This window comes from Meriones unguiculatus, chromosome 14 (genome assembly GCF_030254825.1).
Source record: "Meriones unguiculatus strain TT.TT164.6M chromosome 14, Bangor_MerUng_6.1, whole genome shotgun sequence".
In the NCBI taxonomy this organism is placed as follows: domain Eukaryota; kingdom Metazoa; phylum Chordata; class Mammalia; order Rodentia; family Muridae; genus Meriones; species Meriones unguiculatus.
This window is the reverse complement of record NC_083361.1, coordinates 31,411,782-31,555,960: the sequence shown is the minus strand read 5'-3', so window position 1 is coordinate 31,555,960 and position 144,179 is coordinate 31,411,782. Positions and strand designations below refer to the sequence as shown.

The window sequence follows — 144,179 nt, the reverse complement described above, 5'->3', positions numbered from 1 at the left end:
CGCCTGTTCAATTATTATAACAGGAAAACTGAAAAGTGATATAACGCACTGTACAGCACAGGAACAAGTTTCCAATGAAAGAACAGAAAAGCAAAGCACTACTTTGTTAACTAATTCTCATACGTGTCGCCTGTTCAATTATTATAACAGGAAAACTGGAAAGTGATATAACGCACTGTACAGCACAGGAACAAGTTTCGAACGAAAGAACAGAAAAGCAAAGCAGTACTTTTAAATGGAATCACATGTGTGTCGCTCGCACAATTAGGAGTACAGGAAAACTGAAAAGTGATATATCGAACTGTACGGCAAAGAAACAAGTTTCCATTGAAAGAAGAGAAACGCAAAGCACAACTTTGAAAACTAATTCACATACGTGTCGCCTGTTCAATTATTATAACAGGAAAACTGAAAAGTGATATAACCCTAACCCTAACCCCATAACCCTAACTCTAACCCTAACCCTAACCCTAACCCTACCCTAACCCTAACCCTAACCCTACCCTAACCCTAACCCTAAACCTAACCCTAACTTGATCCTAACAGGAACAAGTTTCCAATGAAAGAACGTAAACATAAAAAGCACTACTGTGTAAACTAAATCACATATGTGTCGCTCGCTCAATTAGGAATACAGGAAAACTGAAAAGTGATATATCACACTGTACAGCACAGGAACAAGTTTCCAAGGAAAGAACAGAAAAGCAAAGCACTAACTTTAAACCGAATCACATGTGTGTCGCTCGCCAATTAGGAAAACAGAAAAACTGAAAAGTGATATAACGCACTGTACAGCACAGGAACAAGTTTCGAACGAAAGAACAGAAAGGCAAAGCACTACTTTAAAAACTAAATTACCTGTGTGTCGCTCGCTCAATTAGGAATACAGGAAAACTGAAAAGTGATATAACACACTGTACAGCACAGGAATAGTTTCCAATGAAAGAACAGAAACGCAAAGCACAACTTTGAAAACTAATTCACATACGTGTCGCCTGTTCAATTATTATAACAGGAAAACTGAAAAGTGATATAAAGCACTGTACAGCACAGGAACAAGTTTCCAATGAAAGAACAGAAAAGCAAAGCACTACTTTGTTAAATAATTCTCATACGTGTCGCCTGTTCAATTATTATAACAGGAAAACTGAATAGCGATATAACGCACTGTACAGCACAAAAACAAGTTTTGAACGAAAGAACAGAAAAGTAAAGCCCCACTTTAAAAACTAAATCACATGTGTGTCGCTCGCTCAATTAGGAATAAAGGAAAACTGAAACGTGAAATATCACACTGTACAGCACAGGAACAATTTTCCAACGAAAGAACAGAAAAGGAAAGCACTACCTTTAAACGGAATCACATGTGTATCGCTCGCTCAATTAGGAATACAGGAAAACTGAAAAGTGATATATCACACTGTACAGCACAGGGACAAGTTTCCAACGAAAGAACAGGAAAGCAAAGCACTAACTTTAAACCGAATCACATGTGTGTCGCTTGCTCAATTAGGAATACAAGAAAACTGAAAAGTGATATAACGCACTGTACAGCGCAGGAATAATTTTCGAAAGAAAGAACAGAAAAGCAAAGCACCACTTTAAAAACTAAATCAAAATAGTGTCGCTCGCTCAATTAGGAATACAGGAAAACTGAAAAGTTATATATCGAACTGTACGGCAAAGAAACAAGTGTCCATTGAAAGAACAGAAACGCAAAGCACAACTTTGAAAACTAATTCACATACGTGTCGCCTGTTCAATTATTATAACAGGAAAACTGAAAAGTGATATAACCCTAACCCTAACCCTAACCCCCTAACCCTAACTCTAACCCTAACCCTAACCCTAACCCTACCCTAACCCCAACCCTAACCCTAACCCTAACCCTACCCTAACCCTAACCCTAACCCTAACCCTAACTTGATCCTAACAGGAACAAGTTTCCAATGAAAGAACGTAAACATAAAAAGCACTACTGTGTAAACTAAATCACATATGTTTCGCTCGCTCAATTAGGAATAGAGGAAAACTGAAAAGTGATATATCATACTGTACAGCACAGGAACAAGTTTCCAAGGAAAGAACAGAAAAGCAAAGAACTAACTTTAAACCGAATCACATGTGTGTCGCTCGCTCAATTAGGAATACAGAAAAACTGAAAAGTGATATAACGCACTGTACAGCACAGGAACAAGTTTCGAAGGAAAGAACAGAAAAGCAAAGCACTACTTTAAAAATTAAATTACCTGTGTGTCGCTCGCTCAATTAGGAATACAGGAAAACTGAAAAGTGATATAACACACTGTACAGCACAGGAATAGTTTCCAATAAAAGAACAGAAACGCAAAGCACAACTTTGAAAACTAATTCACATACGTGTCGCCTGTTCAATTATTATAACAGGAAAACTGAAAAGTGATATAACGCACTGTACAGCACAGGAACAAGTTTCCAATGAAAGAACAGAAAAGCAAAGCACTACCTTTAAACGGAATCACATGTGTGTTGCCCGCTCAATTTAGAATACATGAAAACTGAAAAGTGATATATCGAACTGCACAGCAAAGAAACTAGTTTCCATTGAAAGAACAGAAACGCAAAGCACAACTTTGAAAACTAATTCACATACGTGACGCCTGTTCAATTATTATAACAGGAAAACTGAAAAGTGTTATAACGCACTGTACAGCACAGGAACAATTTTCGAAAGAAAGAACAGAAAAACAAAGCACCACTTTAAAAACTAAATCAAATGAGTGTCGCTCGCTCAATTAGGAATACAGGAAAACTGAAAAGTGATATATCGAACTGTACGGCAAAGAAACAGGTTTCCCTTGAAAGAACAGAAACGCAAAGCACAACTTTGAAAACTAATTCAAATACGTGTCGCCTGTTCAATTATTAAAACAGGAAAACTGAAAAGTGATATAACCCTAACCCTAACCGTCTAACCTTAACTCTAACCCTAACCCTAACACTAACCCTAACCCTAAACCCTAACCCTAACCCTAACCCCAACCCTAACCCTAACTTGTTCCTAATAGGAACAAGTTTCCAATGAAAGAACGTAAACGTAAAAAGCACTACTGTGTAAACTAAATCACATGTGTGACGCACTCTCAATTAGGAATACAGGAAAACTGAAAAGTGATATATCACACTGTACAGCACAGGAACAAGTTTCCAATGAAAGAACAGAAAAGCAAAGCACTACCTTTAAACGGAATCACATGTGTGTCGCTCGCTCAATTTAGAATACATGAAAACTGAAAAGTGATATATCGAACTGCACAGCAAAGAAACTAGTTTACATTGAAAGAACAGAAAGGCAAAGCACAACTTTGAAAACTAATTCACATACGTGTCGCCTGTTCAATTATTATAACAGGAAAACTGAAAAGTGATATATCACACTGTACAGCACAGGAACAAGTTTCCAATGAAAGAACAGAAAAGCAAAGCACTACTTTGTTAACTAATTCTCATACGTGTCGCCTGTACAATTATTATAACAGGAAAACTGGAAAGTGATATAACGCACTGTACAGCACAGGAACAAGTTTCGAACGAAAGAACAGAAAAGCAAAGCAGTACTTTTAAATGGAATCACATGTGTGTCGCTCGCACAATTAGGAGTACAGGAAAACTGAAAAGTGATATATCGAACTGTACGGCAAAGAAACAAGTTTCCATTGAAAGAAGAGAAACGCAAAGCACAACTTTGAAAACTAATTCACATACGTGTCGCCTGTTCAATTATTATAACAGGAAAACTGAAAAGTGATATAACCCTAACCCTAACCGCCTAACCTTAACTCTAACCCTAACCCTAACACTAACCCTAACCCTAAACCCTAACCCTAACCCTAACCCTAACCCTAACCCTACCCTAACCCTAACCCTAACCCTAACCCTAACCCTAACCCTAACCCTAACTTGTTCCTAATAGGAACAAGTTTCCAATGAAAGAACGTAAACGTAAAAAGCACTACTGTGTAAACTAACACATGTGTGACGCACTCTCAATTAGGAATACAGGAAAACTGAAAAGTGATATATCACACTGTACAGCACAGGAACAAGTTTCCAATGAAAGAACAGAAAAGCAAAGCACTACCTTTAAACGGAATCACATGTGTGTCGCCCGCTCAATTTAGAATACATGAAAACTGAAAAGTGATATATCGAACTGCACAGCAAAGAAACTAGTTTCCATTGAAAGAACAGAAACGCAAAGCACAACTTTGAAAACTAATTCACATACGTGACGCCTGTTCAATTATTATAACAGGAAAACTGAAAAGTGATATAACGCACTGTACAGCAAAGGAACAAGTTTCGAATGAAAGAACAGAAAAGCAAAGCAGTACTTTTAAATGGAATCACATGTGTGTCGCTCGCACAATTAGGAGTACAGGAAAACTGAAAAGTGATATATCGAACTGTACGGCAAAGAAACAAGTTTCCATAGAAAGAAGAGAAACGCAAAGCACAACTTTGAAAACTAATTCACATACGTGTCGCCTGTTCAATTATTATAACAGGAAAACTGAAAAGTGATATAACCCTAACCCTAACCGCCTAACCTTAACTCTAATCCTAACCCTAACACTAACCCTAACCCTAAACCCTAACCCTAACCCTAACCCTAACCCTAACCCTAACCCTAACCCTAACCCTAACCCTAACCCTAACTTGTTCCTAATAGGAACAAGTTTCCAATGAAAGAACGTAAACGTAAAAAGCACTACTGTGTAAACTAAATCACATGTGTGTCGCTCGCTCAATTAGGAATACAGGAAAACTGAAAAGTGATATATCACACTGTACAGCACAGGAACAAGTTTCCAAGGAAAGAACAGAAAAGCAAAGCACTAACTTTAAACCGAATCACATGTGTGTCGCTCGCTCAATTACGAATACAGGATAACTGAAAAGTGATATAACACACTGTACAGCACAGGAACAAGTTTCCAATGAAAGAACAGAAAAGCAAAGCACTACTTTGTTAAATAATTCACATACGTGTCGCCTGTTCAATTCTTATAACAGGAAAACTGAAAAGTGATATAACGCACTGTACAGCACAGGAAGAAGTTTCGAACGAAAGAACAGAAAAGTAAAGCACCACTTTAAAAACGAAATCACATGTGTGTCGCTCGCTCAATTAGGAATACAGGAAACCTGAAAAGTGAAATATCACACTGTACAGCACAGGAACAATTTTCCAACGAAAGAACAGAAAAGGAAAGCACTACCTTTAAACGGAATCACATGTGTGTTGCTCGCTCAATTAGGAATACAGGAAAACTGAAAAGTGATATATCGAACTGCACAGCAAAGAAACTAGTTTCCATTGAAAGAACAGAAACGCAAAGCACAACTTTGAAAACTAATTCATATACGTGTCGCCTGTTCAATTATTATAACAGGAAAACTGAAAAGTGATATAACCCTAACCCTAACCGCCTAACCTTAACTCTAACCCTAACCCTAACACTAACCCTAACCCTAAACCCTAACCCTAACCCTAACCCTAACCCTACCCTAACCCTAACCCTAACCCTAACCCTAACCCTAACCCTAACCCTAACTTGTTCCTAATAGGAACAAGTTTCCAATGAAAGAACGTAAACGTAAAAAGCACTACTGTGTAAACTAAATCACATGTGTGACGCACTCTCAATTAGGAATACAGGAAAACTGAAAAGTGATATATCACACTGTACAGCACAGGAACAAGTTTCCAATGAAAGAACAGAAAAGCAAAGCACTACCTTTAAACGGAATCAAATGTGTGTCGCCCGCTCAATTTAGAATACATGAAAACTGAAAAGTGATATATCGAACTGCACAGCAAAGAAACTAGTTTACATTGAAAGAACAGAAAGGCAAAGCACAACTTTGAAAACTAATTCACATACGTGTCGCCTGTTCAATTATTATAACAGGAAAACTGAAAAGTGATATAACGCACTGTACAGCACAGGAACAAGTTTCCAATGAAAGAACAGAAAAGCAAAGCACTACTTTGTTAACTAATTCTCATACGTGTCGCCTGTTCAATTATTATAACAGGAAAACTGGAAAGTGATATAACGCACTGTACAGCACAGGAACAAGTTTCGAACGAAAGAACAGAAAAGCAAAGCAGTACTTTTAAATGGAATCACATGTGTGTCGCTCGCACAATTAGGAGTACAGGAAAACTGAAAAGTGATATATCGAACTGTACTTCAAAGAAACAAGTTTCCATTGAAAGAAGAGAAACGCAAAGCACAACTTTGAAAACTAATTCACATACGTGTCGCCTGTTCAATTATTATAACAGGAAAACTGAAAAGTGATATAACCCTAACCCTAACCCTAACCCCCTAACCCTAACTCTAACCCTAACCCTAACCCTAACCCTACCCTAACCCTAATCCTAACCCTAACCCTAACCCTAACCCTAACCCTACCCTAACCCTAACCCTAAACCTAACCCTAACTTGATCCTAACAGGAACAAGTTTCCAATGAAAGAACCTAAACATAAAAAGCACTACTGTGTAAACTAAATCACATATGTGTCGCTCGCTCAATTAGGAATACAGGAAAACTGAAAAGTGATATATCACACTGTACAGCACAGGAACAAGTTTCCAAGGAAAGAACAGAAAAGCAAAGCACTAACTTTAAACCGAATCACATGTGTGTCGCTCACTCAATTAGGAATACAGAAAAACTGAAAAGTGATATAAAGCAGTGTACAGCACAGGAACAAGTTTCGAACGAAAGAACAGAAAAGCAAAGCACTACTTTAAAAACTAAATTACCTGTGTGTCGCTCGCTCAATTAGGAATACAGGAAAACTGAAAAGTGATATAACACACTGTACAGCACAGGAATAGTTTCCAATGAATGAACAGAAAAGCAAAGCACTACTTTGTTAACTAATTCACATACGTGTCGCCTGTTCAATTATTATAACAGAAAAACTGAAAAGTGATATAACGCACTGTACAGCACAGGAACAAGTTTCGAACGAAAGAACAGAAAAGTAAAGCACCACTTTAAAAACTAAATCACATGTGTTTCGCTCGCGCATTTAAGAATACAGGAAAACTGAAAAGTGAAATATCACACTGTACAGCACCGGAACAATTTTCCAACAAAATAACAGAAAAGGAAAGCACTACCTTTAAACCGAATCACATGTGTGTCGCTCGCTCAATTAGGAATACAGGAAAACTGAAAAGTGATATAACGCACTGTACAGCACAGGAACAATTTTCGAAAGAAAGAACAGAAAAGCAAAGCACCACTTTAAAAACTAAATCAAAATAGTGTCGCTCGCTCAATTAGGAATACAGGAAAACTGAAAAGTGATATATCGAACTGTACGGCAAAGAAACAAGTTTCCATTGAAAGAACAGAAACGCAAAGCACAACTTTGAAAACTAATACACATACGTGTCGCCTGTTCAATTATTATAACAGGAAAACTGAAAAGTGATATAACCCTAACCCTAACCGCCTAACCTTAACTCTAAACCTAACCCTAACACTAACCCTAACCCTAAACCCTAACCCTAACCCTAACCCTAACCCTACCCTAACCCTAACCCTAACCCTAACCCTAACCCTAACCCTAACCCTAACTTGTTCCTAATAGGAACAAGTTTCCAATGAAAGAACGTAAACGTAAAAAGCACTACTGTGTAAACTAACACATGTGTGATGCACTCTCAATTAGGAATACAGGAAAACTGAAAAGTGATATATCACACTGTACAGCACAGGAACAAGTTTCCAATGAAAGAACAGAAAAGCAAAGCACTACCTTTAAACGGAATCACATGTGTGTCGCCCGCTCAATTTAGAATACATGAAAACTGAAAAGTGATATATCGAACTGCACAGCAAAGAAACTAGTTTCCATTGAAAGAACAGAAACGCAAAGCACAACTTTGAAAACTAATTCACATACGTGACGCCTGTTCAATTATTATAACAGGAAAACTGAAAAGTGATATAACGCACTGTACAGCACAGGAACAATTTTCGAAAGAAAGAACAGAAAAACAAAGCACCACTTTAAAAACTAAATCAAATGAGTGTCGCTCGCTCAATTAGGAATACAGGAAAACTGAAAAGTGATATATCGAACTGTACGGCAAAGAAACAAGTTTCCCTTGAAAGAACAGATACGCAAAGCACAACTTTGAAAACTAATTCAAATACGTGTCGCCTGTTCAATTATTAAAACAGGAAAACTGAAAAGTGATATAACCCTAACCCTAACCGTCTAACCTTAATTCTAACCCTAACCCTAACACTAACCCTAACCCTAAACCCTAACCCTAACCCTAACCCCAACCCTAACCCTAACTTGTTCCTAATAGGAACAAGTTTCCAATGAAAGAACATAAACGTAAAAAGCACTACTGTGTAAACTAAATCACATGTGTGTCGCTCGCTCAATTAGGAATACAGGAAAACTTAAAAGTGATATATCACACTGTACAGCACAGGAACAAGTTTCCAATGAAAGAACAGAAAAGCAAAGCACTACCTTTAAACGGAATCACATGTGTGTCGCTCGCTCAATTTAGAATACATGAAAACTGAAAAGTGATATATCGAACTGCACAGCAAAGAAACTAGTTTGCATTGAAAGAACAGAAAGGCAAAGCACAACTTTGAAAACTAATTCACATACGTGTCGCCTGTTCAATTATTATAACAGGAAAACTGAAAAGTGATATAACGCACTGTACAGCACAGGAACAAGTTTCCAATGAAAGAACAGAAAAGCAAAGCACTACTTTGTTAACTAATTCTCATACGTGTCGCCTGTTCAATTATTATAACAGGAAAACTGGAAAGTGATATAACGCACTGTACAGCACAGGAACAAGTTTCGAACGAAAGAACAGAAAAGCAAAGCAGTACTTTTAAATGGAATCACATGTGTGTCGCTCGCACAATTAGGAGTACAGGAAAACTGAAAAGTGATATATCGAACTGTACGGCAAAGAAACAAGTTTCCATTGAAAGAAGAGAAACGCAAAGCACAACTTTGAAAACTAATTCACATACGTGTCGCCTGTTCAATTATTATAACAGGAAAACTGAAAAGTGATATAACCCTAACCCTAACCCTAACCCCCTAACCCAAACTCTAACCCTAACCCTAACCCTAACCCTACCCTAACCCTAACCCTAATCCTAACCCTAACCCTAACCCTAACCCTAACCCTACCCTAACCCTAACCCTAACCCTAACCCTAACTTGATCCTAACAGGAACAACTTTCCAATGAAAGAACGTAAACATAAAAAGCACTACTGTGTAAACTAAATCACATGTGTGTCGCTCGCTCAATTAGGAATACAGAAAAACTGAAAAGTGATATAACGCACTGTACAGCACAGGAACAAGTTTCGAACGAAAGAACAGAAAAGCAAAGCACTACTTTAAAAACTAAATTACCTGTGTGTTGCTCGCTCAATTAGGAATACAGGAAAACTGAAAAGTGATATAACACACTGTACAGCACAGGAATAGTTTCCAATGAACGAACAGAAAAGCAAAGCACTACTTTTTTAACTAATTCACATACGTGTCGCCTGTTCAATTATTATAACAGAAAAACTGAAAAGTGATATAACGCACTGTACAGCACAGGAACAAGTTTCGAACGAAAGAACAGAAAAGTAAAGCACCACTTTAAAAACTAAATCACATGTGTGTCGCTCGCGCAATTAAGAATACAGGATAGTCTCACAAGCCTTCAGAGACAGCTGGCATTCTCTTGACTTCCTGTCTTGAGGCAATCTCTTTTGGAACAATCTGACTTGGTTTCTGCCCTTTTAGTTTGAAAAGCATGCAAACTATGTTTTACAATTATTTATTTACTTATTTGTGTGTGTGGTGTGTGTGTGTATGTACAAGAACTCATGCCACAGGGTATGTGTGGAAGTCAGAGGACAACTTGTAGGAGTTGGTGCTCTCCTTCCACCATGTGGGCCTCACGTGATCGAGCCCAGGTTATTAGGTTTATCTGTTGAGCCATTGTCAGGACCCCTTTGGCCTTTGGCTCAGCTTCCTGTACAGTGTCACCCTTTGCTGTCCACCTTGGAGCCTCCCTTTGCACTCTCCTGTAATGGATCCTTTGTCAGTTAAATCCGTGTTACTCTTTCCTTAAATCTTTTTTTTTTTTTTCAATGCAGTTTATTCAGGAAGATTGAACAATCCTCGGACCCCGGGGAAAGCCAGCCCACAGCTTAAATAGCCTCTGGGTAGCCAACCCAGGCGTGCCACGGGGGCAATGCAGATAGGTCCACATACATGGAAGCAAGCCAGATCCTCAGCCTTAGCCAAATGTGGAGTTCTTCGTGACAGAGAGCACTCACCATCAGGAAGGTGGAAGGCGGAAACCAGCTCCATCTTTAAGGCCTTGTGAGACTATCCTGAACAAATGGGGAGTTTGAGGCTGAATTACACAAACTGGAAGAAGACCAATTTCTCCTGTAAAGGGCCAGATAAACATTTTAGGTTTATTAGTCTTCATCCAGCAACCTCGTTCATCTGTCTGATGGTGAAAGCATGTATAGACAGTATGCAAAGAGATGGCTTTGCTGCCCTTCAGCAAGAGGAGACCAACAGAGCCATAAAAACTGAGCCCTGGGGTCCCTGAAGAAAATGATACCCCAACCAAGGACAATGCATGGAGAGGACCTAAAAGCCCAGCTCAGATGTGGCCTGTAGACTCAGTCTACAAGTGGGGTCTCTAGTAAGGAGAGCAGGGGCTTTCTCTGGCATGAACTCAGTGGCCCGACTCTCTAATCACCTCCTCTGGGGGTGCAGCCTTGCCAGGCCACAGAGGAAGATAATGCAGCCAGTCCTGGTGAGACCTGATAGGCTAGGGTCAAATAGAAGGGGAGGAGAACCTCCCCTATTAGTGGACTAGGGGAGGGGCACGGGGGAGAAGAGAAAAGGAGGGTGGGATTGGGAGGAGATGAGGCATGGCCCACAGCCAGGATAAAAATTGAATAAATTGTAATAAATGATAATAATAAATATGTAAAAAATAAAAAAAAAAGAATACAGGAAAACTGAAAAGTGAAATATCACATTGTACAGCACAGGAACAATTTTCCAACGAAAGAACAGAAAAGGAAAGCACTACCTTTAAACCGAATCACATGTGTGTCGCTCGCTCAATTAGGAATACAAGAAAACTGAAAAGTGATATAACGCACTGTACAGCACAGGAACAATTTTCGAAAGAAAGAACAGAAAAGAAAAGCACCACTTTAAAAACTAAATCAAATGAGTGTCGCTCGCTCAATTAGGAATACAGGAAAACTGAAAAGTGATATATCGAACTGTACGGCAAAGAAACAAGTTTCCATTGAAAGAACAGAAACGCAAAGCACAACTGTTCAATTATTATAACAGGAAAACTGAAAAGTGATATAACCCTAACCCTAACCGCCTAACCTTAACTCTAACCCTAACCCTAACCCTAAACCCTAACCCTAACCCTAACCCTAACCCTAACCCTACCCTAATCCTAACCCTAACCCTAACCCTAACTTGTTCCTAATAGGAACAAGTTTCCAATGAAAGAACGTAAACGTAAAAAGCACTACTGTGTAAACTAACACATGTGTGACGCACTCTCAATTAGGAATACAGGAAAACTGAAAAGTGATATATCACACTGTACAGCACAGGAACAAGTTTCCAAGGAAAGAACAGAAAAGCAAAGCACTAACTTTAAACCGAATCACATGTGTGTCGCTCGCTCAATTACGAATACAGGATAACTGAAAAGTGATATAACACACTGTACAGCACAGGAACAAGTTTCGAACGAAAGAACAGAAAAGCAAAGCACTACTTTAAAAACTAAATTACCTGTGTGTCGCTCGCTCAATTAGGAATACAGGAAAACTGAAAAGTGTTATATCGAACTGTACAGCACAGGAATAGTTTCCAATGAAAGAACAGAAAAGCAAAGCACTACTTTGTTAACTAATTCACATACGTGTCGCCTGTTCAATTATTATAACAGAAAAACTGAAAAGTGATATAACGCACTGTACAGCACAGGAACAAGTTTCGAACGAAAGAACAGAAAAGTAAAGCACCACTTTAAAAACTAAATCACATGTGTTTCACTCGCGCATTTAAGAATACAGGAAAACTGAAAAGTGAAATATCACACTGTACAGCACAGGAACAATTTTCCAACGAAAGAACAGAAAAGGAAAGCACTACCTTTAAACCGAATCACATGTGTGTCGCTCGCTCAATTAGGAATACAGGAAAACTGAAAAGTGATATAACGCACTGTACAGCAAAGGAACAATTTTCGAAAGAAAGAACAGAAAAGCAAAGCACCACTTTAAAAATTAAATCAAAATAGTGTCGCTCGCTCAATTAGGAATAAAGGAAAACTGAAAAGTGTTATATCGAACTGTACGGCAAAGAAACAAGTTTCCATTGAAAGAACAGAAACGCAAAGCGCAACTTTGAAAACTAATTCACATACGTGTCGCCTGTTCAATTATTATAACAGGAAAACTGAAAAGTGATATAACCCTAACCCTAACCGCCTAACCTTAACTCTAACCCTAACCCTAACCCTAACCCTAACCCTAACCCTAAACCCTAACCCTAACCCTAACCCTAACCCTACCCTAACCCTAACCCTAACCCTAAACCTAACCCTAACCCTAACCCTAACCCTAACTTGTTCCTAATAGGAACAAGTTTCCAATGAAAGAACGTAAACGTAAAAAGCACTACTGTGTAAACTAAATCACATGTGTGACGCACTCTCAATTAGGAATACAGGAAAACTGAAAAGTGATATATCACACTGTACAGCACAGGAACAAGTTTCCAATGAAAGAACAGAAAAGCAAAGCACTACCTTTAAACGGAATCACATGTGTGTCGCCCGCTCAATTTAGAATACATGAAAACTGAAAAGTGATATATCGAACTGCACAGCAAAGAAACTAGTTTACATTGAAAGAACAGAAAGGCAAAGCACAACTTTGAAAACTAATTCACATACATGTCGCCTGTTCAATTATTATAACAGGAAAACTGAAAAGTGATATAACGCACTGTACAGCACAGGAACAAGTTTCCAATGAAAGAACAGAAAAGCAAAGCACTACTTTGTTAACTAATTCTCATACGTGTCGCCTGTTCAATTATTATAACAGGAAAACTGGAAAGTGATATAACGCACTGTACAGCACAGGAACAAGTTTCGAACGAAAGAACAGAAAAGCAAAGCAGTACTTTTAAATGGAATCACATGTGTGTCGCTCGCACAATTAGGAGTACAGGAAAACTGAAAAGTGATATATCGAACTGTACGGCAAAGAAACAAGTTTCCATTGAAAGAAGAGAAACGCAAAGCACAACTTTGAAAACTAATTCACATACGTGTCGCCTGTTCAATTATTATAACAGGAAAACTGAAAAGTGATATAACCCTAACCCTAACCCCATAACCCTAACTCTAACCCTAACCCTAACCCTAACCCTACCCTAACCCTAACCCTAACCCTACCCTAACCCTAACCCTAAACCTAACCCTAACTTGATCCTAACAGGAACAAGTTTCCAATGAAAGAACGTAAACATAAAAAGCACTACTGTGTAAACTAAATCACATATGTGTCGCTCGCTCAATTAGGAATACAGGAAAACTGAAAAGTGATATATCACACTGTACAGCACAGGAACAAGTTTCCAAGGAAAGAACAGAAAAGCAAAGCACTAACTTTAAACCGAATCACATGTGTGTCGCTCGCCAATTAGGAAAACAGAAAAACTGAAAAGTGATATAACGCACTGTACAGCACAGGAACAAGTTTCGAACGAAAGAACAGAAAGGCAAAGCACTACTTTAAAAACTAAATTACCTGTGTGTCGCTCGCTCAATTAGGAATACAGGAAAACTGAAAAGTGATATAACACACTGTACAGCACAGGAATAGTTTCCAATGAAAGAACAGAAACGCAAAGCACAACTTTGAAAACTAATTCACATACGTGTCGCCTGTTCAATTATTATAACAGGAAAACTGAAAAGTGATATAAAGCACTGTACAGCACAGGAACAAGTTTCCAATGAAAGAACAGAAAAGCAAAGCACTACTTTGTTAAATAATTCTCATACGTGTCGCCTGTTCAATTATTATAACAGGAAAACTGAATAGCGATATAACGCACTGTACAGCACAAAAACAAGTTTTGAACGAAAGAACAGAAAAGTAAAGCCCCACTTTAAAAACTAAATCACATGTGTGTCGCTCGCTCAATTAGGAATAAAGGAAAACTGAAACGTGAAATATCACACTGTACAGCACAGGAACAATTTTCCAACGAAAGAACAGAAAAGGAAAGCACTACCTTTAAACGGAATCACATGTGTATCGCTCGCTCAATTAGGAATACAGGAAAACTGAAAAGTGATATATCACACTGTACAGCACAGGGACAAGTTTCGAACGAAAGAACAGAAAAGCAAAGCAGTACTTTTAAATGGAATCACATGTGTGTCGCTCGCACAATTAGGAGTACAGGAAAACTGAAAAGTGATATATCGAACTGTACGGCAAAGAAACAAGTTTCCATTGAAAGAAGAGAAACGCAAAGCACAACTTTGAAAACTAATTCACATACGTGTCGCATGTTCAATTATTATAAGAGGAAAACTGAAAAGTGATATAACCCTAACCCTAACCCTAACCCCCTAACCCTAACTCTAACCCTAACCCTAACCCGAACCCTAACCCTACCCTAACCCTAACCCTAATCCTAACCCTAACCCTAACCCTAACCCTAACCCTACCCTAACCCTAACCCTAACCCTAACCCTAACCTAACCCTAACTTGATCCTAACAGGAACAAGTTTCCAATGAAAGAACGTAAACATAAAAAGCACTACTGTGTAAACTAAATCACATATGTTTCACTCGCTCAATTAGGAATACAGGAAAACTGAAAAGTGATATATCACACTGTACAGCACAGGAACAAGTTTCCAAGGAAAGAACAGAAAAGCAAAGCACTAACTTTAAACCGAATCACATGTGTGTCGCTCGCTCAATTAGGAATACAGAAAAACTGAAAAGTGATATAACGCACTGTACAGCACAGGAACAAGTTTCGAACGAAAGAACAGAAAAGCAAAGCACTACTTTAAAAACTAAATTACCTGTGTGTCGCTCGCTCAATTAGGAATACAGGAAAACTGAAAAGTGTTATATCGAACTGTACAGCACAGGAATAGTTTCCAATGAAAGAACAGAAAAGCAAAGCACTACTTTGTTAACTAATTCACATACGTGTCGCCTGTTCAATTATTATAACAGAAAAACTGAAAAGTGATATAACGCACTGTACAGCACAGGAACAAGTTTCGAACGAAAGAACAGAAAAGTAAAGCACCACTTTAAAAACTAAATCACATGTGTTTCACTCGCGCATTTAAGAATACAGGAAAACTGAAAAGTGAAATATCACACTGTACAGCACAGGAACAATTTTCCAACGAAAGAACAGAAAAGGAAAGCACTACCTTTAAACCGAATCACATGTGTGTCGCTCGCTCAATTAGGAATACAGGAAAACTGAAAAGTGATATAACGCACTGTACAGCAAAGGAACAATTTTCGAAAGAAAGAACAGAAAAGCAAAGCACCACTTTAAAAATTAAATCAAAATAGTGTCGCTCGCTCAATTAGGAATAAAGGAAAACTGAAAAGTGTTATATCGAACTGTACGGCAAAGAAACAAGTTTCCATTGAAAGAACAGAAACGCAAAGCGCAACTTTGAAAACTAATTCACATACGTGTCGCCTGTTCAATTATTATAACAGGAAAACTGAAAAGTGATATAACCCTAACCCTAACCGCCTAACCTTAACTCTAACCCTAACCCTAACCCTAACCCTAACCCTAACCCTAAACCCTAACCCTAACCCTAACCCTAACCCTACCCTAACCCTAACCCTAACCCTAAACCTAACCCTAACCCTAACCCTAACCCTAACTTGTTCCTAATAGGAACAAGTTTCCAATGAAAGAACGTAAACGTAAAAAGCACTACTGTGTAAACTAAATCACATGTGTGACGCACTCTCAATTAGGAATACAGGAAAACTGAAAAGTGATATATCACACTGTACAGCACAGGAACAAGTTTCCAATGAAAGAACAGAAAAGCAAAGCACTACCTTTAAACGGAATCACATGTGTGTCGCCCGCTCAATTTAGAATACATGAAAACTGAAAAGTGATATATCGAACTGCACAGCAAAGAAACTAGTTTACATTGAAAGAACAGAAAGGCAAAGCACAACTTTGAAAACTAATTCACATACATGTCGCCTGTTCAATTATTATAACAGGAAAACTGAAAAGTGATATAACGCACTGTACAGCACAGGAACAAGTTTCCAATGAAAGAACAGAAAAGCAAAGCACTACTTTGTTAACTAATTCTCATACGTGTCGCCTGTTCAATTATTATAACAGGAAAACTGGAAAGTGATATAACGCACTGTACAGCACAGGAACAAGTTTCGAACGAAAGAACAGAAAAGCAAAGCAGTACTTTTAAATGGAATCACATGTGTGTCGCTCGCACAATTAGGAGTACAGGAAAACTGAAAAGTGATATATCGAACTGTACGGCAAAGAAACAAGTTTCCATTGAAAGAAGAGAAACGCAAAGCACAACTTTGAAAACTAATTCACATACGTGTCGCCTGTTCAATTATTATAACAGGAAAACTGAAAAGTGATATAACCCTAACCCTAACCCCATAACCCTAACTCTAACCCTAACCCTAACCCTAACCCTACCCTAACCCTAACCCTAACCCTACCCTAACCCTAACCCTAAACCTAACCCTAACTTGATCCTAACAGGAACAAGTTTCCAATGAAAGAACGTAAACATAAAAAGCACTACTGTGTAAACTAAATCACATATGTGTCGCTCGCTCAATTAGGAATACAGGAAAACTGAAAAGTGATATATCACACTGTACAGCACAGGAACAAGTTTCCAAGGAAAGAACAGAAAAGCAAAGCACTAACTTTAAACCGAATCACATGTGTGTCGCTCGCCAATTAGGAAAACAGAAAAACTGAAAAGTGATATAACGCACTGTACAGCACAGGAACAAGTTTCGAACGAAAGAACAGAAAGGCAAAGCACTACTTTAAAAACTAAATTACCTGTGTGTCGCTCGCTCAATTAGGAATACAGGAAAACTGAAAAGTGATATAACACACTGTACAGCACAGGAATAGTTTCCAATGAAAGAACAGAAACGCAAAGCACAACTTTGAAAACTAATTCACATACGTGTCGCCTGTTCAATTATTATAACAGGAAAACTGAAAAGTGATATAAAGCACTGTACAGCACAGGAACAAGTTTCCAATGAAAGAACAGAAAAGCAAAGCACTACTTTGTTAAATAATTCTCATACGTGTCGCCTGTTCAATTATTATAACAGGAAAACTGAATAGCGATATAACGCACTGTACAGCACAAAAACAAGTTTTGAACGAAAGAACAGAAAAGTAAAGCCCCACTTTAAAAACTAAATCACATGTGTGTCGCTCGCTCAATTAGGAATAAAGGAAAACTGAAACGTGAAATATCACACTGTACAGCACAGGAACAATTTTCCAACGAAAGAACAGAAAAGGAAAGCACTACCTTTAAACGGAATCACATGTGTATCGCTCGCTCAATTAGGAATACAGGAAAACTGAAAAGTGATATATCACACTGTACAGCACAGGGACAAGTTTCGAACGAAAGAACAGAAAAGCAAAGCAGTACTTTTAAATGGAATCACATGTGTGTCGCTCGCACAATTAGGAGTACAGGAAAACTGAAAAGTGATATATCGAACTGTACGGCAAAGAAACAAGTTTCCATTGAAAGAAGAGAAACGCAAAGCACAACTTTGAAAACTAATTCACATACGTGTCGCATGTTCAATTATTATAAGAGGAAAACTGAAAAGTGATATAACCCTAACCCTAACCCTAACCCCCTAACCCTAACTCTAACCCTAACCCTAACCCGAACCCTAACCCTACCCTAACCCTAACCCTAATCCTAACCCTAACCCTAACCCTAACCCTAACCCTACCCTAACCCTAACCCTAACCCTAACCCTAACCTAACCCTAACTTGATCCTAACAGGAACAAGTTTCCAATGAAAGAACGTAAACATAAAAAGCACTACTGTGTAAACTAAATCACATATGTTTCACTCGCTCAATTAGGAATACAGGAAAACTGAAAAGTGATATATCACACTGTACAGCACAGGAACAAGTTTCCAAGGAAAGAACAGAAAAGCAAAGCACTAACTTTAAACCGAATCACATGTGTGTCGCTCGCTCAATTAGGAATACAGAAAAACTGAAAAGTGATATAACGCACTGTACAGCACAGGAACAAGTTTCGAACGAAAGAACAGAAAAGCAAAGCACTACTTTAAAAACTAAATTACCTGTGTGTCGCTCGCTCAATTAGGAATACAGGAAAACTGAAAAGTGTTATATCGAACTGTACAGCACAGGAATAGTTTCCAATGAAAGAACAGAAAAGCAAAGCACTACTTTGTTAACTAATTCACATACGTGTCGCCTGTTCAATTATTATAACAGAAAAACTGAAAAGTGATATAACGCACTGTACAGCACAGGAACAAGTTTCGAACGAAAGAACAGAAAAGTAAAGCACCACTTTAAAAACTAAATCACATGTGTTTCACTCGCGCATTTAAGAATACAGGAAAACTGAAAAGTGAAATATCACACTGTACAGCACAGGAACAATTTTCCAACGAAAGAACAGAAAAGGAAAGCACTACCTTTAAACCGAATCACATGTGTGTCGCTCGCTCAATTAGGAATACAGGAAAACTGAAAAGTGATATAACGCACTGTACAGCACAGGAACAATTTTCGAAAGAAAGAACAGAAAAGCAAAGCACCACTTTAAAAATTAAATCAAAATAGTGTCGCTCGCTCAATTAGGAATAAAGGAAAACTGAAAAGTGTTATATCGAACTGTACGGCAAAGAAACAAGTTTCCATTGAAAGAACAGAAACGCAAAGCGCAACTTTGAAAACTAATTCACATACGTGTCGCCTGTTCAATTATTATAACAGGAAAACTGAAAAGTGATATAACCCTAACCCTAACCGCCTAACCTTAACTCTAACCCTAACCCTAACCCTAACCCTAACCCTAACCCTAAACCCTAACCCTAACCCTAACCCTAACCCTACCCTAACCCTAACCCTAACCCTAAACCTAACCCTAACCCTAACCCTAACCCTAACTTGTTCCTAATAGGAACAAGTTTCCAATGAAAGAACGTAAACGTAAAAAGCACTACTGTGTAAACTAAATCACATGTGTGACGCACTCTCAATTAGGAATACAGGAAAACTGAAAAGTGATATATCACACTGTACAGCACAGGAACAAGTTTCCAATGAAAGAACAGAAAAGCAAAGCACTACCTTTAAACGGAATCACATGTGTGTCGCCCGCTCAATTTAGAATACATGAAAACTGAAAAGTGATATATCGAACTGCACAGCAAAGAAACTAGTTTACATTGAAAGAACAGAAAGGCAAAGCACAACTTTGAAAACTAATTCACATACGTGTCGCCTGTTCAATTATTATAACAGGAAAACTGAAAAGTGATATAACGCACTGTACAGCACAGGAACAAGTTTCCAATGAAAGAACAGAAAAGCAAAGCACTACTTTGTTAACTAATTCTCATACGTGTCGCCTGTTCAATTATTATAACAGGAAAACTGGAAAGTGATATAACGCACTGTACAGCACAGGAACAAGTTTCGAACGAAAGAACAGAAAAGCAAAGCAGTACTTTTAAATGGAATCACATGTGTGTCGCTCGCACAATTAGGAGTACAGGAAAACTGAAAAGTGATATATCGAACTGTACGGCAAAGAAACAAGTTTCCATTGAAAGAAGAGAAACGCAAAGCACAACTTTGAAAACTAATTCACATACGTGTCGCCTGTTCAATTATTATAACAGGAAAACTGAAAAGTGATATAACCCTAACCCTAACCCCATAACCCTAACTCTAACCCTAACCCTAACCCTAACCCTACCCTAACCCTAACCCTAACCCTACCCTAACCCTAACCCTAAACCTAACCCTAACTTGATCCTAACAGGAACAAGTTTCCAATGAAAGAACGTAAACATAAAAAGCACTACTGTGTAAACTAAATCACATATGTGTCGCTCGCTCAATTAGGAATACAGGAAAACTGAAAAGTGATATATCACACTGTACAGCACAGGAACAAGTTTCCAAGGAAAGAACAGAAAAGCAAAGCACTAACTTTAAACCGAATCACATGTGTGTCGCTCGCCAATTAGGAAAACAGAAAAACTGAAAAGTGATATAACGCACTGTACAGCACAGGAACAAGTTTCGAACGAAAGAACAGAAAGGCAAAGCACTACTTTAAAAACTAAATTACCTGTGTGTCGCTCGCTCAATTAGGAATACAGGAAAACTGAAAAGTGATATAACACACTGTACAGCACAGGAATAGTTTCCAATGAAAGAACAGAAACGCAAAGCACAACTTTGAAAACTAATTCACATACGTGTCGCCTGTTCAATTATTATAACAGGAAAACTGAAAAGTGATATAAAGCACTGTACAGCACAGGAACAAGTTTCCAATGAAAGAACAGAAAAGCAAAGCACTACTTTGTTAAATAATTCTCATACGTGTCGCCTGTTCAATTATTATAACAGGAAAACTGAATAGCGATATAACGCACTGTACAGCACAAAAACAAGTTTTGAACGAAAGAACAGAAAAGTAAAGCCCCACTTTAAAAACTAAATCACATGTGTGTCGCTCGCTCAATTAGGAATAAAGGAAAACTGAAACGTGAAATATCACACTGTACAGCACAGGAACAATTTTCCAACGAAAGAACAGAAAAGGAAAGCACTACCTTTAAACGGAATCACATGTGTATCGCTCGCTCAATTAGGAATACAGGAAAACTGAAAAGTGATATATCACACTGTACAGCACAGGGACAAGTTTCCAACGAAAGAACAGGAAAGCAAAGCACTAACTTTAAACCGAATCACATGTGTGTCGCTTGCTCAATTAGGAATACAAGAAAACTGAAAAGTGATATAACGCACTGTACAGCGCAGGAATAATTTTCGAAAGAAAGAACAGAAAAGCAAAGCACCACTTTAAAAACTAAATCAAAATAGTGTCGCTCGCTCAATTAGGAATACAGGAAAACTGAAAAGTTATATATCGAACTGTACGGCAAAGAAACAAGTGTCCATTGAAAGAACAGAAACGCAAAGCACAACTTTGAAAACTAATTCACATACGTGTCGCCTGTTCAATTATTATAACAGGAAAACTGAAAAGTGATATAACCCTAACCCTAACCCTAACCCCCTAACCCTAACTCTAACCCTAACCCTAACCCTAACCCTACCCTAACCCCAACCCTAACCCTAACCCTAACCCTACCCTAACCCTAACCCTAACCCTAACCCTAACTTGATCCTAACAGGAACAAGTTTCCAATGAAAGAACGTAAACATAAAAAGCACTACTGTGTAAACTAAATCACATATGTTTCGCTCGCTCAATTAGGAATACAGGAAAACTGAAAAGTGATATATCATACTGTACAGCACAGGAACAAGTTTCCAAGGAAAGAACAGAAAAGCAAAGAACTAACTTTAAACCGAATCACATGTGTGTCGCTCGCTCAATTAGGAATACAGAAAAACTGAAAAGTGATATAACGCACTGTACAGCACAGGAACAAGTTTCGAAGGAAAGAACAGAAAAGCAAAGCACTACTTTAAAAATTAAATTACCTGTGTGTCGCTCGCTCAATTAGGAATACAGGAAAACTGAAAAGTGATATAACACACTGTACAGCACAGGAATAGTTTCCAATAAAAGAACAGAAACGCAAAGCACAACTTTGAAAACTAATTCACATACGTGTCGCCTGTTCAATTATTATAACAGGAAAACTGAAAAGTGATATAACGCACTGTACAGCACAGGAACAAGTTTCCAATGAAAGAACAGAAAAGCAAAGAACTACTTTGTTAACTAATTCTCATACGTGTCGCCTGTTCAATTATTATAACAGGAAAACTGGAAAGTGATATAACGCGCTGTACAGCACAGGAACAATTTTCCAACGAAAGAACAGAAAAGGAAAGCACTACCTTTAAACCGAATCACATGTGTGTCGCTCGCTCAATTAGGAATACAGGAAAACTGAAAAGTGATATAACGCACTGTACAGCACAGGAACAATTGTCGAAAGAAAGAACAGAAAAGCAAAGCACCACTTTAAAAACTAAATCAAAATAGTGTCGCTCGCTCAATTAGGAATACAGGAAAACTGAAAAGTGATATATCACACTGTACAGCACAGGAACATGTTTCCAACGAAAGAACAGAAAAGCAAAGCACTACCTTTAAACGGAATCACATGTGTGTCGCTCGCTCAATTTACAATACAGGAAAACTGAAAAGTGATATATCGAACTGCACAGCAAAGAAACAAGTTTCCATTGAAAGAACAGAAACGCAAAGCACAACTTTGAAAACTAATTCACATACGTATCGCCTGTTCAGTTTTTATAACAGGAAAACTGAAAAGTGATATAACGCACTGTACAGCACAGGAACAAGTTTCGAACGAAAGAACAGAAAAGCAAAGCAGTACTTTTAAATGGAATCACATTTGTGTCGTTCGCACAATTAGGAGTACAGGAAAACTGAAAAGTGATATATCGAACTGTACGGCAAAGAAACAAGTTTCCATTGAAAGAAGAGAAACGCAAAGCACAACTTTGAAAACTAATTCACATACGTGTCGCCTGTTCAATTATTATAACAGGAAAACTGAAAAGTGATATAACCCTAATCCTAACCCCCTAACCTTAACTCTAACCCTAACCCTAGCACTAACCCTAACCCTACCCTAACCCTAACCCTAACCCTAACTTGTTCCTACAGGAACAAGTTTCCAATGAAAGAACATAAACGTAAAAAGCACTACTGTGTAAACTAAATCACATGTGTGTCGCTCGCTCAATTAGGAATACAGGAAAACTGAAAAGTGATATATCACACTGTACAGCACAGGAACAAGTTTCCAACGAAAGAACAGAAAAGCAAAGCACTACCTTTAAACCGAATCACATGTGTGTCGCTCGCTCAATTAGGAATACAGGAAAACTGAAAGGTGAAATATCACACTGTACAGCACAGGAACAATTTTCCAACGAAAGAACAGAAAAGGAAAGCAGTACCTTTAAACGGAATCACATGTGTGTCGCTCCCTCAATTAGGAATACAGGAAAACTGAAAAGTGATATAAAACACTGTACAGCACAGGAAAAAGTTTCCAATGAAAGAACAGAAAAGCAAAGCACTACTTTGTTAACTAATTCTCATACGTGTCTCCTATTCAATTATTATAACAGGAAAATTGAAAATTGATATAACGCACTGTACAGCACAGGAACAAGTTTCGAACGAAAGAACAGAAATTTAAAGCACCACTTTAAAAACTAAATCACATGTGTGTCGCTCGTTCAATTAGGAGTACAGGAAAACTGAAAAGTGATATATCAAACAGTACAGCACAGGAACAAGTTTCAAACGAAAGACCAGAAAAGCAAAGCACTACTTTAAATACTAAATCACATGTGTGTCGCTCGCTCAATTAGGAATACAGGAAAACTGAAAAGTGATATAACGCACTCTACAGCACAGGAACAATTTTCGAATGAAAGAAGAGAAAAGCAAAGCACCACTTTAAAAACTAAATCAAATGAGTGTTGCTCGCTCAATTAGGAATACAGGAAAACTGAAAAGTGATATATCGAACTGTACGGCAAAGAAACAAGTTTCCATTGAAAGAACAGAAACGCAAAGCACAACTTTGAAAACTAATTCACATACGTGTCGCCTGTTAAATTATTATAACAGGAAAATTGAAAAGTGATATAACCCTAACCCTAACCGCCTAACCTTAACTCTAACCCTAACTCTAACACTAACCCTAACCCTAAACCCTAACCCTACCCCTAACCCTAACCCTAACCCTACCCTAACCCTAACCCTAACCCTAACCCTAACTTGTTCCTAACAGGAACAAGTTTCCAATGAAAGAACGTAAACGTAAAAAGCACTATTGTGTAAACTAAATCACATGTGTGTCGCTCGCTCAATTAGGAATACAGGAAAACTAAAAAGTGATATATCACACTGTACAGCGCAGGAACAAGTTTCCAACGAAAGAACAGAAAAGCTAAGCACTAACTTTAAACCGAATCACATGTGTGTCGCTCGCTCAATTACGAATACAGGAAAACTGAAAAGTGATATAACACACTGTACAGCACAGGAACAAGTTTCCAATGAAAGAACAGAAAAGCAAAGCACTACTTTGTTAAATAATTCACATACGTGTCGCCTGTCCAATTCTTATAACAGGAAAACTGAAAAGTGATATAACGCACTGTACAGCACAGGAAGAAGTTTCGAACGAAGGAACAGAAAAGTAAAGCACCACTTTAAAAACGAAATCACATGTGTGTCGCTCGCTCAATTAGGAATACAGGGAAACTGAAAAGTGAAATATCACACTGTAAAGCAAAGGAACAATTTTCCAACGAAAGAACAGAAAAGGAAAGCACTACCTTTAAACGGAATCACATGTGTGTCGCTCGCTCAATTAGGACTACAGGAAAACTGAAAAGTGATATAATGCACTGTACAGCACAGGAACAAGTTTCCAATGAAAGAACAGAAAAGCAAAGCACTACTTTGTTAACTAATTCACATACGTGTCGCCTGTTCAATTATTATAACAGGAAAACTGAAAAGTGATATAACGCACTGTACAGCACAGGAACAAGTTTCGAACCAAAGAACAGAAAAGTAAAGCACCACTTTAAAAACTAAATCACATATGAGTCGCTCGCTCAATTAGGAGTACAGGTAAACTGAAAAGTGATATATCACACTGTACAGCACAGGAACAAGTTTCAAACGAAAGAACAGAAAAGCAAAGCACTACTTTAAAAACTAAATCACAAGTGTGTCGCTCGCTCATTTAGGAATACAGGAAAACTGAAAAGTGATATATCACACTGTACAGCAGAGGAACAAGTTTCCAACGAAAGAACAGAAAAGCAAAGCACTAACTTTAAACCGAATCACATGTGTGTCGCTCGCTCAATTAGGAATACAGGAAAACTGAAAAATGATATAACGCACTGTGCAGCACAGGAACAATTTTCGAAAGAAAGAACAGAAAAGCAAAGCACCACTTTAAAAACTAAATCAAAATAGTGTCGCTCGCTCAATTAGGAATACAGGAAAACTGAAAAGTGATATATCGAACTGTACGGCAAAGAAACAAGTTTCCATTGAAAGAACAGAAACGCAAAGCACAACTTTGAAAACTAATTCACATACGTGTCGCCTGTTCAATTATTATAACAGGAAAACTGAAAAGTGATATAACCCTAACACTAACCGCCTAACCTTAACTCTAACCCTAACCCTAACACTAACCCTAACCCTAAACCCTAATCCTAACCCTAAACCTAACCCTAACCCTAACCCTACCCTAACCCTAACCCTAACCCTAACCCTAACCCTAACTTGTTCCTAATAGGAACAAGTTTCCAATGAAAGAACGTAAACGTAAAAAGCACTACTGTGTAAACTAACACATGTGTGACGCACTCTCAATTAGGAATACAGGAAAACTGAAAAGTGATATATCACACTGTACAGCACAGGAACAAGTTTCCAACGAAAGAACAGAAAAGCAAAGCACTACCTTTAAACGGAATCACATGTGTGTCGCTCGCTCAATTTAGAATACAGGAAAACTGAAAAGTGATATATCGAACTGCACAGCAAAGAAACAAGTTTCCATTGAAAGAACAGAAACGCAAAGCACAACTTTGAAAACTAATTCACATACGTGTCGCCTGTTCAATTATTATAACAGGAAAACTGAAAAGTGATATAACGCACTGTACAGCACAGGAACAAGTTTCCAATGAAAGAACAGAAAAGCAAAGCACTACTTTGTTAACTAATTCTCATACGTGTCGCCTGTTCAATTATTATAAGAGGAAAACGGAAAATTGATATAACGCACTGTACAGCACAGGAACAAGTTTCGAACGAAAGAACAGAAAAGTAAAACACCACTTTAAAAACTAAATCACATGTGTGTCGCTCGCTCAATTAGGAATTCAGGAAAACTGAAAAGTGATATATCACACTGTACAGCACAGGAACAAGTTTCCAACGAAAGAACAGACGGGCAAAGCACTACCTTTAAACTGAATCACATGTGTGTCGCTCGCTCAATTTAGAATACAGGAAAACTGAAAAGTGATATATTGAACTGTACAGCAAAGAAACAAGTTTCCATTGAAAGAACAGAAACGCAAAGCACAACTTTGAAAACTAATTCACATACGTGTCGCCTGTTCAATTATTATAACAGGAAAACTGAAAAGTGATATAACGCACTGTACAGCACAGGAACAATTTTCCAATGAAAGAACAGAAAAGCAAAGCACTACTTTGTTAACTAATTCTCATACGTGTCGCCTGTTCAATTATTATAACAGGAAAACTGAAAAGTGATATAACCCTAATCCTAACCGCCTAACCTTAACTCTAACCCTAACCCTAACACTAACCCTAACCCTAAACCCTAACCCTAACCCTAACCGTAACCCGAACCCTAACCCTAACCCTACCCTAACCCTAAGTCTAACACTAACCCTAACCCTAACCCTAACCTTAACTTGTTCCTAACAGGAACAAGTTTCCAATGAAAGAACGTAAAAGTAAAAAGCACTACTGTGTAATCTAAATCACATGTGTGTCGCTCGCTCAATTAGGAATACAGGAAAACTGAAAAGTGATATATCACACTGTACAGCAGAGGAACAAGTTTCCAACGAAAGAACAGAAAAGCAAAGCACTAACTTTAAACCGAATCACATGTGTGTCGCTCGCTCAATTAGGAATACAGGAAAACTGAAAAGTGATATAACGCACTGTACAGCACAGGAACAAGTTTCGAACGAAAGAACAGAAAAGCAAAGCACTACTTTAAAAACTAAATTTCCTGTGTGTTGCTCGCTCAATTAGGAATACAGGAAAAGTGAAAAGTGATATAACACACTGTACAGCACAGGAACAAGTTTCCAAGGAAAGAACAGAAAAGCAAAGCACTACGTTGTTAACTAATTCACATATGTGTCGCCTGTTCAATTATTATAACAGGAAAACTGAAAAATGATATAACGCACTGTACAGCACAGGAACAAGTTTCGAACGAAAGAACAGAAAAGTAAAGCACCACTTTAAAAACTAAATCACATGTGTGTCGCTCGCTCAATTAGGAATACAGGAAAACTGAAAAGTGAAATATCACACTGTACAGCACAGGAACAATTTTCCCACGAAAGAACAGAAAAGGAAAGCACTACCTTTAAACGGAATCACATGTGTGTCGCTCGCTCAATTAGGAATACAGGAAAACTGAAAAGTGATATAACACACTGTACAGCACAGGAACAAGTTTCCAACGAAAGAACAGAGAAGCAAAGCACTACCTTTAAACGGAATCACATGTGTGTCGCTCGCTCAATTTAGAATATAGGAAAACTGAAAAGTGATATATCAAACTGTACAGCAAAGAAACAAGTTTCCATTGAAAGAACAGAAACGCAAAGCACAACTTTGAAAACTAATACACAAACGTGTCGCCTGTTCCATTATTATAACAGGAAAACTGAAAAGTGATATAACGCACTGTACAGCACAGGAACAAGTTTCCAATGAAAGAACAGAAAAGCAAAGCACTACTTTGTTAACTAATTCTCATACGTGTCGCCTGTTCAATTATTATAAGAGGAAAACGGAAAATTGATATAACGCACTGTACAGCACAGGAACAAGTTTCGAACGAAAGAACAGAAAAGTAAAACACCACTTTAAAAACTAAATCACATGTGTGTCGCTCGCTCAATTAGGAATTCAGGAAAACTGAAAAGTGATATATCACACTGTATAGCACAGGAACAAGTTTCCAACGAAAGAACAGAAAAGCAAAGCACTACTTTGTTAATTAATTCACATACGTGTCGCCTGTTCAATTATTATAACAGGAAAATTGAAAATTGATATAACCCTAACCCTAAACCCTAACCCTAACCCTAACCCTAACCTAACCGTAACCCTAACCCTACCCTAACCCTAACTCTAACCCTAACCCTAACCCTAACCCTAACCCTAACCTTAACCCTAACTTGTTCCTAACAGGAACAAGTTTCCAATGAAAGAACGTAAACGTAAAAAGCACTACTGTGTAAACTAAATCACATGTGTGTCACTCGCTCAATTAGGAATACAGGAAAACTGAAAAGTGATATATCACACTGTACAGCACAGGAACAAGTTTCCAACGAAAGAACAGAAAAGCAAAGCACTAACTTTAAACCGAATCAGATGTGTGTCGCTCGCTCAATTAGGAATACAGGAAAACTGAAAAGTGATATAACGCACTGTACCGCACAGGAACAAGTTTCGAACGAAAGAACAGAAAAGCAAAGCACAACATTAAAAACTAAATTACCTGTGTGTCGCTCGCTCAATTAGGAATACAGGAAAACTGAAAAGTGATATAGCGCACTGTATAGCTCAGGAACAAGTTTCGAACAAAAGAAAAGAAAAGCAAAGCACGACTTTAAAAACTAAATTACCTGTGTGTCGCTCGCTCAATTAGAAATACAGTAAAACTTAAAAGTGATATAACACACTGTACAGCACAGGAACAAGTTTCCAATGAAAGAACAGAAAAGCAAAGCACTACTTTGTTAACTAATTCTCATACGTGTCGCCTGTTCAATTATTATAACAGGAAAACTGAAAAGTGATATAACGCACTGTACAACACAGGAACAAGTTTCCAATGAAAGAACAGAAAAGCAAAGCACTACTTTGTTAACTAATTCTCATACGTGTCGCCTGTTCAATTATTATAACAGGAAAACTGAAAAGTGATATAACGCACTGTACAGCACAGGAACAAGTTTCGAACGAAAGAACAGAAAAGCAAAGCAGTACTTTTAAATGGAATGATATGTGTGTCGCTCGCACAATTAGGAGTACAGGAAAACTGAAAAGTGATATATCGAACTGTACGGCAAAGAAACAAGTTTCCATTGAAAGAAGAGAAACGCAAAGCACAACTTTGAAAACTAATTCACATACGTGTCGCCTGTTCAATTATTATAACAGGAAAACTGAAAAGTGATATAACCCTAACCCTAACCCTAACCCCCTAACCCTAAATCTAACCCTAACCCTAACCCTAACCCTACCCTAACCCTAACCCTAACCCTAATCCTAACCCTAACCCTAACCCTAACCCTAACCCTAACCCTACCCTAACCCTAACGCTAACCCTAACCCTAACTTGTTCCTATAGGAACAAGTTTCCAATGAAAGAACGTAAACGTAAAAAGCACTACTGTGTAAACTAACACATGTGTGACACACTCTCAATTAGGAATACAGGAAAACTGAAAAGTGATATATCACACTGTACAGCACAGGAACAAGTTTCCAAAGAAAGAACAGAAAAGCAAAGCACTACCTTTAAATGGAATCACATGTGTGTAGCTCGCTCAATTTAGAATACAGGAAAACTGAAAAGTGATATATCGAACTGCACAGCAAAGAAACAAGTTTCCATTGAAAGAACAGAAACGCAAAGCACAACTTTGAAAACTAATTCACATACGTGTCGCCTGTTCAATTATTATAACAGGAAAACTGAAAAGTGATATAACGCACTGTACTGCACAGGAACAAGTTTCCAATGAAAGAACAGAAAAGCAAAGCACTACTTTGTTAACTAATTCTCATACGTGTCGCCTGTTCAATTATTATAACAGGAAAACTGGAAAGTGATATAACGCACTGTACAGCACAGGAACAAGTTTCGAACGAAAGAACAGAAAAGCAAAGCAGTACTTTTAAATGGAATCACATGTGTGTCGCTCGCACAATTAGGAGTACAGGAAAACTGAAAAGTGATATATCGAACTGTACGGCAAAGAAACAAGTTTCCCTTGAAAGAACAGATACGCAAAGCACAACTTTGAAAACTAATTCAAATACGTGTCGCCTGTTCAATTATTAAAACAGGAAAACTGAAAAGTGATATAACCCTAACCCTAACCGTCTAACCTTAACTCTAACCCTAACCCTAACACTAACCCTAACCCTAAACCCTAACCCTAACCCTAACCCCAACCCTAACCCTAACTTGTTCCTAATAGGAACAAGTTTCCAATGAAAGAACATAAACGTAAAAAGCACTACTGTGTAAACTAAATCACATGTGTGTCGCTCGCTCAATTAGGAATACAGGAAAACTGAAAAGTGATATATCACACTGTACAGCACAGGAACAAGTTTCCAATGAAAGAACAGAAAAGCAAAGCACTACCTTTAAACGGAATCACATGTGTGTCGCTCGCTCAATTTAGAATACATGAAAACTGAAAAGTGATATATCGAACTGCACAGCAAAGAAACTAGTTTACATTGAAAGAACAGAAAGGCAAAGCACAACTTTGAAAACTAATTCACATACGTGTCGCCTGTTCAATTATTATAACAGGAAAACTGAAAAGTGATATAACGCACTGTACAGCACAGGAACAAGTTTCCAATGAAAGAACAGAAAAGCAAAGCACTACTTTGTTAACTAATTCTCATACGTGTCGCCTGTTCAATTATTATAACAGGAAAACTGGAAAGTGATATAACGCACTGTACAGCACAGGAACAAGTTTCGAACGAAAGAACAGAAAAGCAAAGCAGTACTTTTAAATGGAATCACATGTGTGTAGCTCGCACAATTAGGAGTACAGGAAAACTGAAAAGTGATATATCGAACTGTACGGCAAAGAAACAAGTTTCCATTGAAAGAAGAGAAACGCAAAGCACAACTTTGAAAACTAATTCACATACGTGTCGCCTGTTCAATTATTATAACAGGAAAACTGAAAAGTGATATATCCCTAACCCTAACCCTAACCCCCTAACCCAAACTCTAACCCTAACCCTAACCCTACCCTAACCCTAACCCTAATCCTAACCCTACCCCTAACCCTAACCCTAACCCTACCCTAACCCTAACCCTAACCCTAACCCTAACTTGATCCTAACAGGAACAACTTTCCAATGAAAGAACGTAAACATAAAAAGCACTACTGTGTAAACTAAATCACATGTGTGTCGCTCGCTCAATTAGGAATACAGAAAAACTGAAAAGTGATATAACGCACTGTACAGCACAGGAACAAGTTTCGAACGAAAGAACAGAAAAGCAAAGCACTACTTTAAAAACTAAATTACCTGTGTGTCGCTCGCTCAATTAGGAATACAGGAAAACTGAAAAGTGATATAACACACTGTACAGCACAGGAATAGTTTCCAATGAACGAACAGAAAAGCAAAGCACTACTTTTTTAACTAATTCACATACGTGTCGCCTGTTCAATTATTATAACAGAAAAACTGAAAAGTGATATAACGCACTGTACAGCACAGGAACAAGTTTCGAACGAAAGAACAGAAAAGTAAAGCACCACTTTAAAAACTAAATCACATGTGTGTCGCTCGCGCAATTAAGAATACAGGATAGTCTCACAAGCCTTCAGAGACAGCTGGCATTCTCTTGACTTCCTGTCTTGAGGCAATCTCTTTTGGAACAATCTGACTTGGTTTCTGCCCTTTTAGTTTGAAAAGCATGCAAACTATGTTTTACAATTATTTATTTACTTATTTGTGTGTGTGGTGTGTGTGTGTATGTACAAGAACTCATGCCACAGGGTATGTGTGGAAGTCAGAGGACAACTTGTAGGAGTTGGTGCTCTCCTTCCACCATGTGGGCCTCACGTGATCGAGCCCAGGTTATTAGGTTTATCTGTTGAGCCATTGTCAGGACCCCTTTGGCCTTTGGCTCAGCTTCCTGTACAGTGTCACCCTTTGCTGTCCACCTTGGAGCCTCCCTTTGCACTCTCCTGTAATGGATCCTTTGTCAGTTAAATCCGTGTTACTCTTTCCTTAAATCTTTTTTTTTTTTTTCAATGCAGTTTATTCAGGAAGATTGAACAATCCTCGGACCCCGGGGAAAGCCAGCCCACAGCTTAAATAGCCTCTGGGTAGCCAACCCAGGCGTGCCACGGGGGCAATGCAGATAGGTCCACATACATGGAAGCAAGCCAGATCCTCAGCCTTAGCCAAATGTGGAGTTCTTCGTGACAGAGAGCACTCACCATCAGGAAGGTGGAAGGCGGAAACCAGCTCCATCTTTAAGGCCTTGTGAGACTATCCTGAACAAATGGGGAGTTTGAGGCTGAATTACACAAACTGGAAGAAGACCAATTTCTCCTGTAAAGGGCCAGATAAACATTTTAGGTTTATTAGTCTTCATCCAGCAACCTCGTTCATCTGTCTGATGGTGAAAGCATGTATAGACAGTATGCAAAGAGATGGCTTTGCTGCCCTTCAGCAAGAGGAGACCAACAGAGCCATAAAAACTGAGCCCTGGGGTCCCTGAAGAAAATGATACCCCAACCAAGGACAATGCATGGAGAGGACCTAAAAGCCCAGCTCAGATGTGGCCTGTAGACTCAGTCTACAAGTGGGGTCTCTAGTAAGGAGAGCAGGGGCTTTCTCTGGCATGAACTCAGTGGCCCGACTCTCTAATCACCTCCTCTGGGGGTGCAGCCTTGCCAGGCCACAGAGGAAGATAATGCAGCCAGTCCTGGTGAGACCTGATAGGCTAGGGTCAAATAGAAGGGGAGGAGAACCTCCCCTATTAGTGGACTAGGGGAGGGGCACGGGGGAGAAGAGAAAAGGAGGGTGGGATTGGGAGGAGATGAGGCATGGCCCACAGCCAGGATAAAAATTGAATAAATTGTAATAAATGATAATAATAAATATGTAAAAAATAAAAAAAAAAGAATACAGGAAAACTGAAAAGTGAAATATCACATTGTACAGCACAGGAACAATTTTCCAACGAAAGAACAGAAAAGGAAAGCACTACCTTTAAACCGAATCACATGTGTGTCGCTCGCTCAATTAGGAATACAGGAAAACTGAAAAGTGATATAACGCACTGTACAGCACAGGAACAATTTTCGAAAGAAAGAACAGAAAAGAAAAGCACCACTTTAAAAACTAAATCAAATGAGTGTAGCTCGCTCAATTAGGAATACAGGAAAACTGAAAAGTGATATATCGAACTGTACGGCAAAGAAACAAGTTTCCATTGAAAGAACAGAAACGCAAAGCACAACTGTTCAATTATTATAACAGGAAAACTGAAAAGTGATATAACCCTAACCCTAACCGCCTAACCTTAACTCTAACCCTAACCCTAACCCTAACCCTAACCCTAAACCCTAACCCTAACCCTAACCCGAACCCTAACCCTACCCTAACCCTAACCCTAACCCTAACCCTAACTTGTTCCTAATAGGAACAAGTTTCCAATGAAAGAACGTAAACGTAAAAAGCACTACTGTGTAAACTAACACATGAGTGACGCACTCTCAATTAGGAATACAGGAAAACTGAAAAGTGATATATCACACTGTACAGCACAGGAACAAGTTTCCAATGAAAGAACAGAAAAGCAAAGCACTACCTTTAAACGGAATCACATGTGTGTTGCCCGCTCAATTTAGAATACATGAAAACTGAAAAGTGATATATCGAACTGCACAGCAAAGAAACTAGTTTCCATTGAAAGAACAGAAACGCAAAGCACAACTTTGAAAACTAATTCACATAAGTGACGCCTGTTCAATTATTATAACAGGAAAACTGAAAAGTGATATAACGCACTGTACAGCACAGGAACAATTTTCGAAAGAAAGAACAGAAAAACAAAGCACCACTTTAAAAACTAAATCAAATGAGTGTCGCTCGCTCAATTAGGAATACAGGAAAACTGAAAAGTGATATATCGAACTGTACAGCAAAGAAACAAGTTTCCATTGAAAGAACAGAAACGCAAAGCACAACTTTGAAAACTAATTCACATACGTGTCGCCTGTTCAATTATTATAACAGGAAAACTGAAAAGTGATATAACCCTAACCCTAACCGCCTAACCTTAACTCTAACCCTAACCCTAACTCTAACCCTAACCCTAAACCCTAACCCTAACCCTAACCCTAACCCTAACCCTAACCCTAACTTGTTCCTAATAGGAACAAGTTTCCAATGAAAGAACGTAAACGTAAAAAGCACTACTGTGTAAACTAAATCACACGTGTGACGCACTCTCAATCAGGAATACAGGAAAACTGAAAAGTGATATATCACACTGTACAGCACAGGAACAAGTTTCCAATGAAAGAACAGAAAAGCAAAGTACTACCTTTAAACGGAATCACATGTGTGTCGCCTGCTCATTTTAGAATATATGAAAACTGAAAAGTGATATATCGAACTGCACAGCAAAGAAACTAGTTTACATTGAAAGAACAGAAAGGCAAAGCACAACTTTGAAAACTAATTCACATACATGTCGCCTGTTCAATTATTATAACAGGAAAACTGAAAAGTGATATAACGCACTGTACAGCACAGGAACAAGTTTCCAATGAAAGAACAGAAAAGCAAAGCACTACTTTGTTAACTAATTCTCATACGTGTCGCCTGTTCAATTATTATAACAGGAAAACTGGAAAGTGATATAACGCACTGTACAGCACAGGAACAAGTTTCGAACGAAAGAACAGAAAAGCAAAGCAGTACTTTTAAATGGAATCACATGTGTGTCGCTCGCACAATTAGGAGTACAGGAAAACTGAAAAGTGATATATCGAACTGTACGGCAAAGAAACAAGTTTCCATTGAAAGAAGAGAAACGCAAAGCACAACTTTGAAAACTAATTCACATACGTGTCGCATGTTCAATTATTATAAGAGGAAAACTGAAAAGTGATACAACCCTAACCCTAACCCTAACCCCCTAACCCTAACTCTAACCCTAACCCTAACCCGAACCCTAACCCTACCCTAACCCTAACCCTAATCCTAACCCTAACCCTAACCCAAACCCTACCCTAACCCTAACCCTAACCCTAACCCTAACCTAACCCTAACTTGATCCTAACAGGAACAAGTTTCCAATGAAAGAACGTAAACATAAAAAGCACTACTGTGTAAACTAAATCACATATGTTTCACTCGCTCAATTAGGAATACAGGAAAACTGAAAAGTGATATATCACACTGTACAGCACAGGAACAAGTTTCCAAGGAAAGAACAGAAAAGCAAAGCACTAACTTTAAACCGAATCACATGTGTGTCGCTCGCCAATTAGGAATACAGAAAAACTGAAAAGTGATATAACGCACTGTACAGCACAGGAACAAGTTTCGAACGAAAGAACAGAAAGGCAAAGCACTACTTTAAAAACTAAATTACCTGTGTGTCGCTCGATCAATTAGGAATACAGGAAAACTGAAAAGTGATATAACACACTGTACAGCACAGGAATAGTTTCCAATGAAAGAACAGAAACGCAAAGCACAACTTTGAAAACTAATTCACATACGTGTCGCCTGTTCAATTATTATAACAGGAAAACTGAAAAGTGATATAAAGCACTGTACAGCACAGGAACAAGTTTCCAATGAAAGAACAGAAAAGCAAAGCACTACTTTGTTAAATAATTCTCATACGTGTCGCCTGTTCAATTATTATAACAGGAAAACTGAAAAGCGATATAACGCACTGTACAGCACAAAAACAAGTTTTGAACGAAAGAACAGAAAAGTAAAGCCCCACTTTAAAAACTAAATCACATGTGTGTCGCTCGCTCAATTAGGAATAAAGGAAAACTGAAACGTGAAATATCACACTGTACAGCACAGGAACAATTTTCCAACGAAAGAACAGAAAAGGAAAGCACTACCTTTAAACGGAATCACATGTGTATCGCTCGCTCAATTAGGAATACAGGAAAACTGAAAAGTGATATATCACACTGTACAGCACAGGGACAAGTTTCCAACGAAAGAACAGGAAAGCAAAGCACTAACTTTAAACCGAATCACATGTGTGTCGCTTGCTCAATTAGGAATACAGGAAAACTGAAAAGTGATATAACGCACTGTACAGCGCAGGAATAATTTTCGAAAGAAAGAACAGAAAAGCAAAGCACCACTTTAAAAACTAAATCAAAATAGTGTCGCTCGCTCAATTAGGAATACAGGAAAACTGAAAAGTTATATATCGAACTGTACGGCAAAGAAACAAGTGTCCATTGAAAGAACAGAAACGCAAACCACAACTTTGAAAACTAATTCACATACGTGTCGCCTGTTCAATTATTATAACAGGAAAACTGAAAAGTGATATAACCCTAACCCTAACCCTAACCCCCTAACCCTAACTCTAACCCTAACCCTAACCCTAACCCTACCCTAACCCCAACCCTAACCCTAACCCTAACCCTACCCTAACCCTAACCCTAACCCAAACCCTAACTTGATCCTAACAGGAACAAGTTTCCAATGAAAGAACGTAAACATAAAAAGCACTACTGTGTAAACTAAATCACATATGTTTCGCTCGCTCAATTAGGAATACAGGAAAACTGAAAAGTGATATATCATTCTATACAGCACAGGAACAAGTTTCCAAGGAAAGAACAGAAAAGCAAAGCACTAACTTTAAACCGAATCACATGTGTGTCGCTTGCTCAATTAGGAATACAGGAAAACTGAAAAGTGATATAACGCACTGTACAGCGCAGGAATAATTTTCGAAAGAAAGAACAGAAAAGCAAAGCACCACTTTAAAAACTAAATCAAAATAGTGTCGCTCGCTCAATTAGGAATACAGGAAAACTGAAAAGTTATATATCGAACTGTACGGCAAAGAAACAAGTGTCCATTGAAAGAACAGAAACGCAAACCACAACTTTGAAAACTAATTCACATACGTGTCGCCTGTTCAATTATTATAACAGGAAAACTGAAAAGTGATATAACCCTAACCCTAACCCTAACCCCCTAACCCTAACTCTAACCCTAACCCTAACCCTAACCCTACCCTAACCCCAACCCTAACCCTAACCCTAACCCTACCCTAACCCTAACCCTAACCCAAACCCTAACTTGATCCTAACAGGAACAAGTTTCCAATGAAAGAACGTAAACATAAAAAGCACTACTGTGTAAACTAAATCACATATGTTTCGCTCGCTCAATTAGGAATACAGGAAAACTGAAAAGTGATATATCATTCTATACAGCACAGGAACAAGTTTCCAAGGAAAGAACAGAAAAGCAAAGCACTAACTTTAAACCGAATCACATGTGTGTCGCTCGCTCAATTAGGAATACAGAAAAACTGAAAAGTGACATAACGCACTGTACAGCACAGGAACAAGTTTCGAAGGAAAGAACAGAAAAGCAAAGCACTACTTTAAAAATTAAATTACCTGTGTGTCGCTCGCTCAATTAGGAATACAGGAAAACTGAAAAGTGATATAACACACTGTACAGCACAGGAATAGTTTCCAATAAAAGAACAGAAACGCAAAGCACAACTTTGAAAACTAATTCACATACGTGTCGCCTGTTCAATTATTATAACAGGAAAACTGAAAAGTGATATAACGCACTGTACAGCACAGGAACAAGTTTCCAATGAAAGAACAGAAAAGCAAAGAACTACTTTGTTAACTAATTCTCATACGTGTCGCCTGTTCAATTATTATAACAGGAAAACTGGAAAGTGATATAACGCGCTGTACAGCACAGTAACAATTTTCCAACGAAAGAACAGAAAAGGAAAGCACTACCTTTAAACCGAATCACATGTGTGTCGCTCGCTCAATTAGGAATACAGGAAAACTGAAAAGTGATATAACGCACTGTACAGCACAGGAACAATTTTCGAAAGAAAGAACAGAAAAGCAAAGCACCACTTTAAAAACTAAATCAAAATAGTGTGGCTCGCTCAATTAGGAATACAGGAAAACTGAAAAGTGATATATCACACTGTACAGCACAGGAACATGTTTCCAACGAAAGAACAGAAAAGCAAAGCACTACCTTTAAACGGAATCACATGTGTGTCGCTCGCTCAATTTACAATACAGGAAAACTGAAAAGTGATATATCGAACTGCACAGCAAAGAAACAAGTTTCCATTGAAAGAACAGAAACGCAAAGCACAACTTTGAAAACTAATTCACATACGTATCGCCTGTTCAGTTTTTATAACAGGAAAACTGAAAAGTGATATAACGCACTGTACAGCACAGGAACAAGTTTCGAACGAAAGAACAGAAAAGCAAAGCAGTACTTTTAAATGGAATCACATGTGTGTCGTTCGCACAATTAGGAGTACAGGAAAACTGAAAAGTGATATATCGAACTGTACGGCAAAGAAACAAGTTTCCATTGAAAGAAGAGAAACGCAAAGCACAACTTTGAAAACTAATTCACATACGTGTCGCCTGTTCAATTATTATAACAGGAAAACTGAAAAGTGATATGACCCTAATCCTAACCCCCTAACCTTAACTCTAACCCTAACCCTAGCACTAACCCTAACCCTACCCTAACCCTAACCCTAACCCTAACTTGTTCCTAACAGGAACAAGTTTCCAATGAAAGAACATAAACGTAAAAAGCACTACTGTGTAAACTAAATCACATGTGTGTCGCTCGCTCAATTAGGAATACAGGAAAACTGAAAAGTGATATATCACACTGTACAGCACAGGCACAAGTTTCCAACGAAAGAACAGAAAAGCAAAGCACTACCTTTAAACCGAATCACATGTGTGTCGCTCGCTCAATTAGGAATACAGGAAAACTGAAAGGTGAAATATCACACTGTACAGCACAGGAACAATTTTCCAACGAAAGAACAGAAAAGGAAAGCAGTACCTTTAAACGGAATCACATGTGTGTCGCTCGCTCAATTAGGAATACAGGAAAACTGAAAAGTGATATAAAACACTGTACAGCACAGGAAAAAGTTTCCAATGAAAGAACAGAAAAGCAAAGCACTACTTTGTTAACTAATTCTCATACGTGTCTCCTATTCAATTATTATAACAGGAAAATTGAAAAGTGATATAACGCACTGTACAGCACAGGAACAAGTTTCGAACGAAAGAACAGAAATTTAAAGCACCACTTTAAAAACTAAATCACATGTGTGTCGCTCGTTCAATTAGGAGTACAGGAAAACTGAAAAGTGATATATCAAACAGTACAGCACAGGAACAAGTTTCAAACGAAAGACCAGAAAAGCAAAGCACTACTTTAAATACTAAATCACATGTGTGTCGCTCGCTCAATTAGGAATACAGGAAAACTGAAAAGTGATATAACGCACTCTACAGCACAGGAACAATTTTCGAATGAAAGAAGAGAAAAGCAAAGCACCACTTTAAAAACTAAATCAAATGAGTGTTGCTCGCTCAATTAGGAATACAGGAAAACTGAAAAGTGATATATCGAACTGTACGGCAAAGAAACAAGTTTCCATAGAAAGAACAGAAACGCAAAGCACAACTTTGAAAACTAATTCACATACGTGTCGCCTGTTAAATTATTATAACAGGAAAATTGAAAAGTGATATAACCCTAACCCTAACCGCCTAACCTTAATTCTAACCCTAACTCTAACACTAACCCTAACCCTAAACCCTAACCCTACCCCTAACCCTAACCCTAACCCTACCCTAACCCTAACCCTAACCCTAACCCTAACTTGTTCCTAACAGGAACAAGTTTCCAATGAAAGAACGTAAACGTAAAAAGCACTATTGTGTAAACTAAATCACATGTGTGTCGCTCGCTCAATTAGGAATACAGGAAAACTAAAAAGTGATATATCACACTGTACAGCACAGGAACAAGTTTCCAACGAAAGAACAGAAAAGCTAAGCACTAACTTTAAACCGAATCACATGTGTGTCGCTCGCTCAATTACGAATACAGGAAAACTGAAAAGTGATATAACACACTGTACAGCACAGGAACAAGTTTCCAATGAAAGAACAGAAAAGCAAAGCACTACTTTGTTAAATAATTCACATACGTGTCGCCTGTTCAATTCTTATAACAGGAAAACTGAAAAGTGATATAACGCACTGTACAGCACAGGAAGAAGTTTCGAACGAAGGAACAGAAAAGTAAAGCACCACTTTAAAAACGAAATCACATGTGTGTCGCTCGCTCAATTAGGAATACAGGGAAACTGAAAAGTGAAATATCACACTGTAAAGCAAAGGAACAATTTTCCAACGAAAGAACAGAAAAGGAAAGCACTACCTTTAAACGGAATCACATGTGTGTCGCTCGCTCAATTAGGAATACAGGAAAACTGAAAAGTGATATAATGCACTGTACAGCACAGGAACAAGTTTCCAATGAAAGAACAGAAAAGCAAAGCACTACTTTGTTAACTAATTCACATACGTGTCGCCTGTTCAATTATTATAACAGGAAAACTGAAAAGTGATATAACGCACTGTACAGCACAGGAACAAGTTTCGAACCAAAGAACAGAAAAGTAAAGCACCACTTTAAAAACTAAATCACATATGAGTCGCTCGCTCAATTAGGAGTACAGGTAAACTGAAAAGTGATATATCACACTGTACAGCACAGGAACAAGTTTCAAACGAAAGAACAGAAAAGCAAAGCACTACTTTAAAAACTAAATCACAAGTGTGTCGCTCGCTCATTTAGGAATACAGGAAAACTGAAAAGTGATATATCACACTGTACAGCAGAGGAACAAGTTTCCAACGAAAGAACAGAAAAGCAAAGCACTAACTTTAAACCGAATCACATGTGTGTCGCTCGCTCAATTAGGAATACAGGAAAACTGAAAAATGATATAACGCACTGTGCAGCACAGGAACAACTTTCGAAAGAAAGAACAGAAAAGCAAAGCACCACTTTAAAAACTAAATCAAAATAGTGTCGCTCGCTCAATTAGGAATACAGGAAAACTGAAAAGTGATATATCAAACAGTACAGCACAGGAACAAGTTTCAAACGAAAGACCAGAAAAGCAAAGCACTACTTTAAATACTAAATCACATGTGTGTCGCTCGCTCAATTAGGAATACAGGAAAACTGAAAAGTGATATAACGCACTCTACAGCACAGGAACAATTTTCGAATGAAAGAAGAGAAAAGCAAAGCACCACTTTAAAAACTAAATCAAATGAGTGTTGCTCGCTCAATTAGGAATACAGGAAAACTGAAAAGTGATATATCGAACTGTACGGCAAAGAAACAAGTTTCCATAGAAAGAACAGAAACGCAAAGCACAACTTTGAAAACTAATTCACATACGTGTCGCCTGTTAAATTATTATAACAGGAAAATTGAAAAGTGATATAACCCTAACCCTAACCGCCTAACCTTAACTCTAACCCTAACTCTAACACTAACCATAACCCTAAACCCTAACCCTACCCCTAACCCTAACCCTAACCCTACCCTAACCCTAACCCTAACCCTAACCCTAACTTGTTCCTAACAGGAACAAGTTTCCAATGAAAGAACGTAAACGTAAAAAGCACTATTGTGTAAACTAAATCACATGTGTGTCGCTCGCTCAATTAGGAATACAGGAAAACTAAAAAGTGATATATCACACTGTACAGCACAGGAACAAGTTTCCAACAAAAGAACAGAAAAGCTAAGCACTAACTTTAAACCGAATCACATGTGTGTCGCTCGCTCAATTACGAATACAGGAAAACTGAAATGTGATATAACACACTGTACAGCACAGGAACAAGTTTCCAATGAAAGAACAGAAAAGCAAAGCACTACTTTGTTAAATAATTCACATACGTGTCGCCTGTTCAATTCTTATAACAGGAAAACTGAAAAGTGATATAACGCACTGTACAGCACAGGAAGAAGTTTCGAACGAAGGAACAGAAAAGTAAAGCACCACTTTAAAAACGAAATCACATGTGTGTCGCTCGCTCAATTAGGAATACAGGGAAACTGAAAAGTGAAATATCACACTGTAAAGCAAAGGAACAATTTTCCAACGAAAGAACAGAAAAGGAAAGCACTACCTTTAAACCGAATCACATGTGTGTCGCTCGCTCAATTAGGAATACAGGAAAACTGAAAAGTGATATAATGCACTGTACAGCACAGGAACAAGTTTCCAATGAAAGAACAGAAAAGCAAAGCACTACTTTGTTAACTAATTCACATACGTGTCGCCTGTTCAATTATTATAACAGGAAAACTGAAAAGTGATATAACGCACTGTACAGCACAGGAACAAGTTTCGAACCAAAGAACAGAAAAGTAAAGCACCACTTTAAAAACTAAATCACATATGAGTCGCTCGCTCAATTAGGAGTACAGGTAAACTGAAAAGTGATATATCACACTGTACAGCACAGGAACAAGTTTCAAACGAAAGAACAGAAAAGCAAAGCACTACTTTAAAAACTAAATCACAAGTGTGTCGCTCGCTCATTTAGGAATACAGGAAAACTGAAAAGTGATATATCACACTGTACAGCAGAGGAACAAGTTTCCAACGAAAGAACAGAAAAGCAAAGCACTAACTTTAAACCGAATCACATGTGTGTCGCTCGCTCAATTAGGAATACAGGAAAACTGAAAAATGATATAACGCACTGTGCAGCACAGGAACAATTTTAGAAAGAAAGAACAGAAAAGCAAAGCACCACTTTAAAAACTAAATCAAAATAGTGTCGCTCGCTCAATTAGGAATACAGGAAAACTGAAAAGTGATATATCGAACTGTACGGCAAAGAAACAAGTTTCCATTGAAAGAACAGAAACGCAAAGCACAACTTTGAAAACTAATTCACATACGTGTCGCCTGTTCAATTATTATAACAGGAAAACTGAAAAGTGATATAACCCTAACACTAACCGCCTAACCTTAACTCTAACCCTAACCCTAACACTAACCCTAACCCTAAACCCTAATCCTAACCCTAAACCTAACCCTAACCCTAACCCTACCCTAACCCTAACCCTAACCCTAACCCTAACCCTAACTTGTTCCTAATAGGAACAAGTTTCCAATGAAAGAACGTAAACGTAAAAAGCACTACTGTGTAAACTAACACATGTGTGACGCACTCTCAATTAGGAATACAGGAAAACTGAAAAGTGATATATCACACTGTACAGCACAGGAACAAGTTTCCAACGAAAGAACAGAAAAGCAAAGCACTACCTTTAAACGGAATCACATGTGTGTCGCTCGCTCAATTTAGAATACAGGAAAACTGAAAAGTGATATATCGAACTGTACGGCAAAGAAACAAGTTTCCATTGAAAGAAGAGAAACGCAAAGCACAACTTTGAAAACTAATTCACATACGTGTCGCCTGATCAATTATTATAACAGGAAAACTGAAAAGTGATATAACCCTAACCCTAACCCTAACCCCCTAACCCTAAATCTAACCCTAACCCTAACCCTAACCCTACCCTAACCCTAACCCTAACCCTAATCCTAACCCTAACCCTAACCCTAACCCAAACCCTAACCCTAACCCTACCCTAACCCTAACGCTAACCCTAACCCTAACTTGTTCCTATAGGAACAAGTTTCCAATGAAAGAACGTAAACGTAAAAAGCACTACTGTGTAAACTAACACATGTGTGACGCACTCTCAATTAGGAATACAGGAAAACTGAAAAGTGATATATCACACTGTACAGCACAGGAACAAGTTTCCAACGAAAGAACAGAAAAGCAAAGCACTACCTTTAAACGGAATCACATGTGTGTCGCTCGCTCAATTTAGAATACAGGAAAACTGAAAAGTGATATATCGAACTGCACAGCAAAGAAACAAGTTTCCATTGAAAGAACAGAAACGCAAAGCACAACTTTGAAAACTAATTCACATACGTGTCGCCTGTTCAATTATTATAACAGGAAAACTGAAAAGTGATATAACGCACTGTACAGCACAGGAACAAGTTTCCAATGAAAGAACAGAAAAGCAAAGCACTACTTTGTTAACTAATTCTCATACGTGTCGCCTGTTCAATTATTATAACAGGAAAACTGGAAAGTGATATAACGCACTGTACAGCACAGGAACAAGTTTCGAACGAAAGAACAGAAAAGCAAAGCAGTACTTTTAAATGGAATCACATGTGTGTCGCTCGCACAATTAGGAGTACAGGAAAACTGAAAAGTGATATATCGAACTGTACGGCAAAGAAACAAGTTTCCATTGAAAGAAGAGAAACGCAAAGACAACTTTGAAAACTAATTCACATACGTGTCGCCTGTTCAATTATTATAACAGGAAAACTGAAAAGTGATATAACCCTAACCCTAACCCCCTAACCCTAACTCTAACCCTAACCCTAAACCTACCCCTACCCTAACCCTAACCCTAATCCTAACCCTAACCCTAACCCTAACCCTAACCCTACCCCTACCCTAACCCTACCCTAACCCTATCTCTAACCCTAACCCTAACCCTAACCCTAACCTTAACCCTAACTTGTTCCTAACAGGAACAAGTTTCCAATGAAAGAACGTAAAAGTAAAAAGCACTACTGTGTAAACTAAATCACATGTGTGTCACTCGCTCAATTAGGAATACAGGAAAACTGAAAAGTGATATATCACACTGTACAGCACAGGAACAAGTTCCCAACGAAAGAACAGAAAAGCAAAGCACTAACTTTAAACCGAATCAGATGTGTGTCGCTCGCTCAATTAGGAATACAGGAAAACTGAAGAGTGATATAACGCACTGTACCGCACAGGAACAAGTTTCGAACGAAAAAACAGAAAAGCAAAGCACTACATTAAAAACTAAATTACCTGTGTGTCGCTCGCTCAATTAGGAATACAGGAAAACTGAAAAGTGATATAACGCACTGTATAGCTCAGGAACAAGTTTCGAACAAAAGAACAGAAAAGCAAAGCACTACTTTAAAAACTAAATTACCTGTGTGTCGCTCGCTCAATTAGAAATACAGTAAAACATAAAAGTGATATAACACACTGTACAGCACAGGAACAAGTTTCCAATGAAAGAACAGAAAAACAAAGCAGTACTTTGTTAACTAATTCACATACGTGTCGCCTGTTCAATTATTATAACAGGAAAACTGAAAAGTGATATAACGCACTGTACGGCACAGGAACAAGTTTTGAACGAAAGAACAGAAAAGTAAAGCCCCACTTTAAAAACTAAATCACATGTGTGTCGCTCGCTCAATTAGGAATAGAGGAAAACTGAAATGTAAAATATCACACTGTACAGCACAGGAACAATTTTCCAACGAAAGAACAGAAAAGGAAAGCACTACCTTTAAACGGAATCACATGTGTGTCGCTCGCCCAATTAGGAATACAGGAAAACTGAAAAGTGATATATCACACTGTACAGCACAGGGACAAGTTTCCAACGAAAGAACAGAAAAGCAAAGCACTAACTTTAAACCGAATCACATGTGTGTCGCTTGCTCAATTAGGAATACAGGAAAACTGAAAAGTGATATAACGCACTGTACAGCGCAGGAATAATTTTCGAAAGAAAGAACAGAAAAGCAAAGCACCACTTTAAAAACTAAATCAAATGAGTGTCGCTCGCTCAATTAGGAATACAGGAAAACTGAAAAGTTATATATCGAACTGTACGGCAAAGAAACAAGTTTCCATTGAAAGAACAGAAACGCAAAGCACAAGTTTGAAAACTAATTCACATACGTGTCGCCTGTTCAATTATTATAACAGGAAAACTGAAAAGTGATATAACCCTAACCCTAACCGCCTAACCTTAACTCTAACACTAACCCTAACACTAACCCTAACCCTAAACCCTAACCCTAACCCTAACCCTAACCCTAACCCTACCCTAACCCTAACCCTAAACCTAACCCTAACCCTAACCCTAACCCTAACTTGTTCCCTACAGGAACAAGTTTCCAATGAAAGAACGTAATCGTAAAAAGCAATACTGTGTAAATTAAATCACATTTGTGACACACGCTCAATTAGGAATACAGGAAAACTGAAATGTGATATATCACACTGTACAGCACAGGAACATGTTTCCAACGAAAGAACAGAAAAGTAAAGCACTACCTTTAAACGGAATCACATGTGTGTCGCTCGCTCAATTTACAATACAGGAAAACTGAAAAGTGATATATCGAACTGCACAGCAAAGAAACAAGTTTCCATTGAAAGAACAGAAACGCAAAGCTCAACTTTGAAAACTAATTCTCATACGTGTCGCCTGTTCAATTATTATAACAGGAAAACTGAAAAGTGATATAACGCACTGTACAGCACAGGAACAAGTTTCGAACGAAAGAACAGAAAAGCAAAGCAGTACTTTTAAATGGAATCACATGTGTGTCTCTCGCACAATTAGGAGTACAGGAAAACTGAATAGTGATATATCGAACTGTACGGCAAAGAAATAAGTTTCCATTGAAAGAACAGAAATGCAAAGCACAACTTTGAAAACTAATTCACATACGTGTCGCCTGTTCAATTATTATAACAGGAAAACTGAAAAGTGATATAACCCTAATCCTAACCCCCTAACCTTAACTCTAACCCTGACCCTAACACTAACCCTAACCCTACCCTAACCCTAACCCTAACCCTAACTTGTTCCTAACAGGAACAAGTTTCCAATGAAAGAACGTAAACGTAAAAAGCACTACTGTGTAAACTAAATCACATGTGTATCGCTCGCTCAATTAGGAATACAGGAAAACTGAAAAGTGATATATCACACTGTACAGCACAGGAACAAGTTTCCAACGAAAGAACAGAAAAGCAAAGCACTAACTTTAAACCGAATCACATGTGTGTCGCTCGCTCAATTAGGAATACAGGAAAACTGAAAAGTGAAATATCACACTGTACAGCACAGGAACAATTTTCCAACGAAAGAACAGAAAAGGAAAGCACTACTTTGTTAACTAATTCTCATACGTGTCGCCAATTCAATTATTATAACAGGAAAACTGAAAAGTGATATAACGCACTGTACAGCACAGGAACATATTTCGAACGAAAGAACAGAAAAGTAAAGCACCACTTTAAAAACTAAATCACATGTGTGTCGCTTGCTCAATTAGGAGTACAGGAAAACTGAAAAGTGATATATCAAACTGTACAGCACAGGAACAAGTTTCAAACGAAAGACCAGAAAAGCAAAGCACTACTTTAAAAACTAAATCACATGTGTGTCGCTCGCTCAATTAGGAATACAGGAAAACTGAAAAGTGATATAACGCACTCTACAGCACAGGAACAATTTTCGAATGAAAGAAGAGAAAAGCAAAGCACCACTTTAAAAACTAATTCACATACGTGTCGCCTGTTCAATTATTATAACAGGAAAACTGAAAAGTGATATAACCCTAACCCTAACCCTAACCCCCTAACCCCCTAACCCTAACTCTAACCCTAACCCTAACCATAACCCTACCCTAACCCTAACCCTAATCCTAACCCTAACCCTAACCCTAATCCTAACCCTAACCCTACCCTAACCCTAATCCTCACCCTAACCCTAACTTGTTCCTAACAGGAACAAGTTTCCAATGAAGAACGTAAACATAACAAGCACTACTGTGTAACCTAAATCACATGTGTGACGCTCGCTCAATTAGGAATGCAGGAAAACTGAAAAGTGATATATCACACTGTACAGCACAGGAACAAGTTTCCAACGAAAGAACAGAAAAGCAAAGCACTAACTTTAAACCGAATCACATGTGTGTCGCTTGCTCAATTAGGAATACAGAAAAACTGAAATGTGATATAACGCACTGTACAGCACAGGAACAAGTTTCCAATGAAAGAACAGAAAAGCAAAGCACTACTTTGTTAACTACTTCACATACGTGTCGCCTGTTCAATTATTATAACAGGAAAACTGAAAAGTGATATAACGCACTGTACAGCACAGGAACAAGTTTCGAACAAAAGAACAGAAAAGCCAAGCAGTACTTTTAAATGGAAAGATATGTGTGTCGCTCGCACAATTAGGAGTACAAGAAAACTGAAAAGTGATATATCGAACTGTACGGCAAAGAAACAAGTTTTCATTGCAAGAAGAGAAACGCAAAGCACAATTTTGAAAACTAATTTACATACGTGTCGCCTGTTCAATTATTATAACAGGAAAAGTGAAAAGTGATATAACCCTAACCCTAACCCCCAAACTTAACTCTAACCCTAACCCTAACACTAACCGTAACCCTAAACCCTAACCCTAACCCTAACTCCAACCCTAACCCTAACCCTAACCCTAACCCTACCTTAACCCTAACTCTAACCCTAATCTTAACCCTAACCCTAACCCTACCCTAACCCTAACCCTCACCCTAACCCTAACTTGTTCCTAACAGGAACAAGTTTCCAATGAAAGAACGTAAACATAACAAGCCTAGCATAACTGTCTTCTGAGAGGCTCCACCCAGCAGGTGATGGAAACAGATACAGAGACCATAGCTAAACTTGACACAGAACTTGAGGAACCTCGTGGAAGAGGGAGGAAGGATTGAAGGAGCCAGTGAGGTTAAGGACACCAGAAGAAAACCATCACACTCTCCAAAAATCCTGAGAGGAAAGAGAAACCAAGGAACAAACATCCACCTTAGAAAGGCACTCAGAAATCAGCTCCTAGATATAGAATCATCATGAACTCAGATGCCTAGGTGATGACATAACAGTACAACCAATAACAGATAAGACAATATGTCTACACTATAACCCAGCTATTCTATCTCAACAGCCTCTTAATATTCCAACATACCTGAAGCACAAGTAAAGGACCTTAACACAAACTATGTAGAGATTGTAGAGGTCCTTAAAGAGAAAAATGAATAAATCTCACAAACCTAGGAAAACACACACACACAAAAATGGAGAAAATAACTAAATTTCTTTTTTTTTCAATGCAGTTTATTCAGAAACCTTGAACAATCCTCGGACCCTGGGGAAAGCCAGCCCACAGCTTAAATAGCCTCTGGGTAGCCAACCCAGGCGTGCCACGTGGGCAATGCAGATAGGTCCACATACATGGAAGCAAGCCAGATCCTCAACCTTAGCCAAATGTGGAATTGTTCGTGACAGAGAGCACTCACCATCGGGAAGGTGGAAGGCGGAAACCAGCTCCATCTTTAAGGCATAGCATTCCGCAGCTCTCTACAGTTCCCCCTTTTTGTTTTAGACGCATCAGGCAAGAGTAGAGGTCTGATCTCTGATATTAGAAATAAATTGGGACTTTGTACCGATGTTCGTTTAGGTGTCATCGACCCAAAGAGCATCAGACCCATCCGATACCTTTGTCTCAGAGGCGGGACCTGGGGCATCAACCCGCATGCAACCAGACATGCTCTTCTCTGGGTCGAAAGTGGCTGACCCTGAGTGCAGTGCTTAGCCTCACATCCTGAGCATAACATTTTAGCTTTTTATGGTATCCAACCATGCTTGGGGAGAATGTCCTGCTTCAATGGCTGTAAAGGCCTGAATGATCAAGGCTGCATCACACTGTTGTGAGACTCTAATCTTGCATATATACCACAGGCAAACCAAGGAGACCAACACCAGAAGGCCTGCTAACGCTCCCATGCCCGCCCATTCCTTCAGATGATTCATGGCTGCAGCAATCCATGATGATAATCCTGTGGCAAGTCCTGTGTCCACTCTGGTAGAATTTACTGTGACAATGGCCACTCTCAGCTGCTCCATCGTAGTATCGAATTCTCCAGTCCAATTACCTAAAATATAGCTCAACAATTGTTTAGACAGATTTTCAGCACAGGAAAAATTCTCATGTTATATGCTAGTGACTCAAAGTCCAGCATATTTTCATTGACGGCGAAGTTGAGCGATTTGCCATAGGGTATCAATTTGCTCCTGCACAAGGACAATCCTCTGATTGAACACCATCAAGCTTCCTTTTAGTTGAGCATTAATTCCTTTATGTACAACTAAGGCATGAGCTACATTGGCTAAATGATTGTTCAGGGTCTGAGCAGTCTGCCCAGTATGACTCATGGCTAATGCCCCAGTGGTAGCTCCAACAGCCGCCAATGAGATGGTAGTAACAATGGTGGCTGTAGTTCCAAGATCCCTTTTCTGTCTGAAGAGAGTCATAGCGTGAGGGGCATCAACGGGCACAGGCACGCAGTGAGGCATGCGAGTAACCAGGGCATACCTAAATTTACTAGCATTCCAGTATCATCACCACGATTACTTGGCTCTATCTGGCTAATAATGAATAAAAATGGGGGATATAGACAAACAGGTGTGGGCTTATAGGAAATATTATGAGAAGCCTTAACCCCCTCGTTGGAACATCCTGTGTCAGTTCTAGAACTAGCAGTGGTGGTGTCCGAGGTCTGAGTAGGTTCAGGAGATCATTGCCCCCAGGGGCGAGACGTGCTCCATGCCAATTGACTAACTCCATGTTTTCCTCCACTTTTGAAATGCATTTAATATTCTTAAATTATTTTTTCCCTTTTTTTTTAATTTTTCATCAATTACACTTTATTCATTCTGCATCCCCCCATAAGCCCCTCCCTCCTCCCCTCCCAATCCCACCCTCCCTCCTCTCTCTGCTTGCATGCCACTCCCCAAGTCCACTAATAGGGGAGGTTCTCCTCTCCTTTCTGATCTTAGTCTGTCAGTTCACATCAAAAGTGGCTGCATTGTCCTCTACTATGGCCTGGTAAGGCTGCTCCCCCCCAGAGGGAGGTGATCAAAGAGCAGGCCAATCAGATTATGTCAGAGGAAGTCCCTCTTCACATTACTATGTAACCCAATTGGACTCTGAACTGCCATGGGCTACATCTGTGCAGGGGTTCTGGGTTATCTCCATGAATAGTCCTTGGTTGGAGTATGAGTCTCTGGGAAGTTCCCTGTGTTCAAATTTTCCTGTTCTGTTGCTCTCCTTGTGGAGACCCTGTCCTCTCCAGCTCTTACTATTTCCCAGTTCTTACCTAAAATTCCATTCACTCTGCCCAACAGTTGCCCATCAGGCTCAGCATCTGCTTTGATAGTCTGTAGGGCAGAGGCTTTCAGAGGCCCTCTGTGGTAGGTTCCTAGGTTGTTTCCTCTTTTCTTCTTCTTCTGATGTCCATCCTCTTTGCCTTTCCGGATGGGGATTGGACATTTTAGTTAGGGTCTTCTCTCTTGCTTAGTTTCTTTAGATGCACAGGTTTTAGTGGGTTTGTCCTATGTTGTATGTCTATATGAGTGAGTATATACCATGTGTGTCTTTTTGCTTCTGGGACAACTCACTCAGGATGATCCTTTCCAGATCCCACCATTTACCTGCAAATTTCATGATTTCCTTATTTTTCATTGCTGAGTAATATTCCATTGTGTAGATGTACCACAATTTCTGCATCCATTCTTCAGTTGAGGGGCATCTGGGTTGTTTCCAGCTTCTGGCTATTACAAAAAAAGCTGCTACAAACATGGTTGAGCAAATGCCCTTTTTGTGTACTTGAGCCTCTTTTGGATATATGCCCAGGAGTGGTATGGCTGGATCTTGAGGAAGCGCTATTCCTAGTTGTCTGAGAAAGCACCAGATTGATTTCCAGAGTGGTTGTACCAGTTTACATTTCCACCAGCAGTGGAGAACGGTTCCCCTTTCTCCACAACCTCTCCAGCATGTGTTGTCACTTGAGTTTTTGATCTTGGCCATTCTCATGGGTGTAAGGTGAAATCTCAGGGTTGTTTTGATTTGCATTTCCCTAATGGCTAGTGAGGTTGAGCATTTCTTTAAGTGCTTCTCTGCCATTCGGTATTCCTCTACAGAGAATTCTCTGTTTAGCTCTGTTCCCCATTTTTTAAGTGGATTACTTGGTTTGCTGCTTTTCAGCTTCTTTAGTTCTTTATATATACTGGATATGAGTCCTCTGTCAGATAAAGGGTTGGTGAAGATTCTTTCCCAAATTTTAGAGGGTCGCTTTATTTTGATGACGGTGTCCTTTGCTTTGCAGAAGCTTTTCAGTTTCATGAGGTCCCATTTATTGACTGTTGCTCTTAGAGCCTGTGCTGTTGGTGTTCTGTTCAGGAAGTTTTCCCCTGTACCAATGAGTTCTAGGGTATTTCCCACTTTTTTTTCAAGCCGATTTAATGTGTCTGGTTTTATGTTGAGGTCTTTGATCCACTTAGACTTCAGTTTTGTGCAGGGTGATAAGTACGGATCTATTTGCATTTTTCAACATGTAGACATCCAGTTGGACCAGCACCATTTGTTGAAGATGCTATCTTTTTTCCATTGTATGGTTTTGGCGTATTTGTCAAAGATCAGGTGTCCATAAGTGTGTGGGTTTATTTCTGGGTCCTCTGTTCGGTTCCATTGATCCACCATTCTGTTTATATGCCAGTACCATGCAGTTTTTAAAACTGTTGCTCTATAGTACAACTTAAGATCAGGGATGGAGATACTTCCGGAAGATTTTTTATTGTAGAGGATTATTTTAGCAATTCTGGGTTTCTTGTTATTCCATATGAAGTTGAGAATTTTTCTTTCCAGGTCTGTAAAGAATTGTGTTGGTAATTTGATGGGCATTGCATTGAATCTGTAGATTGCTTTTGGTAAGATGGCCATTTTTGTTGGGAGCCGCCGCGCGAATGTTTCGCCGGCAGAAACGCACGCGACCACAGGAATCCTTCCGCAGTAAACTTTATTAGTCACGCGATGAAGAGGGGAGAGAGGCCGCCCTGCCACCTCGTGGGCGCGGGCGGCTTCCGAGGGCCGCGGCCCCGGGCGGGGAAACGGGGAAGGAAGAGATCGAAGGAGAGAGCGGGCCCCGGAGTAGCGCTGTTTATATAAGCCCGGGTCCACCTGAGTGACGTGTCAATACCCTGATTGGCTGCTCACTCTTACCGGCATGCCTACGCAATTCTTAGCGTGCTTACGCAATCTTTAGCGTGTATACGCATCTACGCATGCACCCTGGAGGTTTAAGTTTTGAGGGCGAGATGTCAGCGCCAGCTAGTGGCATCTGAGTCTCGGCTCCCCACATCTCCCTTTTTGTTATAAATAAATAAATGAAAACTGCCTAAAAGCCTATAAGCACGGTACAAGAGGGCCCTAAGCTCGATCAAGCAAACTCCTTCTTTGGGGAGTAAGCGATCAAAAGCTTTAGATTACTCCCTTACCCCACCAGGTGCAATGGAAACAAGTCCTCTGGGTGCAGGGGCTAGGGGAGAAGATTTTTAAAAGGAGGTGACACTCATTCCCGTGCAATGGAATAAAATTCCAGGGAGTGCAAGAGCTGTCACCCTCCTGTCTAGGTACCACATCTCAGAAAGGAGGCGACACTCATTCCCGTGCAATGGAATAAAATTCCAGGGAGTGCAAGAGCTGTCACCCTCCTGTCTAGGTACCATAACCGTTTAGGCAAAGGCAACATTAACCTGGATCACTCATCGACTCAGTGCAATGGGTGAAACCCCTGAGGTGCATCGACTGAGTGTCACAGTCTGTTTTAATTTTTTAACATGGATAACCAAATTTTTGGGAGACGATCCTTGTTCCAAGGGTGCTAGTGCTTGCGCGATTGCGACCTAGTCACGTTTGTTTTGGGTATAGAGTTTGCAGAACAACCAGAGTAAAAAACACTAAGCCACGACACAATGCTACACCAAACATTCCGACCCCCACCCAATCTGAAGTAAGAAAAGGCAGAAGAAACCCAGGGTAAAGCCAGTCTGTGGGCAATGAATCCACTCGAGTAGAATTAGTGGTCCTCCTCGCTGTCCTTGATTCTTTCAGCAGTAGCAGGTGTGTCTGTTGGAAGATCATCTTCAGCTGTCACGAGCTTTCGCGTGAGGCGCTCCGGTACCCAGAATGGATTGTTTTCTTCCTGTGGAAAAACACAGACAGCTCCCCTGGATCTTATTAAAATAGGATCCGGGCCTTTCCACTGTCCAGTTAAGACATCCTTCCATATAATCATCTCCTTGGGCCTGTTAGGCCCTGAACAGTGGCGATCAGCAGCCGAATGGCCTTGACTGTCCAAATTTAAAAAATCGAGAGTGAAGAGTGCCAGTGAAACCGTCACTCGTGGCACTGAGGGCAGAGCCTCCTGGACTCCTCCCCTTTGTTTTATTAAATAGGATTTTAGGGTGCGGTGAGCACGTTCAATGATGCCCTGGCTTTGGGGGTTGTAGGGGAGCCCTGTGAGATGGGTTATTTCCATCTGATGACAAAACTGTTTAAATTTTTGAGAAGTATAGGCTGGCCCATTGTCAGTTTTTAGAATTTTGGGCTTTCCCCAGGCACTCCATGCCTCTAGGCAATGTTGAATAACATGGGCTGCCTTTTCTCCAGTCAGGGGAGAAGCAAACATAACTCCAGAGCAAGTATCAACAGAAACATGCAAGTATTGAAGTTTACCAAAAAATGAAATGTGGGTGACATCCATCTGCCACACTTGTAGTGGACAGATTCCTTTGGGATTAATCCCAACATGAGGCACAGGTAAGAACTGACAGCAATTTTGACATTGGGTAACAATATCTCTAGCTTTCTTTCTAGTTATGTTAAATCGATTACGCAATGTCTCAGCTGTAACATGAAATCTTTTATGAAACTCCTTAGCCAATTCTAAATTTGAAAGGAGGGCAAATGCAATCATCTTTGTGGCTCGATCTGCCAGGTCGTTTCCACGGGACATGGGCCCCGGTAGACCGGAATGAGCCCTGATGTGTGTAATAAAAACAGGGTATCTTCTGGTAATTAAGGCAAACTGAATCTTTTGAAAAATTTTTGCAAGCTTGCTAGACGCTTTAATTAATCCAGCAGCCTCTAAGATTTTGGTCGCATTTACCACATAACTAGAATCAGAAACAATATTTAAGGGACCTGGAAATTTTTTCAAAACTTCTAACACTACTAAACATTCCACAATTTGAGGCGAGGTCTCATGATATTGCTTAGAAATAACTTTATTATTAACCACATAAGCTCCTATTCCTGTTTTTGACCCATCTGTATAGACTACCAGTCCATCCCGAAGTGGCTTTTGGGACGTTACATGCGGGAAGACTACCTCCTGAGTTAAGGCAAATTGCAAAATAGGATGTTTTGGGTAATGATTATCAATTGAACCACTAAAAGAGGTAACCAGCACCGCCCAAATATCAGAGGTAGCAGTTAATACCTGAACTTGGTGAGCCGTATAAGGCACTATTAAAGACTTTGGCTCCTTCCCAAAGTATGTAATGGCTGTTTTTAACCCACGAAGTGCGAGTTGAGCGACTGCATCCGGATACCATTTAATAATTTTTGTAGGAGAGGCATTGGGATGAACCCACACTAAGGGCCCACCTTGCCATAATACAGCAGTTGGCAAATGTTTAGTTTTAATGACACACAGGTCAAAGGCCTTAGTTTTATCTACACGTTTTAATTGGGCATCCTGTAAAGCATTTTCTACCACTCGCAGAGCGTGGCTTGTAGCCAGCCGGTGTTAAGGCTCTGGGTGAAGAAATATGAACATCCCCTTTCAAAATATCAAATAGGGGCTTTAATTTAGCAGAAGGAATCTTTAAATAAAATTGAACAGCACCTGAACAGAATGGTGGCAAACTCATAGCTTTACCCTCTTTATCTCCGGACCAGTATGGTGGCTGGCCACGTGTAACTGAACTCAGCTGGAAACCCTAAACAAACATGGCAGCCAAACTACAGCTTTACGTGTCTTTAATTGCTGAACCATTATGGCGGCAGGCCATGTGTTAGCATTAGCAGGCTGCGACTGACAACACCAAGTACAGCCACCAGGTGTTGCTGATACAGTAAACACTGTGGAGCATCTATAATCCCCCACAACCAAAATTTTTTAATGATTAAACAAGCTTTAAAATTAACTGCTTAACAGAACAATTTTAAACTGTAAAAATTATTTTAGCCATATCAAACCTATTAGCTAGAATTTTTTTTTTTCTTAAAAGAGCATAAAAACATTTTGTAATGAACAATCACCAGTCTTTTAAATGAATTATATGGAGAGCACATGGGAGGCAGGGGCCTCCTAGCCTGAATCAAAGATGGCGCCGGCCACGTGGGGACCGCTGACATACCCAAGGTCCCGCCCATTTTTCCCAAAGCCAAGATGGCTGCGCCCAGTTGCCAGCCACGTGGAAGCCTCTGATGAAAGCCAAGATGGCTGCGCCCAGGCATTTAGCGGGAATTTTAATCTTATTGGATAAAGAGGCCTTTTTATTGGGTTTTTTCTTTTTCTTTTACCTCTTATTTCCAGGGCGTCCTTTCCCTGACCTCTCTCTTCCGTGGCTTTAACGTCCACAGAAGGGCCTTTTTTCTTAGAGACGTCCCTATCTCTATCCATTGGGACCCTTAACCTCATCTCACGTCCTGATTCTGGCATGTTGTCTTGCAACCCCCCTATCCTTAACCTTCTGTTACTCCTCTTTCTCCCGAGGCAGTCCTTGAATTTGCACGAGACCAAAAAAAGGAAAGCTATGGCGGCTATCACAGCAGAGAAGGCCATAAGGGCTTCCGCTAGCCGAAATGAGAAACGGGATAAGTCGAGATCGAACATGTCTTTCAGGACAAACCTTAATGTTGCGGTTCTGAATTCCTCCCCGCTAAAGGGGGCCCTCCTTACACAGCAATGTTCCCGGGTTTCGGCACCAGATGTTGGGAGCCGCCGCGCGAATGTTTCGCCGGCAGAAACGCACGCGACCACAGGAATCCTTCCGCAGTAAACTTTATTAGTCACGCGATGAAGAGGGGAGAGAGGCCGCCCTGCCACCTCGTGGGCGCGGGCGGCTTCCGAGGGCCGCGGCCCCGGGCGGGGAAACGGGGAAGGAAGAGATCGAAGGAGAGAGCGGGCCCCGGAGTAGCGCTGTTTATATAAGCCCGGGTCCACCTGAGTGACGTGTCAATACCCTGATTGGCTGCTCACTCTTACCGGCATGCCTACGCAATTCTTAGCGTGCTTACGCAATCTTTAGCGTGTATACGCATCTACGCATGCACCCTGGAGGTTTAAGTTTTGAGGGCGAGATGTCAGCGCCAGCTAGTGGCATCTGAGTCTCGGCTCCCCACACATTTTTACTATGTTAATCTTGCCAAGCCATGAGCATGGGAGATCTTTCCATCTTCTCATATCTTCTTCTAATTTTTTCTTCAGAGATTTGAAATTTTTTTCATACAAGTCTTTGACTTCCTTGGTTAGGGTTACTCCGAGGTACCTTCTGTCATTTGTGGCTATTGTGAAGGGTGTTGTTTCCCTAATTTCTTTCTCAGCCCTTTTGTCTTTTGTATACAGGAGGGCTACTGATTTTTTTGAGTTAATTTTGTATCCGGCCACTTTGCTGAAGGTGTTTATCAGCTGTAGGAGTTCCCTGGTAGAGTTTTTGGGGTCACTCACGTATACTATCATATCATCTGCAAATAGTGATAATTTGACTTCTTCCTTTCCAATTTGTATCCCCTTGATCTCCTTCAACTGTCTTATTGCTCTAGCAAGGACTTCCAGTACTATGTTGAAGAGATATGGAGAGATTGGGCAGCCTTGTCTTCTCCCTGATTTCAGTGGGATTGCTTTAAGTTTCTCTCCATTCAGTTTGATGTTGGCTATAGGCTTGCTGTATATCGCCTTTACTATGTTTAGATATGTGCCTTGTATCCCTGATCTCTCCAATACTTTGAACATGAATGGATGTTGGATTTTGTCAAAGGCTTTTTCAGCATCTAGGGAGATTATCATGTGGTTTTTTTCTTTCAGTTTGTTAATATGGTGGATCACATTGATGGATTTCCGTATATTGAACCACCCCTCCATACCTGGGATGAAGCCTACTTGGTCATAGTGGATAATATCTTTGATGTGTTCTTGGATTCGGTTTGCAAGTATTTTATTAAGTATTTTTGCATCAATGTTCATAAGGGAGATTGGCCGGAAATTCTCTTTCTTTGTTGAGTCTTTGTGAGGTTTAGGTACCAAGGTGACTGTGGCTTCATAGAATGAATTTGGTAATATTCCTTCTGTTTCTATTTTGTGGAATAGTTTGAAGAGAATTGGTGTTAGCTCTTCTTTGAAGGTCTGGTAGAATTCTGCGCTGAAGCCATCTGGTCCTGGGCTTTTTTTGGATGGGAGACTTTTGATGACCGCTTCTATTTCTTTGGGGGATATAGGACTATTTAGTTGATTTACTTGGTCCTGATTCAGCTTTGGTAAGTCAAATCGATCAAGAAAATTGTCCATTTCATTTAGATTTTCAAATTTTGTGGCATATAGACTTTTGAAGTAAGACCTAATGATTGTTTGGATTTCCTCAGTGTCTGTAGTTATATCCCCCTTTTCATTTCTGATTTTGTTGATTTGGGTGGTGTCTCTCTGCCTTTTAGTTAGCCTGGCTAAGGGTTTGTCGATCTTGTTGATTTTCTCAAAGAACCAGCTCTTGGTTTCATTGATTCTTTGAATTGTTTTATTTGTTTCCAATTGATTGATTTCAGCCCTGAGTTTGATTATTTCCAGCCGTCTACTCCTTCTTGGTGTGTCTGCTTCTTCTTTTTCTAGGGTTTTTAAGTGAGCCATTAGGGTGCTTGAATGAGCTGTCTCGAATTTCTTCTTGAAGGCACTTAGTGCTATGAACTTTCCTCTTAGCACTGCTTTCATTGTGTCCCACAAGTTCGGGTATGTTGTGTCTTCATTTTCATTGATTTCTAGAAAGACTTTAATTTCTTTCTTTATTTCTTCCCTGACCCAGCTGTCATTTAGTAACAAGTTGTTCAGTTTCCATGTGTGTGTAGGCTTTTTGTTATTTCTGTTATTGTTGAGGTCCAGCTTTATTCCATGGTGATCAGACAAGATACATGGGATTATTTCAATCTTCTTGTATCTGTTGAGGCTTGCTATGTGACCCACTATGTGGTCTATTTTGGAGAAGGTTCCATGAGGTGCTGAGAAGAAGGTAAATTCTTTTGTGTTTGGGTGTAAAGTTCTGTAAATGTCTGTTAGGTCCATTTGATTCATGACCTCTGTCAGAGACATTGTTTCTTTGTTTAATTTCTGTTTTGTTGACCTGTCCTTTGTTGAGAGTGGGGTGTTGAAGTCTCCCACTATTAATGTGTGGGGATCTATATGTGCTTTAAATTGTATCAATGTTTCTTTCACAAATGTGGGTGCCCTTGTATTTGGGGCATAGATGTTCAGGATTGTGATGTCTTCCTGGTGGAATTTTCCCTTGATGAGTATGAAGTGTCCTTCCCCATCTCTTTTTATTAATTTTGGTTGAAAGTCTATTTTATCAGATATTAGAATGGCTACTCCTGCTTGCTTCTTGGGTCCGTTTGCTTGGAAAGTCGTCTTCCAACCCTTTACCCTCAGGTAATGTCTATCTTTGTGTCTTAGCTGTGTTTCTTGTATGCAACAGATTGCTGGGTTTTGTTTACGTATCCAGTCTGTCAATCTGTGTCTTTTTATTGGAGAGTTGAGTCCATTGATGTTGAGAGAGATTAATGACCAGTGGCTGTTAGATCTCTTGATTTTGATGTTGGCTGTGGTCATACTGTTGTGTGCTTGGTTGCTTTTTGTTTTACTGAAGTGAGGTTATTTATTTCCTGTGTTTTCTTGAATGTAGCTAGCTTTCTTGGGTTGTATTTTCCCTTCCAGTGTCTTCTGTAATGCTGGATTTGTTTGTAGGTATTGTTGAAATTTGTTTTTGTCATTGAATATCTTGTTTTCTCCATCTATGAGGACTGAGAGTTTTGTGGGGTATAGTAGCCTGGGCTGACATCTGTGTTCTCTTACGGTCTGCATGATATCCATCCAGGCCCTTCTGGCTTTCATAGTCTCTGTTGAAAAGTCAGGTGTGATTCTAATGGGTTTGCCATTATATGTTACTTGGCCTTTTTCCCTTGCAGCTTTTAGTATTTTTTCTTTGTTCTGTATACTTACTGTTTTGATTATTATGTGGCGGGAGGATTTTCTTTTCTGGTCAAATTTGTTGGGTGTTCTGTAGGCCTCATGTATTCTAATTGGCCTCTCCTTTAGCTTGGGGAAATTTTCTTCAATGATTTTGTTGAAAATATTTTCTGGGCCTTGGAGAAGGGAGTCTTCTTTTTCCTCTATACCTATTATTCTTAGGTTTTGTCTTTTCATATTGTCTTGCATTTCTTGGACGGTCTGTGTCAGGAAGTTTTCAGATTTAACATTTTCTTTGACAGATACATCGATTTCTTCCATTGTATCTTCTACACCTGAGATTCTTTCTTCCATCTCTTGTAGTCTGTTGGTTATGCTTATCTCTGTAGTTCCTGTTTTCTTCCCTAGATTCTTCCTTTCCATTATTTCTTCCATTTGTGTTTTCTTTAATTTTTCCAATTCTATCTTCAGGTCTTGAGTTGTTTTGTTTACTTCCTTCACCTGTCTGATTGTACTTTCCTGTTTTTCTTTTAGTTCCTTCAACTCTGTTTCTATCATTTCATTCAGTGTTTTAAGCATTTCCTTTCTAAAGGCCATAAACTGTTTGGTTGCAGCTTCCTCTATTTCTTTACGGATGGCAATATTCTGTTTGAGTTTATCTTCCTCTATGTCTTTACGAATCTTATTTGTTTCCTCTGTTATCATCTTCATGAGCATACTTGTTAGGTCATCTTCTTGGATTTCAGTTATGGTGGGGTATCCAGGGCTACTTGCCTTTGGTAACTGGGTTCTGGAGATGCCATATTGCTCTGTCTTTTGTTGCTTGAGCTTTTACGCTGGCCTCTACCCATTGTGTTATCTTAGGTGTTTGGGGTTATTTTCTGGTGGTTCCTGGGGATCCTGTGGTGGAGAGAATCCCTTTTGCAGAAAGCTGGTTTTTCCTGAAGGATGTCTTCTCAGCTTTTTGGGTATAGTCCCTGTATGGCTGGTGTTTTTTCAGGAGTTGCTCACCTCAGGGATATAGATCTGAGTGGTAACTGTGGTCTTTGTTAGTCGAGAGGGTTCTCCTCTCACCCAGGGAAGTCCTGAGGGCAGCTGCCCTGTTTCTGGGTTTCTTGTTGTAAATTTAATGATCAGCTGCTGTGACCCAGTTGGACATCAGGCGCGCCTCAACTGTTTGTGCCTGTGTCTGGAGCACAGCTGAGTCCTGGCGCCTCAGCCCCACTAGACTGCTAGACTTTTTCTAGGGAAGGATTGGGTGATTTAGGTCAGTAGTTTCCTTCCTTCCCCGTGGATTCTCTGGAGACATGGACTCCCAGTGTCTTTTTTTGTCCTGGTGCACACTGCTCAGTGTCCGCCAGCTGGCTGGCCGCAGTAACTGCCTGTGCCTGGAGCACAGCTGTGTGATGGAGGATCAGTCTCTGCCAGCTGTCTGGTGCGCAGAAACTGCCTGTGTCTGCCTTTGCGGCTTTTGGGAGCCTGAGTGCCTCCCTCAGATGGGTACTTTTCTGGGGACCTTTTCAGGTTGGGGGTGAGCTGAGTGCTCTGAGATCAGACCCACCGTTTCTATGTCCGGAGGCGAATCAGGCGTGCAGGCAGGCAGGGCTCTGCGCCGGAACCTGGGTCCCCGGTTCTGGCTCCGGGCTGGCTCCTGGGGTGCCCATGGAACTCGCCCGAGTCTTTTCCAGGGGATGTCTGGGTGCCCTAAGGCCGGTCCCAATCGTTTCCTGTACCCTGGGGTTATCTCTCGCCTGAAAATTCCAGTCTCTGATAGTGTGGTGCACACGGTTCAGTCTGGGACCGTGACCAGAGACACTGGCTTGTGGCTCTGGGCTGGGGCTGGGGCTGGCGGCCGGCAGCCAAGCGTCTGGCGGAACCGGGATCTCTTCCTCGTTTTAGCCGGGTGAGTTAAAAGCTGATTGAATCCCCCACCGTGGGGTATCCTCTCACCTGGGAAACACAATGACTGTGTTTTATGGCCGAGAGTTCTGATTGCTGGTCACTGTGCTGATCCTGCTCTGCTGCTGCTCAGAATGAGAGTCCTCCCGGCGCCGCCATCTTGCCCCTCCCTCCATCTAAATTTCTTTAAAAAAGAAAATAAAGTACAAACTAAATATACAAATAAAAATGTTCAAAACCTGAAACTGGAAATAAAATCAATAAAGAAAACACAAACTGAGGGAATTAAAAAAAAACTGGGAAAAGCAAAAAACAGCCTTAAATGCCTACCCTCACAGAGCATCTTGCTGAGCACATCCATATAAATGAGACAAAGTACTGGGAAAATGGCAAACAAGTAAACTTCTAAAATATGAGAATAAAAAAAGATTAGCAAAAACAAAACATGCAAAAAATCATATATACAAAGATAAGTGTGGAGTACAAAATTGCTCCCCAAATTTCCTGGTGGCAGTCCTGTTGTGAAATCAGCTGTATGAAATTTCCTGGTGGCAGTCCTGTTGTGAAATCAGCTGCATGAAACAAACAAGACTTGTCAGTCTAGCAGCATTCAAGGAGCTCAGTAGTCTCTGCATTCAGCAACATCGACTCTTCCCACAAGCACATTTAGACTTAAAGAAGTACCAGGTTGTTCTTAGATTAAATTATCCACACTCTAATATCATAACACCAAAAATATTTAAATAGTCTGGCACAACAAGTATGACAAAAGAAGGCTGTGAAGTTCCACTGTCATATGAAAAAAGCAAAATGAGTAACATAAAAGTTATTACTTTTCCTTTGAAACAAAAGGGAAAATATATTTGAAGAGATTTGAGAATGGAAAACAGGGAATGTGAAAAACAGAAAGTTTTAATCTATAAATCCTTTAAGTCAGAAAAAATTCTTCACTTGTACAATGAATACTTGGACTTACTGTATATGAATATCCTGAAAATAGTATGTGTTCTTTATATCAGGATCATTGTGTAATAAACATGAGGAAAAAATGCACCAGTCATCACATCTCCTTGATGGTAAAAACCTTCCTGTATGGTTACATAGTAGTGATTGTCAGAAAAGGCCCAAACAAAATTGGGAATATACAAGAGCCAGGAGATAAAAATCCAGAACATCATATTAACATACATACAGACTCAGCCATAAGACTAGTGAATACAAATTTAACAATGTCCAGCAGGTATAATTCATCTCAAGTTTTGTGAACATGTGTGTTTCTCACTTTGTTAATGAGTGTATCTGTCACACTAATCACCCCAAATTCTTCCTGACACTTCTTCTACTACCTCTGAGAGTTATGAAATTCTTTCTTCCCTTAGGTTCTGCATCTGGGGTCCTGTATTTTGTTTGAAAACAAGTTGGAAATGTTTCGGATCTTCTAACCACAGGCACCATGATTTCAGCCAAGAATATGGACAGCTGTACTTCAGGGATCAACTTTCTGATTGGGTTGTTTCAGCCAAGTTTGAAGCAAGGAACTTTTCATATAAAAACACCTTCGGCTGATGAAAACATGTTACAGCAGAGGTTACTGTGATAAGGAAATCAGGAGAAGGCATGAAAATGTTCATGCCATGCACACACAAAGACAATAAGGGGATCATGCTTTTCAATCCAAAGACAACCAATGGAGTCTACTCTATTGACTATAGGTGCCTCACAAATTTCTTCTATTACACATTTGCACATGCAGAACAATATGATGAGTGCACCCAACACAATCAGCTTATTGGTCACTTTGGAAAAACTATAGTCCTGCTGCATTCCTCATTTCCAAATTATCTACCTAAGTTCAGTAAAAATAATCAAGTCCCCTGTTTACTTCTTGAGATTTGAGCTACTTGACTCTTAGTCTTTTTTTCTTTTAATCTTTGAGTAGAGGCATCATTGTAATCTATTCCTGCACCTAAGTCAGTGTGCTCACCAACTGCTCACCATGCTCTAAAATCTTTAGGGTGTGTGAGAAATCCTTCTCCATTCTGTAAAAAAGTATAACAATTTAAAGGCATTACAGTGTGCTCTTTCACCTAATAGTCTGGGGGAAGCTATATTGAGTAGAATTCTATTTTCTAGCAAAAAGCAATTTAAGGCAGTGAATGTGCTGTGTATTGTGATGTGGTAATGAAAGAATGGTCCCCCAAATAAATTGACTCATCTAAGAAAGAATGGGTGAGTGGAGTGACAAAAACACAAAATGAAACAAAAAAGTACAATATTAAGAAATATTAACAGGTCAAACCATAGCTTGTTGGGACTTTCTTTTTTGTTTCAGATTAACAACATGCAATGAGTAGATAATAGCAGAAAACTGTCTGTTATAAAACTGTATGTAATGAAAAGCCATAGAAAAACCTGGTGTTCAGTAAATCACATTCAGTACAATCCTGGATAATAAGGCAAACCTGTGTTTCAATCAACACAAAATTTCTCCTCCCTTAGACACAGAGAACTCAGCCTGAAGAACAAATTATTCAACAATATTCTTTGGTTCAGGATATCCATGACACTTAAACACATGCGTTTGAGAAAATGTCCTGGTAACAGGACTGGGCATTTAAAAAATATTTTTATTCTTGTTATTTTCTGACAAAAATTATTTTTACAGTGTGTGAAGTGAGTGATTATAAAAATACAATCACTTTATTGATGATACATATATCATAATCTGAAAAGAACATAAGATGATGAAAATTAGTTTCTAAGAAGTACTTAAGGATAAACATTGAAGAAATATAAGTTACTTAGTAAGCAGATGATATTGACTGGAAAAAATAGGCTCCTGTCCTGACTTTTAATGTGTAATGGTGCAGACTTGAGTTCCAAGCCCTCATCTCTAGCTAGAACAGTAAACTATGCTAATACTGTATTTATTTTCATATCAGTCAATTTCTGAGTTATAATAGTAAAATTAAAAAATAAGTAAGTCAGGAGCTCCACAAGGACAAAATATATCAGAGCACAAGGGTCCTCTATGAGACTGTTTCTCCAACCAAGGACCATGTATGGATATAACCTAGAACCCCTGCTAGGATGTAGCCCATGGTAGCTCAGTAACCAAGTAGGGTTCCTTAGTAAGGGACACAGGAACTATTTCTGACATGAACTCAATGACTGGCTCCTATACCTCCCCGAGGGAGGAACAATCTTGCTAGTCCACAGAAGAGGACATTGCAGACAGTCCTGAAGGTACCTGATAAGCTAGGGTCAGATGGAAGGGGAGGAGGACCCCTAGCAGTGGACTTAGAAAGGGGCAGGGAGGAGAGGAGGAAGGGAGGGTGGTATTGGGAGGGAATGAGAGAGGGGGCTACGGCTGGGATACAAAGTAAATATTAATATAAAAAATTCATATAAAAAATAAAAATTTAAAAAAAGTAAGTCTACACTTCCCCTTGACCTGTATTTCTCTGGGTCTCACTCAAAACTTTATACAACAACAGACCCTATAGAAACTAAAACTAGAAGACCCAGGGAATCTGGAGGCACCACACATGAGTGAAAGATAACGACAATATGCCTTACTAACAATATTTAGTGGCCTTATCCACATTTGAAACCTAGGATCACTCTACACTGCCAGAAGAACCCTTTTGGAGATTCTTATTCTAAAAGTTGAAGCTATGGGCTGTAGCCAAGAAAAAAAATTACCTGAGTCAAGGCTGTATCCTTAAATACCACACAGAGTAAATAAAGGGTCCAACATTGTTCTTGAAGAAATGGCTCAGCACTTAAAGTCACTGGCTGCTATTCCAGAAGACTTGGGATTTATTCCCAGCACTGGCATGGTGACTCACAACTTTCTGTAACTACAGTTTTGAAGACTGAAATGCCTAGTTATGGCTTCTGCGTGTTATGTACAGACATACATGTGGGAAAACACTAATGCACACAAAATTAAAAGGGTAAAAAGTGTTTAAATGTTCCCAAGACTGGAGTGAATTCCACTATTTGGAACATTGTAGACACTTGTGGTGAACGATGAATGGTGATTTGAAAAAAATTGAAACCAACAAGTGAACTCCCAATGCAGAAATTATATAATTATGTTTTAACTAATAACTAATTTTAATGCAAGTAAAACCAAGATAACATGTCACCTGCAAATATTTTAAATCCCATATTAATTTCCCTTAGTGAGAATGATCAGAAGAAATTAGAGACATGGAATTCAAATAATGAGTACAAATGTACTTGAAGAACACAAAGACAAAAAAAATTACATAGGGAAGTCAATCTATAACTTGAAAATAAAGCTTAAATTTTTAGAGAAAACCTAAACTGAAACAATGCTGGAAAGCAAAACCCAATAGATTGAATATAAAACTCTGAACAAGGAAACACTAACAGGATTGACCATGCTAAAAACAGAGATTTAAAGATAGAAGACCAAGTAGAGGAGTTGAATCAATCAATAACAGGCAAGGAGAAACTTAACAGTGTATATGAATGGAGCATGAGATAGTTTGGGGATATCAACAAAAGGCATTTTGATCATAGAAAGAGAAGAAAAAAACATTAGCAAAGGCATAGAAAATATTTTCAGTAAAGGTATAGAAAAAAATTCCCAAAACTAATAAAAGTGATGGCTAACAAGGTACAAGAGTGCTACAGAACACCAAATACACACGACTGGAAAAGAATTTCTCCATGATGCATTATAGTTAAGACACCAGAAACAAAATTTAAAAAAAATGGTATTAAAAGTTACATTGAGAAAGATCAAGTAACTTATAAAGGCAAGCCTTTTAGAATAACACCAGATTGTTTGATAAAAGCTTTAAGGTCAGACGAAAATCAAAAGATGTACTCTAACTCCCGAAGCATCAGTTTGTGAGTATAAAGAGGGCCCTAATGAGAAAATCAGGAGGAATGCTAATACTTCAGTCTGAAGTGAAGGACAAGCACATCTGAGATGTCAAAAGTGACAAGTGAATATTGCCAGCCCAATCTGTATTTGTTAAAACAGATCCAAGAAAACAGCATGAAATGAAATAAATGAAAAGAATCAGTGCACATCTTTCAACAATAACTACATTACTGGTCTCAGTTCCTCACTAAAAACACAGACACAATAAGAAACAGGGTTCTTGTGTTTTCTGCCTCTAAGAACCTCCCTTCAAAGACATAGATACCTACAGTAAATGGCCAAAAATAATTCCAAACAAATGGAACCAGAAAACTACCATGTATATAGGTATTCTAATGCCTGACAAAATGTACTTCAATCTAAAATTAGTTAATAGACTAAGGGTGGAACTTTATACTCATTTAAAAAATTTAGCAAATCCAAATGCACTCTTTCATAAAAGAAACACAGATCTAAAACAAAAGATTTACCCAAACACAGTGATTATCCATAAACAGGCTATCTGTAAATAAACTAAACTGAGTAACTCTGGAGTTATAATACATATGTCAAATGTACCAAACAGATGCAAGGAAACCTTTAAGACACTTGGAAAAATAAAAACCAGAAAATAGAAAGACCATACATGCTTATGGATTGGCAGAAATAACCTTGCTAAAATGATTACCCTACAAAGGAAGCTACGTATTCAAAGCAATCTCCACCAGACATTCGATAAAATTCTTCAAAGAAACTGAAAGTAGTCTTGAAGTCCTGTGTAAACAAAAAAGACCAAGAATAACAAAAAACAATCCTTAACCAAAAAAATATTTTCTGAAGGCATTGCCATGTTTCAGTTTAAATTTAAATTAAAAACAGCATCGTAGTGGCTTAATAATGGACTCAATGTATACTACAATAGAATTAAGAAGCATAACAACAACAAAAACCCAAACACTCTTAAAGCTATATGATCTTTGAAAAGCAATATTAGAGAAAAGACAATTTCAGTAGTGCTTGCTAAACTGTATAGCTCCAAATTAAAAATATCCCTATCTCTCACCATGCAAAAAACTCACCTTCATAAATAACAAGGAAGAACTACAACATAATCAAGTTATACTGAAAGCAGTAGAGAAAAATAAGGTCTACCCTTGAATTTACGGGGAAGGACTTGCTGAACAGGAGAACAGGACCAAAATAGCACAGGCACAAACATGAAGACCATGAATGAATAAATGAGACTTCAAAAAACTAAAAAGCTTTTGCAATCCATACTTTAGGTGATGAAGCAGATTAAAGAATGGGAAACGTCTTTACCAGCTACGCATAAGACAGGTTTATATCTAGACCGTACAAAGAACTCATAAAATGTAGACATGAAGAAACCATAAAACAAACAAACAAACAACAACAACAAAAACCCTGTTAAAAAGTGGGACATAGAACAAAGTTCTCAAATATGAAAGACAAACGCTGACAGTTTTTGTTTGTTTGTTTGTTTGTTTGAAGACAGGATTTCTTTGAGTAGCCTTGGCTGTCCTGGATTCTCTTTGTAGAACTCTTTGAGATCTACCTGCCTCTGACTTTCTGAGTGCTAGGATTGCAGGCATTCACCAACATACCTGGCTGCTGATAGTTTATTTTAATTTAGCATTTTATTTTTGTTGTTGTTTCATGCATTACATCCCAACTGCAGTTTCCTGACCCTTTGCTCCTCCCAGCCACTATCTATCCACCGCCACTCTGCCCACCTCACCTCTCCTTCAGATCCACTGCTACTTTATTTTCAATGAAAAAAAATCTGATGGCCTAACAAGTTACAACAAGACTAGGCACAATCCCTCACATCAAAGTTGGTCAAGGCAATACATAAGAAGAGAAAGTGTAGCTAGATCAGGAAAAAGAATCAGAGACACCCCCACTCTCACTGTTGGAAGTCCCACAAGAACATCAAGCTAATAATCATAAGGTGTGTGCAGATGACCTAGCTCAAAAGACCCACAGACTATTTACATTTTTTTGCTTCAGTCTCTGTGATCCCCTATGAGCCCCGTTGACTCAGTGGGCTGTGTTCTTGTTGTGTCCTCAATATCTCTGGTTCCGACAATACTTCCTTCTTCATTTGTACGGTTCCCCTGGATACATCGTTGTGTTTGGCTGTGAGTCTCTGCACCTACTCCCATCAGATGTTGGGTGATGTCTCTCTAATGATAACTGGGTTAGGCACAGATCTATGATTATAGCAGAATATCTTTCATTGACGTTTTTTGCCTGCCATGTTTACATATATCCTGGGTCTCTAGGCTGTCCTGACTCTGGTTCATCCAGGCAGTGTCAGGCATGGACTTCCTCTCTTGGTCTTGGCCTCAATTTGGACCTGTGTTTTCTTGGGTGTAGTTGATCTCTTTGGACTGGAGTTTTCCTTCTAGTATCTTCTGTAGGGTTGCTGCATATATACTGTTTAAATTTAGTTATGTCATGGAATATTTTCTTTTCTTCATCTATGTTGATTGAAAGTTTTGCTGGCTATAGTAGTCTGGGTTGGCATCAGTGGTCTCTTAGTGTCTACATGATATTCATCCAGGCCCTTCTGGCTTTCATAGTCTCTGTTGAGAAGTCTGGTGTGATTCTGACAGGCCTACTTTTTATTTTAATGATGTTTTTGTATTAGCAGTGTCATGCATAGAACAGTTAATTTTCATGGTGTCATCCACATATAAAATGGAACCTCAATACTCTAAGAAAGTGAAAAATGAACACAAAATTTAATGAGTCTTGAGGGAATTGAGACAATGAAGGCATTAACTTGAGGTAAAAAGAAACTATATATAAATTAAAATACTGCAAAAAGTAAAATACTGGCAATACCATCATGATTATTTAAAATACAGTTGCATCAAAAAGTTAATTTCTTGTCCATCAATATATACCATAAAATTACGTAGCCTACCCTACATGTGGCCAGGTTGTATTCCCCATAAGAGATATCTATGTGATTAGTGTGACTAAAGCAGCATTCAAAAATCATTCTGGTGTTGGCTTTTATCAATACCTTGCCGCCCTTTGTGGCATCTCGGTTAAAGTCCTCCAGCATAATCAAGCACTCGTGACACAGGTAAAAGATAAATTCAACATTTGGAAGATCTTGAAAATTTCCAGAGTTAGAAAAATGGTATTTTATGATATTTTTCCGTAAAGGATATTTTCAAATTTTTAAATTGTATTTTCCTCATTCTCGAACAACATATTTAAATCATATTTATTTTATTTCCACATTACTCTAAGGTTCTCCTGCCTATCTTACATAAATTTTATGTGTATTTTTATCTCAGAATACACACACACACGCACACACACATACACATGCCAAATGAGTGGCAATACTCACATGAGTCTTTTATGTTTTGAAATTTGTTTGCTTGTTTTTGTCCTATTTGTATTTCCTATTTTATTTTTAAAATTTTTCTTTCTTATTATTGAATATAATTTATTCACTTTGTATTCCAGCTGTAGCCTCCTCCGTTATCAAATGTCTTATTTTAATTCACTTAATTATAGAAAATGGGGTGATGAGACCCCACAAAAAATATAAAATTAAACTTTAGAAAAAAAAAGGTTATTTTAAATGTATATGTAAGATTAGGATCCCATGAAGATACTGTTGATAAAAATGGGATTGACTTTTATATAAATAAAAATTTTAATATGTTAGATGGTATATCAGCTTTAATGACAGCTTTGATATTGTCATTAAAATGAATGAATGACACTAACCCTAGCCCTAGCCCTAGTCCTAACCATAACCCTAACCCAACCTTAATGTAAACACTCTAACCTTAACCTTCTAACCTTAACCCTCTATCCCTAACCATCAGCCTAATACTAACCCTAACCCTAACCGTAACGCTAACGCTAACCCTAGCCCTAGCCCTAACCCTAACCCTAGCCTTAAACCTTGCCCTAGCCCTAGCCCTAGTCCTAACCCTAACCCTTACCCTAAACCTACCCTAAGACTAACCTTAACCCTAGCCCTATCTCTAGCCTTAGCCCTAACCCAAACCCTAACCCTAGCCCTAGGCCTAACCTTAGCCCCAGCCCTAGCCCTAGCCCTAACACTAAACCTAGCCCTAACCATAACCCTAGCCCTTGCACTAACCCTAGCCCTAACTCTAAACCTAACCCTAAATGTAACCCTAAACATAGCCCTAGCCTGAGCTCTAACCCTAGCTCTAGCTCTAGCTCTAGCCCTAGCCCTAGCCCTAGCCCTGGCCTTGGTGCTAACCCTAACCTTAAACATAACCTTAACCATAAACCTAGCCCTAGCCTTAGGCCTAACACTAACCCTACCCTTAACCCTAACCATAGACATAGCCCTAGCCACAACACTAGCCCTAGACTTAACCCTAAACCTAACCATAATCCTATCCCTATCCCTAACCTTAGCTGTAGCCGTAGCCTTAACCCTATCCCTAACCCTAGTCCTAGCCCTAGCGTTAAACCTAACCCTAACATTAAATATAACTCTAACCCTAAACCTAACCATAGACGTAGCCCTAGCCCTAACCATAACACTAACCCTAACTCAAACCCTTACCCAAACATGAGCCCTAGCCCAATCCCTAGCCATAACCCTAACACTAAGCCTAACCCTAGCCGCAGTCCTAACCCTAGCCATAGATCTAGCACTAACCCTAACCCTAACCCTATCTCTAGCCCTAGCTAGAGCCCTAGCCTTAACCCTAACCTTAGCACTAACCATAACACCAGCCCTAAGCCTAGCTTTAGGTCTAACCCTGACCCCAACACTAACCTTACACCTACGCCTAACCCTAGCCCTAGCCTTTGCCTAAGACCTAGCTCTAACCTTAACCCTAAACTTGTCCTATCCCTAACTCTAGCCATGCCCTACCCCTAACCTAACACTAGTCCTAGCCTTTGCCTTAGACCTAGCCCTAACCCTCTAACTCTAAATGTAACTGTAACCGTAAACCTAACTCTAGCCCTTGCCATAGCCCTAACCATTACCCTATCCTTAACCATAACTCAAACCTGAATCCTAGCCCTAACACTAACACTAATCCTAAAACTAACCTTAACTCTAACCCTAACCCTGACCCTCTAACCCTAACCCTAATATTAACCTAACCCTGACCTAGCACTGGCCCTAGGCCTAGCCCAAGACCTAACCTTAGCCTTAACCCTAACCTAATCCTAACCATAACCATAACCATAACCCTAGCCCTAACCCTCTAACCCTAACCCCCCAACCCCAACCCCTATCCCAACCCTGACCCTAACCCCCTGACCCTGACCCTGACCCTAACTAGTCTAATCCTGACCCTAAACCCAACCCCTAACCCTGATTCCCCAGCTGTGACTCTGACCCTGACCCTAACCCCTAACCCTAACCCCTCTAACCCTAACCCTAATCCTAACCCTATCCCTAACCCTAGGCCTAACCTTAATAGTAATCCTAGCCCTAACCCTAGCCCTAGCCCTAGCCCAACCCTACCTCTAACCCTACTCTGACCCCTACTCTTAACCCTAACCTGAACCCTTACCCTAATGTTAAACCTGACCCTGACCCTGACTCTGACCCTGACCTTAACCCTAACCCTAATCCTAGCCCTAACCCTGGTCTACAGAGTGGCACACCAGACATTCAGGGTCATGTAGAGAAACCCTGTCTGGAAGAACAAAAACAACAAATGCCACCTGAATTGTCCACACAGTAAATCGTCCTTCTCAGCTGTGGGTGATGGAGCCGTAGCCAGGTATTCTGTTTTCTTCCTGACCTTTAAAAACACCTCATGTTTGATAAGTTATAAAAAAAAAATAGAAGTTGGTTATTTGCACTGCTGGAGGTTGTGAAAGGGTTAGACTAACTTTGTAACCTATATGTCTTCTAAAGCCTATAGTTTTGAGTTTTAGGTCCAGGTTAAGCTAAAGCCTCTTAGTACCTTTCCAGAGAGTGAAGGAATGTGACCCTATCTGTGAGGACAGATATAAAAAAAAAGGGCAAGCAAGCAATGACCTTCACTCAGCAAAAGAAGGACCAGACCCTTGTCCTTCAGATAGCATTTCTTAGCAACGAACCTAGACTTCTTCTGAGTAGCTTTTGACCTCCAGCCAAAAGTGTGTAGCCCCTAATCTTCAAGGATGAGCTAACCACCCCCATCTTAAATTGCAGCTACATCCACACTTGGCAGGACTGGCCAAGCTTGAGCACCTAAGACTAACCAATTATCTTACTTTATAACTTCCTCATCCAATCCTAAATTGCCAAAACTGCAACTTCAAATTTCCCGCAATTTTTCTTTTAAAAACCTAAAGGCCTTTGTTTCCTGGTGCCACTCTTTGCTGACCGGCAGGGGTGACCCCATTGTACAATGGTTAATAAACCTCTTGCTTTTGTAACGAGTCTTGGTCTGGGGGAGTTTCTGGGAAGGGCGTGATCTTAAACTCCTGAGCTGTGAGACCCTAGGTCTTACAGTTGCCAAGTCAAGATTAAGACACCAGCAGATTCTGGGTGGCATGAAGGCTGCTTTCTCCATCTAGTATGTTTCTATGTTGTGTTTTCTCACATGGCTAAGAGAGGAACTGAATTCAGTTTTTCAAGATCTTAAAAAAAACAAACTGCACAATATAACTCTTTAAAGCTAGCCTCACTTGAATGTAATGCTTCCCTCTCCAAGGCCCATATCTCCAATTCCTGTAACTTAATGCTAACGCCAAGCAAAAGGAGCCTTTCTAGTCACTTTAGGAGTGGCTCCTTATCATCGGAAACCCCAGCCATAAAACAGCTGAGAAAGTTCTTGGCCATGGAGGATCTTCTAGAATCTGGATTCCCCAGCTCAACATGATAGCTAAATATATATTCCTGTACAAGGCCTTGAAGGAACCAGAGAATCCCGAAAACTGACACATCCATGGGCATCCTAGAACAGGTACATCCGTGCAACTTAGCTGTGGTAATTTCTGACACTGCTAAACCCTTTGTCTGCTTGTGCATGAGTGATAGGGACTAGCACTGGAGTTCATTATCTTACTTGTATTGTATGTGTGTAAGTTGTCAGGTCCAAAAGAAACTCTCTTTCCCTAAATTCCACAAGGGACAAATGGTTCTCTGCAGTGCCTATTAGCACAGCAAAGTGCATGTCCATCTTCAGGGTCCTTCAGCATCACAGGTACCTGTTAAACATTCCAAAGTCCATGTATCCCCCTAGCCTTTCTCCCCTCCTCCCCTCCCCTAAACTCCTTCCAGCTCACAGGCTTCCCTCCCCTCCACCACTCATCCTCCTTATAACCCTGCTACTTTGGCTACTTTTTGTCTCTGTCTCTGTCTGTCTGTCTGTCTGTCTGCCTGCCTGTCTGCCTCTGTCTCTGTCATCCTTTCTGTCTCCCCCTTCTTCCCCTTTATTTTTTTCCTCTCTGCTCCTGCTTCTATCCCTGACAGGTCCAGTCTGCTGGCCATGTTCAATCTACTACTTTCTCTCTGTGTTTGGACTCTTCCAGATGCCTCTGGATGTTCTCTTCTCCTATGCACAATAAACACTTTTCCCTTAGCCATATCATGGAGGGGTCTGTCTGTATGTATACGTACCATGTGCATGCACGGTGCCTGTGAAGGCCAGAGAAAGTGCTAGATTCCCTGAAACTGGAGGAACAGAAGGTTTTGAGCCATCATATGGATTCTGAGAAGGGCACCTGGGTCCTCTGCAAAAACTGTGAGTGCACTTAACTGCTGAGCCAGCTCTCCAGTTCCTTAGCACTGGATGTTTCAACACAAGTTTTGGGGCCTCCCAGCAACTGGTCACTAACTGTTTTTAAATAATAAAGATTCTTTTCAGGTTTAATAGAGAAGCATTAAGACAGATTTCAAATGGAATATCTTGTGGTCGCCCTTGTCATTTGCAGTGGGAGAGGATGGCACAGGACAGCCAGCTTTCACAGGGAGGAATCTCTGATCTCAGCGGTTTAGTGATGGTTCAGCTGAAGAAGTCCCCTAAGCCAGCATGGGGAAGCCACATTCCATTCTGGCCTGCGCTGAGAGCAGCTGTGTGAGGTAACTACCCATCCGGCATGCGTCCTCGCAGGATGCCCTTCAGTGAATTGGTGCCACTCCCCAAGGTGGCACCACAGCTTTGGACAAACTGCAGAGCTTTTCAGAGCAGGAACCTGGACCTCCTCTGAACTGCTTGCTAAAGGCTGGTGTCAAAGCCCCAACATGCACCATGGTCAGGGTGTGGAGGAGGGACGGGACAGCTAACAGGCTGTGGGTTTCTGCCAGTGTTTATTAAGGCTATGAGTGCAGAGGCCAGATGTTTTGTGTGCCTTTTACCTCTGGGCTTGGCTTCCTGGCTGCTGGGGTTTCATTCTCAGTGACTCCAGACTCCTGCTGGACTTTGGTCAGGGTTAGCGCAGGGAGTGGAGGCCTTTCTGGGTCAGGCCCAGACCATTCAGCCAGAAGTAGGTACCTAAGGAAAAAGAAAGCCAAAGCCGGCCCCACCCACCCAGTCAGTCACTGCCTCGCCTTCAGCTAGTAGAGTGAGTGCTGCCAAGTTCTCTGATGGGCTGATGCCAAGGCAGCACTGGAGGGGTCACTTTCAGAGGGCAATCAATGGCATCCCCCTGCTGACCTATCTATAACGTGAGAATATGAAAGGATTCGCAACCTCTGGTTTTGTTTCTGTTTTAAACTGAAAAAAATAAAAGGACTTACTCAAGAACTTTAAAAGAACACCCCACCAAAAAACAAAAACAAAAACAAAAACAAAAACAAAAAAACAACACACACGCACACACACACACATTGGCTCTAAAAATCAACCTAGAACATGTAAAGCCCAGTGCAGCTGAGAGGCCTGGCACGACATTTCTGCGGTTTTCCACACAAGGGCTGTCTTTTCCGTGCTGGGTTTGCAGTGTTCTGTGGAGCCGCCTTGTACCTGGTCCTGTCTCTCTGAGGCAAGAGACCTCAGGGAATATCCAAGTCCTCTGGTGAGCTCCCTCAGCACTAGGAACAGTCCAGAAGCCTCTGCCCACAAACCCCACTGTGTGTACCCCAAAAGGTGTGCTCCTCCAGGAATCAGCAGGGGCTGCCCCCTAAGACATGCATCTGACCGGGGCTGCAGATTCACAGTACAGAGATAGACAATCTCTCAAGATTTCTTTTCTGTAAGAACCCAAGCTGCCGAAGGAAGAGAGTGTTTTCCGCATGCATTACCTTGAAATGTAACCCAGTGTGTACCCATAAATGTTTCCTCACATGTGGGCCTTCATCCATGCCTGGCCTGCTTTCTCCCACCTTCTTACAGTAACAGCCATGCAGATAGGTAGCAGACCCCATAGGAGCACCTCCTGTATGGAACTGTGTCGGATCCTTGAAGCTCTCCCATGAGCTCATCTCTCAGGATCAGAGACGTAATTATGTAGCAGCTCGCAGTGAGGACGCAAGCTTGATTGTGAAGTCTGTTCTTGAGCTGGCCTGAGCTCTGCCTGGGTTGCTGTTACAGAAATAATTACACCGAACTGAACGCTCCAGGGGAGAGTGGCCCATCCCTGTGATAAAACGTAGAGCGACAGAGATGAAGAAGCAATATCTGTTGTAGGTGACTATTAATATTTACTATATTTTTTTATCTTCTAGTAAATTTTGCTGTTAATCTTAAGCAGCTGTAAAACCAAATCACCACACAGAGACTGGGTTTTTAGTTAACCTAGAACACAATGCTTGGCAAAATTTACTCCCTCCTAAACCTCCAAGCCCTCAGTTTCCTAACATTTAGATTTCCCACATTATACTTGCTTTTTTGTGAAATCTTAGGTCTGGTTCATGCTCCACGTCCTCCAAGATCTCTCCTCCAGCTCTGCTCTCCTCACTCTCTCTCGCCCCTTCTCCTCCCACTCTTCTCCTGCCTTCTGGCTTCTCCCCTCTTTCCTGTCCTCTGGCTCCTCCCTGCTCAACATTGTGTCCAGTTGCTTTATTTTGTTCCTGTTTACACAAGAGTTGAGACAGGATGCTTAGAATGATTATCACAATGCAATATCCGGATTGAAACAGAGAGTTGGGGGTGGGGTGGGGGAGAAATCAGCATTTAAATGAACAAGGGTAAGGTGTAGACATTAAGAGAAAACATTATACCAACACATGTCTGTGCCCTGGACGCTGCCCAGCAAGCAGGAGGTCTGGAAACCTTAAGCAACTTGGGTGGGAATTGCCGACTGGAGTCCTTGGCGAGAGCCTAGACACGTTACTCAACAGATTGCTTCTAAGTCCCAAAGACAGGAAGCAGTGGTCACCTCTGAGCAAAGGTTTGTTGAGAGCAAACTGTGCTCATTTTTTTCTGCAACTCTTACTGGACTCCCAGACTGGCTGCGAGATGGAGTTTATCTGCACCTCAGCAAATCACTCCACGCTGCTGCAAAGCACATTTAAAGGAAAGATAGCGATGGGGCTGCACAATTAGCTGCAATTTACATGGCTCTGAGAAGGTGAAAGAACTGCATGCCTGGTTAATACAACAATGCGCATCTGTGACGGGAGTGCGGTTGTTTGTGGCATTAAATCTACAGGGAAGTACTCAGTGGCCCCATGAAAGGGCTCTTTTGTCTCCACAAATGCTAATAGAATAGAATAGGTGACCTTTGAGAAGAGGACAGTACTCTGTGATCAAGGGAGATGTTGCTCTACTGCTCGTCTACTCCTGACCTCTGGATAGCCCTTGACCATGGTGATGGTGGAGGGTGCTCAGAGCCTTCTACTCACGGTGTCTGGACACACTGTTTCATGAGCACTCACTGACCCAGTGCGAAAACTGTGTGTCTATGTTTCTTGATATATGTTTGTGTGTGTGTATATTTCATATATGTATGTGTGTTCGTGTGGGTAGAGTGAATGTATGTGTATCTATATGTGTAGGTATGCATTTGCATAGGTGATATGTATGTGTTTATGTGCATGTTGTATATGTGTGTTTGTGTGCATGTAATTATACATATGTGTGTGTTCATTGTCCACTCAGAACCAGATGAACAGCATTTATCTGATTTTCTTATTGGCTGACAGGTAAAAGTTCATTTAAATAAGCATCTTTGTCTTTGGCTCAGATCTGTTTAAAAACCACAGAATCTGATAATATTAACAATTCCTTCTAGCTCTAGAAATCAACCGATTCTTAAAAGTTGCATGGAAAGGGGGAAGTGCCAGCAGGAAGCCCTTAAAATGCATTGGCCTTACCTAACCTTTCTCTTTACCTTCTTGCCAACCTCTCACAGTGCCCCACTCCCTTGCCCACTGCCTCCTGGCTTGGACCCTGCAGGCTCTTGAGTCCAGGGTTCCGGCCCTTTCTTGTGTCCAGGGCAGTGGCTGGCAGCTGCCCTGGCTGGATGGAGAGGTCCGCATTGTCAGGAAAGACTCATGTAGCACAGAGTATCTGTTACTGGGGTTTTAAACAGCGTGGTCAGGGAAGGTTTGGAGGAAGGGCAGGAGGGATGCTGCGCTGTCCTGGATCTGGCTTAGACCTGGGCTGGAGATGTGGCTCAGCTGTAGAGTGCTTCTTAGCACACATGAAGCCTGAGGTTCAAGCTCTGGCACCTCATAAAACAGATGGAGTGTCACATGCCTCTAACCTCGCCAATGGAGGTGGAAGGACGAGGATCAGAAGGCCATCCTGAGATATCTCTCTCTCTCTCTCTCTCTCTCTCACACACACACACACACACACACACTGTAGCCCTTTGCCTGGGCATGTTATTTTATTTATAACCATTTTCTTAGGTGCTTACTGTGGCCAACAGATTCCAGTGGTGCAGCAAATGTTAAATAAAAAATCATTTTGGAGGTTGTGGCTTCAGCTCAGTGGTAGAGCACTTGCCTAGCAAATGCAAGGCCCTGGGTTGGGTTCCCAGCTCTGGGGGCAGGGGTAGGGCTCATTCCTATGGTAGGGTTCCTACGTCTAATGCTCACAGGTTGAGGACATGGGGGCTCCTCTAGTTACTGTTAATTCATTATTTTAGTGATTATGCCTACTCTATGCTGGAATGTGGAATGAATGGGTTGAAGCCAAGCCCCCACCAAGCTTACATTTAAACATGACTAACTAAAACCTGAGATGGATGTCATGAATGTTAAAATGGACGTTTTGACCGGGCTCCAGGACATAAGACACACCAATGGGATGCTGAACCAAGCAACTGATCCCATGATTCACGGCCTTCCTTGCCAGGTGTACAGCTAAGGCCATGTGGGGGGAGTGTCTGCAGAGACAGCAACACTGGGACATGTACTGCCCATGGTTCTTCCTCCAGGGGTACAGGGGAGAGCTAGAGCAGCTATCTCTAGCCAGTGACTCAGAGCACTTGGAAATGAATCTCCTGAAGGGGTGGACACAGAGTTCTTCTATCTGAGAAGGTGAGGTAGATAGTGGGGACAGGGTCAAGGCAGCCGCCTGTTTATTCTTAGAGTGTCACTTGTGGGCCCATGCAGGAGGGGGTCCGGTGGGGTCTGTCCAAGGGGCCATTAGGTGGGGGAGGGTCTTCAGGAGCCAGAGCAGGTGGTAACCCCTGGACCTGGAGGCTATGGAAGTGGTCACCAGCAATGCTGGGGGAGTCTGCCTGCACCGAGGGAACTGCAGAAGGGTCTCAAAGCTGGAAAGAGCACAGGAGAAGAGGCAACATTAGCTGTGGGGCATACTGTTCAGCTAGCTGGTAAGGACCTTCTACACACCAGCCCAGCCTGAGGCAGGAGCTGGGCTCACAGACCAGACAGTGGCTAGGCTCAGAAGAGCATAGGCAGGCTAGGAGACACAACCTGCCTTCCTTCAAGTGCAGAGGAGCGAAGATCTCACACTGGGTCAGGGTGGAGGTTTTGTTTTCCTAACAAGCAGATACAGACTGTTTCCAATAGTGGTCCTGCAGAGGTGATGCCTGGGCTGATCTGATTATAGCTGGGAGAAAAACATGTCTCCGTGAATTAAGTGTAGAAGGCACAGACAAACTTAAGGTTATATTTTTGTTTGTAGCACAAATTAATGTTGTGTGTGTGTGTGTGTGTGTGTGTGTGTGCTTGTGCATATAACTATGAAGGCACGTATGTGTGTGCATGAGGACTGGGGATGGTCTGTGCTTCCCACATTATTTTTGGAGACAGTTTTCCACTGGGACCAGAGCTCACCAATTTGGCTTCCTTGGTTGGCTAGCAGGCTCTGGGGAACCTCCTGTCTCTACCCCTCCAGTGCTGTGGTTACAGATCCGCACACTGGTGTGGCTTTGTATGTGGGTGCTGAGGACTCAGTCCTCATGTTTACACAGTGAGCACCTCTACCCACTGAGCTCTCTCCCCAGGCCCCGGCTAAGCGCACATGGTTTCAGACTACTCTAGGGGTGAGCAAGGAGAGGGAGAATTGAGTTAGGCTTTCTTCATGCCCTGTCCCAGCCTTCAGTGCTGCCGCCCACTGCTGGCACCTGAGCTGTGGCCGCTGGATTGCAGCTTGTAAAAGTTCCGGGGAGTACGGATTAGAAACCAGGCCCCCTGGCACCCAAGCCCTAGCTCTTTCCATTAGCCACATTTGAAGAATGAGTTAGGTGATGATCTGACACCCTGAAATGGAATTCATGCATAAGAGAAATACATCTGGGCACTTAGCGGAGTGCTGGAGAAAGAGAACAAGCAGAGATCCCTACTAAATGAAGAGTAAATCACCGATTGACGCCTGGGAAATGGGCTTTGTTTGAAAACCGGGCCAAATGACCCCAATCCTTCTCCTGCATAGTTCCTGACCTTTGATCCAAAGCCTGTAACCCCCATTCCTCAGAAAAGACACGGGATAAATTAGTTACTCTCCCATCTTTAACTGTGGCTATACCTCATGTGGCAAGAAATTCCAAACTGACTTGGAGATCAGATATTTATGGCAGGACTGACTGGACCTAAGGGTGCCCAGAACCAACCAATTATTTTAAAAGTTAAACACCTCCTCCAATCCTAAAATTGCCAAGATAGCAACTCCAGGAGATTCCCACCTTCTGCCTTTTAAAAACCTAAGGTCTTTGTCTCCCAGGGCCGCTCCTTGCTGACTAGCAGGGGTGACCCTATTGTGCAATAGTAAAAATAAAACCTCATGCATTTGCAACGGTCGGTCTCCGAGAGTCTCTTTTAAGTGCTTCTTTTGGTAGTTAAGACCCTGCTGAGCCCATTAGGCTCTTGCTGGGCCTAACATTCCTTTCTCCACCCCACTGGGCCTGGGGATTCCAGGCTTAACCTGTTTCCCCTCAAACCTGCTTCATTTCCTACGTTGCTTGAGCCAGGTGTGAGGCATGCCTGTGTCACTCCCTGCACAGCCCTGAACTTCAGAGAGCTCCTGAGCTGGAAACATTCGCACCTGGCCTCAGCTCCCCTTTCACCCTCATCCTCACCCAGCACCACCTCTGTCCTCCCAGTGCTTTTCTTTCTGTTACTGGCAGCAGAGGCAGCTTTGCCATTTGAGACATTTACAGTCCTTGGCACGGGTGCTCTGTTTTCCACACAGGGTCCCAAACCAGTAACTGTCTCATTCCTTCCTGCATTCAGGATCAACCCTCCTTACTGCCATCCATTTCTGCCACCTTGTTCATACCACAGCAGTGTGCCCTTCCTTCAGTGCAATTGTGAACCTAACTCATGTGAGTAGGGAATCGACCTGTGACCATTAACTTACATGGATCACTCTCCTCCACTGTACCTGGCATCTCCTTCAAGTCTGACTTGAAGCTCTTTGTCTGAGAATCCCTCTCATGCCCCTCAGATGTCACTTTTAGCAGCCATTTTTGCACTGAACTTTTTTTTTATGTACATCAGTGTTTGTGTGTATGTCTGTGTGAGGAGTTATTACAGACAGTTGTGAGCTGCCATGTGGGTGCTGGGAATTGAACTCGGGTCCTCTGAAAGAGCAGTCACTGCTCTTAACCTCTGAGCCATCTCTCCAGCCCAGCAGCCACTTTCGACTCCATTTCAGACAACAAGCTTTCCTGGGAGTTCCAGCCACACCCCAGAGCCTTTTCCACACTATGCTCTGGACCTGCCTGGTCCCTGCTCCCTACTCAGTCTGTGTCACCAGCACCCCAGGGCTCAACCATCAAAGGGGCTTAACTGCTTACGCCCCCCAGGGGATGGTCAAATCTAGATGGCCTAAATTCATCCTCCAGGTCCTCTTCTTTCCAGCTCTGCCTGTAGAGAGGTGAGCCCCTGCTGAGCCGTAGGTAGCTTCTGCCCTGAGAATAGATGTCACAGGTGCTCCACACCACCAGCACTGGCTTTGTGCTCCTGTAACCATTTGCAGTTAAGGCAGTGAACAGACCCCGAACTCCAGATGCCAGAAGGAAGTACTGTTCTACAGGGCATCATACTGATGATGTTCATCCGGGAAATGGGTCCTTAGTGGGAGTACAGCTGTTGCTGGTTGAGAGAAAAGAGCCACAAAAAGCAACAGAAATGGGAAGTGAGAGAAACGATTAAAAAAAAAAAAAAAACAGGAAGGCGAGAAATGGGGAATGGAGGCCACAAGAAGGTGAAGAGACAAGAGACCCAAGTAGGCAGGCTTCCCCATGTCAGTGCACACGACAGGCAGAGCATCTGCTTTGGGGGAGGCAGGCTAAGGACACTCCTCCAGGGGACACCTACCCAGCCCATTCTGTTCTCTGTGACGTCACACAGTGCCCACATGGCCAACCCTGGTCCCTTGTTGCAAACAGCTCTGGAGAGACAGCCCCGAGGCTGGAGCTTGGATTGCTCAGCCTCCAGGGCTGGATGAGCAGTGCGCACTGTTTACTCGCAATTTACATGTGCGTTTTCTCTTCTGATTGCAAGGAGTTCCTAGTCTTCAAAACAAGTTCAGAGTGTGTTATGTGCAGGGAGTAATGGAACGTCCACCCAGCCCCCCAGTTCCCCATGCCAGCTCTGAGAGCAACCAAGGAGCTAAAAACAAAACAAAGGTCTAGCTCCGTGGGTCATCCAGGAGCACGTGAGGGACTGGAGTTCACGCTGAGGCAGAGAGGCAGGGAGGGCTGAGGCTGTGGAAAGATTTTCTGACTTCCATCCACACAGACACAGGTGGGGTTATCCTCCTTACCCAAACAACAGCAACAGCAGCTAGAATCTCAGCTCCACCCCTTCCTGGGAAGAAAGATTGAAGGAGGCTGGGACCGATGCACTTCCTGAATACCTGGGACGCTCTTCAAGTTCAGAATTGCTCAGAAAAAAAAGAGATGACACCAGTGTGGAACCAGTTCCCTTGTTCTCAGCCCTGGCTGCCGGTTAGAACCACCCAGGCAGCCCAGAGCAATTGAACAGACTCACTGGAGCGGAGCCCATGTCTTAGAGGCTGGAGCCAGGATGGAAATCACTGGAACCAGAGACTCTGATCTACATATGACCCAACATTTCCTACCTAACAATGTGTTTGAAATTAGTTTCCAGTCATGGGACTGTCTCCAACTAGGAGACTTCTTGGCAGTGGATCAGGGCTTATTATTATTAAGTTAGGTAAGATATTCTCCAGGTGGGCCAATAGGTCTCAGGGAAATACAAGAGGCTATGACTTCACAGTCAATGACTTTAAAGTCAGATATATATATATATATATATATATATATATATATGTATATATATATAAATTGGTAGGACTCTGGTGGCACTGAGCTCAGTTATCTCACTGGCTCTAAGTGTGGACGCCAGCCCTACAGCGTTAATTTAATGTCACCTGGAATCACTTTGGAAATGCTAATCCCGTTCTTGCCCACAGGGACTGAGCAGGAATCTCTGAGGCGGGGCCCAGCAAACTGTTAGCCTTTCATAGTGACACTGAGAAATGGGACCATCCCAAATTAGAAAGAAAAACAACTAGACCTTGAATAAGGGCCAGCTAAGAAAGAAAAACAAGTCAGGCGATTGAGGCCCGCTACAGAACCGAGAGATGGAAAAGATGGAAGGACTGTCCTTGGAGCTGTAAGCTGCCCGCTACAGCTGCCAGCCCACATTACTGCTATCTTTTCTGCTGACTAATCAATGTAAAGGCCTAATTCTTTTAGGTATAAAAACTCTGTGATTTGTATGCTCGGGGTCGTCTCCTGCTTTGAAGGGACGTCCCCCATCGCGATCGGAATAAACTGCCTCTTGCTTTTGCATCGAACCACGGTCTGTGAGTCTCTTTGGGGGAGGGAGCGGTACGGAGACCCTGCACCGGGAGTGCAGGTTTTGCAAAAGCAGGGGCAGTGGAGATGCTCAGACATCTCTGTCTCCTCCACCCATCCCAGGGCTCACTTAGAAAGGAGAGGTGTCCCTCTGTGGTCACACTGGGGCTTTGGGATCTTGAGGAATCCATGTTTCATGGCAAAGGAGAGTTGTGGTCCAAAGCCTTGGATGGAGAGCACCCAAGCTTAAATTGTTACCTAGCCCTCTAGTGGCCTTGCACTTTTCATTTAATCTGAGTTTGTTTCCTCATCAGCAAACATGAAAGCACAGAGAACTCTTCCCACACAGAGTGGCTGTGATGAAGATGAGATTGCACAGGGAAGAGGTGCAGGTGCACCTGGGCAGCACAGGAACAAGCTGGGTGCTCAGCAGTCAGTCAGAAGCAGAAGCTCCCTGGGGAAGAATCAGGACCCCAGGGGTCCTTGTATCTCTTCATTCTGAGTTACACAGTATCAGCTCCCTCAGGACCTCAGGCAAATTACATGAAGTGCCTGTGAGCAGCACATGCAATACTCTAACTCACAGCGAAGACTTCTGTTGGGAAGGTTAAGGTTCTCTTCCTCAGCCTGCCCCCTCTATCTGCCGTCACAGATGCATTGATAATCACCTCCGGGTGCCGGCAGCAGCCCTGGCTCCTAGATGTTTTCTAAGATGAAATATAGTTTCTGGATAATAAGACAAAGTTTCAAAGAAACAAACATCCTGGACCACCCACATTCAAATGAAGGCCTTCCTCTTTATTTTGGGAAGCTGGGCCTCTTTGGGGAACTTTCGAAATTGCCTGTTTGGGAAAGTGTCCTCAAAGGGGATGGAGCCCCATCCTTTGGGAGTGTACAAAACAGTCCAGGCCTGTTAGAAAGAGATCAAGCTGGGAAGTAACATTGTATATAAAAAGCAAACATGGCGGTGAGAGCATACAGCAAGCCTTGTAAAGTGCGAGGAGTCTGTAAAAGCCTGGTCTTTGTGCCTAGGTGTCACACAGCACGAGAACACCATAGCTTGCGTTTTATCATTGTGCTAGCGAATTTCTTATTTACTGTGCACAAAATGAGTTGTTTCTCAGCTGGTACATCAGTGTCCTACTTGAGCATTCTCACCTCTAGGCCAATTGGAAGCAGACCTTCTCCTGGCACAGCACACTGAATACTGAAGGAGGAGAATGTGCAGCCAGGATACTGATGGCATCTGTTGTATTTTCAAGGTATGTTCAGGACCTCAGCCTGGTGACTGGAAAGCCAACCACATGCTAAGTTTAATATGTATGCTAGGCCTAAGTAATTATCAAAACAGTCAAATTGAGCTTAAAAATAATTTGAATGAGCTCTTTTTCTAATAGCAGGGCAGGTGTGGTTGTGCAAATCTTCGCGAACATCCAGGGAGAAGAAAATATGAATGTCCTGTCATCTTGTTCAGGGGCGGCTGCTGCAAATTCAGATTTTCATGTGGACGTGTGTGAAGCAAGACAGATCCAAACAGAGCTTTTAGGAACTGCTTGTAACTTTGTCTCAACACGGGATACGACATTCCCACAGCAGCAACCATTCTCCTACCCTTAGAAAGGGCGACTTAATTAAACCCCAGCTCTGCTTCGTAAAACAAGAAAAAATGTAAAAAGCAGTGGACTCACTTTACGAACTGCCTTCTAAGACATCTGATGGTGTCTCACTGACCATGCACAAACGTGTCATTTGTCTGCACCTTTGCCAGTTCTGGGCCCTGAGTTTTGTTATTCTTCTCAGGTTTGCCATAGGTTTCCTATAGGTTTCCTCCTCATGTATTTCACCTCTTCCTTTTACTTTTGTCAACAAGTCTTATTACTTGTGTGCACACGTGTGGAAGTCGGAGGAGAACTCTGAGTTTCAGCTCTCTGTCTCCACTGTGGGATCCAGGGGTTGAACTCGGGTTGTCAAGCTGGCAATTTTATCTGCTGAGCCATCACATCAGCCCCATTTTTCTGTATTTTTCTTTCTCTTTCTGTCTTTTTTCAACATGCCTCTCTTCACTAGATAGCTTTATACTAAGTCTTTTGGCCTGTATTATAGATCTTATTAATATTTTTCTCCTTATTTATTTTTCTCTTTGAATTTTTTTTTTTTTTTTGTTGGAGCTGGTAAGAGGAGAATTTAAAAACATGTGCTTACAACATCAAATTTATTCCTTCGCACTTAGTTTCTTATAGCTTGACATCTTTATTCTCTGGGTAATTGTGCAAAAATTTACTTTTCTAGAAATTTTATATTTTCATGTTCACATTAAAGTTTTCAGTTCATCTGGAATTTAACTGTAAAGTGCAAGATAAAAATCAAACTTAATTGTTTCTCTGAGCAGTTAGCCAGTTGTCCCAGCACCACTGATCTGAATGGTCACTGAAAACACTAAGTTCAGCAGAGTTTGGTTCTGTTTGGGGCTCTGTTTTATTGCTGTTTGCCAATTATACCAGTTACACACTGTTTGAATAATTTTTTTTAAATCTTGCTCATTCTAAAGTCAGCTCAAGCAGGTTTCTGCATTTTACTTGGCTAGTCTTATAGTTTATTCTTCCATATAAATTTTAAAATTATTTTGGTAACTCACATGGATTTTTTTTTTACTGGGATTGTACTAAAAGAAAATGTTAAATTTAAAACAAGTAATATCTTTGCAGTGTTCTGCTGCTTCTCTGTTTAGTGACAATGACACTGTCACTGCTAATAATGAAGAAACACCAGCAAGACTGTTCACGGCCATGCCTGTGAGTCCCCTGAGCCTCCTAACAACCTGATCCAGAAGCTGTTGTCACAAGCATTTTACAGAGAGAAAGCAAGGCACAGAATGTCGCACACTGGGCACAGGAGCAGCTGGAGGTGAGGGAGCCAGGACTCTTTCTTGCTGTCTGTCTCCAAACACTGCCCTGTCCCTAGAGTCCAGCCCTCACAGTTCTTCTCACTTTCTCTGTATTCCCCATAAAGTTTTCCCCTTATGTGTCACTCATATGTCTTCTTGTATGTCTTTACAAATTGTTCTCAACAGATCTTGTTGCATTTTTCCCAGAATATCTTTATTTTCAAATATTTTACTTATTTTGTGTGTGTGTGTGTGTGTGTGTGTGTGTGTGTGTGATATGAGTTTTATTGCCTGACACTGGAGTCACAGGTGGTTGTGAGCCTCCTGATGTGGGTGCTGGGAACTGAACTCAGTGTTGGTGCATAGATACTCCTAGGTTGCTTAGCCACTTGTGATGTCATCATTGGTCGCCACTGCCAGGGGCCTGGGATAAAAGGCCCCCTGCTTCTTCTCTCTTCTCTTGCTCTCTCTTTGCTTAGGTTTCTCTCCCAGGGACCCCTTACCATCTCCCTTCCTCTTCTATGCTCTCCCACTGTTTCTTCTCTGACTCTTCTCCTTCCCCCAAATAAATCTCTTCATATTTAGATCTGATGATTGCGTGACATTTTTAAGACTTGTGAACTAACACTCAGGTCCTCTGAAAAATCAGACAGTGCTCTTAACTGCTGAGTTATCACCCCAGCTCCCTGAGATATTTTCTAATGGTCACCAATGAATTCTGGGAAAAGGTACTGGTAAACGTTGAGGTATTTATAGTTTGAGATAGTGGTAGGGGTGAAGACAAGAAGAGAACGACGACTAATAGATATAAAAACATCATAATTAATTTTTTAGTTATGTTAGTTTCTGACTTGAAAATTAGAAAAAATAAGTGAGGTGCCACTTCTGAAGCATCCAGTTCACTAGCCCCTGTATTGTCTAGCAATAAACTAATGACTCTAGTTTCCTAGGAATGCAAAGTCATTCCAAAGTATTTGAAGGTGCTGATGTTGTCATCAGTTCACTTGTGTTGTTAACGATGTCATGGCACTATCTGATGTGGCAGAGATGGCCATGTGCAATATGAACACAAATAAAATCAAGTGAAATTAAAGTTGAATTTTTCAATCATGCAGCCAGGTTTCAAGTACCAACAGCCACAGGCAACACGTGGGGTCACAATGGCTAGCTTTCTAGAACATTCCCACCATTTGCAAGATGGTGATGCCAGAACCATCAAGTCGCCATTACAGAGGAGCCAGATGGGCCATCCTGCTATTTCCTTTCCAACTCTGAACTGACTACCTTTCATGGGGATTTTGTGTTAGAATGGTGTGGCTTTAAGTCTGCACAAGAAGGTGTGTGTCACTGTGCTAAAGAAGTCTTATCCGACTTTTCACTTTCTAAGTAATTTTTAAAATTTGGGTTGACAGTGAGCTGAACACCTTTGGTGTTACCAGTTTTGCTCTGTGACAAGCAAGTTCCCTCTGGGATTGAGTCGTCTCTGTCTTCTGCAGCCTCAAGGCTATGCTGGGAGTGGGATGGATGTGCCATTGCTGCTGCTTTCCTACTCCAGTGCCCTGTGTTTCTCTGTGAGTGAGAGGAGGACAGGCCACAGAGTGCATACCAGGACAGGAAGGGGAACCAAGGGACAAGATCCCAGGGTTGACAGACCAACTGGCAAGTGCCAGCTAGAGGGTGGGTCTGTCCTGTGTGTGTCTTTCTCCCACCCCCACCCCTCATCATGCTCTCACAGAAGGCTAGTTCAAAAGCTCCCTGTTCTGAGAGGAAGATCAACTCCTTAGTTTCTGCCTTTTCTTGGGATTGGTCTCTGGAGGGTAAGTGGGGTTCATTTACAGTGGCCTGGGAAGCAGCTTCCACACTGTGCCTGCTCAGGAACACTGACAAATGGTTTCAAACAGCACACACATTTGGGACATATGAGAACATTCCCAATTTTTAATAAAACCAGCTGAGTGCTTTCAATGTTTGATATTATCCCAAGCCAGAAATTCCAGATGTACGGGGAAGCCACTGCTTGTGTTTAAACTATCAAGAGGGTTTCAAGGTGTCAAGGAGAGAAAAAAAAAAAGGTGTGTCCAATTTTCCTAATTTAAAAATAGGTTCAGACCTACTGTCTTCTGGGGCTATAAGGAGAAAACACAGAGTGGGGGGTAACCTGCCCTTGGGTGAAGTCTGCATTCCTTCCCCCCTAAACCTCTGGACTGGACAGAAAGCATGAAGTAGGGGAGTGCACAGCCTGATGGAAAACGCAGCACAGTGGGGCTGCTGTTTATCACTGCAGACAGGGAGCCAGTAATTGTCCATGTGATGGACGCCAAATACAGATAATAACCAGGCTCCCAGCATCTGCCCTCCTCGAACCAGACCTCCCATCTCTCCTGGACAGCCACTGAGTCACACACATGTCTTTAAACTCAGATCTTGCCAGCTGCAAGTGTCTTCCAGAGGCTCCACTGTTATGACAGTTCCTTTTTCCTCATAAAATGCACTTAGTTTTACTTCCATATCCCTGATTTCATGTAAGGAATTCATCACAACGAGAGTTTCATGGCCCCTGCAATCAGGAGTCTTCCAGACTGAAAAAAGTCCCAGAAGCCACACAAGCAAGCTCAGTATTCTGGTTCTTGCTTTATTCAGGATTAATCAATCTAGACTATCTTGTTTCCATTCTTACTCTAGAGTCCCCAGTGCCTTGCCGAGAAGCCTCAAGCTCTCCAGAGAGTGAGCACAGGTAGGAAGCAGGTACTCATTGGGGTTGGGGGGGAGGATGACACTGACTGTGTCAAGCCTTGTCCTGATTCCCCAGCCTGGCACCCTTAGACCTACCCAGAGGGGTCCAGACTTAGGTCAGAACCAAGAGCATCAAGGGACCAGCTATTCCTCCCTGGAGGTCTCATCAGCATTGTAGGCCCCTGTTTGTAAGTGGCTGGCTGTGCTGGCAAGCCCTCCCTGTCCCCCGACCCTACCAGTGTCACCAGGACTTACTGAGTGTGACTGAGTCATTGATCTTGAAGCTGCAGAGGACCCTGTCCACACTGCAGGCATGTCGGAAGCCATTTCCTCTCATGACCACTTGAAGGGACTCTGAAACGAGGAACAACAGCACACATTACTGGACCAGCACCTGCTTCCTGTCCACTACAGAGCTTCTGGCTGCCATCTCAGAATCCCAGGCATCAGGTCAGATAGGACAAGAGCGACAGGAAGGCTGCATTCCATTCTCTGAGCCCTTCTCCCCATGCTCTCAAGGAAGGCACAGTGCTTCTGGCTCCACTTCCTCATTTTGTTCCTGCCTGCAATGCCTTCCTCTCTCTATTAGAGTCTTAGTCACTTTTTAAGTCTAGACAGTTCTAAAACAGCCACAGGGAACCCAGGGAAGGGTCCTTCACTTCCTCCCTAACATCCTTCCTTGAGTCTGATTTACATTTTGGAATGTCCTGAAAGAATTTCTTCAGAGCCCAGATGTCTCATAACTACAGCCCATGGCACTCAGAGCCTGTGCTAAACCAGTGTTGGGCACTCAGGGTAATGTCTGGTTGTGCCCTTTGGTCTCGTTCTCCCCCAACCAGAAAAAGCATTCTTTTAGGTCAGTAGTGGTATGACGGCTCTGCACCTTTCTTCTCTCTGGGGTGCGTGGCTGTCCCATGTGGCCTTGTGCAGGTGTCACTGTATTCAGCTGCTGAGCTTTGTGGGGGGTCAGGTGTCAAGCATGATGTGCTTGAACTGACACTGGGCCTTCAGTGAAGGGCCGTTTCTCTGGGCTTGCGTATCAGTTTCACATTAGTAGAATGTATGCCCAATTATCAATGTGTGAGATTGACGTTGATATATATTATATACATATAATATATATATATATAATATCTTTATAATGTTCTACCAAGGGGGAAAAACAGTTAAAAATGCTTAAGAATACCTGTTCACATTTGATGATCTCAAACAATTGACTCTGCTTGTTTACTTACTTATTTGTTTCTGGGAGCCTGCCAGAGGACAGCCTCAGCTGTTGCTCCTGAGGAGCCTTCTGCCTTGGTGTTTGCAGCAGGGTCTCTCCCTGATTTGCTTGCCAAGTGGGCTAGGCTGGATGCCAGTGAGGCTCAGCTGCCTTTGTACAAGTGTGTGCTGCCATGATGACTTAAGCTTTCTTCTTTCTTCACCCTTTGTGGGGGGATTGAACTCGGGTCCAAGGGACACACGTTTTTCCAGAGGAGCCACCTGGCCTACTCCCACTCTCCTTTATCTTGACCATCCATGTATAAAATGAAACTAGGGTTTGGAATAGTGCTTTGGCAATATACAGCAACAACGAAAAGCCAGAAGAAAACTGTAGTGTTTGTAAAAGTGAATCTGAGGTAAACGGCTGCCCAAATAGAGACTCTTGGAGGAAGAAAGGGATTAAAGAGCTAGCCTATGGGGCTCTCTTAAAAGTTAAATAAATGCCATGATTTTGTGTCACATTCATTCCCAAGGAACTCAGAGATCTTGTTCGCCAAAGCAATAACGGATAGTTAATGGCCCCTCACTGTGCCAGCCCAGTGACGAGCATTGTATGGATCTGACGTAATTTCCACCTCCCCAAAGGAGTGCTGCTGAGAGGGTGATCTCAGAGACGTTGTGTAATCTCTCAAGATCACACAGATAAAAGCCCTCAGACCCAATCTGGCACCCAGGGCAGCCAGGCACCAAGGGCCACTCAGCCCTCATCTGCTACCTCTTAAGGCCACCTGGCTGAGAAGGATGCTCACTGTGCTCTGACTGTGGAGTAGTTAAGGAATCAAGCCAGGCTGTCTTTAAAGCTTATCTTCTCCCAATTTTGGACAGCTGTGCTCATTTGTCAGCCTTGTGGAGCTGACCTACATGTGGAACAAGAATCTGTGGGGAAGCTGAGGCACTGTGGGTTGGTAGGACAAATAAGATGGAAGGGGGGAATCAGAGGATTGGGGACCAGGAGAGCAGGGGAATTAAAATTCTGACCTTTGATGATTTTCCCAGAACCAGCAAAGCTGAACTCAGGTCAGAGCCTTGGTTGGGAACTCGATTAATATAATTTGTCAGGACTGAAGTCTGAAGCAGTTAGGATTTATATATGCATGCTGATACTTGCACATAATTGCTAAGTTTCGAAAATCGGATTTAAAACTTTAGATGCTCTCCACCCCGGTGCATCTTCGTATATTGGCCGGTCCAATGGGCGGGAGATTTTTACTGCATCTTAGTTTCTCAGCGAAACTGGGAAAACCTATCCTGTGTTTCTAGTTTGAATGCCAGACATATAGACATCTGGTGGACACTTCTGCTGATTCCACATGTTTGCTGCCTCGCCTTTGGCCTCCCTTGTTTCCTCATGAATCAGCAAAAGGAGAGAAGATGCTGGAAACAGGCTGCACGCCAAGCTCTTGTCTCTAACAGCGTGTCCAGCACTGCCAGTTCAGCTGCTGAGCCCTCGCTAAAGGAAGCTACCCACGTGTCTGGTTGGCCCAGCCTCAGGAAGCTGAGGAAGGAAGACAGGGGGATCCATGATGGAAACCAAACCAAACTTAGGCCTGGGGAGAATTGCTGGGGTGAGAGGCGGGCTGCTGCCCTCCCTGGCACAATTTCCATGTCAGCACACACATTTGGTTTGCAGAACAACTCAAACATCCTACCCAGAAGTCTCACTGGAATGCCAGATCCTTGTGCAAAGAAGTTATGTAATCCAACTCTGTGCAATGAATCTGCAGCAAGGAGGAACAGGATCACCTGGGGGTCACCTGGGACACCCCGCTCTAACCCTTGTATCCTCAGAGCTCCACACCTATCGTTCACAGCACACACCTCAGTGCTCATAGGAAATGTGCAACTGACCGGCTCTAGGACATCAGCTCCTTCACGAAGTGTCGGGATGGACTGTGGGCCTTCAGGGAACAATTGTCTACTTCCAAGTGGTCTTTGATTCGATCTTTTGTGTCATTTTTCCTTTAAGGTATGTATTCTCAAGACATATAAGCTAATTAGGATCCTTTTTGTGATTTTTATCCCTAATGATAATTTAAGGTTCCTGATGGCAAAAGCTAGCATTTCTATTTCTTCTGGATGCTTTCCTGTGTCTAACCTGAGGTGAGTTTACCTTCATGGAAGCTCATTAGATGAATCTAGGAACAAAAGGGAAAAAATCAAGGTGCTCATGTGTTTGGGTCCCAGCCAGGTCTAATCTGTGCACTTTTTCTGGTCAACAAAGGAAGATATGTTCACCATCATTAGTCACTACAGAAATGCAAATAAAAATGGCATCTCTATAAAAACTACTGTTTCTCAGCCAGTTCAATGTCTGTTCTGAAAGAGACAGGCCTATTTAGTGCCAGGTACTCTGCTAGGCAGTGTGGCATGGAGAGAAATAAGGTGCTTCGGCAAAGGAGCTAATGAATTTTGAGACTTGAAGCTGCCCCTGCCCTGCAGGCTTCTTGATGTCTCACAAGGTTGCGGCATATCCAAGATTGCAAAGCCAAAGCTTGGATTTTCTTCATGCATGAGATAACTTCACAATCAAGGGCCTTCCTCGGCTTCTAATTACTTTAAAAAACACATTGTATCCACACACAACACATAAATAACTCAGTCCTCACAAGAAGCTCACAGAATTCAGGGGTGACTGACCTTGAAGTCGATCAAGTCTAATCCAGTTTAGGCTCCGCCCTGCACAGGCCCTACACAAGGCCCTGGCATGAGTTCATGTGGTTATATCTTTTGTCAAATTTCCCTGTCTTGTGTTTTTCGATTTATTCATTTTATGTGCGTGTGTGTGTGTACCATGGGCATACTTGATGTCCTTGAAGTTTTATCAAAAGAGGGAATCAGATTCCCTGGATGGTTACAGATGGTCATGAACCATCATGTAGGTGCTGGGAACCTGGGTCCTTTGCAAGAGCGGTGAATGCTCCTTACATCAGAGCTGTCTCTCCAGCCCACCCACTTCATTCTTACAAGGTATACTATGTAGCTCAAGTTAGCCTTGAACTCTCCATCCTTCTGCCTCAGCCTCCTGAGTGATGGCATTGTATGTGTATGTCCTTGGAGACATTCTCCTGGAGTGCCCCTGTGGTGAACACATTTCCTGTGTTGCCACCTGTGTTGCCAAACAACAACTTATTTGAACATATAAAGGATATTTATTTCCTAAATTGCTTATCTTTGGGAAATTAACATGAAAGAATCAGACTAACTTTGTAACCTATGTTTCTTTTAATTGCCTTATAACTTATATTTGCAAGTTTTAGGCCCATGTTAATTAAAGCCTCTTAGTGCTTCTCCAGAGAACCGAGGAATGTAAAAGTTCCTGACATTAGTCATCTGTGAGGGCAGAGATAAGGAAGAGAACAAGCAGAGATCTCTACTAAATGGAGAAAAAGTCACCGGCTGGCGCCAGTGAGATGGGCTTTGTTTGGAAACTGGGCCAAATGGCCCCAATCCTTCTCCTGACCTTTGATCCAAAGCCTGAAACCCCCACTCCTCAGAACAGACATGGGATGAGTTAATCACCCCCCACATTTAACTGTGGATGGCAGGAAATTCCAAACTGACTTGAAGATCAGATATTTACGACAGGGCTGACCAGACCTAAGGATGCCCAGAACCAACCAATTATTTTAAAAGTTAGACACTTCATCCAATCCTAACTTGCCAAGAAGTCAACCCCAGGAGATTCCCGCCTTGTGTCTTTTAAAAACCTAAGCTCTTTGTCTCCCGGTGCCACTCCTAGCTGACCAGCAGGGGTGACCCCATTGTACAATGGTTAAGAAGAGTCTCTTGTATTTTTGCATCGATGGATGATTAGTTTCCTGAGTTCTCTTCATACCTTCTTATATTTAGGCTCTTGCTGGGCCTAACAGAAGCAGGACATTCTCTGCAGTTGTATGTACTGGGACATCACACTGTCTACTGTATGTGTATGTACCGGGACGTCACAGTCTGCAGTTGTTTCTATGTACCGGGACGTCACAGTCTGCAGTTGTTTCTAGGTACTGGGACATCACATGCCTGACCTTGTGTGTCTGTACTGAAACATCACATGCCTACAGCTATACCATGCTGAGTATGTCTGATCTCCTATGATCTTGGAAGCCAAGCAGGATTGGACTTAGTTAGAACTCAGAAAATAAAGCCTTACTACATTCGACCCCCAAAATCTGCAATTATTTTACAGGTTAACTTAAAGCTAAAACAAGTGTTTCAGTGACACCTCCCACTGCCTGCAGGTGCAGTTAAAACTCTTCAATGCTTTTGCAAATTTGTTCCAGGCCAATGTGCTGGCTTATTTTCTACCACCCCCGAAGCCACCCACAGTCAGCACTGCCATTACTACCCCCAGGATAAGCTCTGCTCTTCTCCAGCCCCTGGGGCAGAGGCTGGAATCAGGCTTCCTCATCTCTGGGTCACCCACCTTCCTCAGTGTTTTTCAGCCCACCTTCTCAAAGCACCCTCCCCCACCCCCCACCCCCCTGCACAGCTTCTACAGGCTCCATGGGCAGTACAGAGTCCTGTTAATATTTTGTAGTATGAGGCTGCTGTTTCACAAGGTGTTTGAGTTCTGGTTCTTATATTACCAAGTAGGCCACGGTGACCCCAGAAAGTTTTACACACGTGTGCAGAGTTGAGAGGGCGGTTAGAGGAACTGGTTCCGCTTCCACCATGGGGGTTCTCTGGAGATTGACCTCAGAGAGTCATGTTTGGCAGCAACCACCTCTACCTACTGAGCCATCCTGCCCGCCCATCCAAACATTCTTTAATGTAGGAAATTCCTCTCCTGTGGACTAACAACTGGGTGGGATAACCCTCTATTTTCCTAATTCTTTCCATTTTTCAGTAAAGAAAGTCCATACACATTTAAGATAGACATTCCCAGCCTGAAGTAAGACTGTTTTTCATTTTCTGAAAACATCTGCTTACAGGTATCCATGGTCTAAAGCACTCCTGGTGTGTGGGTTTCGGGATCCACATTGGCTGATTGCAGTGGGGAGTCTTGGGAAAGATCTCAGCTGACTTGCATTGCAAGTGTAGCTCTGCCTGACTTTTTGTTTTGTAACGATTGACTTTGTAACTTGTTAGATGCTTTTTACAAAATAGGTGTTGCCTTGGCTGGTGGCTGCCTTGTTTAGTCACAGCTGGGTGGGCTAGGAGCCAGTCAGGCCCAGACTCTGAGAACACAGGCTGATTGGGGTTTTGGCTTGCTGCCAGGGCAGAGTCCTCTTCAGCTTGTAGAATAGAGCTGGCACAGGAGAAAGAAAAGAAGCAGGGTTGAAAGGCTGACGGCAGACCTAGAGCACGGCAGACACAAAGATATGTGAAGGAATGCTCTCTCATGCGGAAGAACAACCAAGTGTACATGGTGGAGGAGGCAGGAGTGGGGGATCCTGGGAGGGAGAGAAATCTTAACCATAGATCAGCTGTTCAGAGGAAGCCTGCACTCACCGAGTGGATGATGCCTTGAAGAGCCTGGAAGCCATCTTTCACAGGAAACATGTGGTCCTTACTGTCTGCGATTTGAGCCAACTGAGAACACACAGACACACAAACATGTGCAGAGACGTCAGGCATGGAAGACGTGGAAGACTATGGAAAGTTACTATGTGGGCACAGGGCAGGGACATCAAACCAATGTTCTGAACCCTGAGGAGCCTGGAGTCTTCACCAGGCTCAGGGCCTCACTGAGGGTCCCTCAGAGGCATTGAGCTAATCAGGGAACACCTGGAGCAGGTGAGGGGCAACACCAGCTCTGCATTTGTTTGAATCTTTTCCTTCTTGGGAGCAGAGGTAAGACTGGCCAGCTGGATGAACACAAGACTTGGGGTGAAGCAGTAGATATGGGGACCACTGGCTTGTTTCTATCCAAATCAGACACACTGGGCTTCTCTCAGAGCAACCTGAGAACTAAACCCAGGCCTTGTTTTTGCACCAAGCTGATGAAAGGTCCCAGGAGGGACAGGTCCATTGTGTCTTCCATTTCACGAAGCAGGAGACCTAGGACAAGGAGCAGCTGACCAGGGACCCCAACATTCATAGTTCTGAGGCTGCAGGGGCTGTGGCAGTTTTAACATTCTTTTTCATTGTTTTCACTGATTGCAAAAGTAACACACCGATTCTTAAAAAAAAGAAAATTTAGGAAAACTGTAAGAGGTAAAATGAAGGAAAACCAAGGCCTGTTCATAATGGACTCTGCTTGTGTTTTTGTAGGTGATCCTTATTTATTGACAGTTGGGTATGTATAGACTGTCATACTTTTTCAGTGCAAATATGTGTGCGTTTCCCCTAAAAGTAGGCAGGACTGTTCTCACTGCTTTGTAATCCTGTGTTATTCACTTAATAACTTAGAGTACTGTGCCACTAGAATAAAAACAGCAATGAGCCGTAAGGGAGAGCTCTTATTTAGGATGGTAGCAGGTTTCTACTTCCGGGCACACTTCTCCAACTAGTCTTACATTTTTGCATTGAAAACACATTACATTTTTAACAAAGAAAAAGTATTCACTTGAAAAAGAAAATTGTCCCATAGTAAGGGGAACAAGGACTATTTCTAACAGGAACTCAATGGCTGGCTCTTTGACCTCCCCACCCCCAAGGGAGGAGCAGTCCTGTTAGGCCACAGAGGAGGACTTTGCAGCCAGTCCTGAAGATACCTGATAAAACAGGATCAGATGAATGGGGAGGAGGTCCCCCCCATCAGTGGACTTGGAAAGGGGTAGGGTGGAGATAAGGGAGGGAGGGTGGGAGTGAGAGGGAATGATGGAGCGGGATACAGCTGGGATACAGAGTTAATAAAATGTAACTGATAAGAAAAAAAATAAAATTATAAAAAGAAAATTTTAAAAAAAAGAAAAAGAAAATTGTACTTGTCAAATTAAAATCTTTAGAAAGCATTCTAACTTAATTGAAACCTGTGTCGACACCTTGGTGACTCAATGTTACCAAAAAAGCTAAACAAGAGAAATGTGCCCTGGTGCTCTGTGCTATGATCCCCAAACCTCAGCAGAAGATGTTGAATTATTCACACAGCCAGAAGTTAGTTCTTGTCCTAGAGAAACTTCCTACTTAAGGGATAGGCATTCTGCAGAAGCCTCGGCCATGCTGAATGCACTCCCTGCCCACTGCTCCCGAGCCCAGCATGTTTCCAAACAGGTGGAGAGCAGGGCTCATACCTGAGTTTCATTGAAATCCTTCACGCCAACGCAGTAAACGATAGCACCAAGGTCTCAAGGTCTGTTGGCCTGTGTTGAGGAGACAGAGGGTGTTAAAGGGAGTCATAGAGACAGGTGTCTTTTCCTTGATTTCAAGACTGCCACCAACGATGCAGTGTTCCCTGAGCACCTACCATGTGGCAGATGACATAGTAAAGGAGCAATCTAGATCCCAAGGAGCCTGTGCTCCATCAAAGGCTTATGTAAAGCATGTGGACCAGAAGGTAGTGTTCAGTTTAGGGGGACCCCTGCCAAAGCAGGCTTGAGTGACAGCTCTGGAAGGAGGAAGGAAGAAGAGGAATGATTGATACAGGTAAACCACATCACACATGTAGGAAAAATGCCCACCATTGTTATTCCTGAAGTAGGTTTATTGACTTTTTTTTCTGTTTGGGATGGCCACACAGTATTAGAAAGAAATATGGCTGTTGGTATCAGATGTGCTTGAGCGGACGCTTGGCTTCATTCTGTAAAGTGTCTAGGCACACTGCGCAGAGCTCTCTGATAGTGTGATGCTTTAATAGTCAACATCATTTATGAACCAGACCTTTCTCACAGCTATGGAGCAAAGTGGTCTAATGATAAGTCCATGTTTGAATAGGTAGCCAGGAATTTCCTTACAGTAATCATTGAGAAGGCAACACCTGAAAAATATCCAGGTTTTGGCTGAGTGATATTTGACTTTTTAAAGGTATTTGATTTGCTTTGGTACTTCTTTTCCAGGTTTCCTGTGTCTAGGATAGAAAACAGGAACACACAGAACAGGCACCCCCAAAATAATAAACACTAAGCACCAAGTGCCAATATGTGCATGCTGGTTTGGATCATATTATTTCTCTCCAATTAGAAGTCAAACCCACTTCTTTCCCACAGTGACTTCTAGACGGGATAGAACTTGTCTTTCCTCCTTGATGTTGGGAATCTTTCCTGCTGTATTCAGAATGAAAAGAACTTTTAAAACACAGTGCAGCCCTGGTCTCATCCACATCCACTCTGGGACGCCTGTCCTCTAGCCAGGCTTTGTGGGGGTGTCGTGGAGAAAGGGAGGGTCTGTGCTCTTTATGTCTTCTCTGAGAACACTTCCTTCTGTTGGCATCAGCATGCTGAGTGCCTTCCAAGTCTGCATGTGCCATACTGAAATTGTTCCTGGCTAACGTCGACTTTAAACCCCTCTCACTCATCATGTGCTTTATTTCCTTATTAGGACTTTTTACTGCATTGGACCGTTCCTTGGCGCCTGAATAAGCCACTTCACATTCCACCACATGGTTTTAAGTTTAGCATACAGAAATCTACTGCTTCCCGGATGGCCAGGGCATCTGCCATGTTAATTTGTGTTTACCAGGCCAGGCATGTACACATAGGAGAGAGAAGTAAGGAAGGCATTTTGTGGTAGTGCCCAGCAACCATGCCTTGCTCTCTCATGTATCTCTACAGCGTAGCCGTTATAAGCTCAGAATGAACAAACACACCACTTCACATTTGTGGATGGAGCTCAGTTTAAAGTAAAGAGTGGTTAAAAGCCCTCGGGAATTGTAATGCTGCCATCAATGTCTTCTGGTATCTGTCCCACCACCACTCCGTATCTTTTTCCTTCTTAAAAGTCTCTCTGGTTCTGAGAGAGCCTGTGTCTGTAATGCGACTTCAATGTATCCATGGGCTCATGCACTGGGATACAGGTCATCTACCAGTGACTACACCTCTGAAGAAAACGACTCTTTCTCTCTCTCTCTCTCCAGCCATCAGCTGTCAATAGCTTCTGAGCTAGGGGGTGAGGCCTTGGGGATCCCTCCTTCTGGGCAGTAATGTTTGAGAGCATAAAGAAAAGGAAAGGAGGGCTGGAGAGATGGCTCAGCAGTTTGGAGTGTGCAGTGCTCTTTCAGGGGGCCCCGGGCTGATTCTCAGCACCCACATCAGAAGACTCACAACCAGCTGTGACTCAAGTGCCAAGAGCATTCAAATCTCACTCACATAGTGGCTCACAACCACACAAAACTCCAGTTCCAGGGCATCTGGGACTCTTTGCACTTCTACAGGCAACATAATGCACATACATATATGTGGGCAAAATACTCATACACAGAACATAAATATTTTTGTAAAATCATTTTAAAAGATTTTAAAGAAGAAAAAAAAATTAGTAAAGGGAAGGGAAGGAGAAATACAGAGAGCTACAAAGAGTGTTGCATGAGCTTCTGGTCAGCTTGCTTTCCTGGACTGAGGATCTGAACGTTACTCTGGCAGACTAGTTCTTATGCACCTCAAGAAGCTCTTTCTCCTCAATTGCTTTGGTAGAAAAATATGAGGGAAAAAGGAAGAAAATTGCTGCCAACACTTTTTTCTTAAAATGGATATGACATTTTAAAGCTGCTGAAGTAATAAAGCGCCTCAACAAAGGCATGGTAGATTGTTTTTGAAAGTAGGAAACAGTTTGCCATGTGTGAGATGCGAACATTGGCTTTAAAAATGAATTATTGTGCTTATTTTTACAAATGAAACACTTTCATGTTTATCAAGAACGACTATTGTTTTTTCTGAATACAGAGCGAGCTCATGCCAGAGAAAGGCCCTGGTCTCCTCACACATGCCAGGCACACACCATGCTCTCCTGGGCCTGGGCTGCATGCCAGGTCCTGTCTCCACACTGAGATATGACGGTAGTTACCTCTGTCTCCAAGTAGCAGAGGCCTACATTTAACTCCCCATCTGTCAGTCAGTGCAATGATGACACTCGTTGTCCTATATCTTGCTCAAAACAGCAAAACCCTCTCACTCATCCTGAGCCAGCAGAGGCTGCCCCACTGCCCCCTGAGATTTTTATCTCTTCATAAGCTCAGTCCCTGTAAATGAAGATGGGGAGACTCACCAATTTTATTTTCGCCTGTGGAAGCATCTCCAGCGTAGAGGGCTGGAGAAATGGCTCATTGGTTAAGAGGTTAAAGTCTGGTTCTCAGACCTGACATCAGGTAGCTCAGGATCACCTATAGCTTCAGCACACGCGAATCCAATGCCTCCCTTCTGGCTTCTGAGGATACCTGTATTCATGTGCACATACTCCCCCAACTCCTGCATACATAGAATTAAAAATAAAATAAATCCTTAAAAATACACTGGAAATAGAAGACAGTCTCTTTACAAATGATGCTGGAAAATGGGTTATTCACATGTAGGAGGATAACATTTGTAGCAGGCTCTGGCCTACTGCATAAATCAACCCAAAATGGAACACTGACTTAGTTGTAATACCTAAAACTCTGAAATTACTAGAGGAAGAAGCAAAACACTTCCACACATAAGTAAGACAGGGACCTTCTGAAATGAGCTCCAGCATCTCATGAAATAATAAGAACTGGCTAATGGGATTATATCAAACTAAAAATATTCACAGCAAAAGAAACAGCTGAGTAAAGAGCCTAAGAATAGACTATCTTGGCCAGTCATCTGACAGTCATCTGGGAAGAACTGAAAACAACCCCCTCAAAACCCACCAAAGTAACAATCTAATCAACAGAGGCAAACAAACTTCACAAATGAAGAAAAACAGAAGGCCAAGACATATGTGAAAAAAACGCCCTATACCCTCAGCCACTAGGAAAAGGCAAATGAAATTACATTGTGATCTCTTCTCACCATAGATAGAATGAATGGCTGTCACCAAGAAAATGATGGATGCCACCATTGGAGAAGGAGCTCTTCTCCACTGCAGTGGGACTGACAAAGCCCAAACTACAAAGTTCCTCAAACAACTGAAAACAAAACCTGCAGTGACAAAGCTATTCCACCACTGCTAACACCTGAAGGAGTCCAGTCAGTCAGTGGGCCTCAGGGCTATGTGCACAGCCGTGTTCGTGGCTGCACAATTCATGACATCCAGGAGAGAGAACCAGTACAGGTGTCCACCAAGAGATGGATGTACAAAGATGTGGTACATATGTGCAGACACACACACAACAGATACCATGACCAAGAAAATGGATAGAAATAGACTATAGAGGTAAGTGACATAAGCTAGGTACAAAGAGATAAAGATCACACGTGTTCACTCCTATGTGGAAGCCAGAGGAGAAAAACTTGAATAGAAGGGGGCTGTTAGAGCTGCGGAACGGAGTAGAGGGGGAATAGGATGATCAGAAAGCGCAACAGAGGGGACATATGACTAAGGTGTGTGACGTGCAAGTAGGAAAACATGGTGAAACTCATCATTTTAAGTTTAGTGAATACTAGGAGAAAAGTGCTCTCAGCGTCTCTCTCCCTCCCTTGAGAAAGTCCCAGCTACAGCAACTTCTTAACTGGCCCCACGCCTTGTTGCAGCTTTGGAGGACAGCCTGTGGTCCCAGCCTTCGGAGACTGTCCCAGATCCTGTTTCTTTTTAGAGTTATTTGGAAAGAGTAGCCTCAATGCCTCAGTTGAGAAAAATGCCTTCTTCCAGACTGCCTGGAGGCAAGTTTGTAGTGCATTTTCTTCATTAATGATTGATGTTGGAAGGCCCAGCCCACTGGGAGCGTTGTCACCCCTGGGCACGTGGTCTTGAAAGCGAGCCATGGAGTGAGGCCTCAGAAGCTTTCTTTCATAGTCTCTATTTCAGTTTCTGCCTCAAACACAAGAAAACACAGCTTTCTTCTTTGCGTTCCTGCTGTGACTTCTCACAGTGATACAAATACCTGAGAGTAGTAAGATGAAATAAACCGTTTCCTCCCCAAGGTGCTTTTGGTCATAGTGTTTTATCACAGCAATGGAACAAAGACAGAGATGCCTTTACCTTTTGAACTGAGGCTATTCCTTCTTTCTCTGGTGTGGCATTCTCAATCTTGTGGTTGAATATACAGGCTGCTTTCTGATGAATGTAACTACTGACGCAGTTGGGATGAAGACCATTGTCTTATTATTTATCTGCAATGGCCAGTTCTGTTGCTTCTCTTCTTCTATAACCTTTTGTTTAATCTAGTCCCTCCTGCTATCTCACCAAACACCATTCACCTTTCAAAATCTGTTGCTGCTGTTTCTTCCTTCACAATCTCCTTTTGTTTGTTTGTTTTGTTTTTGCAACTTAACATTGGAGTTTAATATACATTTTTATTTTATTAATTTTATACATTTACCCATATAACAAAATACTTTTCATCATTATCATTTACTCTAACCTTTTGTTACTATTATACCATACATATTTATGAAAGTATTTATTTGTGAAATGTGTGTATATGTACATTTTAATATTTTATGAAACTCCAAAATATAGTGGACCCCTTACTTCTGCGGAGATGCATCCTAACCCCCAGGAGATGCCTGACAGCTCAGACAGCTCCTAGCCCTCTGGGCACTGCCACTTCCTATGCGTGCATGCCCAGCCCATGCAGTGATGTTTACACTTTCAGTCCAGTCTTATGCACGACTCTCTGAGGCCTTCCCTTACTCTTAGTGAGGTGTGATGGCACTGGTCTCAGGATCTCTCTGGCTTTGGAGCTTTCTGGCACAGTTTAGAACACCTTTTCAGTTCTATTGGCTGCCCTTAAATTCATCATCCTCTCCATGCTAGTGCACTGTAAGTTCATAGCTTTCACAGTTCAAGGTGTAACAAGAAGGCCAGCATCACATTTTTTTTCTAGTCTTCACAGTTCACTGGTTCTTGTCTTAGATCTTCTCTTTGGAGTATTCAGATAGCCAGCACCACCATTCCTGTCTATTGGGGCCACAGTAAGTAACAAAAACTATTTTAACAAAAGCAAGGTGGTCCCACTACAGCTGTCTCATGGCTAAGACAGGTACTAAGTAGGTGGGTGATGCACACACAGTGGAGAAACATGGGAAACAGTGACCCTTGGCAAGATGAAGGGGTGATTCCATACTTCATCACAGTACTGAGAAATGAACAAGTTTAAAACCTACAAATTACTTCTAGAATTTTCTACTCAACGGTGAAGGCTATGGTTCCCTGCCAGACCTAGTACCTTCCTGACCACATTCTGTGGCAATGCTGGGTCTGACGGAGTGGGTAGAAGTATGCCAGATTGATACTGGACAATCCAATACAGAAGACATATGTGGGCAGGAAGGATTTGCAAGGACAGAGTTAGAGGACAGTACCAAGGTGTTGAAGGGATGTGAGGCACTGAGAACTCAAGTCACAGTGGGAGTTAAACCCACACATTGCCTTTGAGATCAACTAGTAAGGCCATTCACACACCCTGACTGAGCAACCTATCCACTCACCCCCTCTGCCATCACAGAGCATAAAAATGTCCCTGCTTCAGCCCAGCGCAGCCCTCACAAGGAGGGAGGCACAAGGATGCCCACAAGGATGCTCTGCTTACAACAGGAAAAGAAAGGAAAGAACCATGGGCAAAGAAGATGGCAGACTTTGGTGCTTTGGTGCCCACCTTACACCAGGACATGGTGAGTCAGAGGCATCAAGATTAACTCTAAGCAAACAGGACACCTGGATCTATACGGGAAAAGTCTCAAAAATCCATACACTCTGCTCATACTTTATAATGTTTAACTCGTGGGCTGTGGAGATGGCTCATTTGATTAAATGCTGGCTATAGCAAGTAAAAGAAACCTGAATTTGATCCCCAAAACACAAGCAAAGAGTAGGGCAAGGCTGCATGTGCTTGTAACCCAAATGTTGGGAAAGTGGAGAGACAGGTCCCTGAGGCTCATTAGCTAGAGTTCCAGATACCCGTGAGAGGTTCCGCAAGGCTGATGTCTGGCCTCCACACACATGTGCACATACATGTATGCACACCTACATACACACACATGGGCATCCAGCTCGCCACCCCCACAAAGACACAACACACACACACACAAAGCACATACCTACACATAAACACACACAATATTTGCTATTAACTAAGGAGTTCAATACGAAAGCATTGTTTCCAGGAACCCAAAAATGCACACATCCATGGAGAAGATAAACTCCAAATTCAAGGTGACACTTCTTTCTGTGGACGGAGACAGAGATTGTGTCCCCCAGGAAGCTTTGCCTGTGACATTCCATTTCTCAAGCCAGGTGGTGCAAAATCAATGTTCATGATCCTTTTCTCTATGCAGAAGTTTGAACGGTTGCTGGAATGAGCAGCAGAGGAAGAACCTGGGGTTCATGTTCAGGACCTGCCAAAGGCAGCCCTGAATGCAAGCTTCAGCAGGTCCCCTCACTGTAGCAGGAGTGAGGGCTCAGGTGACATGCATAGGGTCACTGCCTGATGTCACCAGGATTGTTTTGGGGGAGTGGGGTGGTAGGGACAGCAAAACTCTGTGACTGAGCTTCTGTCCCTGGGTATGAGAATACAGCCAGAGCTGGGGTCAGTGGCCTGATGGATAACACATATGACTAAGGGAGATTTGGGAGACAGCCATTCTCAGGTTGCTCTGACCATGCTGACGTGGTCTTCCTGCTTCTAGGCAGACATCAGAAATGTTCCTGTCCACTTTCGTTCTTTGTGTATTTACTACATGAGGGACAAATGGCACTTCCTGAGTGAGTGTAACTTATCAGAATCTCTGATGGGTGTTTTCTATGTATTAATTCACAGTAGCCTCATAGCTGCACCCTGTGGCGAGCACAGGAGAAAGCAGATACTGGAAAGTCCACAGTAGAGCCTGGAGATGAACCTCGGCACAGTCGTTCTCCTGATTTAATTTGCAGTACCCAAATTGGGTGCATACCAGAGAATTGCAGCCAAAGGCACAGGGGCATACCACCTTCCCCTCCTGAAGCATGGTCTTCAAATGTTTGAGAAGCCTCCCACTATAACATTTATATGAATACAAGTGTTCTCATTTTTAGGTAAAAAAATCTTGGGAGAAATGTCTTGCTGTATCAACAACTTGGGGTTTGCAAGGGTCAATTTTACTTTCTTTTATTCACAGAAAAATACCAGAGGGAGAGTGGAGACATTGGCTCACAGTGCTTGCGAAAGCATGTCTGCGGGTCTGCCTCACGGGCCCAAGGTGGACTCTGTCCACGCAGTATGACTGAGACCCTGGCTGAGAGACTGTAGACAAATGTGCTGTGAAGACATGGCCTATGTATTCTTCTCAGGAATACACCATTAGACAAAGAAGCAATGGCTTTTATCTTACCTTATTCTGAAGAAGTATTCTCTGCCTATATCTGTGTATGCAGGGATAGGCTGGCCAATGTTTAACACTTAAGATAAGATAAGCCAGAGAGTACTGGGACTCACTATAAATTCATTGTTGGTCACACTGTGATGAACTGAGGTGGGGTTTAGATTTAGATTTAGAGTGATCCTAAGCTGTTGATCAAAATTCCTAGCAACAACCCCAATAGTAACACAGTTAACTTAGCACTAAAGACATGTCTGCATCATGAATCCTCCCGGCATTTTAGATAGAGAAAAGGAGACGTCTTCAAATTCTTCCAAACACTAAATATATGAAGCTCCTCTCCCCTTTCATTTTAAAAATTAGAAAGGTGACATGAACTGATTGGCCTGCTCTTTGATCACCTCCCCCTGAGGGAGGAGCAGCCTTGCCAGGCCACAGAGGAAGACAATGTAGCCACTCCTAATGAGACCTAACAGACTAGGATCAGAAGGAAGGAAAAGAAGACCTCCCCTACCAGTGGACTTGGGGAGGGGCATGTGTGGAGAAGGGAGATGAAGGAGGGGAAAAGGGAGGGAGCTACAGGGGGGATACAAAGTGAATAAAGTGTAATTAATAAAAAAATTTTAAAAAATTAGAAAGACATTTAGAAGTGTCTGAGTCTCCTCTTCCCTTTTATTTTAAAAATTAGAAAGGAATTAGGAGCCTGTCTCTCAGGAATAGCAACCTGGAATCATTCTGCTCCGAAACCAAGAGCTGTTGTTCCCATAGCATGACAAAGTTTGGTGCTACAGCCGGCTCAAGCCACTGAGAGGGGCACAGGCAGAGTCTAGATTTCCATTCACAATACAAGCTGGACATTCTGGGAGTCCCTTCTACTTGCTAAAGCAAGACCTATAGCCTACCCTTGCTCCTCCATGTATGTCAGGACATGGCTCTTCCTGCTCTGAGGTCCACTGAGATCCTAGGGCCATGAGAAATGCTCAAGCACAGGCTTTCAGGGAGTTGTTTCCTGAAGCAGCCAGGGAGCTGGGCAGTGAACCATGTGGCCTTGTTTTCTTAAATTTAAAACTGTACATAAGAGTGAAATTGTGGGAATTTCCTGAGTATAGTCATCAAGCACAAGGAAACAAGCGCTGTGCTTCGTGGCCTCCAATCCAGGTTCCCTCAGTTATACAGCAGGGCGGCCGCCAGTCTTCTCTGCCTGGGTATCCCCATCTATAATATGATACAATGAAGGATGCGATTCTAACGAGAGCCTTACAAGTAAGCATTATTATCTCTGTAATAGCTGAAGAAAGTAGTCTATTCACTGGTACACAGCAAGCCCTTATGTAGGCATCCCCCATCTGTTTATATGTATCCACATATGTGGCTTCATGTGAGCCACCTCAGAGATGACAGATCAGAGGGAAGAAGGCTGTATGCAGTAGGGGAGGAATAACTGAGTTAAAAATCGCAAATTTGTGACTAAGACCTGGCACTGAGCACATGAGCGGGGCAGCACGAACAACCCGGCCCTTCTGGGAACCCTTTTCCTTATTAGTAAAGGAGCCCAGTGGGTTGAAGAAGATATGGTAATCCTTTGACCCTCGGCTGTTTTGTTAGGCCTTGTGTCTGACTCTTGGATGGTTTGGAAGAAAGGTGGAGTTTCCAGTCAAAAGCAGTCCTGTGGGAGTGCACATCCAACTTCACTGCCTTTCCAAACCATCATAGACACTCTATCAGGATACAGCAAACAGTTTGCATTGCCTGTCGGTAAGTAAGCAAATGATGAGCTGGCGATTATAGAACCAGTCTTAAATGTGTTCAGAGAACCTCAATAAAAACGATAGACTGGGACCAGAGTGATGACCCAGGTAGTAAAGTGCCATGTAAACATGAGGGCCCAGGGTTCAAACCCCAGCACACACACTAAAAAGCCAGGCATGCTGCGATGCACCTGTAGCCTCTGCTGTGAAGGCAGAGGTGCGGCTGCCTGGGGCTCTTTGGCTAGTCAGTCTTGCTGAATTAGTCAGCTCCAGACCAATGAAAGCGGCTGTCTCAACACTCCCCCCGAAAAAAATTATAAAGAATCTCAAAGAGCAAAACCAAAAAGTGTTGGAGTGCAATGGAGGAAGACACCCAGTGTTCCTCCCTGACCTTACATTCAAGTGCACACACATAACACACACACACACACACACACACACACACACACACACACACGGCAGAAAATGAGACAAATCAGACATATGCTTAGACCATAAAAGATAGCTTGGGCAAGTCAGAGTAGGAACAAGAAAGCCAAAGAAGAAAAAGGTGTTAAGCTGAAGAAGTTTAACTATCAGATAGGATGCTTAGATACTCTACAAAGTCACTTACAGAATCAGTGAGACAACGCATATATTATTAATATATTAATATGTTATACATTCTATTATTAATTAATTGAAATTATTAATGCAATATATAATGTTACATTAATAATTTTTTAAAATATTTGAGATAAAGAAAGAAGTCGCAAAAGCTTCCAGGAAAGTAAATCAAGGGCTGTGGGGCTGGATCACACAGCGCGCAGTTCCCATGGCAGTCCACTGGCAAAACTAAGAAAGCCAGAAACCAACACTCAAAAGCTAAATTATCCAAATCGCAGTATTTGAAAAGAGCGGTTGGTTCTGAAAACTGGGGGAAGGGTAAACAAAAATCAAGTGGGGAACACCTTTCCAAATCATTATATATCAAGGGTAAAGTTATACCTACAAATGAGTCAGCAGTTAGCAGTGAGAACAAGACATTTCAGTGAGCATGAATGTCAGCTCCGACAGTTTTAAAGTTCAGTTTATAGCAACAGCAGCTTTTATTATTAACAAAAGGATAAGACACAAACAAGCAAACAAAACCTTCCTTCATATCAAGATGACAGAAAAATAGTGAAACTATAGGGCACTAGAAGAAACGAGAATCCATAATGGTAATATATAATAATGAATAATAAAACTTAAAAACGTACAAAACAGAAGTGTTGATCAGTGTAAGACATACCATTAGGTAACTGAGAAAGTTAGAACTAATAAAATATTTCATTAAAATGAGGGCGGGGGGTCAACTCTACAGGGCTGGGGCTCAGTGGCTCAGTGACAGAGCACTTAGCTAGCATGTCCAAGCCCTGGGTTCCACCCCCAATTCCTCAGAGAAGGAGGAGGGGAGAGATAGAAGAAAAAATTCTGTAAAACCAGTAATTTCCCCCTAAAACATTATTTCTTAAGCTACTTCTGGATTCGCAGGCTGAACTACTGATTATCCATGTAGATGATCCATGGATGCTCCTACGAGCATTTCATGCTGCTTAGTAGAAGCTGGCGGGTTCCGAGCACCAAGCCCACCATGCCTGTGTCATGGCAGCCCAGATGAGGTAGCAGGTGATGTTCCACTAACCATGGGAACACAGTTAACCAACAATGCAACCAACTTGAATGCAAGTTAGGAAAAGAACAAAACCTTCCCAGTGGGCACAAAACAGAAGTGCTAAGCAGCCTTAAACAGGAGTGAATGCTGCACAGTAAGAACCCAGTGCCGTCGGTGCCAGGATTCATCGACGCCTCTCAGACTGTGCAGATGAAAACCCCAACGGTATTTGGAACATTAAATAAAAATCTAAAAGCACATGGTTGGAAAAATCCACCGAAGACCAAGGCGATTTTTGCTCAATATTAGAAATGAGGAAAGACCAGTCCTCCAGATGTTGAAACTAATTAAAACAATGTGGTCAGAATGTAGAACTGCAGGAAAACAAAATGGAAACAGAACAGAAGAGAAAACCAAGCAGTGCCCAAATCCATGCAGGCTGATTTTAAATGGCTGGCTAAAAGGTTGTTCCACAAGAGCGCTGGAAAAACTGGTTCCCAGTGAGGGGAAATGTCAAATGTTAGCCCCGTATCTTACATGCAATAAGTTACAGTAGAACTTAAATTTTAAAATGCATATTGTCATAAGCAAAAGTTGAATAAGAATACTAAATTTCTGAATTCCCTTTTATGTGAATTCCCTTTCATATAAAAAGAATATACCATATACCAAATACAACCAGAAATATGAGAATCAGCCAGTGTCTTAAGATCTTTTTAATGGATTCCGCTCCATGGTATGCAAAAACAAACAAAATATAAATGACCACCTTAACACACACACACAAGCACTTCTCCGGATTTCCATTAAAGAGCCAGTTGAACTCCTCGGACACTGTCTCATTTCCAAATGATAGAACATTTTAAGTCTTTCAGATAATTTCACAATGAGGACTTGAATTTTTCAGAAAATCATCTGCAGTAGTTCCCACTAAATTTCTGTATTATGATAATAATTCAATGAGCATTATATACTCTACAATGCTAATGAAGTGGCCCACAGATCTTGGGTTGTTTAAAACGAGGAAGCTGAGAAACCATGGAAGGAGGACATGATCAGACACAGACTCTGACTCAACCAAGTCCAGAATCCAGAGATCAGAAACCAGTTCTTACATTTGCCTGTTACTGGACCTCAGTGAACTTCTGGAACCTCAGTGTCCTCATTAATGAAAGGGAAGGAAAGCCCACAGCCTGCCACAGACTGCCACAGCATAACAGCAGCCACAGGAAGGCCTAGAAAGTAAACAAAGCTATAAGGAAGGGAGTTGAAACCCTAATGGTAGCTACATAAGTGAGTTGCAGATTTTCACTCCCTCTTTCTCTCGTGGTCTTAACCTGAGGACACCATTCATGATGTGGTGGTGGCTGAAGTGGATAGTAAAAGGCTGAGACGATCTCCATTTGGGGAATCCTGGAAAGAGAGGCCCCTCTTTCTCTGACTTCGCCTCGGATGAGGGCTTACCTCAGCAGTATATCTGACCAAAATGCCAACAGACACCCCTTCTTGGCTAGATTCTTCGGGTGGTTCTGGAGTGGCTGCAGAAGGAGGCCCCAGTTCTGTGCCCGAAGCTGGAGATTCCAGGTCACTTCTGTGCTGCGTGGTGGCAGATCAAACCAGCCAGGTTTCCTGCTTATTAACCAAGAGGACCCTAAAACCTCCGTCCACACTAGAGATAGAGGAGAGGCCTGACCCCAGGTTACAGCTAACTGAAGCAAAGAAAGGAAACAATCCAACAAACCCCAAGGTTTAAGCAACATAAAAATAAAGCTACACTCTAAGATTACTCAACAAATAAATGCACCTAAAAGCATGTAATCAGCTCTCATGGGAAAAGGTGACTTGCCATGCCAATCCTGAGAGGTTGGAACCCTGACAGGCCTGAAAGCAGTGATTATAACCACCCTGTGAGGTCACTGAGAACCCTTGGAATAAAGATGAAGATGAAAAAAAAATACTTGACAGAAACATGAAGGTTTCAAGAGGAACCAAATGGAAGATGTAGAAGTGAAAAAGTAAATATCTGTAATAAAGAAGTAAGCAGAGGTGCTCAATGGCCAAAGGAAGACGACCGAAGAGCAGCAGAAATCACCCACTGATGACCGAAGAGAAAACTGGAAAAGATATGAACCAACTTCAGGGCCATATGGAGTAACATGGAGAAGCCATCATCTGGACCGTGACAGTCAACAGAAAGAGGATAAAGTGAGTGCTACAGCTCATGATCCATCAAAGAAAGTACAGGGACCACAAAAAAGTGAGGGAGGCTGGTAAGCTGAACCATGCGAGAGAACAGGGCCCCGAGGAAAGAAGGGCTAGCATTACACATGGCTTCACGCTTACTTCTCTCCCAACCACAAAGGGAAGATGGATAGTCTTCCGTCAGACGAACACTTTATGAGATTTTGTACTACATAAAGAGACATCTTCAGGGCTTGGTGTGTGCGGATTGTAAAATCTCGAGATACAACATAAATATTTAATGAGATGATAAAAAAGCTTATTTATTTCAAAAATAAAAATAAAAAAACCCTGAACAGAGCAGTTGTTAACTTGCCAGATTCAGTGAAAGACAAGAATTTACAGATTCAGTAAGCTCTGCACAGTCCCCCCCCCCCCGACATCATAACCAAACTGCTGAGAAGTCAGGATGAAGGAACCTTAAAAGTGGTTAGAAGGAATTGCCCACAAAGTACGAACATAAATGTCGCAGCTGCCCTTGGAAACTGGACAGGAGTGTGCTGTCTTTCCCCTACGGTTTTTGTACTGTGCCTCTGCTCACTGTGTTTTCCATTTTATTTCTTTAGTCTCCCCATAGTTTTCCTGTACGCGTTTTGGATTCCAAGAGCATAATGGAAGACATTGCAGATACATCTTCGACATTATGTCTTCTGATTAACAAAGTTGTTTGTTTGTTTCTCTTGTTAAAAGGAGAATCTTTCCTGACCGATGCCCTGTTGTTTTGTGTGGGAGTGTATGGGAGTTAGGTATAGGTGTGGGTGTGAGTTCAGGTGTAGGTGTGGGTGTGTATGTACACAGTGTGTGGGGGGAGTTAGGTGGATGTATGTGTGCAGATACACACTGTGAAGTCAGTGGACAGCCTCGGGTGTTGTCCCTCAGGTGTCTTCCTGAGACAGGGTCTCACTGGCCCATCACTTTGCCAAGCAGGCTTGTTAGCTGGGGGCTGAACTTGCAGATATCTGCCTGTTACCACCTCCCATCCAGCCAGGGCTGAGATAAGACACACATGCAGGCAGCAGCCAGTCTGACTTGTTAACGTGGATCCGGAGCTCCAAACTCGGGTCCTCACATTTGCAAAGCAAGCATTTTACGTCTCCCCAGCCTGGTGGCCTTTTATTTTAACGAGTTTCTTTTAAAATTCCATAAACTTCCTCACACAGGGTATAACAATGCATCCTTTACTGTCTTGGAGGGATATGGTAAAGAGCAAATGCTCTCAGAGGAAAAAGATGGAGGAGATTCCTGTGCCCAACCAATCACTGTAAGACAAGTCAAGTGAGAGACAATCAAAAAGCCTGACCCTCGAAGCCACTCTCCCGAGGGTGTCTGAGAGCAATCACTAGTCTCCTCTTTACTTGGTCAGGTTGGGTGCATGTTGGAGCCATGCTTGGCCAGGCCATGCAGTCACCACAGGAGATTCAGCCTTCAGCATTAAAGCCATTGGCAGCAAAGTGGGAGCACTAACCTCTGCTTTAACCTTCTTTGGCACAAGAAACTAGTGGTAATAAAGTTAAGGCACAAACAATTAGACTCCAAGCTGACTAAAAGGAGTGCTGTCAGCACGACATTCTGATTTATTCATCTCTCATCCACCCTGGCCAGCTGCCCAGAGGCCGTGGAGTAGCTCACAACATCTATCGGAGCTGTATGTGCTTCCTCTTTCGGTCACACCATCATGTCCATAGGATAATTGGCATGAAGCAATGCCAGGATACCACAGTTACAGCAGGATGAGAAGGACAGGGGAGAGCTAGTTCTGGTTTGGGACTGATGATCCAGACACCTCCACACAGATGGTTAGCACTCTCAGGCATGGATTGGCTCTAGAGTTTCTTCTTACCCATGTAGGAGAAGAGCTAGTGGCCAAAGAAACCATGGTTGACTGTAGGAGCCATCCACGCGCAGTGTCCTAGCTGTGTTCACCGACACACCTGGCCTGGTGGGGTGAGAAGGGTGTGATGGAACCAGCCAGGCTTTTTGCTTAGTTCTCCATCCCTGGTCAGAAGCTAGGCCTTCTGAAGGATGGTACATAAAGACCAAGCAGGACCCTGACTCTCACACAAGTCCCTGTCACTTCTTGGAGCTTCCCAAGCTTGACCAACCCTGAAGGAGGCTTCCTGGACTTCAGGGTTCTCTCTTTAGAGAGATTATGCGAGAAGATGGGGAAACAATGGAGCCTGGGCCTAGTCTGGGTTCTGCTTGGTGTCTGTGGGAAGGAGACATGGTCTTTGTTCCTTCTGTAAAGAGGAAAGGACACCCACTTTTAAAATGGGGTTTCTGGGCATCTCAGCAACATGCATGCATGGAGGGAGAAAGAGATTTTGAAAGGAGAGTCATAGATGGGAAAGAGGTGTGGAGAGGCATGGGCATTGGCTTGGACTTGCTGGTCTGAGCTGGAAAGAGTGTTAATTCTATTCTCATTTCTACACGAGGATGGTATCAGTGAAATCTTCCAGCCCTTCTTACACTTACTGCTATGGTTTAGCTGGAGGGCTGTTAACTGGACACTTGGTCCTTAACGCAATGCCACTGAGAGGCAGCCACTAGAAAGTCGGGCCTTGGAGGACTAACTGTGTCACTGGGGGATGGACCTTGAGATTAAAGTAGCTCTTGCACGACCCAGACTCTTGCCCAAATTGACTGAATGAAGACTGGGCGTAGCCCTTGACTCTCCTGGCTCCATCTCTCTTTGTGGTCTCTCCTACCATGATGCCATATGTCACATCTGATGTATACATGCTGGCATATACTCCTGACTCTCCAGGAATGTGAGCTAAATAAACTTCTTCTCTTTATAAAGTACTAAGTCTGTGGCATTTTGTTAGAGTAACAGAAAATGGACTAATACTTGTTTCCCTCCTCCATTTCTTTTTCCAACCTGCCATTTTAAGTCAGCCAGGAATGTCTCCACAGCACTTCCCTCATGTGGGCCATGCCGCCACAGTTTTCTATAAAGTTCTCTCCCATGTGCCATGATAACTGTGAATGAATGGCGCATATTTGTCACCATGGTCTCCTTTTGTGGAGTGGAATATGGATAACCCCAGAGAATGTTTGTTAACTGACATTTTCCCCATGCTTGATTAAGATTTCCTCCTATTTAGTTGGTGCCACAACTTCCTGTTACCATTACCATCCTTGATAATCACTCGGGACACATTTCAGGCTCTTATCTCTCTGGTGGAGTTTTACTGTGCTTCTGAACTCTAGTTTACAGAACAAAGCCAGTTCAAATGGGAGAAAAACATAATCCCTGAAAACCTAGTTTGCCAACATTTGCTCCAACTCAGCAGATGGAACTAAATCCAATACAAGATTCACCGCAATACGGTCCAGCCATGTAAAACTTTTCACCAGAAGTCATTGAAGAGTGAGCCAGCAGAAGGGCCCAGACGCAAAGGTCAAGGCTCAAATTAAGAGAGTGATTGTTGGCTGAGATACCAGAAGGCACACGTTTCATGGCTACTTGGGAAGAGACAGACTTTGAAAAGACGCAGATATGAAGTCTCCTTTCCTGTCCTCAGTCAGTTTCATTAAGGTTGTTCCTCGAGTAGAGAAGACGATGAAAGACATCCTGAACTGTGGGCTGCAAAGGAAAGGAACTCTGTTAGGTCAGCCAGAACACCTGGGGTATTTCAGCCCCCTTCTCTGCTTCCTTCCTGTTTTTATCTTTGTATCACAGCTCCAGAGCTGAGGAACTAAATGGGAGCTCCCAGAGGGTGTGGCAAGGGTTTAGCCAATGGTCAACTTGAAGGTCTGTGTCTCCTTTCCAATAGGACCCTGTCACACAGCAGATACATCACAGTAAGAAAGATGAGCTCCATCCCAACCCAGGATTGGAAGTGGAAGGTGTCCATGAAACAGGGAATCCTGGCAGAAAATTCCGACAGCATCTTCAAAGAAAAAGTGTATCTCAGAAAGTGTCACTGTTCGCTTAATCCCTTCCCTGCTGCCTATGGGCCACAGGGGGTCTTTCCTGCTCAGCAGAGACATGACTCATTTTTAATGAATAAATCAGCATCAACATTACACACAGTACTCAAAAGTTTTCCATGTAAAATTCACTCTCTGGGTAACAGGGCACTTTTATCTGGCAAGAAACACAGGAAATCTGCACAGGGACTGGCAACTGGCTGCTGTCCTGTGGAGCCCTTATGGGGAAGCCAACTGGTCAACCAATGTAGCACCAACCTATGTCTTCACAAGGCACTGACGTCCCAGAGCTGATCTGGCTCTGATCCTTGCACACACGGGCCTCTTTTCATGGCTCAGCTCAGTCATGTTCCTCAGTCACCTGACTCTCACATCTGTCTCCCAGCATCACTCCTGACTCTGCTGTATTCTCCATGCTGCTCCCCAAATTATATCTCATGAAACAAAAATCAGGTATGTTGTCACTTAACTGCCCGAAGAGCTCTAATGGCTCTGGTTACTCTCAGGATGAACCTTCCATTATTATTATGTGCCTGACACATCTTTGATCAGGGTTTTTCTGTCACTCTTTTAGCAGAATTGAGACGCAAAGGAGATTAGACAGGGGTGAGGGAGTTGGCAAGAAAAGTAGAAGCTAGAAGAGGAACAAAGGCATCCATGAGACTAGAGACAATGGCAAGGGATGGCCAAAGAGGGAGAATGGTTTAAAGAGGGACAGATGACCCTCATGGATGGAGGAAGGACATGCACACAACTCTTAGGAGGACTGTGTGCTGAGGGAACATTTGTCTACTTTTCTCTAGGCTCTCAATGACTAAAATTGGGACTATTTTCCAAGAGTGATGGATGTGAGGTGTGGGTTGGGAGTTCAAGGAAAGGGTGAAGATTGAGAATCATCTTGGGAAGCTGGTGGGAGTAATCAGAATAAAGGGAGCTAAAAGGATTTCAACTCAGAAAGATCCCTGTGCAGTCAGCAGTGGTATATTTGTGCTGGTATCAGCCACCATTATTGCATGGGTTTCCTCTACCGCAGATTATGTTATTTAAAAAAATAAAACCAATCATCCACTCAGCTTTTTGAGAAACTTCCACACTGATTTCCACAGTATCTGTATCAGTTTTCACTCCAATAACAGTACATAAGGACTCTCCCTTCCACACATCCTCACCAGCATTTGTTTTCTTGGTAATGGCCACTCCAACTAGGATGAGATGGAGTCTCAAATTAGTTTTAATTTGTATTTCCCTGATGGTTAAAGATGTTAAGCACAGCTTAAAATGTCTGTATCTTTTCCCTTGAGAATTCTCTGTTCAATTCCATGGCCCATTTTTTTCTTAGGTTATTTTCTTGATGGCTAATTTTTGAGTTATTTACATGCTTTTAGATGTTAATCCTCCTTCAGACCTGTGTTGTAAGTGGCGATTAATATTTATTATTTATTTATCTTCTGGTAATGCTTGCTGTTAATCCTAAGCAGCTGTATAACCAAATCACCACACAGACACTGGGCTTATTTAGTTAACCTAGAAAACAATGCTGGGCAATAGCTACTCCATCCTTAACCTCCAAGCCCTCATAATTTCTTCACATTTAGATTTCCCACATTATACTTGCTTTTTGTGATATCTTAGGTCCAATCCATTTCTCCACATAGTTCCAAGATCTCTCTCCCCCAGCTCTCCTCTAAGCTTTCCTCTCTCCCCTTCTCCTCCCACTCATTTCCTGGCCTTTAGCTCCTCCCACTCATTTCCTGCCCTCTACCTCCTCCCCTCTTTCCTGTCATTTGGCTCCTCCCAGCTCAACATTGTGTCTAATTGCTTTATTTGGAAGTTTACACCAAGTTGAGACAGGATGCTTAGAATGAGTATCACAATGCAGTATTCGGATTGAAACCGGGAAGGGGGGGAGGGGAGGAGAAATCAGCATTTGAATGATCAAGGGTAAGGTGTATACATTTCAAAAGAACATTGTACCAACATTTCCCCCTTTAAGTCCAATAAAAGGCTCCTTTTCTTTCAATACAATAATAATTATGAAATTATGAAAATTGTTAGGTAAAATCTACATGTGCAATGTCCTGTCCATGTGTATTTAGCAACTTAGGAGAAAGTATCTGATTATCCTATCTATCTTGACAAGTTAAAAGTTCTATACCTAAATTAACTTTTATCCTTATTGCTATTACATATATGAAAGGATTTCTTAACTTTTAAAATTAGTTACTTGAGTAAATAGGAAGTGCATGTTAACAGCTTCCAAAAAAATACAAATTTGACAGAAACAGTTTGCTGCCTGAACAGTCACCCATAACTATAATGTTGGAGCGTCATCTTCAGCCTTCTGGCTCAGAATATTTGACAGACATATATGTGAAGCAGGAACTCTTTAGAACTTGCTTACCTTGTCTTGGCAGTTTGGCAGTCAACTTGTCCTGCATTTAAGTTTGCCCATTTTTGGCAGAAGTTGTCTGTTGTGAAGTAAGGTTATTTTCTTTACCTGAGTGGCTTGTTTGCCACATTTGAAGCCATCTCCATATGGAGGTTCTTTGATGCTCATTATCTTCTTTCAGTTAGATGGGGTGCTGCCAGGAAATGACTTTCTCATCATCAAAGAATCTTTAAAATAATAAACACATTTTTAAATGCCATATTCTGTAGTTCTCTGAAGTTTTTGAAAACTACCAAATCATATCTCTCTGTTAAACCTAGGATTTATGCTCTTGTGATAAATTAGACTAGTGTCTGACATGACTATGAGTTGAATAACTAGCAATTAATTTGCACGCCTAATATCCTAACAAGTTTTTAATAGTAGTTTAAAAGTATTGGAAGTAACCTTGACTTTCTATCAATACCAATGTATTGATATACATTGGTACCAATGTATTGATATACCAATGTATCAAAAATACTTATTTTTGTATCAATATGCAAAATCCTATACCAGAGTTAAAATTAACCTTATTTGGGAATAACAAATAAAACCCTAAATTGAGTAGATTCAATAATCTACCTTTTTTATTCCTATAAGATATCCCTGTATATTCCTTGTTTCACTTTGAATAAGACCATTAATGATAAACATCTCCCAATGACAATAAAATTTCATAGCCATAGCAAACAACCAAAAACACACCCAACCCCCTTTAAGGAAAATTAGATGCCATTCTCTTGGATTTTTTCTAGCTGGCATTTTGAACATGTAGAAATCCTGTAGGGAGGCCAAATAAAAATGGTTAAGCAAGCAATAACATTTGTGGTCCAGTCTTTGAGTGTTGATAAAAGTCCTTAATAAAAGTCCTCTTTAATAAAAGTCCTCTTTAGAACACTCTAAAATGCTGGACCAATTAAGATTAATAGCTTTCTTCAAAATTCTTTTGGGAGCAGGCTTTGAAGAGAAAACAGCAATTGAAGCAGTTGAGGCAGGAACAAGCAGAATCTGGAACATGCAAGATGCTGGAACAGATGTGTGTCAATGTCTCGGCATGCTGAAGAATGATTTTGTTAGGTTTGATCCAGCATCTCTGGTATCCAGTTCTTTTGTTCTACAAACATAATTTCCCACAAGCATTATAGAGCTCTAAAATTATAAATGTATGAGATGTGCAGGATGAAACTAAACTGTAAGCCAATTTTATCTATATCAATTAAAAGGTTAGCATGATACATTTTGAGGATATTATAGCCAAGGATGTATTGGTCAAGCATTGTTGAAGTTTTGGCTGGAGACATATTTTTATGTCTCAGTCAGTTTCAGAGTTGTTCACATGTAAAGGGATCAGCAATATAAGGTACCATATTATTGAATGTACACTCATTATCATCAAAACAAGGTTGGATAGATTAAAATATCTTTTCAGGCTCTTGCGTGCCTGTTGTATTAGGCCATGTTGGCTACCTATTTCCCTAGAGAAGCCTCCCATTAGAGAGACAAGCTGGTTGCCTTGAGCAATAGAAAACGCATGTTTTAGGTAAACTTTATATAAACTCCTTTTTAATTTAGGATATAAGCATACTGTAGGTATCTTGTACCTGTTTTGAGGTTTAGTCCTAGATTTTTATATATGTTGTAGCTATTTGTCCTATCCCCATTTATATATAGAATGGGTAGCTATGCCTTAATAGCCAACCTTTATTTAAACTCCCTCTTACCTTTAGCATTTAAGCATGCCCTATGCTTATTGTACCTGGGCTTTACATTGATAGTGACTATTTTTTGGCTTGCCCCCTTTTTTTATACAGAATGGACATTTATGCCTTTATAGCCAAACTTTATATAAACTCTCTTAGCATTAGCACATAAACTCTTTTACCCTAAGCATTTAAGCATGCCTTAGGCATCTTGTACCTGGGCTTTACATTGATAGTGGCTATTCTTGGCTTGTCCTCTTTTTAATATGGGATGGACATTTTTGTTTTTTAACATATGAATATAATTTTTGAGTTTTGAGGACTAAACTAGGTTGGCATGTGCTTTGCCATCATTAAGCCTCTTGTGTCTTTTTTTGCATCAGCATGACCAATATTTCCCCCCATGAAAATGTCTCACATTTAAAAGGATAAGGCAGTTTCCAGAGCAGTGTGATATTATCTCTCTTTACATAAACCTAGTAAGGATACAAGATGCCTAGACACAGTGTTGAGCTGGGAGGAGCCAAAGGGTAGGAAATGAGTGGGAGGAGCTAAAGGGTAGGAAATGAGTGGGAGGAGCTAAAGGGCAGGAAATGAGTGGGAGGAGAAGGGGTGAGAAGAGAGCTTGGAGAGGAGAGCTGGAGGAGAGAGATCTTGGAACTACGTGGAGAGATGGACTGGACCTAAGATGTCACTAAAAGAAAGTATAATGTGGGAAATCTAAATGTTAGGAAACTATGAGGGTTTGGAGGTTCAGGATAGAGTAGTTATTGCCCAGCATTGTGTTCTAGGTTAACTAAATAAACCCAGTATCTGTGTGGTGATTTGGTTATACAGCTGCATAGGATTAACAGCAGCTTTACTAAAAGATAATATTAGTAAATATTAATCGACACCTACAACAGACCTGTAACTGACAAAGGCTTTATCTGATTCTATTGGTTGCTTCTTCAGTTGATTGACAGTTTTCTTTGCTGTTGGAAAACTTTCTAATTTCATAAGGCCCCATTTGTTAATTGCTCACTTTATCATCTGACTAACTAGAGTCCTGTGCCTCCGTTTGTAGTGGCTCCAGAATTTCAAGTTCTCAATTCTGGTCCTTGATCCATTTGGAGTTTATTTTTTTGTTCAGAGTGAGAGATATGGATCTGGTTTCTTTCTTCAACATGTACTTATCCAGTTTTCCCAGCACCATTTGCTGACAATACTATTCAAGAGTGTTGCCTAGTACCTGACAATGCTAACAGCCTTTGGACTGCTTCAGAAACAAACTCTGGCAGTTTTGCCCACACACACTGAGGGTCTATTATGGTCTGGATATGAAGTATCTCTCTGATAGGTTTATGTTTTGGAGGCTGATACAAGCAATGTTTAGAGGTGGGCATTTGGGCGAATCCATTGGATCATGAGGGCTGGGATTTGTTGGTGGCTCAGTATATCTGAAAAGTCTGCTGAAGGTAGTGGAACTGTGGAAGGCAGAACCTAGGTGGAGGAAGTGGGTACCTGCGAGTGTTCCCTTGAAGTCCTGCCAGGTCTCCAGTCCCTGCCTGATGCTGTCTCTGCTTCCTGCCCACAGTGAGGCAAGCAGTGCTGCTAGACCACATGGGCTAGGATATTCTACCTCACCACAAACAGCAGAGTTAGCATGACATGAAACCTCTGCAACCACGAGACAAAATAAACTTTCCTCCTCCTAGGTTGTTTTCCAAGGGGTCTGTCATAGGAAAAAGGATGATTGACATGAGTCCATGGCTAAGGAATCCAGAGGGAGAGGGCCAGAGGAAAGGACCTTGAGGTCTAGAGCAAGGCATGGGAGATGTTCCTAGTTTTTTCTTTCTTCACTTGTGAAGCAGGGACCTGGGCAAATGTTCTCTCAGGAGCTCCATCGTGTTTCTGACTCTAAGATAGTGAAGCGTGTGGAACTGCTGATGGACGGGAGGCGTGCTGGAGACCCGCTTCCAGGGAGACTCTGGGGGATGGGACGCACACGCACGTCATCTTCGTATGAGCCTTTTCCGGAAGCTGGGGTTCGGCCAAGGTTAAGCCAATCACTAGGGTTGCACTAGGGTTGCACAGGAACCCAAGCTTCAAGGTAGAAACAAAAACTACCTTCTAAATCGAGATCTAAGCAACAACAAAAGATGTTCAGTCCATTGGACTTGGTGGGTCTGAGTGGCTGGGGGGCTAGTGAAGAAGCCTCTTGGGATTTTGTGTCTCTAATCTGCAATCACAAATTTCATCATAATTTGGAATTAAAATAGCCTTCCAGGAATCCTGCCTAGGGACCGAATGACAGAATTCCTTGTTTGAAGAGTCAGTCAATACCCTGGGATCCAATCAGAGCCAAGGTCACTGTCCTCTCCCAGTATCTACTGAGGTGGGTTTGCAAAAGTGCTCACCACACACAGGGAAGGGAAAGCCATTCATCTCCACTCTAAGTCCCTGCCAATGATCACTGCTGACGGCAGTTCCAAGGTACCTTACTTATTTTTTGTTTGTCTAGTCTCCAGCATTTGAAGTATAATTTAAAAAAAAAAAGCCAAGAAACATTTGACAGCATACTCTCTGAGGGATTCTGTGTGGAACAACCTGGCATTGCCCTCAGGTGACAGTCCAGTCGCTCCAAGGGCCTAAAACACAAAGAGTAGGGCCCAAAGCAGAATCCCAGACCATATCCATTTGTTTTCTGAACAAAACTGCATTTGTTTCTGTTTCTGAGAGTGTCTAACCCCGCTGTGGTTAAAGGCCTTGGAAAACCCATTTGCTACACAAGCAGCCAGATTGTAATGAACAGGAGAAGCAGGCATGTGGCTGGATCCACTACCAGCAACCTCTTCCCCCGGAAAGGCAAAGTAGCCAAGACAGAGATTACAAAATGTTAAGTCTCCACTCATCCTTAGCTGCAGCTGGCTTAAGTCATTGATGCCAGTGACCATCTTGGGTCTCCTGGGTGTACAGATATATTCAATAGCTTCAGAGACATTGGGTGGAAAAAAAGCTCTCTTGCTACCACATACTCTCTCCCAGCTTCTTCCATTATCCTCTTTTCTCTCCCTCTCTCCTCTTTCTACATCCCAAGAAGTTGGAGCCTCATTTTGGCCTTTAGCATCTGTTTTCTTGTGGCCACAGCCAAGCTTCCCTCCTGGACCTTGACTCCTACTTCTGCTTCAACTTCAGATGGCAGTTCACATCCAAACCACGTCACTGAGCACCTTTCTTTGTCCTTTGTCTGGGGACACCCATCCTGCTCCATGTGGCACTGTGAAGCCATGATTTTCAGCCCCTACTGTCATATGACTTCCCCTTAGTCAAGCCAACTGATGGCTTTGAAAACAATGGTGCTCACACTGCAGAATGCACTTAGAAAGTTGGGAAATCAGCTATTGGCGTGTTGCCAACATTTTTTTTTCAAAGAAGTGAAACATAATAAGATTGAAAAACCAGAATGTGCTGCTGAAAGTAACAGAAAGCAGTGTTTTAGAGAACCTCTGGTTGGCTGTGCAAGTACTGTTCAGGATCCACATTAGCATATAAAATCCATTTTTGTTTTTGTTTTTCCTGTGAATCACGATTCAAAAGATATTTTAACTAGATCGGTATTCTCTTTTCCTCCACTCTGCCTTTCTAACACACGCACACACACACACATACACATACACACACCATACATACATGTACCCACACAAGAATATACCCACACATGAACACACCCATGCATGCACATAACCAGGAAAAGCTTACACACATTTTTTTGCATATCAACTACTGGCAGTTTGGGGTGCAAATTCAACAACAAAAGTGACTTTGTTGTTAAGACAGCAAGTATTAAATTGTCTTAAAAGGCGCCATCCTTGGCTGAACTTCATGACCCTGGATTCATTTTTCATGTTCTCCAGGTTCAGAGATGACTCCATGAGAGCTGCAATGCATCCCCCAGAGAGCTAAGAAGGGGTGGATTAATGTCACCCAAAAGCAGCCACTATGAAAAATTGTTACTTGTATGAAAATGACAAGGACTGAGGGTCCATGGGACAGGTTTTTAAAGTGGAACATCGTCAAAGCAACCTGTTCACCGAGAAACATAGTACAGAAGACAAAGAGACAGACTTTGAGGCCCATTTTCCCTCTGCAGGTCAGACATGGGCTCTGCTGGCCCCGAATCTCCTCTCCCCACACCTGAGTCAGACTTGGGCTCTGTATCCCACACCTGAGTCAGACTTGGGCTCTGCTCACCCTGCATCCCCCTCCCCATCAGAAATAGGCACTGCCCACCCCGCAGCGACCCTCACCCAGGTGTTCCCCCAAGCATGTATCCTCAGACCAGGGACCCTCATCTCTTCCCCTATGAGCACATTCTCATTTCCTTTCAGATAATATTGCTCACATCGTCTGTAAGGTCTGCATCTTCTCCATGCTCCAGAAGCCTCAGACAGAAGTAGATGTCTTCCTTTTGCACACTGGCTGGCTTCCATTTCTTTTCACTTTTATAGCACCAATAAGTCGAGCACTTTTGTGCTGTGTCCTTTGACACATAATGGAGAAGACACTGTGGATTTCTGTCTCACGTTCCTTTCTGGCAATGGCACAGGAAGCGATCCTCTCTGCATCACTCGCTCAAGAATGACAGAGCTCCCCTTTGCTCCTTGAGAACTTCAGAAAAAAGGAGGACCAAGACCGATGCTACAAAGGAGGAATCATATTGGATAGACAGGGGACATAGGAGGACCAAGGATTTCATTAGAATTTTAATGTATTTAGTAACAAGCCACAGAACTTTAGAAACACTTGTTCCTGTCATTTCCTTTGTTAGCAGTTGGGACTAGCGCAGAATGAGAATGCAAGGCCCCTGTTGAAAAGTTATTAAGGATTTCAAGATGGCAATAGCAGAGCATGTGGCCAAATGCCAGCCCTTCTCACTGAGGGCACGGGTCCCAACCATACAGGCACACGGCCAGAAGGCCAGCCTCGATAATGATGCTCTGTGCACATTCCTATGGCTTTCAGACGTTTTCTCAGTTCATGGGTCAGCCAACTTTTTCTGTGAAGACAGTAAAAATTTTGGGGCCCCCTTGGGGGAGGTGGCATAACATACGGCCTCCATGTCAACAGCTCTTTTTTTAAATTTTATTATTATTATTATTATTATTATTATTATTATTTACATTTTATTAACTCTATCCCAGCTGTATCCCGCTCCCTTATTCCCTCCCAATCCCACCCTCCCACCCTCAGCTCCTCCCTGCCCCTTTCCAAGTCCACGGATTGGAGAGGACCTCCTCCCCTTCCGTCTGGCCCTGTTTTATCAGGTACCTTCAGAACTGGCTGCAAAGTCCTCGTCTGTGGCCTAGCAGGACTGCTCCTCCCTTGGGGCGTGGGGAGCCTGTCATTGAGTTCCTGTCAGAAATAGTCCCGGTTCCCCTTACTATGGGAAACCAATTGGTTACTGAGCTACCACGGGCTACATCCGAGCAGAGGTTCTAGGTTATATCCATACATGGTCCTTGGTTAGAGAAACAGTTTCAGAAAAAAACACTGTGCCTAGATATATTTGGTCCTTGTGGGGCTCCTAGCCTTTCCACATCATACTAACTCCCCTTCTGCCAAAGGTTTGGTTATGAGTCTTAGTATCTGTTTTGAAACGCTGCTAGGTAGAGTCTTTCAGATGCCTTCTGCGGTAGACTCCTGTCATAGTCCAATACACATCCCTTTGCTTTCTAAGTGAGGCAGCCAGAACCTGGAAACAACCCAGATGTTCATCAACGGAGGAATGGATACAGAAATTATGGTATTTTTACACAATGGAATACTCAGGAATCAAAAATGAGGCAATCATGAAATTTGCAGGCAAATGGTGGGATCTAGAAAAGATCATTCTGAGTGAAGTATCCCAGAAGGAGAAAGACAAACATGGTCTATACTCGCTTATATAGACCTACAAGATATGATAAACATAATGAAGTCTATACACCTAAAGAAGCTCTTTTTTTTTTTAAAGCATAAAAACAACATTGAGCCCTAACTAATAAACATGATTATGGTACAACAAAATTTTATTTAGAAAAACAGGGGCCAGCCATAGTTTGCCAATTTCTGTGATAGACAGCCAGCCACTTTCCTTCAAAATTTTTGTTTGTGTATTGTCCTATCTTCCCCACACAATGTTGATATAAAAAGCATACATGTCCTCCTTATAGCTGAGGTTCTGGGGAACTTCGCTGCTCATTTCCTGTTCTTTGTGTCTGAGAATGTGGATGGGAATCCCTGTGCCTTGGGATGTGTGGGGCATTCTCTATGACACAATATATATTTCATGGGCATTTGAAAGGCAAATTTTTTTCTCTGTGGGGTATAGGGTTTAAAATATATCATTAAGTCAGCCTCACTAATTATTATTCATATCCTCTCTGTCTCTAGAACGTGTAAGTATACAGAGACCTCTTTCAGAGTCAGAATAGATGATGCCAAGGTCTCCATAGCCACACAGCAGACAGGCGCCATCTTGGCACGTCATAAAAGTCGATGTCCAGTGAGTCATCATTTTGTCAGGGCTCAAGATCCTCTTACTTTACTGCACTATTATTTTGTTGATATTTTAAATTTGGGATTCAGGGTGTTTATTAAAATTTGGCAGGCAGTTTTGTCCGTGATCATGCTATCTGCAGTGGATACATGAGAGCTTCCTAAACAAACTGAGAAGATCTCTGTCTTTGCCTGCTTCTCTAAGAGTTTAGTACAGAAATCTTCTAGTCCCTGAGGACACGGACAAACTTTGTCAGAGCCAGTGTGGCCCAAACCAAAGGACTCCACCCTCCCAGTCTCCCTCGAGGAAATGTAAGGTATAAAAGGTAGACCCTCCCACCTGAAAGAATCTTGGAGAGGAAATCTATAACATGGGGTGATTATCATCAAAATTTAGGGTGTTTTAGTGTGTCTGCCACCCAGCAGGTGCATATGGGAGCAAGAAGCTAACAGCATTTTTTTTTTAGCTTAAGTAAATGCAGTAAGAGAAATTTTGGTTATTTTACATAAAAATGTGCTTTCTCCTTTGCAGATCAACCAAGTCTTAACTTTTGTTCCATAATCACACGGGTGACATTGTTAGTTCTATTACCTACTTCTGTTTCTTTTTTACATCTTACTTAAATGTATTTTTCATTTTGATAACAATCTCTTAAGTACTCTTTTCAGCAGGAGTCCAGGGACGGCACCTATTCTGAAATGTGCATGTCTGAGACTAGCTGAGGACTTTAAAAGCCACATTCGTTCAAGATCTGTAATAACTGATGTTGTTAGAGTAATTGATATTAGAGTAAAAAAAGATAAATAAATGCCAATCTAAGTTTTACTCTTTGTGGGGAGCAGGGAAATCTATTGCCCACTATTTTTTTTGAAGACTGTTGACTTTTCTACTTACTCATTACTCATGTTTTAGGAATTTGTCTAAGATCAAGTAATTTGAGGACCATTTGAAAATTAATTCCACAGAGTGCTTGGTGAATCATTTAGACAGAAGAAGCAATCTTTCTTTAGCTCAGGTAACATTTCTCCAATGATAATTATTTATTTATTTGTTGTGTCCTTCATGAGTGTTCCCTCTTCCTGAAAATCAATGTCAGATGCACACACACACCTGCATATGCGTGCACGCACTCACGTGCAGCCACAGCGTACTTCGCCTACCGTGAGTATTCCACGTTCCTCTCCTACAATTTTAGTCTCTGAATGCTTTCTGTTCTTAGAGACGTTTCTCAAACTGCCTTTAGATGAACTGACCCTCCTTTGGGCACTCCTCAGTGAGGTGGCCATTATTCCCAGGGATATTTCAATATGGTGTAAGCTTTTCACCCAAAAACTTTATCTTTTCTTTCTCATGGTAAACTGTTCTCGTTCATCGATGCAGTTATCAACTCAACATTGCAAACATCAGCAAGACTCTTGTTTGCTTAAGAGGCTTCAGTGGTCATGGCTAGTATTTATTTATTTATTTATTTATTTCATTAGTTGTGTCTGGCTGTATAGCCCAGACAGGCCTTGAATTATCAATCGTCCTGGCATGGCCTTCTGAGAGCTACCATCGCAGGAGACTCCACCCCCACCCTCAGCATCACACTTTATAAAAGATGAGTTTTAGCAATCACAGTTCTTTGCATTTAATGTTTCAGGTAGCCTGTGTTTTCTTTCTTCTTTTGTCTTGAAAACTAATTTCCAACCAGAAAAATGCCTAGGTATTAGTCTCTTCAGATAAACACTGCATTTTGAGGGACCTATCCAGTCTGCATTTTCAGGCCGTCCTTAAGTAGAAACGTTGTCTTCTATTGAGTCTTTAAAGGATTTTTCCAGGCTGTCCTTCAGCAGTGAGAAACATCTGGCACTCCGGTTGTCTATTTGTTACAATCTTCCCCCCATTGCTTTCATCTAACTACATCCGTTTCCTCTTTGAGTTATGACTCTTCAAGCACGCCTTTGCAGTTTTACTCTCTACATGGCCAGTTTTGTTCCCTCTTAGTTCTTGGGTGCCTGTAACTATCTCTTTATTGTTTTATACTTTATTAATTGTCCTCGGTCCCTTGCTTTCCGCTTCATATTTTATCTCCTGTTTCACAAATTCTTGTTTTATTTACTTCACTAAAGCCACATGTGCTGGCCGACTTTCTTTTACTTATGCCTCAGCAATTTTATTTAATCACGTATTTTACAGTGTTAAAATCTTTAGTCCATGGGCTAAAGTAAATAGTCTTTGTTAGGCTAGGAAGAGTTGGGGATGGACTTGACCTTTGGCCTTGGTCCTTGACACAAGGGAACATCATCCTTGCAAGGTTGGTTGCTTTGTTCTAGACATATTTACAACACTTCTGCGTTTACCCTTGTTTCCTTGATCTCTACCTGAGATTATCTCGTGCTATACCTGGCCTCATTCTGGATTCTACCTCAGCAACATAACCAAGGACAGAAGTCTCCCATTTTCCTGCAGTCCATGCCAGATAGGGTCTTGCAGTTACCCAGGCCATTTCTCCGTGGCATGACCACGCCTGCACTCTCCTGTACGGCTCCTCTGTGCAGTGCTAGCACACAGTGGCGCCTGGGCTCCAAGGGATGATCTTGTCCCATTCAGACTCCATTTCTACTACCTCGTACTTCAAATTTATTTCCGGCTTTGTTTGGTTCTGTTCAAGAAACTCCTTAAAAGTATTTCTCTCTCTGTCTCTTTTTTCAACTTGGCAACACGGTTGAAAAGTAGACCTTGGCTGACCTCTTTCAAACTCGGTCCATCTGCTTTGATTCTTACACTCATTTCCTATTAGCTCCATGTGTCACCATCCCTCGAATGGGATGTCTGCTCCTTTAGTCACTTCCCAAGACCTCTGTTGAGAGATTGGGGTGCATTGGTGAGAGGTGAGAGGTGAGAGATTGGTGAGAGGTGGAGTGGGAGGAAGTTGTCTATGTTTAGCTTCCTTTCCTGAAGTCAATAACTGTCTTCCCCTTCTCAACTTTCACTGAGCTCTTAAGATCATTAAGTTTTAGTTTTGCACTTAGGATGCCCCCAAATAATACTTCTAAGAGCCATTAATGCCTTCATTTCTACTTTAAAGATCTATTGCATTTACTTCTTTGAGGGAGGACACGCATGCCATAGTGGAGGTCAGGGGACATCTTGCAGGAGCTAGTTTCATCCCACCATGAGTCCCAGGAAGTAAACTCAGACTGCCAGGTTGTCAGGCCGGACAATGAGCACCGATGAATCCTCTCCTGGCCCGATGCTAAAACACCTTCTCTGTCATCTTCGTGAGCCTCCTTACAGAGTATCATTCCTTCATTCAGCCGGCCACGCGTGCCTAGTCCATTCTTTGGAATCAGCAGAGGTTAATAACTAAGACCTCCTGTGTACTGAGCACTTACTGCGCAGTAGGCATTGTGTTGAGCACTTGGCATTGTTAGCCATTTAGTTAGCAGTTAGCTCTTTGGATGTGGCCAGCTCCGCTGTCTCTGCCCTACTGCTGCTCCATGGTCCGTACAAGTCCCTGATCACAGGTGAGCTGTCTGGGTTCCCAGAGAGCTAAGGAACCTGTCCAAGGATGCATTGACACTATTAAGTTGAAAAGGTGTGGGATGTGGCAAGAGAGGAAGCTTTGGAACTGCCTGTCGAACACAGCAATAACGGTCCCTAGTGTCTTACCAAAGCATTCACACTTGTTGCTGAAAGAGCTTCCAACCATGTTCAGAGCATGTATTCGAGGCAAGGCTTAGGGAAGTTGGTGTCAAGGCTAGATTTTTTTTTAAAGATTGATTGGTACTTGAGTTCCAGAAGATAAAATGGATGAGGTACCAAAAGAGATCAATTTGGGCATGATTTGGCTGAACTGGTAAAAATGGTAGAAACCTGAGCTAAAGTAATACCCATGTGGAGAATGGGGCAGACTCAGGTCAGGGGTGAGTGTATTACAGAGTGAGGAAGGATTACTCCCAGGTCTTCAGCTGAAGGGCCTGGCTTACTGGAAGTGTCATCCTTTGAGACCAGACCCACAGGAGGAGATGACTTTAGGGGCCAACGTCCCTGATGACCATCTTTCTCCTAGATCCCTTCTCCCCCCACTTCCACCCATGCACTGCTACTGCCCCGCACTGGCCCCCTCCCCACCACTCTGTCTTGCCCTGCTGAGTGCAGTTTCTTCTTTTGCCTGGACAACTAGTCCTCTGGACTAGACCTTGACCATCTTCCTCTTCAAATCCACCTCTTCCTGACAATTTAAAACCCTTATACTATTATCTTTATATTAATCATTATGCCTGCCTACATTTTCAGCTGCTGCCCTTGGGCTAACAATTCAAGGCTTTATTTTCAGCCTTAAGGCTCCAGTGGAGAGCTTACTCAGTGTCTCCACCCAAATGGCCTACATGCTCAGACTCTCCATGTCCATGACAAGGTTCTCTGGTGTTCTGCAAGCTGCTTCTTCCAAGACAGCTTCTCCTCCCTTTCACTCAGCCAACTGTTAAAATCTTGCTTCTCAAAACAAAGTTTCCAGTTTTACTTTTTTTTTTTTAAATCTCCATCCCCACCACAAAAATAGGTCATGGGTATATATCCAATAGTGACATCCACTGGATACCATTGTTTTCTGAAATTCCTAATGTTAAAAAAAAATGAAATTACTAATCTTCAAAGTTATTGCTGGAGGGATAAAAGCCAAATTCTTCCTAGGTTCTTTCCCTGTCACACTCACATGGCAAGAGTATGTGTCACTTGGCTTTCTTTTACATTGTTTCTTCATCATCTGACAAAATCTCGCTCAGTTTCCAAGTTCTTGGTCCAAAGTTACCTCTTCTTTGAAGCCTCCAACATCCCTCTCCTATTAACCCAGATTACTTCACTAGCATTTCTCTTGCGTTGCCTCTTCCACTGACCTTGAGCTCCTTGAGAACTGGACATGTCCTGGCAACTATCATTCCTAAGGCATTGTTTCCTAAATACTGAATTGATCCGATATATCCCTGAGCCAGGTGTGATGGCACAGGCCTGTAATCCAGCACCTGAGTGACAGAAGTAGGATTGCCAGGAGGAGTTGAAGGGCCAGCTTGGGTTATGTGAGAGCCTGTCACAAAACACACACCACACACATGCACATACACACATATGGGTGAGAGGAAGAGGAAGAGAAGAAGGAGGAGGAATAAACAGATTTTATATGTCTCTTACCTAGCCAGATAGTTTTCATTGCTTGGAAGATACGGAGGCATCATTTGTTAGAGGACCACAACATTTCTCTAGGGTTAGTTATTACCACCAGCACCATGACCACTGACATCATCATCACCGCTATGTCTACCATGACCACCATCTTTGTTACCACCATCACTATTATCATCACCCCATCACTGTCAGCATCATGATCATCATCATCTCTTTCACCATCACCACTAATACAATCATCCCTGTCACCATCATCACCATGACAATCATCCTTGTCATCATCATCACCTCTGTCATGAACCCTATCACTACAACTGTTACCATCCTTCTTGTCATTATTGTTATCCCTGTCATCATCACTGCTGTCCCATCCCTATCACCATCCTCCTTGTCACAGTTACCACCATTACCATCCTGGCCATCATCGTTACTGCCATCACCCCATCGCCATCTCTATCACCACCATCCCTCTCACCACCATCATCCTTATCACTGTCAGCAGCAGCATCTTTATTGTCTGGTGTACTCATTGTCTGGTGCACATTGCCAAATGTTGGTTAATGATTTTGATCTTTAGAACATTTCTGTGAGCATAAAATTTAATGCCTATTTTATTAGTAAGAACCAAGCTTCAGAGAGTTCACTGATTTAAATTCTCTTTCCAAGTTCATAGTGCTTGGTCAAAGACTGAGGTAAGGCTTGAAACTGGAGTCGTCTAATCCTAAAGTTGGCATTCATAATGACTGAGGCTGAAGAACAGTTCATTCTGGAGTCTTAAAGGAAAAGGAGCCAAGGTCTGTCCTAGTAACTGAGTATCATGGCTTGTATGTGTATACAAATTAAGATTTGTCAACACTGATGCGCAAAATATGGCCTCCCTCATCTATATCGTGTTAGCTTCTCTCATCACCATCCAACCAAGAACTCTCCCCAGAGCTCTGTTTGGAGGGACATGCTGCCTCAGCTACCGTTTGTTCTGTGGTGAGGAGGAAGGCCATCATCGCTGAGCACGGCAGCTGTTCTTGTCTTTCTGCTCAGCCTCACGGCTTACTGTGAGAGTGAGGGACCCACACTTCAGTCATCTGGGGAGCTTTTATAAGTCACAGTGCTTGTCCTAGTGAAGTCTGGACCAAGCCTGGGCACAAGTCCTCTGCTTTAGCAGATTCACGTGCACAGTCAGCACTGCTCACTGGTCATCTTACCACTTCTTTGCCGGGAGCCACGGCCAGCTACTGTAAAGTTACAGACAGCTGCAACAAGGTCGTGGGGGAGAGATTTATGTTTCCGGAACTTATGAGACATCTGTTCGTCAGGGTAGACATTTTGAGATATCTTAGCTGACATTCTTGTAGTATCTCTTTTAGTAAACATACTTGTGGTATTCTGCATCATCATCATACCATCCTGTTATCTTTTGTAAACTATTTTGCTGACACATTTTCCCTTCCTGCCTTCTCCCTATAAAGTTGTGTGAAAAGTTTCAAATAAACGAGAGCTAGACCCGATTATAGACTTGCTCTCCTTCTTTGTGTCTCATCCCATCCCATTCTATTTGTCCCTCCTGTTGATTCCCGCTGGGCGTGGCGATTCTTCCCAATAAGGACAGCTCCTCCTGGTCGGATGTGTCCTTTTGTAGTGGAAATCAACAAGCTCTTTGTTTTTTTGTTTGTTTGTTTTTGTTTTCTTTTGTTGGGGGCAGGGTTGTTGCAAGAATGTCTGTGCCCCATGCTAGTGTCTGTAGAGGCCAGAAGCTTACCCTGGCTGTGAGTCACCCTGTGGAAGCTGGAAGACAAACCCAGATCTGCTGGAAGAGCAGCCAGTGTTTTTAACCATGGACCATCTCTCCAGCCCCGGAAGCAACAGGCTTCGCATGTGTTGCTCTTACTTTACAACCTTCATCTGAGATTCTCAACATAGTAGATCCATCCCTAGGTGGCTCTTGGAAATAAATGTAGAGGCAGCTATTAATTTTTGGTTATCACAATGATCAGGAAGAATCATGCTATTTAGAGAGCAAGGGTTAGGAATGTTAAGTACCCTTTACTCCCCCATAATGGAAAGCTGTCTCACTGAATATGACAACTGTATCTCCATCAAGAAGCAGGGGTGAGAGCCAGACACTCCAAAGTCACGCTCTGAATTAACCGCTGTGTGAAAATTCTCTTAACTCAGCTGCCTCAGTGTACCAGGGCTGTACTCACTGTCCAGCCTATCAAGTTTCCTTAGATTTCACCAACTATCGAAGGAGAAATTATTTTCTTTCAAATATGTTCATGTAATACTTATGGGCAGGGAACCACCTCTGACATCTCTTTCCTCTTTCCATGCAGTCATGTGTAACCTGTCCCTGAGACTCAAAGACTGCTCATCACCCAGCAGAACCCAGCTTGTTCTGACTGGTGTGATGTTCTTAATACCCATGGCATTAAAGGTTTTCTCTTAAGTGTGGAGGAAATGGAGAAGGGAAGAAAGAAGAGCATCGCTTCCTTCCGGGAAGATCTGAAATGCTATGCCTGGTAGTAACTTCCAATTGATTACTATGCCCTCGATCTAGCTCCAAACTGACCCCTTCCAGATGTGTTGGCTCCTTTTCCTACTTTAGCTGCTCTTCCTGCTCACTCAGGCCAGTGGAGTAATTATGTTTGCAGTAGGGGCTGCAAATACCCACACATTATCTGGTGTTTCTTTCCTCTGGAATACATGTCTTAAGTCCCTTTCCACAAGGTGAGGGGATATGACCAGTTTGGGCCAGTGGGTTGTGAGTGGAAGGATGAGAGTCAGTTCCCTCTTCAAGCATTTATTTCCTCAGCAGCTGTGATGGAGAAGGGACTTGCCAACAGCCCTCTCTCCCAGGAGCACCATGAGTTTAGCCTGTCACTGAGGCCTGAAGGCTGCTCTTCCGCACAGCATAACCCAGCTTGCCACGACTGATTTAATGCTCTTTTGATTTCTCAGTCGTGGCACCTTTCAAGTAAAACATGAGTTTGAGGTTGGCTTTACCCCTTAAAGAGGTTTCAGGAAGTTTCCCCACCAGTCAAGTGTTGATAGTGATGGTATAGATGTTTGGGGACTGCAAAGACTAAACAGGCCTGTACCAGCACTGTTTATGCCATAGTGCCTGGCAGAGAGCCAGGGCTGTGACTGCTGCTTGTCATTTTTCCTGCCTATCTGAACTTGACTTTGCCTGCCCTGCCCCAAATCCTCACTGGAGCCCTTAGCTTTGGATTCCAAGAGTCCTTCTAACATCCCTGTCTAAAAGGCCACCAGTCCAGACTGCTTCTGCCTTCAGACTTCTCTGCACCCCCCTGAACAGGAGGCTTGCTGTAGGCACTGTGCTATCTGGGTTTTCACTGCTGGGCCAAGGGCTTCAATCACTTTGATCACTATTGAGAACACATCTCTGCCAAGTACATGAGAAGAATAAGCCAAGCGTAATGGAAGAAATTGAATGACTTTTTCAATGAGAACTTGGCATGTCTGAAAAACATGTCAAAATGTCCAAATATCTTCTTTGTGGTGTTTTATGGAATAATTAAATTAGTACAAGTGGCTAAATCTACTCTTTTGTTCTGACACCCCAGACACCCACTTATATTAACATAAAATGAATTTAATCTGCATTTGTGTGTCAACGCTGTCTGTTCAGGGAATACTGGGGTTTGTCCCTAAAGTGCTGGGAGATAATTACAGGTTATAATTATAGGTCAGATGCCTTCTTTCAGCCCCCTAGACTCTATTCTCAGCATAACTCTGAGTTTTCCCAGGTCTCCAGAGTTAAGAAAGGCAGAGGTAATTTACTTGGAAAAAGTAGAGGTGAGTTACTCACCCAGAAACAGAGAACAACTGCTTTCATTCTCCTGAGGTTCTGTCTACACACTAACCCTTCCTGTTCAGATGCAGTCCTGCTACCCATGTATCTCATGATCTCATAGGCCCTCTTCAAACTGGAACCAAGCTGCTGGAATGTTTGAACAAAATGTAATCCTGGCCCCAGAGAAATTTGTCCTGGTGTCTTTCAAGGTTGCTATTGCGTCTGTTCAAAGCAGCCTCTGCTGCACTCTGCTTCCCTCACTTGGCGCTAGCTCTGCATTCTCGTTCCTCTAAATGGCCTTCCAAGGCATTTCAGAAAGCAAGCTACATCTTGATGCATCTGCAAACTTGAATTTCCCCTTTCCATCAAATTCAATCTCAACAAACCACTAATTCGTTGGACCTTTAAGTGCAGAACACAACAGAGGCAGTGATCACACCCAGAGTGTGAGTCAACAGCCCCAGGTCTCTGGGAAGTGGGAAGGGTGGAGGCAGGAGCATGCAGAATCTCCTACTAGCAGTAGTTGATGAACAGTGGTCCAGTAGCTCTTCCATAATTGAGCAGTCTTAACTGCTTGGGTTCCATGATTTACTGAAGCTCTGGTGCAGTGTTTTTCAGTTCCTGGATCTCACTGGCTGCACTGCCATGTGCTTCTCATTACAGCCCGATGGCACAGGAAAGAGATGAGCAGGAAAGGCCAGGCTTGGAAGTGGGAGCAGACAGAGCTAGTCCTGATTTTGGGCAGTTCTAACCAGGAGGGGGTGCTGAACAAAAATTTTTCCCATCTACAAAATAAGAATCATCCTGCCTGCCTCCCAGACAAGGTGCCTTGGGTCCTTGTGAAAGAGAATGAAGGTCTGGGCGGCTCACCTAAGTTTGGACTCTCAAGCTTTCCTTTAGTAGTTAGTCATTGGGAACCTAGGTCTTTTCCCAGAGAAACACCCTACCTAGTGAGGTCCCAGTCTAGGGTGACAAACAACTGTCTGTATCCATTCCACATGTGTCCTTGGCCCTGGGGTACCACACTCCCTCACAGCCCTGCAGACCAGCACCACCTTGGAATGCCCAGTGGAAGTCTGAGGAACTGACAAGCTGGGCTTCCTTTGCTTAGGGCAGGGACACCGGCTGAGCAAAAAGTACGTCTTTACTTCTACTCTCTTCTCAGTGTTCTGTTTTTGAAATCTTTATGGCCTGCATATCACGACCACTGTTTCCCTGAGACTGGAGATGGAAAACCTACCTTCTTCTCTACATAAAGAAGATTAGTATATGGCATGTAAATGCACAGTTCAGGGACAAAGGACCCTGCCAGGAAGGAAAAGCACACCCATGTCTATGGTGGGAACTGAAGAACCCTGGGATACTCGAGAGAGACTCCCCTTTGTTCTTTTCTGGATAGGGGCCTTCCGAGTCTGACTTTTCAAATCCCTGATTGAATTCCCAGCAAACTACTCTTCCCAGCTCTAACCAGAAAAGCATGTTTATATAAACACAAATTCTGTCTGTAAAGCGCTGTGCGGCCCAGTTGCCCGAGCCCCTAATAATGCCCTATTGTGTTACCGTGGTGTTCAGGGTTATACAGTCTTTGCTCCTGGTTGAGAAAACACGACGTTCCATTAACTATATAATCTGAGCTCCCAGGCCAGAGATACATCCTGCTCAGAGCCGAAATGAGTCAAGCTTTAATGCCACAGAAAAGTGAACTGACTCCAGGAGGAAAGGGCATTGCAGGAGTGGGGAGAGCAGCCACAGACTCGTTCCCTGTGATCCACTGTTCTGCCTGTAGCCAGCACCCCAGCAGCCAAGGGTCTCAGAGGCCCAAGCACAAACCTAGTCAGCATTCTTTCCCTTCCCACTTTGCTGCGGTCAGTGATGCACAGCTGTGTCTGGGCAGTTCCTTTCCAGGACAGAGGACTCTGTAGGGACTACCCCGTGGCCTGTTTGCCAGGCATGCCTCAGGGTGGCCCATCCTCCAGCTCTGGACTCAGAAATCACATTGATTTGCCTGTGGTAGGGGCTAAGCTGGAGGTGTGCACACAATGTAGAAATTCAAGCACACTTTTCATTCAGCACAAAAATACCACAGAGAAACAATGATAGGAAGCCAGAGCCCTGGAATTAAATGAGAAAGGGGTAGAATGCAGTTCATGGACCACAGTCCCTCTCTGCACAATCCTTAAGAATCCAAAGTCACATTTTGTTGAATATAAAACTGGTATGTTTATTGTAGAGAAATTTGGAAAATCGGAAGTTAAAACTCAGCTTCTGGAGAAGAATGCCATCCTAACAGTAAGTGTAAACACACACACACACACACACACACACACACACACACACGGCTATTAGTTTTGTTTTGCACTGTTCTGAGACTGGATCTAGTTACTTTGCTCAGGTTGGCCTTGGTCTCCTAAGTATTAGATATTTCTCCTGAAATCTCTTGCAAACATGCACACTGTGCAATGGGCGTCCAGCGCTCCGCATGCTTCATGGCTTACTTAAGTCCCATTGTTGGACATTCAGGTAATTCTCAGCATTTTGCTACAAGCAGCACTACCATAGGCAGGAAGGGTTTTTTTTTTTTTTTTTTAAGATAAAGAGTCATTGGATGGAAAAGAAGACCTTTAGCTGTGCCAAAAGCACATGACGCTTTCTGCAGATGCATCTTCACTAGTCCTCTCTGTTCAGATGGTGGCCATATGAGACTATTTAATTTAAACAAAATTAAAAGTTCATGCCCTCATTTGCATGGGGAACACATATGGCAAGTAGCTACTGTTCTGGGCAGCAGGAACTCAGCTCTTCCGTCTTTCTAAAGAATTCTACCATGCAGTTCAAGTCCACAAGACCACCAGTCCACACTGTCCCTAGCAAGACAGGACACAGGTGGCCAGTGCTGGACACTGTGATGCCCTAAACAATTCTGCCAGCCTAATGCACACTATCCCATTTGAGCCTTTTCATTTCCTTAATTATTAGCGATTCAGAATGCTATTGTTCATGTATTAATTTTCGCATATATTTTTCTTTGGAAATTAAGATTTTAGGCTATTTTCTGACTAGCTTTTCCATACCAAGATCAGTCTTCAGAGAGTAAATTAAGTTGCAGAACCTTTGCAGCTTCCTGTATTTCCCTTATGCTAGTTTTCACCCCCTGAAGAGCACAGTACTCAGCTAGCCAAATCTCCCTCTATTCTTCTTCCTGGCTTGTGTATTCCTGTCATTTTCTGTAAGTCGCAAGCCTGAGGCTACACAGATATCCTCACCATTTGCCAAAGAACATTAAAAAACATAATAATGACCTCATTACCCACTTATTTAAGTGCTCACAGGTACTTATGTATTTTTCTACTTTGTCCACATACTCCTTGAACTTGTCAAACTGTTTTCAATAGTTTGCCTTCTAGTACATTTCAGTATTTGCAGATAAATTATGTCTTTCCTATTCTTTTCCAAAAGAAAAAAAATTATACCTTTTGACCTAGTCGTTCTCCTCTCAAAAATAATCCTGAGATGAATCTTTTGAACGCTTCCATCACCTGAAGAAATTTCATTTATAAATTGAACCAGAAGTTCAGTTCAAATTATAGATTTGGTATGGATGTGGGACACCCGGTTACGTTCATAGCACCGGGGCCGTCCTCTGGGGACATGGTGACTTTGCTTGTTCACGTTTCCGCATGGACCTCTTGGAACTGGTTGGGCTGTGGCTTTTGTTGTTATTGTTTGTTTGCTTGTCTTTTGAGGCAGTCTTAATTGGTAATCCAGATTAGTTTCAAACCCACTATGTAGCCTGGGAGCCCGGGAGCCCAGGATTCCCTTGAACTCCTGCTCCTTTCCCTCCACCTCCCAACTGCAGGGCTTCCAGGCATGCACCACCTCCACAGTGGATTATGGTGCAGGGGAACAAACCTAGGGCTTAGGCACTCTAGGTAAGCATCCTGCTAACTGAGGGGCAGCTCCGGCCCCAAAGTCCCCTCCGAAGGGCGCAGTGTGGAGCCCCTTTGGTTCCAGACACAGTCCCAGAGTCTCCCTGACCCAGGAGCGCCAGCTCCCACCTGCTAAAGTAACAAACGAGTTCCCATTTCTTAGCCTGAATTAGTCCTGAATTCAAGTATCTGCCTTCTTGTAAATCTGCAAGAGAGAGAGAGCTCACTTTTTATCCAGAAGAACCTGGAGCTCAGCACAGTTTTCCTGTGGAAAACCAACCCCAGCAGCAAGTTCGAAGCACATTTGGTGTCCAGCAGCCAACTTATTTTTCAGGACTCTTGTCCCAACTCCCAAATACTTTCCAGTCTGAAATTCATCTCCCATCTCCCCACCACTGTAACCGCAAGCGCCTCTCCTAGCACTGGCACGGAGCTAAGGAGCCAGGACCTTGAGGGACTTTTTATTGTTGTAGCTGCTTCTCAGCAGAGCGTGTGAAGCATACTTGAGTGACTGCGATTTGGCAACCTGTGGGGATCTGGAAACTGTCGAACTGGCCTTAAGTCCATTTTAGTCAGGAGGCTAATCACGCTGGCTTCACTGGCAGTCCATCAGTCAAAAGCCAACAGCCCAAACTCACCTGCAGCTCAGTTCTGAAGGCAAAGGGCTCTGGGGGCATTTGCCAGTATCTGAAATCATTTTTGGTTGATAACATTTAGGCGGAAGAGTGGCAGTGGTTTTGGCAGGACCGGTGCTCAGCACCCTTGGCGGGGTGGGGGGGTGGAGGGATGGGGAGGGTGGGGGATGGGGGGTGCGGGGGGTGGGCGGGGAGAGGAGAAGAAGTCCGCACAAAGGACCAGCTGGAACCCCAGAGGTAGAGACTCCGTGGCTTGGACTTCCACTGAGTGTCCAGGGTCATAAGGCATCGTGCCATGAGAACAAAGACTGCATTTTGTGGCCGGACATTTGTAAAAGGAGATGGCTGGCTTTTAAGAGTGCCCTCGCCTCTAACTTTGGAAGTGTCTGAAAGTTCTACCTCTTGTTGTGATCCCTTCTCTTCAAGGTGGGAAGTAATCAGACAGCTAGAGCCAACTGCATCCTCCCAGGGTGGAGGACCAGGGACATCAAGAAAAACAGACTAAGCAGCCTAGATGCCCCTCAGCTGGGGACCTGATCCCAGCTGTGTCTTGCCCTGGGGGACCGCCCGCCCCAAAGCAGCATCTTCTAGGCACTTACGTGTCCAGGATGAAATAAAGATCGAAACCCCCATCCCCCCCGGAAGCAAGCTGGTCCCCCGTCCTCGCGGTGGCCCTCGTGTCCGGCGCACACCAGTAGGAGCGCAGCCATGCAGAGTCCACGCAGGCCCGTGCCCGGGCACCCCGAACGGTCCATGCTGCAGCCGGAACGCTGGCCTCTCTTGTGTCCGTGGGACATCAGGGACGCGCCATAGGCGGCCTGGGCTCCGTTCGGGTCCCCAGGCTCCCTGAAAACGCCTGGAAGCAACTGTCCAAAGAAATTCAAGGATTTCGCTCTGGTTTCCGCTGGTTTGGCGCCTGGGTGTCGGGTTTCAGGGACCCCAGGGCGTTGTGCTCCTTGTAGCTCCTGGGCTCGGGCCGCCAGGCTGTTCCCAGGCTGTGCTTGAAGATTGGCAGTCAAAGCGGTTCCATCCCGACGGCTCTTTGTCCTAGATTTTAAGCACGATGGGGTGGGTTTTCAAACTGTTCTTGGTTGGGTCAGTGCGGTGTCTTTGCTCCCTCCCCTCCTTAGTTTTTTTTTTTTTTTTTTTTGAAGGGAAGAAAGTCTAAAGAGTGCCACCTTGTGGCCAAGGGCGGCGAAAGTGTTGGGGTCGGTTAGATTGGGTGGGGACATTTTGGTGACGGGATTCGCCTTTAATTAACCCTTCCTTCTTGTCTCGCTTCTTGCCTTTCCCACCACCACCTCTCCGTTCCCTCTAGCCTTCCCGTGCTTTCGATCTCTTTTCCTCTTCTGCATCTGGGATACAGTCTTTGTAAACATTTGATGAAAACTCATTTCCTTCAAGCAGCGTGGCTCCAGCTCCAGGCCAGGTCTTTTCAAACATGAGCCCTTGTGCAAAAGAAGCGAGGGTGGGGGGGGTGTGGGGGAAGCAAGGCCTTCGTGAACTGAGCCATCAAGTGATCTTAGTTTTATTGCTACTCACAAAGGTGGAAATCTGGACACATGATGCCGCTGGACAGAGTTCTTGAGGGTTTGGACCGGCCCAGGCATCTAAATTTTCTCATCTCCAAGTTTTAGGGAGCCTGGGACACGAGCTCTTTCTTTCTGCCTGTAAACTTTGCCTTTCCCTGCCTATCTCTGATGAAGCACTGAGGAAGTAAACAGGGCTCAAGCTATCAGGTACAGGCCCACAGGTCTGTGCTTGCCTTCCTAGAACGAAGGGTTTGAGTCTCAGGCACCACAGGACACAAGGTCTAGCTTCTTCACCCACTCTGGCAGTCACTGCAAGTCTGTCTTCAGTTCTAGGCTCTTCTCGATAGGCACACCTGTTGCCTCCGCTCACGAGCCTCTGAGACCTTCACTCCCCACCCGACCATCCTGGTAGTTTTCCTCCAAAGCATACGCCATGAAATTCCAGTATCTTGGAATGTTTTATTCATCGATTGTGCCTTCAAACCAACACATTGCTAGTGAATTGCACTAGCTCCCCGCTGAGGCAACCTCCAGAGTTGCCCAGACTCAGTTCACATACCTCCCACCTACGTATCGCATTCGTGACTTACGTCACTGTGCAGAATTGATGCTGTCTGGTTTTTGAGACACGGGTATGAGATATTGTGGCTCCCCCTCTTCCTGGAGCACTTACTCTGAGGAAACCCAGGCATCACACCCTGGTAACTTGGGTGCTGATTCTCCAGTGCCTTGCCAAGTCTTTAGGAGACTGCAGTGTCTGAGACCAAAGCAGGCACCTTACCTGGGTCTCCCCTGAATCCCAACCTGTGGAAAACAGGAGACAGTTTTTTACCTGTGTTCTAAGCTGCTGGCTTCAGGGGTTGTTTGTTATGCAATAGCTGGTAACGAAATAAATGCCTTATCATTTTAAACACTGGAGAATTTCTGTAGGATGAAAATGATTCAACAGTTTCCCAGACTTGCTTGTCTATGAAGCTATTTTCAGGTAACACTTTCTGGCACCCACATTTTGGGAATGTCTATATCCAGAAAAAAAAAATAATTAGGGGAACTGGTCTAACTGGTCTAAGCTGGCTTTTTCTTTACTTTCTCCTGCCTCAAAAGAGGAAAACCCATCTTGGCCTGACCAAGCTCTGTGATGAGGAGGATGAGAAATCTACAGAAACCAGTTGGACCAATGAAGGCCGGAAAATGAGGACACTGGTCCAGGGTGACAAGGAACTTGACAGTGTAGGAGTTTGTGAGACTGGTATGGAAAAGGACTAGAATGTCTCTGTATGGAAGCAAGGGACAGGAGGAACCAGGGATTAAGATCATTTCATCCGAATGCCCTCAGGGTCCTCTGAACTATTTAAGAGTTTGGGTGGCACAGGAATGTCTTGAGAATATTGTGGGGAGAGTGATCTAGAAGGCCAGCCTGGGAAAGAACAGGAGTCACCAACAGAGCTCTGTCAAGCCAAAAGTACCATGATGGAGGACAGAGGCTTAGATCCCAGGAGGAGGAGATTCTATTCAAAATGTTTGCAGAGAAGTGGGGAGGGTAGACGAGTGTGCCTCTCCCCAGGACAAACATGACCCTAGAGAGGGCAGAGAAGCAGCTGCCGTCATTCAGGTAGTAGAGCACACCAGCTGCCCTGCCTCTCTTCCAGGATTTAGCAAAGAGGCCTGTTGATATGAACTGACCATCTCCAGCCTGGATCATCTCCAGCTTGCTGCTGCTGCTGCCAGCACTGACTCCTGCTTCTCCTCCCTCCTTTTCTTCTCCTCCCTCCTCCTCCTTTAATGAAGGTTTTAGTTTAATTGTAAGATCAGTTATGTTATGTAAATATGTTTTTGTTTTAATCCCAAGTGTGCCAAGTGTGGGATTTTAGTTTGGGCTATAGCTTGTCCACACTAGATAATTGTCTCATTCTGGGGGTGGCCTTTACCAGCTGGTAACAGCCTGCAGCATGGAGAGGGGCATGGTCTAGGACTCTGAGGGATAGAAATATGGGAGCCCAGAGCAAGAAAGTGTGGCATTCAGCATGTGGCATGTAGTAGTTTGAAGTGACAGAGACGGACAGTGTAGCAGATGGAGAAAAACATTTCACCACAGAGGCTTGGAGGAGACTGGGTTTCTAATGCCATAGAGGAGACAGCAGGGTACGAAGGAATGAATATACTGTCTCAGGATATGAGCACAAGGTTTACTTCAGCTGCTGCTGACAGCTTCTCTTCCACATTGCTCCCAGAGGGGATTTTCTGTTTTTGCTTTGTCTTCCTATATTCTGCTTAAAAAAAAAAATAAGATTGGAAGAAAGACTGAACAATTACAAAACGTGTAGAAAAGTTAGGAGTGGATATGAAGGGGGTTGAGAAAAAAGCAGTTAAGATAGTAAAACTAGAAATGCCACTCAGTTCTGTTGTTTTGGGAGGATTGCAGAGTTGGCTGTACAACAGTGTTTATGGGTAGAGGTTGAAGTGTGTGGGAAGCAAATAGTGCACTGACAAGGGGAGAAAGAAAGTGTTCAGATCTGGAACTAAACATGGGGGTTTCCCTGATCTTGCCCCCTTCA

At 42.1% G+C, this 144,179-nt stretch overlaps 2 long non-coding RNA genes across 2 annotated transcripts; both read right to left on the bottom strand.

The window, feature by feature from the left end:
- Positions 1-63,077: 63,077 nt before the first annotated feature.
- Positions 63,078-103,345, bottom strand: LOC132647188 (uncharacterized). The gene is made up of 6 exons (XR_009585496.1): positions 101,136-103,345; positions 98,231-98,299; positions 96,507-96,587; positions 90,048-90,146; positions 76,236-76,570; positions 63,078-69,746 (listed from the first exon to the last, which is right to left on the bottom strand). It is a non-coding gene; the product is annotated as an uncharacterized LOC132647188 (long non-coding RNA).
- Positions 103,346-108,849: 5,504 nt separating this feature from the next.
- On the bottom strand, positions 108,850-141,207 carry LOC132647187 (uncharacterized). Its single transcript, XR_009585495.1, has 3 exons — positions 140,692-141,207; positions 118,305-118,519; positions 108,850-115,556 (listed from the first exon to the last, which is right to left on the bottom strand). It is a non-coding gene; the product is annotated as an uncharacterized LOC132647187 (long non-coding RNA).
- Between the last annotated feature and the right edge of the window lie 2,972 nt (positions 141,208-144,179).